The following is a 125512-nucleotide window of genomic DNA, read 5'->3' as shown; positions in this document are numbered from 1 at the left end:
TCATATATATAATTCCACAAGGACCATACTTCTGTACTTAAGAGAGTGCCCCATAAAAGTTGCATTGTCTATGAGAAGTCACTTGAAAAATTTCAGGTACTGATTATACTTTTTCATATGTGGGAGCCATTTTCTCTCATACGGTTATTAAATTTTCAATGAAATGTTCCCTTAAAGTGACTGAACAGCAGACATTTTAAACCACTCTATCTTTAACAGCACCCTTTTACTTGTGTTATTTATTTCTATGTGTGACATATGAATGCAGAATTATTTATACATGTAATTTATTTTCTTTTTATCGTATCATTTTTTCTCATGAGTATTGATGGAAACATTTTGTAAAGCTGAAATAACTACTTAAAAGCTACAAAGAATTAACTACCAAAGTGAACAAAAATGAATGTTTCTTGTGTATTCTGTCAGTAAATACTGTGTTCTATCACATAATTTTATATTTTAAAATCTTTGTTGTTGTCATTGATGTGAGTAATTGATCAGTGTTGATGTGCTACAACTGCATATAGAAGGTTAACTAGTGGGGTGATATAGTGCCTAATCAGAAGTGAATTGTTTAACAAAGAGTTAACCAATAAGTTAATTATCAGACAAATCTAATATTAACTGACAGTACTTCCACTCTTTAACTGATAGTAGAATAGTAGAAGTGCACATGTATATTATCTACTGTTACGTGCACTATTCAGATACACACAAAGGAATACCTGTGAATGAAACAATGTGCATTTTTCACTCCTTAATTCAAATTGACAATATCACACTATTATATAATGAGGAGAAGAACACATATTGCCAACAGACATGCTTGTTTAGAGTGTATATCTTACTTTTCCACTCAACGTTTTTTTTTTTTTTTTGCATAATCACAACTTAAATGAAATACGCGATTATTTCTGTACCATGCCTGTATTATGTTAACGGTGTATAAACCACTCATTAGACACTGACTGAATTTGACTGAACTGGTAACAAGAACTGGGCCTCTGCCTCTCAGTGCAAAGCCTTTCATAGTATCGTCATCCCTCATGCATATTCATGCATATTTAGCAGCATTATTTACAACTGTGCACAGTCTGTTGCTATCCATGACTTCACATTGCTGCAAATAAATTTACAGATCTCACAAGCAGGAGGATGTTTGCATGTGAGCCATACTCGGTCTGAGACTCATTCACAATGATTTGTATCTGTACTACAAATTAAAGCTAGTATACAGCATCATTTTAAAACTGAACATGCTAAACATTTCCACCTTATGATAAATGAAACACCAAACATACATTCACATACAAAGAACTGTGAAAATGGAAGACAGCCATGAAATATGTTTCTATCATGGCAAGTAATACTTGAAAAATGGCACTGTAGTCTTGGAATGCAGTGTGGGGCAATGGTTTGGGATTCCGAGTCTCCAGATGGGCCCTGCTGCTTTGTCCTTTTGTGAAGTCTTGTGAAGTCCTAACCACAGTCTGCTTCAATAAATTATTTCAGCTCCCCTCAGAACACAGGTGTGACAACATATGCACTGATATGGGATGTTGTGCCTTTAAAAAAGAATATTGTGGAAGAGGGGCCTTGTCAAATTTTATAGTGCCTGGCATTTGAGTGTGCAGCCATTCAACATAGCTGTTTCTGTGACTTTATCAGTTTTAAATGATTGTCATTTGAACTCCCCATTTATTCACCTATGAAATATGCAAAGTTGGGAATGTACTGGTCCTCTAATTTTACCACTCAGATTAAAATTTTGTTTTGGTAAGGTTTGTATTATCAACTGTTTGGTTGTTGTGTAGAAATTCAATGAAAAATCGCTGTGCCAAATGTTATCTTTCCCAGGAATCCAGAAATAAAATACAGTTGAAAGAGATGAAGAATATGCCTCTTGGTTCATTACACTACGCCTGGTAGTAAATGTCTCAGTTCTTGGCAGATAGCGATGACTGGCTAGAAAGGTTTGGGTAGCGATGCTAAGGCAATGTTCATTGCTGGAGAATCCAGTGTAAATGTATTCAGAATTTTCATTTGCAGAGGTCGACACGGAATCAAAACAATATGCTTAATTTGCCATCAAAATTAAGATGGCAGTGGGTATACCATTGACCTTTGAACTCTCAAATTCAAGATTAAGGGTGTCACTTGTTTATCACTACATACATACAATTACGTTTTACGATATTATTTTTCTTAAGGACTGTACCTACCATCTTTGCGTGGCCAAATACAGAGGGTAAGCATATCTCGAAGGCTTAACTTGCCCTTCCTTAATTTGTCTAATTGATCATTTGTATTAGAGTTAGCTGGCAACCTAAGAGCTAAAGCAAGACAGCGTTGGAATCGTCGCTTTTAATGTAACGTATACAATCGGAAGACACAAAGGGCCCAATGCAGTAAGTTTTAATTCATTGGACATTTATTTTGGCTGGGGACGTATGCATGTTGTTAGCTACTATAGCTAAATAACTGAAACAAGCATTGACATTAGAGTCCTTAAGGAAAAGTTTAACACCCCTAAACTGGAACTACTTAACAAGCAACCATAGGTGAGCATCGATTACACCAACACGTTAATGTGTCCAAGTGGCAAGTTAAAACTTATATGACGAAAAGTCTAGCGGAATTTGACATCTTTGTAGGTCAGTAGCAGAAATGTAGATACCTTGCCAAAATACAAGCTGTAGTCCCTGCATCATTTTGTGAAAAAAAAAAAAAAAGATTTTATAACGTCTTTTTAGCTAGCTATGCAGGTGGATACCTCTGTTTCATCTTCGTCGTTATCATCAACGTCAAACGAAGTAAAATTTATGTCTTTATGTTCCATTTATGTAAAAAAAAAAAAATGTTCAATTTATGTCTGCACTACACTACAAACTAGACTCTACCTTGAAACTAATAATCTGGAATTAGAAATCTACCCAGTCACCTATCTTGGGCTAACTCTGAAGCTAACTTACCGTCAACGTTTTTTCAGGCATTCAGCAACGACAGCATTTAGCTAACTAACTGGCTAACTACAAATCAGATTTATCCACAGCTAACTGCTAACATGTGATATCAAGAAAAAAAAACATGTAATGCATATTGTATGAATATTGTTTGCTAACTAGTTCTTTTTAACAGAATATGTCGCAGCTCAAATTAGTGTTAGCCCTCCGTCACTCGAGAGAATTTAATTCACAGTTGGGGAGCAACGACTGTTGTACACACTAAGCTATGATTCAGAGCTTGCTAACTAAAGTAGCAGGCCATATACGTAGCTAGCGAAAAAGGCTGTCGAACTAATTCGTTAGCGACATGCCATTGAGAGTGGGGCCTTATGTATGCTGGCTAGAATGGGTTCATTAGGTTTTGTAGATGGACGTAGCTCAGGGCCTATCCGGGCAGCCCTAATCCACATCTACCTCGCACATGTCACATATAGGTTTCCCACACCAGACGCATCTCTAAATTGAAATGTGGAAAAAGGTAGCTATACATTTTGATTAACAGTTTTCGATGTGAAAATCAAGAAACCATGCATTAATATATAAAAGGAAGATTAAAACTGAAAAGGTAGTGAAATGTTACTCATTAGAGAATATAGGTGTTTGTTGATTAAAAAACAACAAAAACCAATAGGAGCAGATAATTCAAGACACACAGTAGTAATATTATAATATGTTTACAATAAAAAAGCACGTTTTAGCTAGATGAAACTTTGACTTTTCAGAACAGCTAGCCATAAACTGATGGCAGAAACTCCCCAGGATCATTTGAACATTGATTGCAGGTTATGCACCCTTAACATTTACAAATTGCCTGGTATTAGCTGATGGCATGCAGACATCTAGGTTCTTGCAACACCTCCTTCCCAGTGTTTTATTTTCAAAGAAATGGACTCTCACAACTGGTGCTTTAACAGTCACAGAGGGATTAAGCAGTGTTGTGTAGTGGTGAGGGGCAGAGTTCATAACCCATAGGTTGCTGGTTTGGTTCCCTGGTAGGCTGTTGTGGTTATCCCCTTGAGAAAGGTATTTAACCTGATTTGCCTCAGTAAAAGTCCAGCTGTATAAATGAGTAACGTGTAAGAATTGTAAGATAAATATCTAAGAGTGTTAAATGTAATGTAATATAATATATAATATGATTTGTTTTAATAAGTTTATCTGATGCACATGTTTCTAGCTTTGTAGATATTATTCTAATGTATTTTTTCCTGGCTGAAAATTGAACAGATAAAATGTGTTTCCCTTAAAATGTTTATATTAACATTTTGTATCTGATACTAAAGATGTTTTTAATTCAACACTATATTATGTGAGAGATCTAACAGATTTTGAAAGAGTTCAAATAGTTGGTCCCTTAATTGCACGTGTGTCAGTCACAGAAACAGGAAAATTATTTAATGTGTCCAGGGGAGCTGTGTGCCATGAAGCCAAACAATAATAATAATAATAAAAAACTGCATCAGAAAAGAGGAACAGTGTTGATGCTCACTGACAGGGATAGTCGGATACTCAACAGTAATTTTTTTAATTAGGTAGGCTGAAGTAATTAATAGTTGCTGAAAACCACAAAACAATGGTCTCAAAAATTACTACAGAATCTAGACTTCCAATATTTTGTCTATCCCCTGTATATACTGTATATAAATATGCATGTTAGAGCCCTCTGGGTTTAGTGGGGACTAACTAGTCCACACTGTCGCCTGAAAGCTGTGATGTGACTAGCTAAATTAGAAGTTACCTAGACAGACACTAGCAAGGGAATTGGCTGAGTAGCTAGCTAGTTGTCTATCTACTAGTGCTGTAAATTCACCAACTGATCATGATTTATGTGACCGCTAGTATACTAACTAGTTTATAGGCATACTCACTAATGTTGAGGATCTGTCCATATAACTAGTATGCTAACAGTGTTAACTCAGTAGAACTGGATTCTAGCTTGCTGCTTATGATGTACCTTTCTAATTATGATGTATGCCTACCTTTCTGCTTACTGTGTTATGTATCTATGTACCTAGCAACTGGCAGTGGTGGGGTTAATTTATTGTACTCAAAAACTACTTGAAAAAAGAAAAATGACACTAAAACATACTTTTGTCCACTATCATGGTGAAGTTTTATTTGTTTTATTTACATGATGCAGACTATAAATAAAATAAATGAAAACACTTTTGACTCTCTTAAAGGGGTCATTAGCTAACTACAGTACCTAAAGAGATTACATACAGTACTTCTCCAGATAACTAACACAGTTTGCAGCATAAATCTGTTGGGATAACACAAAAAGGCATATGAGTGATGTTATCATGAACAGTGAGTGACCAAATGTTTACTTCTCCGCCCCCATTTCTGTGTTTGAATTATGAATAGAATACTGATGCAATGACGTGTGTAGTTGTAAAGGCTCTGTCAAGCGTGTGGTAATTGTTGGCATGTGAATATGAACCCTCACAGTTTGTGAACTTTGCTGTTAATGTAACCCTCAACACCAAATTGAGACCAAATAAAACCCCAGGAAAACACAATATGGCTCTTAATAGCATTTAAAAATGTAAATTATGCCCCAGAGACCTTATAAATACTGCTTTGCATAGTGGTACAATCCTTTTAGCTATGTTTATAAGTTGACTGATACATGCAGGTATCTAATGTTGTTACTGTAGGTGCATATATCATTTTTTTTTATTTATTTTTTTTTTTTGCAGAAAGACCATAGCAGCTTTGAAGATAAACATGTATCATGATTTCAACCTATGACTGCATAGCTTTCTGTGCAGTGGCCAGTGGCTGTTGCAGAGTACAGTTTACCATGTTCTGATGTTGATGCTAAACATAGACTGAACAGAATTATATACCTTTGGTAAAATAAAGGATGTATCTGTAGCACAGCAGTGTCAGAGAGCTCTGATTTCTCTTTCTCGATCAGACTCCAGTATTGTGCAACAAAGCCTCTAGTTATGTGATAGCAATTCATTTTGGTGCCAGTGGTTTGTTTGCACTCCATCTTTGTGCTTGTGCAGTGAATGTGTAATTCCAAAGAAAAAAAAGGAATGTGTCTTGGAGTTTCAGCTTCTCTAAATGATAGTTTACTCAGATTTTATGATTCCATAAACACATCTATGAAAAATGCTCAACCTGGTGTGGTAAGGACATGCTAAGACACCAATGGGGATGAAGTAGAAACGTTAAGACTTTTTGGTAGGTGTATTACTTTCCAGCCTTATTTCATTTCTTGATCAACCTTCCTTGTTAGCGTATGTAGCATATGTATATATATATCTATATTTATATATATGTATCTCTATCTATATATATAAATATATATGTATGTATATATATATATATATATATATATATATACACACATACACACACGTACATATACAGTATATGTATATATATATATATATATACAGTATATGTATGTATTTAAAAGATAGTAAGATGAAGCTGAATATTACAGTATCACAGTCCTCATTGTCATTTGAAGCTCGAGGCTGTTTTATACCTTGCAGTGGAGCTGCAGTGTTGTGTCTATAATTACATGTAGCCACATGTTTGGACTTGGAGTAGGCCACAGTGTTTCAGGATGTGGTGGGTACATTACAGCAGGTGCATAGTTTCATCAGATCTTCAATAGGTAAAAATGCAACACAGAAATAGAAAAGACAGAATTTGTGCCTAATACTTGAGCTAAGTACCTACATGCCTTATATTAACCTACTGTAGATTCTATTTCAATAGAACGTTTGGGTTACTCAGCTCATTTGGCAGGACAGTTGTCTACAGGATTGCTTCTTCCTCAGCACTGAAAGGCATTTCTTTTTAAGTAAAGGACCACCACCCCTGCCCCAACTCCACCCCCAGTAGCAAGCAGTGTTAAAATAGTGAGAGTTGAAGATTGTAGGAATATAATAATAACAGGATTGTCCTAGTCTGTAAAATAATGTTGATAAACATTGTAAAAATGGGGCTCCATACATGAAAGCCAATTTAGGTATTTGAGCCAGGAATTAAGAAGTAGATAACAGTATGTCTGGATTACGGATTAAGATCATCCCGACATTCAGTTTGGTCTTGATTAAGGGTCTCTGAACCTTAAGATAGTTCATCTGTCACACACAGCATCCAGTATCCATTTTCAAATCTTGGTAGTGATAGTTTTACAGTTTAGCCATTGAACTGCAGTCTTGCCCTGCCCTGCCTTGCCTTGCCTTTTCAATATGCTTTCAGTCTACAGCATATAAATCAATAGACTTAATTTTTTAAATTGCTACACAATATAAAGGATAACCAGATATCATATGGGAGCAGTCAATTTAAGCACTGCACACAGTGAACTGTCAGATCTATCTGGTGTCGGATAGCCTCAATGTTGGGGCTAGCTAAAATTTACTGGCAAAGTTAGTCCAGAAACTTAACATTCCAACCTGGACTAGGTTCCCTGTCATTAAAGGTGTTTATTCAGTTTCTCCGGGGAAACAAGGGCTTCCAGTTGGAACAACATTATGACTAGCTGGTATGCATCTGGTTTCACAAATCCTCTTAACATGCATCACCGATGGACCTGTAGACTGCAAGGAGGCCTTGATGTGTCTATTTTAAAAGCAAAGAGAATGATGAAAATGTGCTGTGCATGCTCAAAGAGCATTTAATCACAGAAAAGTCACTGCTGAAGGTTTACTTAAAATACATTTCACCAACACAACAGGAGGACACATTTTAAGATCTTAAACTGAAATACATGAAATAGCCTCATATTGTTGTGCTCATGACCCAATTACTAAATACTTTCAGACTACAGTGTTGATAAATAGAGAGGATAACACATTATCAGGATTCTTTTGTTTGTTGGGTAAAAAAAGAAAAGTTTTTTTTTTTTCCCCTCAGGATTTTATTTAGTCCTTTTGGCTTCTCTCACAGTCACACACTCTAGCCCATCTAATCTCTGATCAGTATACAACATCTCACTCAAAGTATTTACATGATGATCACTGATCCAGGAGCAGTAGGGATCACGGCAGCTACCCAGGGCTGTCTGTTGTGTGAAATTATTTTAGGGCTTTACTGCAGCCTGCCCTGTCTGGATTCAGAGGCAGTGCTCATCCATGTGGAGAGCTCTTTCCAGTTGCCTATGGGAAAATGGTTCCCTTGGGTGGAAATCCTGCTCAGATCCTTAACAGATGGTTGAATTGTCAATGCTGGACAGCTTTACTTGGGTATGAACAAAATGACAAACTTGAGTTTAGTCATTTTCAGTGACAATGTCAGATGAGGTTCCTTGTGAGCTAGTGACAGTAGGTCAAGGCAGGATTTGATGTAAAGGTCTAAATTCTGTGCCCATGAGGAAGGAATTGTTGGGAAAGTTTTAATGACTTTGAATGTTTTGTGAGTGTGTGAAACAATGCAAAAAAAAAAATCTCATTAAATAAATGTGGAAAAAATGTCAATATTGGTTTAATTCAAACCTTGGGTGTATAGCTTTTCACCTAATTATCATCTTTATCATGAAAGGCTGTTACTGGCATGTCACTGCATGCTGAGGTATTTTCACATTGCACAACAGTACCTGTGTATAGATTAACTAGTTGAGGAAGTGCAGGGCAAATGTTCACAGGGAGCATGCAGGTTGTTGCTATTTAACGCTGAAACACATGTGTTAGTGAGATACTAAGGCTTTGGTCGTAGGGCTGCTGTTAGCAGAAAGCTCTGATTATGATAGAGCTACATGCACACAGGTTTTTAATTACACACCGTTTAAGATGGTGTGGTTGATTTTGTGATAGCCGATGGAAAAATCAGGTATGTAAAACGCTAGGAAATATTTGAAATGAGCTGCCTCCAAATCAGTATCCCTCTGGATCAGATTGTGAATATGTAATGAGCAGAGCTTAGCCAAGAAACGTTTAAAATATTTGGAAACAGGAATTTAAGACAGGCTTCTCCCCACCCCTCAGTAGTAACCCTAGGCTATGGTTTCCTACATGTAGGAAGTCATTAGGCATTCCAGGTATTTTCTCTTTTAAACTGTGTAACATATTAACATTTCTTATGAATCCTAGAATTTGTCATAGATAAAGATCATACTATTACAAGTGAAATTGGGCAATGAATTTCCTGCACTTGAGTGTTCCATATGTTTTAAATGGATATTAATGTATATTTTATGCAATGTTTTTATACATGTTTGAAGATGAAAAGGTCATATGCCAGTAAAACCCTACAATCACAATTGAAGTAGTTGGTAGACTACCACAGTCAACCAAATCTCATGTTCTCCATTTAGTTAAACAAACCAAACAAACTGTTGTGAAAAGCTGCAAACCATGTAGTGTATGTATGTGTTTTTCTTGCCTTCAATTGTTACATGTAAAAATGTATAAAATAATGTTTTGTTTAGAGTTATTTACATGGTATACAAATCACACAGCACAATGGTTAGTGAACCAAATGGCTGATGTTACCTCACCTGTCTTTATCATCTGCATCTCTTTTTGCTGTGCTTTTTGCTTTCACAAAAAGTAATTGTTTTTAGTTAGGTCTAATACTGGTTTCACATCATGCAGTATGAAACCATTCCAGATGTAACAATCAAAGTTGCCTTTTTGACGATGCATCACTTAAGTTGTGTTGCAAATTGTAAAATATATGATCCTTAGAGAAACGTGTGAGAATCATTTCACTTTACCGGTGGATTACTAACAAATACTTTACTCAGTCACATATAATTTCTCTATTTTTTACAGCTGCTTTAGACATTTTGGTGCAAAAACTGGTGCAGGTCACCAATTGGCAATGATTTTTTTAAAACTCAGAGGCAATCAAGACAGGTGTCAACACTAACAAACAGGTATTTTGAAATGTACTCTAAACATATGGTTATGAGTCACTATCTGCCTGTATAACTGGCTGGAATTTAATCTGACATTTCAAGTGAGAGCATTGCATTAGTCATCTTCTTGCATAAGAGAGGTTGCTTTTTGCCTCACCTTTAAATGCAGCAGTACACCACTGCACACTGCAGAAGGCTGTATGCCTGTTGTAGAGAGAAGGGATTTCCTAGGATTTCTTTGAGTGGATTCAAGAGCCTAACCTGGAATTCTAACAAAGTATTAATCTTCTGTGCTGAGTTCATTAAGGTGGGGGGGGGGGGGGGGGGGGGGGTGTCAACATTTTTCAGGTTGACAGTGGTTCATTAATTATTCAGGAGCTCTTTAACCCTGAATATTTAATGGTCCTTCTGATGAAAAAGCTGTTAATATTTATAGATATTAGTAGTCCCAAAGTCTTTTCTTTTATGTTTATCAATTTTTTCCCCAAGGAGACTTATGTTGCTCATTGCTGTCACTGTCAGTTTTTGAGGTGAAGAGGTCAGTTGTGCTTGGGGAATACTGGCCATTCAAGGGTATAGAAATATGTTTTCATGTGTAATTGGTGTTTTTTTTAATCATAATTGGACCGTACGGAGGCTGTTTCATCACACCAGCAGCGCCTTTCTTGCAAGCTTTTTGTCACTGGCTCTACCCATGTCCTTCTTCTGGAAATACTCCAGTCCACAATATATTAATATCACTATAGACTACATGTTACAGAACACTAGCTAGTTTCTAGTTTCTAAAATAAGTCCATACACCACTTTGTATTGGTTTTTTAATAAGAAAAACAGATCCAGAAAATATAAATGAGAAAAACAGATAAAGCATTACACTTTTCCGCTCCTCAGACAGATTAGATCCATAGTTGCGTAACAGAGTTAATAACAATAACAATACTGGATTTTGAAAATGAATTAAAAATAGCTGAAAGTAAAGGTTTATGCATTATGATGAGTGTGGTAGCACTGAAGACAATATCTGAAGCTGTGTTATTAATTCAGAATAGTAACTAGAGGTGTGAATAAGAATTAAGTCACTCGTGCTGATTTTGTTATGCTTGGGAGGTAATGCCTCAGTATTCACATAATTGTAATGGAAACTCTTCTAGGTATTAGGAATCTTAATAATGAATTGTTCAGCATGTCTCAATGTGTTTTGATCAATAGAGCTAGCCTGTTTTTTGTGAATATGCAGCAAATTATGGCGTATCCCTTCATGCGTCCCCAGACTTTATTCATTTATATATTTATCAATCAAATATTCTGTTAGAGAAGTATATTTTTCTTTATTTGCTTTTTTGGGTTGTTGTTTGGTATTTAACAGTTCACTTTGTTTTTTTTCTTTTCTGCCTCAATGCAGCACAGAGTTGCACAGAGGATGTTTTGCATTTGCTGAAAGCATACCTACTTGTGTTGCTGGTAGTCCAGTGAAGTACATTTTAATCTGATATCCTTTGAATAAACAACACCTAGCTACTATATTTTACGCATGATATAGATGTGACTGATCTCGTCATTTGTAAGTCACTACATTCAGTAATTGGTGAAGGAAGATCATATATTCTGTATCACGTGTGTTTATTATGATGAAATAAAAAGCAGCTGAATAAACAGGGAGTTAATATTAACTTTCCTGCTGAACTGTTGACTTTAGCTGGCTAGGTATTTGATATTAGCTACCTAGATAATTTGTTTTGTTTAGCAAGATAAACTCATGTGAGTTCAGAAGCTTGTATTTTCTATCCATTCATAGCAGCTATATCTCATTTTCACAACCTTTTCTTTTTTCCCAGTTTTGTTGTTTTAGTGATGAGTCTTGATGTGCTCCAGGTCTACAAGGAACTTAGGCTGTTTTAGAGCAGGAATAGAAGACACTTAAGAAGAATGAAGCTAAATATCTTTCCTTTCCCTTATATCCATTCTTCTGGTAATCCCACAACACTACAATTTTTTTCAGTGTTAATGCCATTCAGAAAACTATCACTATATTTGTGAAGGCTAGACAGTGTGAATTGTTTTAACTTGATTAGGCTATGTTTGAAGTTGTGAAGATTAAATAGATAATCATCTGAGATGAGTTAACCAAATACATTTCTTGTTTTCCTCTGTAAATAATAACTACTTAAAACTTACAGGTGTGAAACAATACTTATTGCTGTAAAACCTTCACATGGTGCAGAGGCACAGCATTATCACACACCCATCACCAAGCAGACAGACTAAATCCATTGCTGTGTTGACAGTGATTGTAACTGAACTGTGAAGCAACTTCTTCACATAAACATAAGTGCAGTGTGGCATTAGCTACACACCCTCTGTCTGACCATGAACAGCATCAATATTAAGGAGACTTTTAACTGACTGAAGGTTAAATATCTACATATTAAAAGTTTCATTTATGCTGAACCCACTTTCAATTGCCTTCAAAAGAACATTCATATTTTTAAAAGTTTTACAAGACTCCTGAAATCCAACATTAAATATTGTGTGTGAAGACTCCTTACAGGTGTCGGCTGGACTTGATGTTTGCATGACAGAATCACCAGCAGAGGAGTTTCACTGATGTCCTTATTACTCATATGGCTGTTAGTTTCACATACCCACAAGAAACTTGGTAAATCCACACCTTCCAGAGGGATTTGTAAAGTTGGCATTAAAACGTTCTGACCAGGTGGGTGAACCTGTTCTTCCAGAGCTCAGGTTTACGGTCCCTGACATATCCTGTTTTCTAACCACCAATATGTGTGTATTTCAATACCAAAACTAAACTTTTTTCCACACACTCATTGGTCTCCTTTGTGGATAGGATTGTGAGCCTCTCTAGACGTTTTTTAAAGTCATCTTTTATATCTTTTACTGTCTTAAATAACCATACTGTTTTTCCAACACTCTGTTTAGATCAATGTTTATCTGCAGCTTATTTTGAGAAATGCACAGGTGTAGAAGTATATGGCTGATTAACTAAATGGAGAACAAGAGAATTGGTTTGAACCAAAAACTGCGTACAGACAGTCCTCCAGTAATTTAGACCCATGTTCTAAAGCAGTCACGTTTAGCTTCTGTCATAGTTAATGAATAGCATAAATACCATTGCACCTATCTAGTTTTAACCACTCACAGTGACAGTTTCCTAAACATTAACATTTAATAAATCCACCCTCAGACTTGTTGGTTTCTCAGCCTTGTTTCACTATAAGCATTAAATTTATTACATGAAAAGACTTTATATCATTTCGGTTTTTGCTCTCCGTATTATGGGGAATGCTAAGTGAGTGGATCCCACATCCACAGACCACAGGCCATAATAAGAGTGTAAAATGTTCCCTTTGCCGTGCTCTTCCCCACTGGGGGGAGGGGTGGAGGGGGGTCCCTTCCGTCCAGCTGTCTGCTCCATTCACACAGGATCAGATAGGAAAGCTCACGTGCTGGAACAGGCAAAAGATGAGGGAAGGGAAGAGGGGGGAGAGATGAGGGAGGGAGAGAGGGAAGAGAGGGGGAGGAGCACTCCGGGTTAGTTGCTTGGGCTGACATTCGGAGAGGGAGAGCATGTTGTGAAGAGCTTGTTTTGTGAATTGTCACCCTGTGCAGATCAGCTCCCGTCTTCCCTCCCCTGGCTCGCACACAGCTACACCCAGTGGAAGCCAGACCCATGCGCTTTCTCTCTCTCTCTGTCTCTTTTAGCCATTTGTGTTTTCTGAAGTTGGGAACTGCAGTGTGGAGAGCCTGAGGACAGAAACAGCAGTGATTTCTCACGGGTAAGTTCCTCCCTTCACCTGTCTCTGGAATTCAGTCTGTCGACCTGCACACAGGGTGTCAGATAACTCCACATGCTGGTGCAAAGCAAGCTTGTGATTAGTTGCCTTTTCTTTCAAACCACAAACATTCATTTAATGTTTACCTGAAAAAGAGCTATTTTTTGTACCGTACACTTGGTTGGATTTAGGTAATTAATGTGGCATTTAAATTGAAGCGCTTTGAATTTCAAACTTGTTATGGTTGAATAAATTACATGCAACCAGACACATTTAGCTGAGACTTGTTTGCAGCCTGACGTGGTTACATATCATGGTAGCTTCTTATAAACAACCAAGGAAGTGCTTTCTGAACAAAATAGACAATGTATCATATTGACAACAAGTATGTTGGATCATATTGAATTGATCCGGCCACTTATCCTTTCCACGTTAACAGCTGTCTCAGCTCCGCTGAGCCACAATGCTAATGATGTGTTGCAGAGAAGTTGTTTTAAAAAGAAGTTGTAAAACTTTATGTGCCATGACTGTGTTAAAATTTACACACTAGTAAATCCCTGAGTCAGAATGCAATTCATTACTTAAGTACCATTAATGTTTGGGGAGGAATGGACCTTCCCTCTTAGCATGATAAGAGTAATTTATAGAAATGAAGCTGATGAATCCAGCTGCAGTAAGATGGATTTTCCCCATCTTGGCTGCCTGACTTTCCAGACATGCCAGTCCCCTGGCTGCTGGCTTTCTTGCACTCCATAGTAACTTCCTCAGGATTGTGATATATAAAAGACTTTTGCATTTTCCATGGCATTGCTCCATCTGGCAGTGCTCAGTTTCACATCTCCCCAGCAAATAGGTGCCCAGCAGGACCCTCACGGAGGTGGCGTTCAGGCCTTAAAGAAATGTTAACAGGGTGATTAAAGACTGGATATTTACAGCAGGTGTGTGCCTGGGGTGGTTCTGTGTGTGTGAAAGGAAGCCTTTGGAGCTCATGATAATTCAGAAGAAAAGGTGAGAAGTCCCTGCTGGAACTAAGAGGTGGCATGGATTGGATGGGAATGGCTGTGGTCTGCAGTCTCTTCCTCCTGTGATCTGTGTAATTGGTGTAAAAATGTCCTGAATGGATCAGTTCCTCTGTAGCTAAACTGTGGATAGTTTCCTGTGCTCCGTATTAGCTGCTTAAATAACAGGACGAAAAACCTGAAGATCAAACTGAAATGTGATATTTAGAAATTTGAAGACAAGGACAAATAAACTAAAGTTTGTGTGGTCAGTATGAGGTTGGTGTAGAGTTTGAGAAACCATCCTTCTGGAAAGCAACTTGGAAAGATTATTGGGCAGCAGAGATTTTAAGTTTGTTCACCCCCCCCCCCCACAGTAAAACATACCATTATGTGCAAGCTACAGTCCAGGTTTGCAGTGAATCAAGTGGATCATGATCTAAAACTGTGTCCTTGGCAACTCACTGTTGCTGCACACTTAGTATCAACAATAGAAAGAGACATGAGAGAGGATATTACAGCATGCCCAGACTGCAGCAAAATGACAAATTCTCAGTCAATGCCATGTCAGTGCTTAGTTGATTCCTCAGCAACCCCGTCATCATCTGCATCACCCAAACAGCTCCTTTCACCACTTTTCCCCATACCTGGCACTGGCTAAGGGGCTGTCTGGGAGAGTTTGCAAAGAACCCTCTGGTTCTGTGTTCATTATAATCTCAAGAATGGCACTCACTAGTCTACATTCTACATGTTTAGGAGCTGTACAATTTCTCTGTCAGTCATTCACATGTGCTGTTATGAAGTCACTTTAACCATCTGTCACCCTTTAAGAGAGCAGGTTAGCACATGAAAGGGTGCTGTTGCACTAAAAGAACATGGGTTTTTTTTCTGTGAAATCAAACTCAGGACACTCAGCCATTTATAAATGAACCCTGTTAAGACCATTTACTCTTGGTACCTCCTACCAGGCATTTTCCCTGGAGTTCAGTTTCAAATTTTTTTGTACTTTTTCTACAAAATGTCAGATTAGTTTTGTGTTTTACCTACATATACAGCTTAAACAATGAAGATGAGGTAAACTGCAGTTCCTTTACAGAGAACAGACAAAGGTGACCTTTAGGGCAGAATTCTTAGCTTGGAAACTTCTCTTATGAATCCTTTTTTTTAAAAACACATTGAATGTGGAAACAATTATCATATAAATTCATGTGGACTACTGACTGAAACCATGTAGGCCCAAGCCCATTATAACCACAGAGTCTCTGGAGATTTTGGATTGCTGGCGTCTTGGTGTCTTTGAATGCACTATTTCTTTTAGAAGTCACCAAGATCTTAGTCTTGGCACCTTTCCACATGACTGCATTGAATAAAACATTTTGATTTTGAGCAATTATAGCAGTAAATGCAGTGTAACACTAATTTGTTTCTTTTATAATACTTAAAGAGTTAAGGGACAACAGTGAGAACTCACTGAGATGGTCAGTTTAATTTAAATGACCCATAATGTAGGCTACTGAGAATTTATTTTTGTTTTGTATTCTCAGCAGGCTGTGTAAAACTTAATTGTATCAAATTATTTGTACATATTCACATTTTATCTCAGTGGTGTGTATTTTTATTAATGTTTTGTGGGGTATATATGGTTTGAACTCACATTTGTTTAAAAACTATTGTCTCTTGTAAATCCTTCATGCATGGTGCTGTAGTTGCCAAGTCAGCATGTTGCATCCACTGAATCCATCCTTCAGTCCGTTTCCCAAATGTTGAAAAAACTTGGTCTGTAAATCTGGTGGTGATGTCACCCCAGTCACCTCACAGGATTAGTTCACCCTCCAGTTTCTTTCTCAAGGTTAAGAATTCCTCTTTATTGTTTGTGGCCATGTGACAAAACTAGTTTTTAGTGTAATTGTCAAATCATTGCTGTCTATAACTTCCCTGTTTTAAATGGCAAAAATGACACTGTGTTCAGATGTACCTGTTTTGAAAACATTCATCATCTGGACCCACTCCATTTGGTTTGTGTTTATGCCTCTTAGTGTCATCCACCCCCTATCTAAATGAGGTTAGATAATGTAATCAGATGATCTGAAGGAGACAAAAGAAAAACATGTATCGTTATGGGAGGCATGCTGAATGAAGTAGTTTGAAATGCTTAAGTTGGAAGAGCATTTTATCAGTAGTCGACAGAAGTGAAAACTAATATTTGAGTATTTGATTCTTGTTACATCAAAATGGAAGGCTGTCACATGTGAACCAAGGAAGTACAAAAGCAACAGGGTAATGGAAAGGTGATGGAAAGCACTGTTGACTCCTTTAAAATCAAAGGAGATAATGGAAAGTGCAGTACTCTTTCACTTTTACAGAAGCACTACTTTTCTAGTGCTTCTGTAACTGTTAGGAGAAGGATGAGAGATATTATCCTTTGAATATGATGCAGTATGTTTTATGTCTGCTTTTGTTAGAGGCAACGCTTAAAATGAAAAAAATCCACTTCATACAAGCCAGGAAGTGTGGAAAGTGGGTGCTTTTATATAGACTGCCTCATCAGCCTTTAATGGAATTTTTTTGATCATTACTTTTTTCAGTTCCCATGCATCCTCTTCTTATGTTTTCTGCACATAAGAAGAAGGTGTATATTTGAATGTGCAGTATCAATATGTGTCCACTGCAGGCATTTGCAGAAAAGTGAAAAGAACACAATAACACTATTTGATCATAATCGGAATATAATGTTATTTGATGTTTGTCAAAAATAGTTGCATGAACGCTTTAAGCCACACATTTATGATATTGCAGCTTTGCCTGCTTCAGCAGAGAGGCTTGGTATTGTCAGCGCAAAAACAGTAAACCCTAGAGTCTGTATCAGAAGACAGTGATTTATCGCCCTCTGATGCTGAGCTCTAAAATCTTGAACTTTCGGTCTCCTCTCTGTAGCATACTGCTTTCTGCCCTTTGCATGGGAGTGTCGAATGGGCAGGGTTATTAGTTACAGTAAGGATAATAATGTGCTCCAGTGATGGAGTGCAGTATTTCCATCTAATATTTATAAAAAAGCCCCATTTTCTGTGATGGGGACGATAATATCCCCTCAACCCTCATTACTGTTGAGAAGAATGGGGCTAAGGTTAAGGTTAATGACCTTTTAGAAACACATTTGATGACTGAAAGCCAATCTATCATCAGTGGGCTCTATCTTTCCAGGGGGATGTTCAGGCACTTTAATGACCTTTCTTTTCTCTGCTCTTCATGAAAAATAGGTTATCTAGTGGAATTTTGGTGAAGCCTCACTGTCTGTAACTTTATATAAAAATGTACATTTTTGCAATGTTCAGATGGCGTTTATTGGTGGATGTTGGTCAATAATGAGCACTGCCAGCTCTAACAAGATAGCTGGGAGATAGACTTCATGGGCTGAACTATGAAAAAACCACATTAGACTCACAGACCATAAATATGGGATCACATGGAAATGACTGGGTTTGTTTTCACCTTCTTCTCTGTGGCTGCTGTGGTTGCTTGGTAGCAAACTAGTTTTTCATGTACCCCAGCTTCATTGACTGTGTGCATTACAGAGCCTTCACACCCACGTTGTCATTGTATATTTGCAATGGGGTGGGGATATTTCAGCAGTGTGCTTGATTACAAAATCTCTCCTGTAAAAACAGTGAGGCCAAGTAAACTGAAATGTTCTATTTACACATGTGTGTAATAGGTAAATTGGCCAACACCCTTTTCATTCAGAACGATTGGAGCTATGTCTTAAAGGACATATTTTTTAGAATTTCATGATTGATGCCAAGATAAAATGCATAATCAAATAAATGTGCACTTGATTGTTTTGTGAACATTGCTTGTGTGCAGTCTACTGCATGCATTTAGAAAGGATCCCTGTCAATATCCACAAGGCCCATTTCCCTAAAGTTCAAGGGAAAATTATCTGAAGTCCTGAGAAAACCAAATATTTGCTTTGTGTTGCCCATTCACAGAGGAGGGGAATCATATTCTCACTAGGATGTGAATACTTTTAGTCCACAAAATATCACAGTAACGTTTATCCTTAAGTCAGGGTTTCCAGGTGAAAAAGCCATAGAGGAAAGATAGCAATGAAACTTAACAGTTTGAGATTTTGTTACCATTTCCTCCATTTGGGTGTGAATTGTAGCATTGTAGCAATGTTGTATTTCAATAAAATTATGATGAACTATTTGTGCTCAGTAATGTAACATATCTTGTAAATTAGTATGTTAATAGAACAGCAATCAATTGTGGTGATACCCTCTGAAAGGAAAGATGCTCATAGATAGTTAACATTATTGTAGTACTTAGTGGCATCTGAAAAGTAAAGGCTCGTAGGAGTACTAAATGTTGAACAAATGAAGGGTCAGCTGGATAATGTTGTTGAATGAGAGTAACCTCTGTAACCCCTCAGACTTCTCAGAGCTGCCATATGCTGTCTGAAATTACCCACTATACTGTACCACACACAGTCAGATTGTCTGACATCCCTGCCAGAAGAAATGACTGATGGAAGGCACTGTGTCCAGTATCATTTCATTAGTTTTATTGCGAATCTCCCCCTGCAATCTCTTTTACTAAACTCAGACAGTACGTCACAAATAACAGGCTACATTTCTCATTTTTTGACTACAGTGTATGACAGTTTCTGTCGGTAGTGTTTCTGGGTGGTTTCCCTTGCAGCTTTCTCAAATAAGGCATGATGACCTCCTGTAACTCCATGGTGAACTCCTTGTTTTTGGAAAATCAAACTGAGAAATCTGTGTGACTTTTAATAGAGTGCTTGGTAAAAGGGTCCTTCATTCTGTTAGTATATAATTATAGTTCTGTAACTTAAAACACTAAATATGTACAGACTCCTGCACCAATGCTACTGCTATATTTTATTTGAAAGGTGTTAATTGAATGTACACTGTCCTGTCATGCACATTTCAGGCAAATTGCCTGAAATTCTTGGTTTACAGATAAATCAATACCTCAGTGAGGCATGGTTTAGATGTTAAATCTCAGCAAATTGGCTCAACTGATAAACAGATCCTGGAGGAAAGAGCGGGAGAAATGGTCTGAAATGGCCATTATGATGTGCGTTGTTTCACGTATTCACTCCTCCTGAGAGAAAATAGGACTGGAGTTGATGTAGGAAAAGCAAGTGTAAAGCAAGAAAAGTGAGTGACTGAAAACACTGTCATTTTATTACATTACATTATATTTTATAAAGGTAAAGGTTTATTTTCTCTATATTGAAGCCATGTATAGTATATAGATAGCCTGCATTGCATTTTTAGGCTGCGTTTCACGTGTTGTGTAAAGACTAACCTTTCTGAAACACATGTATGCCGCATGTCCATTCATTGAAATAGTGATTTGATGAGATAATTATAAAAATGAGCGTTTTTCATCAGTTTAACATATTTCACAATATATAAGGTTGCTGTCAGACTTTAAAATAAATAACTTCAATTATCAGAGACAACATATGGCATTGTTTATGTAATTGCTTTTAAATAATGGTCTGTGCCATTTAGCTCATTGTGCTTTCATTTATTTTGAATTTAGCCCATGTATATTTTAGGGTCTTTATCAAAGACATGGCATTAGCAGACCATTTGTCTGAGTTTCTTTTGAGATCAGCTGCAGCTTTCTTTGAAAATGTGATCAAATTTAATTTCACAGCTGGCCTGGTTCTTTAAACGTATGACAAGATGTCAGCTTTGACACACTATGAATCCATTAGAACCTAATGGAAAACAAGTTGTTATTTCTATCTATTAGCACTGTACTAAGCTGAAGAAGAGCAAGAGAAAAAGAGAGAGAAAAAAAGAGAAAAAACCTTAAGCGTTTCAGTTGTATTATGTGCTCCAAAGGAGAATTGTGATGTTTCTGTACCTTTTGCGTTGTATAATCTTTGCTGCCAACAATAATCTAGCTATTATATCTCACAGTTAAGTCACACCTCAAGACCTGTCTTTGTTTATTTAATGGAGACATCAATACTACTGTTTTTGATGTAGGTTTATAAAGTAATTATGACAATTTGTTGTTTCAATCTTAGGTTATTTTGTAAACACTTGAATCTTTTGGTTTTAAAAATGTATAGACAGGCACAAAACTTCATCTTTTTCACGTACCAGTGCCCCAGGAGTGCCTATCTAGCACTATGCACAACACGCAAACATGCATGGAAAATTGCTTTTCAGCTGACCGCACTTCAGGCTGTGTGTTTGTGTCTCATTGCAACTATTTTGAAGGTGCTGGAGTGATCGTCTACAAAGCTGGGAAAACCAGGGCACAACGGCCACACCCCTGAATCTGTTTTCAGAAATATCATAGTGAGTGATATTGCAAGTGGAATTTTTTTTGGGGGGGGCTTCTGTCATGCCTTGTTGTTGTTGTTCATTGACAATACCCTTTCCCGGCTACATTATCTTATAGTCACCATTGGTTAAGAAGCGATCTGTCGCACTCTAATAGAAGAGCCACATCAGGCCACCTCTCCCTCACAAAGATTGTCCTGAGCTGCAGTGAGCACATTTACACACAGAGATACACAAGCACAAGGAGCAAAAAAAAGCACTGTCTCACCCTATTGGCTGATTTGTATGTCCATCAAACTGCAGCACCAGCCTGTGTGGTCTGTGCTAGTTGTTGGGCAGACCCAGCACAAAGGATGTCTTTCATGGCTGCGCTAGAGGACGGTCATTTAAGGGACAGCAGCTGAGGGCTGCAGGGGAGACAGGGTGTCTGGGACTGGACTGTTTTTATCTTGGGTAAAAAGATGATGTCATCACAGGACATTGCATATGTCTGCACTGGAGTTACTGTGAAGTTATCTGGCTTATCTTTTATGTGCTCATCTGATTAATGAGAATAAAAATATTTCTTAGGATTTTTAATTGTATATGTTCCAGAATGTTTCTATATAAAAGTATTAACATTTGATCTGAAATTAAAACAATTCATGCATGATATTAGGGTATATTTCTTATACTTATTCATTTACATCATCTGTGGACAGTAAAATCCTCCCTGGAAGAGAGATTATTATGGACTGAGTCTTTTTATTTTAACAAAATCCATGTGAACAAGTCAATGAGAATGCGAAATTGATGGTTGAATGGAATTTTGCAAAGTTAATGAGTAAATAACATCCATGTGTCTGAATGTTTACGCCAGTAAAGTACCTCATAATAGAGTTCCAGTTCAGATTAATGAGCTGAAAGTACAGTATTAAGACTGCAACTGCAGAGCCCCAAGGCCTAGAGGTAATCTCTGTTGTCCTTTCGGGGCTGTAATGCACAATTAACCACTTAATTCCACTGTTTATAGACCCTGCCGCATGCTGGCTCAGGTCAGGGCCTGGAGTTGTTGCAGAGGTATGTCCTAACCATAGTTCCCTCAAGGCTAGGATGCCATCCTCTGCAGCTGGAGATTGCAATCTTTTTTTCACATGCTGAGACCATTGCTGCATTCTCACTAGACACTCACCAGTTTGCATTTTCAGCGTGTTTAGTTTGCCAGGCACGTACGTGTGCGTGTGTGTCTCCCGGCTTGCTCAGCTGCAGTGTAAGCAAAGTTCCATTTGTCAGTCTTAGAGAATTTTAACACTGCTCAGCACCTTTCTCCTCGGTAGACGAGTGTGATGCAAAGTCGAGTCATGCATCTCCTCTGCTGGTGGGGAACAGTTTAGTGGGGCGTAGTATAAGAATTAGACAGTTCAATGCATAGGTTGTAACTGTTCTGAACAGTGAATTAGCAGAGAGAAACCATATCCTGTAAACTTAAGCCTTTGTCATGGGATTAAACACTTATTCAAGAGCAGAGGGGTCTTTTGTAAGAATGGTCTGATTTGTCTGAGTAAAGTACTGATTAGAATGATTAAAGTAAAGTAAATCTGCTTGCCTGCACCAGTATCACAGTAGATCACAGAAAGGATCATTCATGCTGCATAAACAGTTCCAAGTGTACTTGTTTAACAATGCATCAAAAGGATAAAAAAAAATAAGGGTTGAATATCCTGAATGTTTTGGACTGGAGTTACATATTGACCTGCTCTTTCAAAATGTCACTGACTCGAATCGAATTTCTACTTTCTGCTGTACTTTTGTAAGAGCGGGCATCATATTTTACAACAGGATGTTTTTGATAATAGGTGCGGCACAGAAGCATCACCTAGCAGGTCACCTATTCATAGTGGGAACAATTGTTTGCCCGTTCACAAGTTTCCTTATGGCAGATTTGTAGTAGCCTTAATAGTCATAATATGTGCAATAAAATTTGTTCAGCCACCCTCCCGGTGGCAGGTATTGTTCACATTTCTATAGAACGAGGATTTAGTTACAAAATTGCGTGGAATGAGATGTTAGGTAAGAGGATTTCAGAATAAGGAGAGGAGATTGCAGTCAGTCATGAAACAGTTAACATCTGCATAGCTCTGTATCAGCAAGATTATTCAGGGAATCTTTTCAGGGATGCTGTAACACTGTAATTGTGTTTAATGTTCACGTAAAGGGTAACTGCTGTACAGGACTTGTCAACAAGGTAATTTGGCTTATTGTGCAAAGTGTATATTCCATTAAGTCATGCTTCTGCAGCTGTTTAAAACAGAAAACATTTTGAAAACAGAATACAGAATTATCCAAGACATTTGAAAAATGTGTTTCAAAATTTTTCTGCCCATTTACCTCCCAGACATGCCACCTGAGTAAACGCATGGATGTGATGAGTAGATAAGGAGGCTTTGTTTGCTGTTACTGTAATGCTGTGACAGGAGTACAGCATAGACGACCGCAGGGGTATCGTAACTTCTGTTTATAATGGACCCTGCTGAAAAAGAGTGGGCTATGTTTGCCACTGTTCAGTGTTCTACTTACAAATGTCCATCTAATAAGTTAAAGGTGCAGACAGGCGTGCAAATGCTTTACACATAAAATTGCCCCCGTAACTGACAGTGATGCTCAGCTGCAGTACTGTGATCATTGACCTGTTGGAGTACATATTGTGAGAGTTTTGTATTACTACTCATTTTTATGACTGTGGCGAGAATTTATTTGTACAGTGGCACTCTGCTGTTTTGTACTTTGAAAATGGGTGATTCATGCTCTTCGATGTACCACTTTTACACTGGTGATCTGGAACATGGACCCTGTTTTATAGAGCTGAGAGAGCGTATCAGTAATGATAAAGTATGCAGTGTGTCAGGATAACCCCCTCTCTGTTATGGTCACTCATACTGGGATAGGTGGACTGACGTTCATACTACCACTGGCCAAACAAGGTGGTACTCAGAGGGTGAAGTCTCCGCTCACTGTGAGATGCGACAAATCTCATGAGATAATTTTGCTGTCAAAGCAATGTTGAGCCCCTCTTTCTGTATCCCCTGGAACACTACTTGGAAACCTTGCTGTGAAATGTCAAGTACAATAGTTAACTATGGATTGCATACACGTGTAAAATTGGTTATATGGCTCTTGAACAGCAACCCTTTCTGTGGGTTAATGAGAAAAGCTAAAAGCTTGTTTCCTGCCTTTATATACTTCCATGGTCCTGGCTGATCTCACTGCTGTAGAAAGTATGCTTTCTTGTTGAAGATGTTTTACTTTGCTAATAAAAATAAGCCAAATCTGATGTGTGAATGAAGCCATTGTGAGCAAAACCATAGCTTTACACTGATTTAGAAATGTTTATTTTCAGAACATTCTTGGAAAGTGATCAATGACCACGTTAATGTGTGCTGTGATGGTGCATATTTATGGTGCAGGGGAGGAATCAGGAATGTAAGAAGGAATGATGTATTCAGTCATCTCTTAAGTTTGTTATTACGCATAAGCCAATTATTTTGGTCAGGTTATTGTGTTGGTAAACTGTTGAAAATGGAATTCTGATCACTTGCTTGGACAGGGGTGAACAGCGTGTTCATTCAGCACGTTCAACTTTGTTGAGGCGCTTCTTTAAACAGTGTGCTTATTTGCTTGTAGCACTAGTGTAATATAATTTTGCAACATAATTTTTATGATAGGACGTGAAAAATCAGCATTCTGTGTTACATCTTTTTATGGGGGATTACCTGCAGATTAATAGGCCCTTCATCTCCTTATATCTTACTTTCACCAAACCTTTTTGAATACATCCAGACATCTGCAACTGATTTTGTCTGAAAAAAAAAAACACTGCATCCTAAACAGTATACTTCCTACTTGGCCACACATTTTCCAGTTTAAGATTGGAAAGAGAAAATATCTGACAAAGAGTGCCCAGCCCAGTATAAAGCATGGCTTTGTTGTCAGTGTGCAGTAAAAGCCTGGGACTTTACAGCCTCCAGAGTGATTCTGCAGCTGTGCTGCTAAAGCTAGCCTGGGAACCTGAGAGGAAGCTGGGCCAAATGCAGGGGCCAAAAGGAGATGACCTTGGAATCTACCCCGCGAAACAGATTACCTTGTCCAGAGGTTGCTTCCGCCTCTGCCTCCCCCTCACTCAAGAAAGCGGTTGTGTGGGATCTACCCCAAACCTGGTACAGAGCTGCCAGTCAGGAAATCAGTCAGTCCAAGACAACTGGAAGTCCGGGTTCAGTCAGCACAACTGAATTCTAAGCTAAAATAGGATTTACAGTTCTTAGGCTAAGAGATGGGATGGATGGTATTCATTTTGATCCCAGCTGAGCTGTTATGGCGCAAGTGTGTATTGGGGTCTGGTGTCAGAGAGGGATGAACTCTGGTGAATACATGCCCGTCAGGGGTTCTTGTCTCAGAGAGAACGGTGGTGTGTGAGAGTGAGTCCAGGGTTTCTGATGTTAGGAAGAGCTGAACTCTGCCTTATGAGTGATTGCCATTCCGGTGTTAGTGCGATCCCACAGCAGGAGGCAGCATGCCCACTGCATGGCCCTGTCCATGTGTTGCTGAGTGTGAAACAAGCGTGCAGGAACCATGTTTAACGCTCTAGAGATCAAAGGCAGATCCGCCACAGTGGTCGGCCCAAGCCAGGCGGTGCTTTGTGCTTGCATTCTTGCTGCTCTGAGTGAAAACCCAGGTCAACATTGTTTTTCTTTCAACAAACCTGTGCTGCTCCTGCCTGTTCTGCCTTAATGCCTAATGGGAAAGAAACATTTGCGTCAGTCACTGACTGACACTTACATATGCAAGTTTGACATGTTCATTCTGCTGCATTGTTTGGGAGAGAAGTATTTTTTTTCAGAGTAGTGCCTCTGTTTTTGAAACCTTCAAACCTGACTTGTGTTGAACAAAATATTTTTAAAATGTTCTAAGTGTTGGAGTGTTATTTTTGACAAAGATGAGAAAAAAAGTTGGAAAATTGAAATGAAATAGGACTGCGAGGCTGAATTTAAATAATGGCAACAAGTACTGTTTACATGTTAAAATCACTAAGGCTGCTGTGCCAGAGGGAGTTTTGGAGTTTTCTTTGCACGCCAGTTTCCTCCCTGTGCAGACTGAGGCAAGACTGTTTCGTTTGTCTGAAACCCCCCTTCTGGAGCCCCAGCCCCGGCAGTGTGTGGAGAGGGAGGGGTGCAGGGGCAGGGACAGGGGATGGCCAGGGGGTGGGCCCAACCTTGTGAGTACTGCTGCAGAGTGTACAGCAGTGCGATCACCGAGCCGGAGACCTGCAGCCTGGGATTCTCCTGGAGAGTGGAAAATGAGTAAACTGGGGGGAATCCAACACACAGCGAGGGCACAGCCACAACAAAATGGTGAGTCGAAATGTAGTGGAGTAATGTTAAGTTACCGGAGGTGTAAATGTTGTGTTTGTATGAGGTGTTAACAGCCTCACCTCAGCGGGGCAGGGGAAGGGGGTGGGGGAGGTTGTTGCCTCGCGCTGAGGTGCTGTTGCTTGTGTGGTAACCCTGGCACAGGAGGAAAAAGCCAGCGGTAGTCCTGGACTCCTGCTTTCTCTTTGAATGAGAGGACTGCATGTAGGAGGAAAAACATTCATAGACCTGAAAACTGAAGAGTGTGCTGGACCTGTGCTGTGTCTGTAATCACAGCAGAGAGTTTGTTTGCAGAAAGTTCAGCGGTATTCCCATTGGGTGTTTCCCTTTCGTCCTGGGGGGTTGGGAGAGACCTTGTTGAACTGGCTCTGAACCCCAGCTGATGTGTGCTCCTCTGTGCAGCTGTTTGGGGGATAGCATTACTCTCTGGGCCCTGTGGAGAGGGTGGCTGAGGAGCAGGGAGTGTGTGTTTTATGGCAGCTCTGGTAATCTCTCCTGCATGTCTCAGGACTTTGGCTGAGAGGGTAGTCCTGCCGTGTGGATCGGGAATAGTAATTTCCCCATTTTATGGGGATAAAAGCCCCGAGAAAGCCGACATGCTGTAAAAGTCTGACACAGATGGGTATTTTTCCTTTGCTGATAGACTTTGATTGCTCCTCTGAACTGTGGGAATCTAAAGCTGGTGTTCAGGGCAGAAGAAGGTCTTATCCAAACACTTCTTTATCTGGGTACTAAAGTGCTGGAATAAGATGAAGAAGCTGTGACATTTGAGGTATTTTGGGCTTTTCTGCACATTTCTTTGATGTTAAATCTGGTCTAAACAAGATGATTGAATTGATAACCTTCCATTACATATTTATGCAGCATAAATATATATCAATACTCAACCCATAAATAGGGGAAGTCTGAAGTATGCCTCATCTGAAACATTGGAGACTGGCTCAATTGTCTCCAACCACTATCAGACAGACTCTAAGTAAGGTAACTGAAAACAAATGTTGTAATAAACTCAAGACGGTCTCTGTTTCAAAGAAGGTCCTGTTACTCATGATGTAAGCGTCTTTAAATAGTTCCCTTTTGTGCAGCATTTTTTTCCTCATATTTGGCTTTGACCCTTTAGGTACTGTCCAGTAGCATGGCTTTTCCAAGGCTTTTCCCCAATTCCAATAAGTATCTTTTGGCCTTTTGTTCAATTTGCCCTTTAATCTTTGATAGTGTGTTTTAGGAAAACAGGTTTCCTACGTGCAGCTGTGCTTGATCTGATTTTGTTTATATCCTTAACGTACTTGCAGCACATAGCATTTTAAATTTCGAAAGTCTCCATTCTTGTTTTAGTCCATAACAAAGACAGTGGGGCATTGACTTTACAGACGTTACCTCAGGCTTGTCACAGCCAGCAAGGCATCGTTAGTGATTCATGACAAAGCACCATAGATTGTGCTGAGTGGGAATGGGCCTTTGAAAGTGAAAGCAAACATCATGTCATCACAGTCTGGTCCGTCGAGGTTTGATTTTCAGCAAAAGCATATGTTTCATTGCAGTGGCATCCCTCCTATGGCGTGCTCATGTTTATTGTGCTGAGGCAAGGAATACGCTCGATGCATGAGGGCAAACTGAACCTATTAAAATAGTACATAAAACTTGATTGGATGTGCACAAAATCGTAGAACACATTTCCTGTGCTAGGAAAATGTTATTTTTCAGAAAAAAAGCCAGTTGGGATGTGCAAAAGGAAGGATGATGGGCAAGTCAGTCTTATTGCAGCCCTCTGTCAATAATGTAAATGGAGCCAAGCTTATATTACACCTATGCAGCATTATTTTTCTTCATTTCCAGTGTCCAATCTTATGATGTGTAAGTAATGTAAAACTGACAATTGTGTCATTTAAAGGAGAAAGAATTGCAGTTAGATTGAAAACAGACTTTACTGGAGCTAAATAGTACCATACAAGAAGTCCTATATTCATGACATCATGTAGTAATACAAAAATGAGAGTTCAGAGGCTTAGCAGTGGGTTATTCATTGGACATGTAGGGAATAATTACCATCATTCTTTGCGTAATAACGTCTGCAGTCGTAAAGTCAAAAGTACATACAGTACAGCTTGCAGGTGTAACGAGAAACAGGAATTGTGATGTTGTAATATAATTAAGATTTCACTCATGTGATTATAATGAAGATAAGACTCAACACTTTGAAGACTGTAGTCTAAATTATACCCTGAACCTTTTATAAGATTCAAGCATTTAAACATGAGCAGACACTTTGTCAAAACACTGGGTCCACATTTAAATTATATTTAAGGTTAACATAAACAGTGGATGAATTAGAATGTATTAAATGTGTCTTGGATTTAAATTTGTAATGAATCCTTCCCATCACACTCAGAATCTCCTGCCTGAGGTTTGGCATGCAAATCAAGTGCTGAATAGGGGGAAGAGTACATGAATCTCACCATAACAGCAGTTAGGAGTCCACCTCTCATCTCTCACATACATACATACCTCTCAGGACATAGGAAGAGTGTGACTGCCCATAAGTGTGGCCTGGTTTATTTAAGGAGCATGGACTCAAGTGATGTGGTGGTGATATATTTAGCCATAGCACTTGTGTATGTCCAAAAAACAACACACTTGCACCACTGACTTACTTACCCACTTTTGTACCTGTGCTAATGAATAGGCCAATGTATAATTTTGTCTTAAAAGTATGTTTCCTTTGGCAGTGAAGGTAATAGGCAACGGTAGAAGGGTTCATGTGTGTCTTAAGAGCAACTCCAAAAGGAATCAAATTACATGAAAAATGTAGGCCTCTATATCATAGGTGAGCTATTGTCTTTAGCCAGTTATTAACAATAGACCAGCCAGTAAATAATAAGGCACACGTTCATGCAGCCATACGAATCTGTACAATAGGTTCAATAACAGAAAAGTCAAGACAGTGCAATGTTTGCAGTTAGAACACTCAAGGCAAGTTGTTGTATGTCCTTCCAAATCTTTCCCATTTTAGCATGCATATAAATATCAAAATGCTCCAACGGAAAAGGAATTACTAAAAGTGACAAAAACGCCCTGCCCAGTTGTTCCATTCAGTGGTGGTAAATGGGTCATATGTCAGTCAACTCTCCACTGACTCATTACAATCCTTAACCTCTTTTGAAAGAGGTGAAAAATCCATCTGCACGGAGAGATAAGAGTGTCCTGTAGTCAGGTAGAGAAAAGTTACTTTTTTCCCTAACACAATCTCTTTTCAATTTTTATGGACTTTCTTTCTTTCTTATCTTGTATTTATTTCTGTTATGTTTTGTTTTCTTTTTTTTCATAACTTGCCAGTGCAGGAGTGGAGTTAAATGTTCAACTTTTTATTTTTTTGTAATTATGAATGTTCTGTACAGCACTTGTAACTGCAGACTATGTAGGGCAGTTTCAATAATAGAGACCAGTCATATGACCATGATCAGTGGGCACAGGACCTAATGTGGGGGGAAAGGCAAAGGTTAGTGTGAAAGGTCGAACATAAAATAGTGCTGTGCACACTCAGGTTTTCCCTCATGATTGATAAATAACCTGAACTCGTATTGTAGAGTAGCGTATGGGATTTCAAACTCAATATTGTGATTGTTTATTTGGTCCCTCAGGTGTAAGCAAACTCTTGTGGACATCAGGATTGATACCAATAGTCATCGACTCGTAAGAATGTAAATCATACATGGGTATGAGAACAGGAGTCTAGTAAGACTTATCAAGTGAGTCTTTGATTAGTCTGTGAACCTCCTCTCGTGATGGGGATAATAAGAGTTACTGTTCAGTTCAAATGGCACTGATCTCAAGGTCAGTATGTCACCATGGTCTCTTCCCTGCCTACCTACACACACATGATAAATGGCACCCCTTACAATGATATCACTTTATGAGAAATCTGCCCTTGTGGGACCAGATTGGGTAATGTTAAGAATGTAGATAGAGGAGAGCAGGATATGACAGGATGTTACATGTAGAATCCTGAAGATTCCTCTGGCATCCTTGAGCCAATCTGGTGTACCAGGGACAGGTCGAGTATGACATCCAATGACATTGGATGGGTACCAATGACACCTATATGTGTTTCTACACTGGGTTGTACATGCAGAACAGTGTAAGCACTGTAGTTAGGATTTTGCATTTGTCCTTCATTTCACTCTGCATTTAGACAAAACATTTAGACAGATAATGAGGAAGAGGAATTGGTGAACCTGACTGAAAGCCTGGTGTGAAACTGTAGTATTGAAACTAATGCAAAAAAAAAAAGGTATTACAAAGAATTATAATGAACAGGGTATGGCCAGAGGAACATTTTGGAAGTGTTGATGACTACAGTCCAAAAAGAAAAAAAAGCTAATTTTAAAAGCCTGATGTGACGTGAAGGTTTGTTGGAACAGTACGGATAGATATAATATGCCCATCCTGAGTGATCCTGAAGTGTTCATATAACCCAGCAGTCCACTGAGTTCCCACTAGTCAGCTTGATGGCTGGAGGCTTGAGGCAGCCAGAGGACATTCTCTTGCAGTCATGTAGCTCCTGAGTGGCACCACTCTGTCACCTCTGTATCAGCAGGGTGCTCTGAAAGGCTGTTGTTTTTAAAGTGCTTCTTGGGCGGTGTGAAATGCTGCTGGAATAATGAGAACAAAGGGGGCTCGTTGAGAAGGACCAGGGCAGTAAAGGTGACACACAGCCAGGAATCAGCCATTTCCCCAGTATCTTCATTTGTCTGTTTTCAGGAGAATTCGCAACGCTGCTTTTTTTCCTGGCCAGTCATGCGATTTTAGCTCTTTCCAGAGGTTGTGTTGATTTCCGAAACCAAAAATAGTTAGTTACAAGTAGCAAAAAAGAGGACATCTCTTTCAAAGAATCAGGACTCAAAGACTGTTGATTCTTTGTGGGCATCAAGCCTGTTTTTTTTTTCCATTCCAACATATTCTCCATTTACATTTCATCATGACTTTTTATAGCTCATCATCTATCTTACTATCTAACTGTTCTTACATTACATATATTTGGTACTGTCTTCTTAGAGTTTTGTGTCATGGAATCCATGTAACAATGAACAATTGCCAAGTTTCACAGAGGAGATACAACTGATCCTAGTAGCAATATTCTTCTAAATCCATTCTTGGGTTTGGTAGCATAATTATTTGTTAAGTTTTCTCAATGTTTGACTCACCAAAGTATCTTCAGCTGTAATAGCAATGAAAAAAGCCACCCATTTTGCACATATCTTTCATCTGAGTTTATTCAAAAACTGTTTCAGGAACATGATTTTCATTTCTAGTTGTACTACACTTTGTAGCAGGCTTGCATAAACTAAAATGTAAATCTTAGTCATGCTTGTGGCAAAATCACTTTGATTATATTTGGAAGTCACTGTCCCAAAACATTTCCTGTAAACTGCTCTGTATGGCAATATCTGACACCTTTTAGGGAATAGTATTTATATAAAAGGCCAAGCATTAATTTTGTCTGTCAAACAACTTGTTATGTCTTAGATAAATGGTGTTTTATAGCTCTGGATAAGGTAAATTTCCGAAGCATTTTCCCCTGATGGGTGTCAGCAAGGAGACAGTGATGAAAGTTAAATAGGAAAGGTTGTACCTTTTTGATTAAAAGCTGAGCCTTTGGTGTGGAGGGTTGACATCCTACAGGAAGAATGTCAGAAACAAGATGTACTTATGTCTAGACCATTCCTCTTATCTATTTTCATCAGATTGCACTGCCCAGGCCACAACTGTCCACCCTTATTTAGCTGAAAAGACAGAATTTCCATCTTCCACCTCTTTACCATGCCTGCACAAGGTCTCACATTGGCTCACTGCTAGCTTTTCCACAGTTATTATTGCTGTAGCCCCTCCCTCTTCCTCTCTCTCAGGGCTGCTCTGCTGTTGTAGGATTTGTAAGGATGGTTAAGTGCGGTGAGTAAAAAGGGTCTTCAGTTCACAACTGTTACCAGCAGTCAGCATTTTAACTTACCCAGCCAAACCTGTTTTCAGCCTGGGACGGCAGAGGCTGACATTGATACTAGAATATTTTCATTCAGAAGCATCTCTGGCATAACTCAATTCCATGTACTACCATAGTTTAGTTTAATTTCACTGCTAGTTAAGGTTAGAGAAGGACGTCATATTAGTTTTTAAATAAATTCAGCAACTCACATTCAAAATGCTGTTCCATCTCTAAGTGAATATAATGTACTGGAGGACATTTTAATAAACATAAAAAACTAGTGAACGTATCAGGGAATCTTTGGTATCCATGATTGATTGATCAGGCATATACATTGTACATTCTGTGCATGAGAGTAAATTTAGTATTAGTTCTACAAATGATGGTAAATGAGGCCTAAGGTTTTTTCTAGCCACTGTCTATTTTCTCTGCCAGTTAAAAAAAAGGCAACTTTTGTACATATTCCACATTACAAATGGGCAGAGGTTGTTGCTGTGTAGCTTGAAGTAAGAATTTGCACGTTCTTGAAAGGAAGGACTCTGCAAGGATTTTGAGTACAGTTTCAAGAATGGCGTCCTTATGTGCGCAGCAGAGATTTGCATTTTTGTTTGGATTACGGTATTGTACCTTTGGAAAGTTTGATTGTCCTTAATTGTTTTTTTTTTTTTACTCCTCATCTGAGGGAAAAAATATCTCCAGCTTGTGTGTTGTGGAAAGGACTAAATGAAATGTCTGCTAATGTGATCGCTACCCCTCTCTTCAAACTCTCTGTGATGTAGGCAAAGCCATGGTAAAATAAGGCTTTTGTCATTGTCTCATTGCAGTGCCAGTGCAAAGCTTTTTATTAAAAATGTTTGCTGAGTGTTGCATGGATACCCGAAGGACAGTCTGTATTGATTATTCATTGAACTGAGTGCAAACCAGAGAGATGGGATTAGTCAACTAATCTAATGGTCTTCTTGTAATTTAGAGCTCCTCTGGTAAATTAGTTAAGTGTTTGACTAAAGGTCTCTACTAAGCTCTGTGCACAAAAAAGCTGTCAGATGTAGACCTTGGAGCTGCTGTTTGGCACCTAGTGAGACTCTCCTCAACGGCAGGTTCTTCAGGACACATAGCTCTCTCATAAGCTAAAGCACCATGTTTACCCTGTAGGCATGGCTACACTTCTTCATAGGATGATGCCATTGTAGACGTTGCCCAGAATTCCCGAACGCTTTATGCTTGAGCTAGAAGGCTGGTGCAGTCTGGCTACTCTGGAGAATATTAATCAGTCTCCTGGGGTTTTTCGTGGGGTCTTGTTGAAAATGTTTTAAAAATGCTAGAATCCTTAATCTACATGTCTAGAGTGTCAAATATTGTGCCAGATAGTGCATGGGGAGTTGTGGGTAAAGCAGAATACCATTCAGAGGAACATTAATCTTGATATCCCTAGTTTTATCCATCTGAGTGCTGCCAGCAAAGGAAAAGCAGAAAGCAGTTTTTCCCCATGAAATCAAAGGAGTTTTGTGCTCTCTTGATCCTCTGTTTTGGATGAGAAAATGTATATTGATTTTTTCTGTGAGTGCAATTAGCCGTAATGTCTTTATTAGCCACAGCAGATTTATAGCTGTAGAAAAGCAGAGTGGTAGACTGCTTCACTGATACTGAGCCTTTTTAGTCTAATTGTATTGTGGTTCGTTCTTAAATTTTAAATGAAAATAGTTTGAATGAAAATAGTTTCCTCAGAACATTTTATATTCTGTTTTTGTGTAAGCAAAGATAAAATTAACTCGTGCTTAAATGTGTTACAAGACTTAAGCACAGTGCAGTACCATTGACCAGAGCCCTAAATATTTCAGGTGGTTCAGACAGGCATTCTAGTTTGATTGCCGTAATAATCACAAGTGCATTTAGCTCCATTTTAAATGTGTTTACGGATGCAGTTTGGAGTCACAAAGAGCACAGTGACTCTGCTCTTTAGGTCCGCACTCCACAGAGTGAAGGAGTAAAGCACAGCACTAACGACCTGCTGCATTATTCATCAGCCTCTTTGGTCCTGATGGAAATAAGACGTACTCCCTGGAGGACAGGAACCCGCTCTATGTGTGGCCCTTCTGAGTGTGATGGATGCTTTGTTGGCACTCTGTTCTGAGAGTCACAAGGGAGATTCAGCCCTCAGGACCCACTCCAGGATAATGTTGGCCATTTACACCACGACATCAATGTTTGGATTTCTCCCAGAAGAGAATTATTTACCTGCAGTGTGAACCACATTTCATGTTTCCCGGGATTTTATACTGTGTCCAGTTAATTAGTTACGGCCATGTGATTCAATAGTGTTAAGCTGACTCATTTATCCAACAACAACAGAAAGCATTGGTTTTCGTCATCCTCAAATCAAATCAGTCTGTGTCGTCTGTTCATCAGACGTATTGTTTGCAAAATAAATGAGCAAATAGGAAATGCAAACATTTTTATAATTGTCATCACTAGATGAGTCCTAAGAGTCCTGGGGCGGCAGTGTAGCATAGTGCTTAAGGAGCAGGGCTCGTAACCGAAAGGTTGCCGGTTCGATCCCCGCTGGGACACTGCTGCTGTACCCTTGGGCAAGGTACTTAACCCACAATTGCCTTAGTAAATATCCAGCTGTATAAATGGATAACATTGTAAAGAACTGTAACCTATGTACGTCGCTAAATGAATAAAATGTAAATGTAAGATAAAGTGCCGGCAATATGGCCACAACATCCATCAGTAACGGTCCTGGGGCTCCAAATGTCAATACAGCAGCACTTCATCAATGGGAAGAAAGAGGAAGCCAAAAGTCGACCGGAATAAGTTTATTAAAGTGTGCTGAGATCCCCCGGCAGCATCAAAGCTAGAGGCCAGGGAGATAAAGCATGCCTTTGCCCAGAGCTCTCAGCAGCGGGGTCATTGGGCAGTCAGGGGCGCTGTCCTGGAACAGAGAATCTGCATGGAGGCACACCTGTGCAGGAGAAGTGAAAGGCTCCAACCCTGCAGATGTGCTCTGCTTCCTTCCTCTTCCTCCAGAGGAAGCATAGGCACCGCTGTGGTGTCATCAGGCCTGTAACTCGGTCTCCCTGGGAACCGGCGGCAGCCCCCCTGCTCACAGCCCACCATCTGAAATAATAAAGCCTTATGACAAACCACCCCACTGAAGAAAAAAGTGACTTTGGTTGTCCATGCCGACCGGGCTTAAATGACTTCCTGCAATTGCTCAAAGAAAACATCTCTGTTCTGTGCTGGAGAGCAGTTTTTTATTATCTGTGGTCTGTATAGTAATTAGGGTAATTATTTACCAGATATTTTCAGTTAGGGTTTGCATAGTTACATGAGACGGAGTCCTGGTTCATCTCCAATATAAGAAGTGCCCTGTTGCAATGTGGAAAATGTGGGTACAAGCTGTGTTCATGTGTCAAATGATGATGAAGGCTCATAGTGTTTAGTTTTATGGATGTATTCATCATTCTGTTCATCTGTTTCTCTCTGTATTCCTTTGTCTATCTCAGTTTATCTGTGTAAATGTACCATGTGTCTTTGTTTGTTCCTGTGATGTAGATATGACTCATGGTCACTGGCTGCATTATTTTGTTTTAAATGTGCTAAACAGACTACATTTCTCATCAGGTTATTACCTTTCAGGGTAATTAACATATTTACAGAACAAACCTAGAGTGCCTTGTGTGCCAGTTGTACTTGTAGTACAATGTGCATGCAATGTGTGCAGTTCATAACATTAAGATTCTGGGTTTTGCGGCAATTATAGTTTGTTTCTGTGCAATGTTTTCCATTGCAATTTTGCCAGATGTGAAACACTTTAAGACAATGTGTGCTGCTGATATTAGCAACTATCTATGCAACATGTAGATTTTTGCCCCTAAGTGTTGGACTCCTGGTTTAAAATGTAGATAAAACACGGATTTAATTTCATTAATTTGATATTAATTTCATTAAGATTTTTTTATTGAGGCTTTTGCACTGTAAAGGTTTCAACATTAGAACATTTTTTGAAGGAGTACAAACATTCACAGAATTTCTTGACTCCTTCATGTTTTTGTATCATTAGATATACTACAGATATCACCTTTTATTAGTTTGGAATGACCTCTACAGCAGTACAGGAAACTGGATCCTGAGGGAGCAACAAGTACAGGGACATTACACACTAACACTGGTTAAGTGCTGTACGTGTGAGGGTTTGCACTTGCACGCAGTATGTTTCTGCCGTGGATTATGAGTCACTGGCCACTGGACACAGCATGAAACGGCTGTGGGGGAGAATCTGTGTGGACAGCTGAACCTGTCATTGGGTTACTAGAGTATCCCATGGGAACCCTCTATTTAGGACAAAGTGTAATCCCATGCCACAGAGTCTAGTCTAATTCAGAGAGTGAGGGTGTGTGCACTGTGCACCTAGCAAAGCCCTGGCCTTGTCTCCACCAGCCCAATTGGGGCTAATATCTTTAGCAGGCGCTGGCTTCATGTTTCCCCCTGCTCCCAGCGGAGTCACGTTTCATAGAAGGTCTTGATTTTTAACAGCGCCCTTGGACCTAACAGTCAATTAGAAATGCCTCTTTGGAAGTGGCCGTTGCCTTTTCATTTCGTCTGTTTTTAGGGCAAGAATTGCATTTGCCATCGATGAAAAGGTAGTGGGGAGAGGCTGATGAGTCTGCCATGCGCCGCTGCAGCCCATGGTGCTGACGTGTGCTCTTTTGTGTGATCTGCGCAGGACTCTAAATCCCTGGACAGCTGCATCCAGAGCGCCCTCTCGGCGCTGTACCCGCCCTTTGAGGCCACCGCCGCCACCGTGCTCTGCCAAGTCTTCGACGTGGTTGAGGGGACGTACCGCGGGGACGGCCTGCGCTACCTGATCGACTTCCTGGTCCCGGCCAAACACATCCTCCAGTGCATTCAGCAGGATGCCTGTGTGAGTACCACTGTCCCCCCTGTTCCCCCACCCTCCAGCATTAGTCATGCGGCTGCTGCCAGCGCACACAGAGCCCAGGCAGACAAAGACAGAGGTAAAAAGGGGCCCGCCAGTGATTGTCAGCGCTTCTTATTCGTGTTATTTGAGAAGGAGGCCCCATACAGGCTCTGCCTAAAAGCCCCATCTTCAGTTACTGTCCCCCACTTCCAACACTAATGTCATGCTGATCCCCACCTCATCTTGGAGCTATTTATACTGCCCACTTGACCCTGAGAGGATTTGCTCAGTGGTTGTTGTGATGGCCAGAATGGAGGCAGTTCATGTGTATTTACATTACACAAGTGCAAAGTCTTAGTGTGGAACAGTGCAGTTGTAATAGGCTGAAAGGCAGGCGGTCAAAGAATGTCTTCAAAGGATTCTTGCATTTTCATGCCATATCAGAAACACTGCTGTTTCTGTCATCTGCGGTCTTTTCATCAGATTGCATAGAATACCACACTGGATACCTTATCTGTTTACAGTGGGCTTCCACCAATGGTGAAGGTGTCACCCTATATGCACTCCTGGGATTTGGATCTTGAATGAAGCATATGAGCTCATTCAAATGGTGAAAACAGTATCACTGGGTTTCAACCCTTCTCTTAGCATGCTGTCCATTAAATGAATTACGTGTCCTAGTTGAACTGCCAAAAGCATAGTGATGGCTTGCTAGATCTAATGAATGAAAAACAGAGTTGGGTATGGCACCCTTCATTGCAGAAAGAATGGTAAAAGGCAAAATGGGTTTAATAATGCTATGTTTGATAAACCTCTTATGCGTGTAATATAGAACATGTAGAGCACATGGTTTGTATTGGCTTAAGAATGAAGGAGGCACATCCCTCAAGTTTGAAGTGCATTAGGCTCAGCTTTAATCTTGTGTGTTGAGAGAAGCTGAGAGTGACAGACAGGATTCAGTGACCCTGATCAAACTAATAGAAGAAGCTGGAGGAATGTTTCTAATCTCCAGATTTCATTTAGCGTGAAGAGGAATGGACATACAAAGGAATGGGTCTGTTGTCATCTGAATCGGATGTGTTACGGAGCTCTTTGAGCTCATGTGAGTCACAGAAGGAGGGCTAGGATTCGTTCTGCTGTTTGCCTCTACTGAAAGAGGATATTTTCTGTGGAAATCACTTGCCCCTGGTTTGTTTACACATCCCTTCAGTGTCAGAGAGCATGGGGCAAATTTAGCTGTGCTCGTTTTGGGAAAATGGCTTGTGTCCTCCACCTGAGGTCAGAGGTCATTTTGTGTAATGGTGCGGGGCTCAGTGCTGTTGGGCCTCTCATCAGTGCAGCCGTTTGTGAATGTGTGGGAGTAATTGGAAACAGAGATGCACCAGCCCCCAGACTCTGCCCTCACTACCCGTTTCCACTTCCAAGGGTGGAATGATTGTTGACTGACCTGCAGTCAAACTCATGCAGAATACAGTAGTCATTGAGTGGATACTCTTATTTGCATGATGTTCCACAGGACATACATGCTAAGCAGCGGAATAGTTAGACCCATATGTGCCAGGCTTTGTAAAAGTCCCCTTGTCTGCTGGGGAACAGTGGGCTGTGTTTGTTTCAGAGCAGGTTTTTATTTAACTGGAGCCTAGCTTGAAGGGCAATAAGCCATTTCCCAAGGCTAGATCCTCTGCAAGACTCCACAGTGGGACTGGCAGAGCTCTGTGAACGACACATCCTCATCTTCTTACAAAGAAACCACTTAGAACATTTTAATTCATCAAGAAAAATTACCATATGAAAGAATACCTTTTGTAAGTTTAAATGTAATACAAAAACAAGATTTTGGGATGGTTTTAACTCAGTGGGTAATGCATCAATTCATGCCCTCCATTGAAAGCTCTTGAAGCTCTGTGATCTTTTAATCTGGTTATTCATAGTGATGTATAAACTGGATTGCATCCCAGAAAGATGCTAATTATGCTTGTGTTTTAATCTGGAATTAAGTGTTTAATTCATTACTCTTTCAGTAGTTTCACAAGATGAAATTGGCATGAAATTGATAACCATTGTTTATAGCTTCTGTGCTGAAGGGTCTAAAGCTCTAGCTCTGTAAACACACATGCTACAATGAAACAGAAAGGAACTGCATTCTTTGACGATTCTCTATTAGCTCACTGTGAAACAAATTACATTTCTTGAATTCCTTTCATTTCACCCCATTTGTTTGCTTATCAGAAGCTTTTTGTTCATATGCAGTGTGTGTGTGTGTGTGTGTGTGTGTGTACATATACTGCACACATTTCTAAGAATGAATGGAATCGATTTGTAAATTTTTTGACTCGACTGAAATATAAACATTTGTGTTCATGGTATTTCAGTGTCAGATCAAGCCCTTCACCTCACTTTTTCCTCTGCTCTTCCTGCAGTTCCCATACGATGGGTTCCTGTTCCGTCACGAAGGCTGGCCTTTGTGCATCCATGAGAAGATCATAATCCAACTGTCCTCTCTGGACTGGCGTGTGCTGCGGCCTGGAGACTTCTATCTGCAGGTGGCACCCTGCCTAAAGAGTACACCACGCATAGTGCTCAAGTGCCTTGCCTGGGAGGGGCAGAATGTGGAGGAGGTGGAGGTGCCTGAGATAAGCTATACCTCCATCTTCACCATGGACTGGCTGGACTCCATCAACAGGGAGCGGATGGGCACAGCCCTGGAGCACTGCCTCTTAGCTACGGACAGTGACATATTCCGCGTGCCCTGGGAAGACGTGGTCCACCCGGAGTTCATTAACAAAGCTAAAATGATTGAGGGTGTGTCCCCGATGGCCAAGGTTGTGGATGGGGAACCGGTCCCCAGGGGGGTGCAGGACAGCCAACCTGAAGGAAGGGACATGAGCCCCACTATGACCCCACAGGAAGAGGACAGTCAGATTCAAGGGGCCAAACTCCTTTCATCGCAGAGACTGTTACAGAGGGACAACAGCAGCTGCCAGCAGGGATCAGACAATGCCCAGGATGACTCCGACCCCGAAGGAGAATACGTGGAGCTGGTTGACATTACGCTCCCACGTTTCTCCCCCCAGAAGGGGTCGTTGACTCAGTCCATCACCCTAAATTACAAAAACCAAAAAACAAGGACTAACGGGCACACTCAGTCCAAAATGCTGGAGTCCCCTTTCAAAAGTAACACTTCCTCTGCAACTGCGCTTTGTACAAACCTCATCGAAGATGACCTTAGTGACAGCCCTTCAAAACTCTCAGACTGTCCTGTTATCTTAACCCCCACTAAGACAGAAGCTATGAGCGAACCATTGACATCAAAGGACCTCACATCCATCTGTTTGGAAGGTACAGCTTTGGAGAGCATTGCTGATGTGTCTGAGTCTGATAGGTCAGCTTGTGATGTCCCTGTAGTTGTTAGCTTACAGAGCCACGGCAGTACCCTCAGCATGCAGTCAGACAGCTCTGGCATTCCTGCAGATTTAAGAGATCTGCTATTGAGTCATGGGGCCAGCTCAGTAGCTGCTGAAGAATGCAGCGTGTTTCCAGGCGGAGCTGTTGATGAGGGCAGCGGTAGTGATTCATTGCGCGGGGCCGATGAGGCACACAGCCCGGGCGGTACTGCTGACAGGGCTGGTAACAGGCGTGACGGCGAGCCGACAGACCCAGAGCCTGTCCCCATTGCTGTGAATTCCCAGAGGCAGGCAGGCACACAAAGAGAGGGCAGTGAGGGTCAGGTCCAGGAAGAGTCCGATGGTACATCCCTCTCCCCCATCCCACTCCAGACTCCACAGACAGACGTTCTGTTTGAGGAGGATAATCCTCTGTTTAGTGCACACACCACTCTGTCTTCTGGGACAGTGAAGGGTGATCATCTTAAAAGCGGCCCCACTGAAGTGGAATCCGGCATCCCTGGTTTCAGAGGCCTCACACCGGAACAGGTAGAGGACCATGGCAGTAGCTGTGTCACAGAGCAGGGTCAGGTTACAGCTAATGAGGGGAGTGAAGAAGTGACAGCAGGCATGGACACAGGTTTCTCAGATCAACAGGATAGAGACTGTGAGATTGAGGAAAAGATGGAGTCAGGGTGGCCTGTTGAGGAAGGGGAGAGTGACTTGGGGCAGAGACAGGCAGATCTGTCAGAGATCATACCCCAGCAAGGTGCGGTAGCAGCAGCAGCAGCAGCTCAGAGGGAGAACAGCAAAGGTGAGACTGGAGTGATAGAAGACTGTAGGCAGCACAAGGAAGAGGAGGAGGAAGAGGATAAGGAGGAGGAGGAGCAGCAGCAGGGAGGGAGTAGGAGCATTACAGAAGGCTCAGGTCCAGATCAGCCAGTAGCAGCTCAGATAGAGAGCAGGGAGGGAGGCGCGGATGGGCGTGTGGAATGTGCCACGGACAGTGGGCAAATCCCTTTTAACAACAGTGTTCCTGGTACTGAGTCAGGAGGGTCACATGGCCCGGGGCTCCCGGCGAGCGGGGCTGGTTCCGGCGGACTGCACTCACAGCACACGCAGACACCGGAGGACACAGACTCTCTGCAGGATGGCCAAGGCTCCCCAGCCACCAATGTAGAGGGGCAGAGGCCAGAGGACGGGTGCAGGGGTGAAGCACAGACACAGAGGGTAGAGGCACAGACCTCTCAGTCTGACATGACTCTGGACCTTAAGGGCTCCTCTGTAGGGGGAGAGCAAGGAGAAACCAACAAGTCTCAGCAGCAAGGTAGATTTATATTCCCATTTTGCTGTTTCCCCCTCTTCTCTCTTTCCACTTATCATTTAACCTTCCTTCTGCCCAAATTCTCCTTGAAAGTTCCCTCTTTCCTTAATAACCTTTTTCACTACTTATTGATGTATAAAAGAACAGTGCTGCATTGTACATATGCACAAGTGAAAGTTCAGTAACGAGAATTTATTTTTTGCAGATTTTGGCATTTTCTCATAACTGCTTTCCCTCAAAAGATCATGTGAAATTTCCCATGATGCAGAAAGACCTCCCCTTGTCTTCACCCTTCGCCCCCTCCTCCTCCTCCTCCTCTGCTTTCTTCCTCTTCTGGTCTGCAGAATGCTGCTGCATAAAACATAACAGTTACTCTCAAGTGCTATGCCTGTCCCTTCTCTTGATTCCAATATGTATTTCAGTCTTTTTTGTTATTGTGGTATTTATTTATGTGAGGAGCAGTGTGGAATTTCAGTTGATTGTCTAGTAATTTATTCCATCTCTAGATATAACACAGACGTTTAAAAGCGCAGTGAAAAATATTGTACAGTGTACAGGCAGTCATGCTTGTCCTTCGGTTTCATTATGTATATGGAACATTTGGACCCTGAAATGAATACAGATGCTGTCTGATTTACTGAGGGTTGTGTTAGGATGATGTGTTACCCAGACGCATGGCTTCATTTAATGTGATTCCAGGTTCCAGCTTTCCATCGTACCTCATTTTAATCAGAAGTAATATGACATTATTTTGCCTTCTTAGAGGTAGATCCCCAGAAAATGACTTTTTACCCTTTGTCTTAAATCATGTCCTGAATTCGAGAGTTTTCATAATGATCTATAGAGCCTACAGTTACTGTTTTTTTTTTCTTTTTGCCAACCGTGTATTGTAGCCATAAATATTCACGTTACATTGGTTTATTTACAGTATTATTATCCGGAGTCCTTCAGTGTTGTCTCAGTGATCAGGCTATCAGTGTCTCTCAGCTCAGCTCTGTGGCGTCAGGCACATGGCGGGAACTAATGTCTTCTAAATGAACTTTGTCATGTCTAGGAAGAGTTGTGTGTTTGCGTTATGTTTTCCTTATCATTGGAAGGAAAACCTTCAGTACGCGACTGATTATTTTCATTGGGCTCGCTGCTTTTAAGAGAGCAAGCTCTTTGTCAAGATGTTGGCTGGTGTCCAAGACTGCATGATTAATCCAGACAAGGTGTTCTGCGGAAGGCGTCAGCACAGGCCGTCCCTGGATTGGCAGAGGGTACAAAGAGCCCAACAGGCGTCCAGGGTGTGGAGAGCACTTATTGTGGCCTCTGCGTCTATGTAGTTGTGCTGGTGCTGCAATGCAGTAGTGCTGATACTCACTCAGATGGGCTGGACGGTGTGCAGTCAGGGTTGCATCTGTATTGTTGAAGTTGTGCATTGGTGATGTGATGTTTGAATCCAGTCACATGGCAGTTCAGTTAGGAGTGAATGAAAGCATGCGGTGCCTAGTTTGTTGACTCTGGATGTATGCACTTGTGTGAAGAGGGTGTAATCTGATATTGCTGGTGGTCATTGAGCTGTGAAGGGAGATATGCAGCTGCACTGAGATTGGTCTCAGTGGATCCTAGGCCTACTGAAAGCCATTTGTTTGGAAATTTGGGGAGAGATAAGCAGAAGTACTTTCCAGGTACCTGATAAGAGTATATTGAGTCATAAAAGAGACAGCAACCGTGAACACTGATATGCATACACATACATCGGCATTCACATTAATGTTGCACTGTGTAGCTACAGTCGTTAACCACTTCTTACCAGCAGAAAGTATGGTCAGCTTATAAGGATACAGCCTGTAGGACACCAATTGCTTACACCCAACTTTTTTTTTTCATATTGTTGTCAGTCGTATCTTATTATTTACGGAAATACGGCATTGTGTGCAGGGACATCATGGGGACAGATATTTTTGTGTGTGTTTTGTCTGTAGACTAATATCAGTGTAGGAATGTCAATTTTTGCTTTTGTTTAAAATGAATATCCCCCATATTAGAAAGAAAACTTCATCTGAATCAGTCAGCTTCTTTTTATAAACCTTTCTTATTAATAATTGTCATGTATGATGTAAATTAGCACTTAACATTTTAATCCCTTTTCCCCACGCAGTGTTAAGCAAGGCCTTGAACTACAATGAAATCTGTAATCACTATATGCTACACTGTCCAGATGAAAGAAAGTGCATAGCAGTGTAGTACAATTTTGGCAACTGTTTGCTGGAGGTGAATGAAAGCCATCTCCTCTGTATCTTTTCAGAAAAGCTGCTTGAGAATCCTGTAGCACAGAGTAGTACAGTGTCTGGTGCCTTGGACCAGTTACATTCACATGACTCAGACATATGGGTTGAGTAAGTGAGGTATAGGCTACTTATAATCTGTCACACATAGCCGCACTCTAGTGCAGTGGAAATCCAGTCATCAGACAGATTATTTTTTGTGACTCTCAAGGGGTCATCACAATGAACAGAGCTGGCTGCCAACATCAACATTCTCTGAACTGGTGAAAAGAGAGAGGCTAGCCCAAATGGGGCTCTCCCTCCATTGGTTGTTACTGACTGGTCTTGCCAGCAGCTTGACTGGCAGGAAGTCTCAGCCCAGTGCAGGACCTTTAATAGACGTGACCAGAGTAATACTTCAAACTGTACAGCTTCTGTCTGGGGCAGGGGGGCGGCCATCATTCAGGGGTCTGCAGAGGTAGACCAGCCCTCCGGTAAAAGGCCCAGGGGCCCACAGAATTGCAAACTGCTGACAGTGTTTGCTTTCTCAAGCCGGGCTTAATACAGGAGGGTTATGTGTTCCACAGAGAAAATGAGCTGGAGGAAAATGGAGCAGGTTTACAAGCTGAGACCAGCTGGAGGGGAGAATGTTTAATAGACTACTCTTTGACAAATTCTTCAGTGCCTTATCTACAAGTAATAACATTCCAGATAGATCCCACTTGAACGCTACCTCCGATAAAAATCCCTTCAAAATGCGGCAACCTCAGCAGGATTGTTTCTGGTCAGTTTATCTTTGTTTTTCTTGTGTCCATGGACCCTGTTTTACGACTGCACCACGTTTGGAATTCTTAAAGCCTTTTACGCTTCTCAGGGCCAGCTGATGATGTACGTAGCTAACGCTGTCTGAACAGAGTGTATGTATGTAAGCCTATACTGTACAAGTATTTCGGCTTGATCGTGCTGTCAGCTATCCCACGGTTCTTGGAATGTACCAGATTAGCCAGTTGAAGCTTTGTGTGTGAAACTAACTGTGCTCTGAGGCTGCTGTACCAGTGTACAGCATAGACTCTGCTTACTGCTAGCTTTGCTTTGCTTTGAGAATATAGGCTTTGCTTCTTTTTCTCATGTTGCCTCAGTGTCTTGTGGGTAACCTTATCTTGAAGACCAAACCAAAAATTCAGATGTGATCTGAATTACTGATTACTTTGCAAACAGCTTTTCCTTTTTTTAAAAAAAAAAAAATTCTAATGTAAATACATACTTTTGCTGCTATGGGTTGTGTGTGCTGTCATTGTGGGATGTATGTGTTGCATGTATGTGTATGTTCTTCTATATATTTAGTGTGCATGCTGTGTTGTGTGTGAGTGTCAGTGTCTGTGCATGTCTGTGCTCTGTATTGTGTATTGTATTGTGTGTGTGTGTCTGTGAGTCACCCCCATGTATGTGTCTCCGTCTTGCAGGCTCTGGTCATGGAGAGGAGGTGAGACTGCTGCCTGGCAGTGAGCCCTCTGCTCTAGGGAAGCAAGTTGGTGACGACAGTGTGATTGTGAAGCAGCAGGACTCTGTCTGTATCTTACCAGCCCCTTCAAAGAGCCAGCCTGCTCTCACTGAGGCTCATAATATCAACAGAGATGTGCTCAACTCTGGAGTGCTGTGCTTGCCTGGTGAGTGTAACTCAGAACCCAGAGCACAAAGTGGAGTGGTATGCTAAAACCAGTTCTGATTCAAAACAAACATGCACACGTTCCTTTCCTTTTTTAGGTTCAAGGTACACATCAAAATTTGAACAAATAGGTTGTTACATTACAACATAGATTGTCCACACAAACTTGAACCTGTTAGGTCATTTCATAAAATCACTTATTGGAAGCTTCATATTCATTGGTACAGTTCCTTCTTCATAATGAAATTGGTCATACAGTTTCCCCATTCCTCTTGGGGTAGAGTTTGCATTTCATACTGAGGACATGTGATTTATCCATATTACAGTATTACACACAGGAGAAATGTGAGGTGGTTGATGTGGAAGGTTTTAGCCACAGCCGTTTCAATAATGATGGATACTGAGGGAATTTGCCATGTGATTGTTTCTTTCTGCATCAATAATTCTTCTAACACCATGTTCATTTACTGTTCCAGCTCAGCTAGCATATTGCTCTTGCTTCAGGATGATTATGTAACTTACGTTCTCTGATTCCGTTTGACTTCAGGTACGAGAGACAAATGCGGGCGGGCCCTTGTGATAGTGACCACTAGAAATACAATTTGGTTGAATCCAAACTGCAACAGCAGTGAGCTTGTACGGATTCTGTTATACTTCTACACCATAATCAGGTAATGCATGGCGTGCCCCTCTTGCAGCATGTAGTGATGCATGCATGGTGCTTGTGAGGCCTGGACAGGGCTCTTTCTGACACTGTGGCCCGTCTGTTTCTGCTGCAGGAAGGAAGTGAGTGGCCTCGGTTTGACTGTCCTGGTGGATGCTCGTAGATGTTCTCCTGTTCCTGCTCTTTTCAAAGCATTTAATATCCTGCAGGTAAGCTTTTTCGGTCACCGAAGAAAGAGATTCAAAGTCTCTAAAATTTCAGTGGTAATGCTGCTGTGATCCTATGGTGAATTATGAAATATTGGTATTAAGATTTCAAAGATTGAAATCTGAGAAGGAAATTCAGGCTTTCAGGATAGGTGTATAGCTTAAATATTGGTCGTCTGAACTTGTGGAGTTCTTCAGTGGACAAGCAAGATTTTGCAGTAATTATTTAATACCTTCATTTAGTACTTATTTAGATATACCAGATACTATGAAAATAAGTGAGGAGAAGCATTTCAGATGAAATACTTTAGGTTCATTTGAACTTCTCAGAACACATTATTATATGGTTACATCACACAAGGATATGAATTAGTGAAGGGTTCCTGACAGCTGTTTGTTCCTTTATTCCCTTGTAATGAAAGTAGGCTATCATAAATAACATTTGTATAGCATGGATTATGAATGTATTTATGGACTGATTCTGGATAAATTGGGAATGACATGTCTGCTGGTCATGGTTAATGCGTGGTAAACAGTGGTGTAATATTTGATTAGCAGGCAGTCCTAGTGGCAAGCACAGGGTGAGATGAATTGCACTCGGTCGTCAGACTGACAGGCCAGCCTGGTTATTTCCGTGTGTTTATTTCTCTGCCAACGTGTATTGGAGATTGATCTAAACCTTCAGCCCAGACCGCAGGGCTTTGGATGCCAGCCTTGTTTCACAAATTAAATGCTGAGACAATTGAAAAATTTAGCCTGCTCATAGCAATTGATGGGAAAATCTGGTCCAGGAATGTTTTAAATCATACTGTCGTTGGGTGTCCATTTAGGAGTATGTCCGGCTTCAAGTTTATCTGTATAGTGTGTTATGAAAATAATTAAGATTCATGGACTGAAATTCAGTCTGTAATAGGATATTTTTCTCTGAAAGGTTCCTTATCCTATCATGTACTTAAATAAGATAAAGTGCGATAACATGGAGTATGCTGCAAAGCAAAGTCTCATATTAAAACTATTTAATCTTCAGTCTCTTTAATTCCCTGTAATTGTGTTTGGTGCAATCAGAGTTATCAGACTCTCTTACCTTCTGCCATAGTACAAAAAACAGCACTGGAATCTCAGTTAAAAGATTTGATGGCAAAATAAAGTCATTTATTTTGTGTAATAGGATTTTTTAATATCACACGGTATGCCTGAGAAATGATATTTACCCTATTTGAGTGGTAGATTTATTGAAAAATGAGATGAATAGTGTGACTCTCCAGATCGGCATTAACACCGCTGAAAGGTGAAGACGCAAGCGTGTGACCTTCACTCCATTCAGGGCAACTGGTAACAATGACAGAGGAGGTGGCAGAGTCTGTCTCTTTAATGAATGCAGTCACAGCTCTGATCTCATTTAGAATACCCCCTGGCTGTCCCTCATGGTGGCACAATTCATGAAGATAGCATCATCCTATTAGAAGGTATTTCAACTGACATTGTAGCCCTCTGCAGACTTGTTTGTTCAATTTAATGAGGTTGACGTATGACCATTTGGGTTGTTGTTGCTTTAATACATCTCTGTAGTTACAAGGGGTTGTCTGGATTGTGGGGAAAAAAATGGATCTCACTTTGAGTTGTGAGTTTTACCAGATTCCTATTTTAAGAGTCATTTTAACGTGTTGTGTATTTTCCAAAAATAGTAATTTTGGTTCACAGCTGTGCAGTCTACCTGACATAGTAAAGTATGCAGGGATAGATAGCTGTGGAGAAGAGGGTCTGGCAAGATCTTAAAAAATACTCCCTCACAAATATCAGCATCAAAAAATCTTTTGTCTACTAAAGTATGACCAAAAACATGACAACCAGGAAGATTGTCAACAATGAATATGCTGTGTGCCAGGGTATGGGTTTGACATGAACCACGAGAAAGACCTGGTTTGGGCCTGGCACGTAATATACAGCAGCCTGTTCAAGTCACTTCAGGTAACTCAGTTGAATATACACTAACATAATCATAATGGAAGGGGCTTGATACAAAATAAAAGTTGATTGTCTGGATCCCATAGAAGCCTGTATTATGTGCATACTGGGAGAGTTTAAAGTGAAGATGGTGAAGACTCGTGCATTACCATACTGATTACAAACCTCTCCTCAGCCAGAATTGGCTGCAAGTCTCTTTGTTCAAGTGCTTTAGCCTCCCTTCATGATTAATGTGGTTGGAAGGACAGGAAACATGATGCATAATCAGTAATATCCATGTATTTTTGTAAACAATGCATGTTCACAATGCTACTTGAAACTGTGCCTTCCTTGCTTCTGTGAAAAGCTATTAGTCATTTGTAGCTGCGTGACATAATTAAATAATCCCTCCATGGGATGTATATTTTTTGTGAGACCTGACTTGCATTCATGCGTTCTCATGTGTGTGTCTTGAAAATATGCACCATGCACCCAGTAACTTCTTATTGTAAGTGTTGATAAGGAAAGCATGTGAAAACTTGGTCAAAGCTGCCTGGCCAAGTGTGGTCAAGCTGTGTAGGCTCTGAGTAGGACCCTGCACGGACAGACCATGCTTGTCTCTGTTTGTTTTCCTTGTGTGTTGCTGTCTGCCATTGGCCTGCCATTATTCTGACTCAGAGGCCTCCAGGGTAACCTGCACATGGTCAGTGTAGACCTACATTGTTTTTAGGGTCAAAACCTGCATATCCGTCCTACTCTCTCATCTTTATTTCCACAGCTTGATTTTCATTGTTGTTACTGATTGTTCTGTGTAGTTGACTTGATTCTCACTAGCTTTTTTCTTTTTTGGATAGTCTATGTTTATGTGTTGATATCAGCTGTACCCAAATACACAGGTGCATTAGAAGGAAATGTAATAAGGGTTGCCTTGTTAAGCAGTGAAGAATATTCAGGATTATTATCACAGGATTATAAAGATTCACGTTAGCTTTAAGCCCCCACGAAAACATGGATAAGGCTAAAACAAATACATGGTGGATATCTCTTCTCCTCAGTGCTTACTAGAGTATAATGTGATTGTGAATTCTGTTTGTGTTTGAAAAGAGTTTTGTATCCACTTTCAGTTGGTAAGTGTTTTTGCCCTTCTATCTGTGTCTGTGCAGGAATATAACATTCATTCCCAGCAAGGAATGTCAGAACACCTGACAGGGGTAATGAGGCCGTTTTCCCCAGAGGAAATAAGTCAGATTACACATTCTTTTGTGTCACAGTCCCATTAAGCCTGCGCTCTTGATCATATCATTTCGTCCAGTGCTCAAACAAAGGAGTGTGGCCTGCAGACATCCGCTAGTCAGGGCTCCTCTGAATGCATGAAATGGTACTAAAACTGTGAGGGCCTGTTGAAACCAGAGCTCTGACTGAGGCTGCATTACAGTGCCATGTGTGTGCAGTCTTCTGTGTCCTCAGCCATGCCACTGCAGGCATCATATCAGCGACCCAGCATGCAGAAGACTCCCCTTAGAGTATAAACAAGGCAGACAATTGGTCAATTGATTTATGTGTGTGCGTGTGTGTGCGTGCATGCGAGTGCAGATATGTGTGCACGTGCGTGTAAGTGTGCATTTGAATGAGCACAAGTACTTGAAAGACTTGTTAAATGACAAGCTTGTTTTGAAAACTAGTTCTGCTGCTAAACTAGTCTGTTGTCCTCCAATAGGATGCTGTGCCTGGCTGTATTCACACCGTTCTGCTGCTGGCTGATAGAGACCTCACCTTCCGCATGGAGAAGCCCTCTGCCATGCAGGTAGCTCTCAAGTTTCCAGGTTTCTAACAAATAAGAGTGAAGTGAGCGAGATTTTGTGCAAGGCACATCTATGTAAAACTTTGGTTGAGACAAGCTACGTTTCTTTGGGATAAGGAGACACAAGGACAGGAAATTGCCCATAGCAGTAGAGAGGACAGAGGGATTACACAGGAGTTTCTGTTACTGAATTGGGATCATTGACACAGTTGGCCTGACCTGACCCCTGGAGCATAACTGTCAACTGGTTTTGCTTTCAGGCAGAATGCATATTGATGTTTTTACACACATGATGTATGACTTGTCTTCGTGCCCCCTTCGCTGTAATAGCAAATGTTACTATAGAGTCGTCTGTCTTGATGTTAACTTACACCTTTTTACTGATGCAGTTTGAGCTCCTCACCTCGATCAAATCTCTGCACAAACACGTCGACAACACCCAGCTCCCAACTGAGTTTGATGGCACCTTCCCCTTCTGCCACAACAGCTGGACCTGCTTTCGAACGGTGCGAGCTTTCTTATCATTATCATCAACAGTATTAGCGGAGGTCAACTGTGGTAGTCCTTCCTCGTGCAAAATTAATTCATGTCAGTTCTATATTTATACTGTCATTGATCTGAATATCTGAATGTGAATATCTGAATATTGATCTGTCTCTGTAACCTGGTATATAAAGAGGCTGTCTCATGTGAGCCTGTGTAACTGATGCAGGTGTCTGAATGGGGACAAATGTGTGTGTCCCAAATGAAAGACGGATGAGCATTGTGGCATTTCCCCCACTGACCTCTGTGTGGTTTTGCTGACAACATGTCTGTTTACCCCCAGAGAGTGGAGCAGTTGACCAGCAGCTGTGAGGATGCCATCAGCCTCCTGAAGAACAGCATCTCCAGCTTGGAGGCCTCTACACTGCCAGCAACGGCTGAGGTAACACCCCGGGCTGGGGGCCACCTTCACCCTCCACCCCCCCGTTGCTCTTTTTACAACGCTGTTCATCCTACTTCCAGAGCACCTCTACAGCTGGGGGTCACGTTCAGTCTTCATCCGTGTATGCTGAGGCTGAAGGCTATTTTTATCCCCATACTGCTCTGTCACCACTCGGGTGGGTGCCAGCATTCACCTTAAAGCTGGCTGTCTCTGAGTATCTTGGGGTCATGTGAGTTTTGGTCATCTGTGCCATGACCTGACTGTAAATTTACAGACACAAGGGCGGGGTCTCAACTCTCTGCACTCCTCAGTCTCTGGGTAGTTCACGAGGGTATGAGAGGTATGTGTCAGAGAGCTAATCTGTATCAGTGGAGCCAGCGATATATTTATCCAGACACATTGCACCAGTGGCGCTGGTGTCTCTTTATAGCAACGTAGATGTGGAAATGTCTTAATGAAATGATTCTCATTAGGAGGATGTGGCGGTGGAATGTTCTATTTGTGGCTCATAGACTGAGCAGTTGAAGTTAATCTGGCTCTTTCAACCACTTACCCACGGTGGAGCTCGCTTGCAAAATTAGATTAAAATTAACTGAACGATGGGCTTCGGTGTAGTTACATTTCAGACATTTTTTACACAATTTAGCCGACCTTTGAATGTCAGTGTGGGTCACTGCAAGACACAAAGCGTCTCTGCTGTCTCCTGAGGATAGATAATTAACAGGAGGGGCTTTGTAAAGGGAGCCCAAGGGAATGTGTATCTCTCTGCAGCAGAGCTGGAGTCACAGGCTTTCAGCAAATGGCCTTTGATGTCTGGCTGTAGGAAACGGGCTTGTTGATCAGGTATCGATTTCTTATGGTGTGACAAGCACTTAACCACGAACCCTCACCTATTCAGAAGGTGTGTTTTGGTGATACCGAAAATTGGACAGACAGCAAACAGGCTGGCCTGTCTGAGCTTGTGTGCCCTTGTCTCCAGCCCTCACTCACTCAGTAGTCCAAGGAGCTCACTCTTCAGGATTAAGGGGCCCCCATGAATTGAGGTATTCCATCAGCAGCACCAGGACTCTGTGCATACAACCCACACATTAAACTGAGGTTGGAGGGTCTCAGATGAACAATCCTCCTCCTGCTAGTTAAATGGCTATCATAGATATTTTTCCTTTATTGGTTTAATTTAATATAATTTTATCACCACAAATTTTCACTATTTCTGAGAGCTGCTCATACTGTCAGAAATAATGCATTGGTGCAAAATCTTTCCACATATTCCACATATATTATTTTTCAACATACGTTGTCTTGAAACAGCCTACATTAGCAGGCTGCCTCAGGGAAATGGAGCAACAGTATCCATTTAGCTGACAGGCTTTTAAGGTCACATCCTGAGTGCAGTGTACATTCCCAAGTGTTGTTACTGTCTAGAAGGTTACTTTGCCACCCCTGGGGGAGTAATGCAAATCAACCCAGTTAACCAGTTGGGACTGATTCAGGTGGAGTTTTTGAGGAGGACGGGCTGATTTGTGCTGTTTGTCTCCCCAGGAAGCTCAGGTGTTACTGTGCAGGTACAGGGACCTGATGCGCAGCGTGCTGGAGGACAGCAGGCTGGTGCGACTACAGCTAGAGGGAGGAGCCGCACTGTCCCGCCTCAGGAAGGAGGAATCCAGCGTCAGTCTCACTGAGGACTACAGGTAGGCTGCTATCCAGAACTGTTTCCTCTGTCCTGTGAGCTTCTCTTTTATGAGTCTGTTTTTTTTTAGGTCACAGCTGGTTGTTTGGCTGTTTGCTTGACCTAGATTCTTTTTGGAGAAGAAATGGTACACCTGAGCAATACAATACTAAACATTTGAAAGAAATAAAAGGGATGGAAGCACTAAAGTAATGAGGTTTTCAAAAGAACATGCAAAGGCAGCAGTGTTTCCAAGTAAGTGTCAAATTAGCAGCCTGCACCAGTGCTGTGCAGGCCTACATTTGCTTATGTAACTGTGCCTTTTCAGTAACATCATTACTGGCTGAAAAAAGGTTTTGAGGTAGGCTAACAAGAATCTTTGGGCTTCCTTTTCATCTTTATCTTGTCTTTTTAGCTTTTATCTTGGTTTTGCAGAGTAAGGATTTGGCTGCATTACAGTGGAAAGACATTGTCAGGCACAAAGACTTGGACACATGGCTTTGTATCAGTAGCTATTGTTGTTGCAGTTTTCTCTGCATCTTTCTTCATTAACCAGCTATATTCTAGAGTTGAGGCTATAGGCAAAATTGTGAGGCTAGGTGGGGTTAGTAGCCTGTACTCATCATAACCTCCATTCTCATATATGGCTGTACTGCATAGGATGTGCCAGAAATGCTGTGAAATGTAATGTAGCTCGCAATTTAAAGTTTGTTAGCTATAGCAAATTAAACATCTTTATGTAAAATTAGAATCTGCTATATGTCACCAAGAAGACCTGGATAACCCTATTTATGTAATAAATGTATTAGGTGTGCCTTGTTATCTAAGTAAGAACAGTCCAGTATTCTTCAGTATTCTATTCATGTAGATGTCTGGTCTGATATCTAGCTGAGTTAATGAGCTTTCTCTGTTAGCCAGGTAAGAGGAATTGGAAGTTCCTTTCCTGTGCAAAACCCCTTAAGATTTTTTTCTGTTATATAAAAAGAGGAACATTCTTATCTATTGACCTGTGTGCATAATGGTAGTCAGAAGTGGGGTGTGTCCAAACTCCTGGTAGACTTTCTTCTTTAATGAGATGGACCTTGCTAATGATTTCCTTGGGTGTTATTTGGGACTTGATGATATTGCACTGCCGTTTTTGTGTGCCATGCACATTCAATGCCACATCCTGTTTACTTTCCACAATGATCTTGAAGGCCTGCAAATATTTACTCTGTCTAACATCTCTTAGCACTTGTTTTTCTTTTTATCCATGCAACACACAATTGTTTATGCAATGGCTTCAAGGGTAGAAAGTAGAGAACCTTTGGTATAAACCCACTGCCAAGGCAATGCCAAAACTAAATACATAACAGGGCAGCTATTGCCATGAGACCAAGGTCTTGCATTGTTTTGTCTTCAGTGTCCTACCTTTATCCATGTTCTTTAAAGACCCTGTACAAAGTTTTGTAATACAATAATGCAACCCATATTTTGTCTCCCTCATCGATGGGATAACTATCAGCTTGCAAGCATTGCATGTAATCAGGTGTCAGTCCTGCCGTGCAGCATGCCTTCTTTCACATCTCTGCCTCTGATTAAAACAACATCCTTTAACGTTTCACACAACAGTTTAAAAAGATGAAACCTGAACTGTTGCAGTAATTGTATCCCTTCCTGTCTGGGCGTCATTGTTGGGTGTTGTAAAGTAAAGGAGCACAAGTGTTCTGTAGTGACAGTGGCACAATAGCTGGTTGTACAGGTATGTCTGAAACTTAAGCAATAAACAAAAGAAAAACACTCACAACAATGACGTTTCTCAGTCTTATATCGTTGATTAACTCTCCTGTTTAGTTCACGAGGAAGGTCATTTGTTTTCTTAGACAGCCTCATTCCTCTCACCTTCTGCTCACCTCTCTGCCTCGCCCTGTGCTCTACCAAGAATGTGCATTATCTAACTGCAGTAGCCTGGAGATTTTTTTTTCCACTTGTCTCACAAAGGCAAGCACTCCCATTCTTTAGCGGTGAGAAAACCCTCTCTCCCAGCTCTGAGAAAACTTTTCTTTGGCTCTCGCCTTTTCCTGGTGTGACAGCACTTGTTTAAAGTGTCTGGGTTGGTTGTGTCGACCGAGCTCTTTTATTTTTGAGGAAATGACAGGCAAAGAAGCAGCGGCTTTGTGTGGATATATGAATGGGTAGGGTGATTTAAGATGGGGTAAAATTATTACACAGCTGCAACCCTCTTAATAATGGTAGCTGTCAGAAGGTGAGGAAGAAGATATGTGCATCTCTCTGAGACATGACTGGTTTTGACAGACTAAAACCCCACCTGTGTTCTCAGTATTAAGCATTGATGTGGAAAGTTGTGGTCCCTTTTTTCGGATTGAAGTGAAGTGTTCGCTATTTCATTCTTCCGACTGGTTCTCACAGTTCCAAGCTGTTTGCCGTTTGCCTTAAGGTGCTTTGCTATGTCCATTGCTACTTTGATGTGTCAGTAGTTGGAACACTGTTTCATGATATTCATGTTTCAATATTAGATTCCTCTGCCAAAAGTTTTGTTTTCAGACACTTTTTACACTCCTATTGTCAGTATGGATGTGTGTGTGCAACCAGTGTGGAGCCCAAATAGTCACCAGCAGACATCTCAGTCAGTGGCTAGATATTTTTTTTGTTAGAAGCTGTGAGTCACTTCCGAGGATAGAAAGAGCTCAGTGTTTGCCAACAGAGTTTATCACTTACTATGAATATCAAGGTCAGCAGCTTCCATCTTGCCAAACAAATAAAAGAGCAAGTCTGCAACGGAGCAATTGTGATGCTAGCCCGGTTAAACAGTGATCTGACTTTGATCAATGAGTCCTAACCGACGGTCTCTCTTTCTCCTCTCAGTGTTTCTCAGTGGCTCTCACCCTGAACTGGAATGCCTTTGGAACATCTAGTCACACACGAAGCTCACTGTTTATGCAGGGTGTGGAAGATGACTAATTAGTTAATTATGAGGGTGTGGGCAGGAAGACGCCCACAATGCCACCATTCATTGCTACCAAAAATCTCTGTCATACCCAAACTGGGCTGGAATATGGGAAAACATCTGCTCCATCTGCTTATTATTTTCCAGCACATGTTGCTTTTTTAAAGATGGATGGGAGTTCTTTTGTTTTGTTTTGGTTTTTGGTTGTTTTTCACCTGTACCTGTAACAGGTCTTTGTTTTTTGTTTTTTAATCTGTTTTCTTGTTTTCTTTTGCCCCAAAGTGCAAGTTTATTGTAAATGATTCTGTTTTAAAACAAGATTACAACAACAATAGCATACAGGAGTAATGATTTAAGTTGCAGTTAACATAACCACTTTGAACTTAAACACACAATTGAATGTACAAGAGACAACAACCTACAGAGGGAAAGACCTTTGGAGAAGAAGTAATTCATTATCTAGTATTGATTTACCATAAGCCCTTATTAGACGAGTGTGGGAAAGAAACCCTTTGCTGCTCGTCCACTGGCCTTCCCCCAACATAATCCACACATCCAGAACTTTTCATTTGAATCTATGCCACCCCTCTAACGTGTGGATAGAGCAAGGAAAAAAATATATTGGCACATATCATAGCTTCACACATGCTGTAGAATGGCTTTACAGCACAGGCTGCGGACAAAGACTGTATTTGAAAGAATAGTCCAGTTAATGCACAACAATTTGCATAATAATTGAGCTAAAAGTTTGCCCATCAATGGGGTGTTGTTCTCTGTGATTCTGGTGTTGTTAGCAGGGCAGCATAGGACCAGCATCATAGATATGAAATTTCAGTGGCTTATTGATATATGTCAAAGATGTTTTTCTTTCTGTTTTTGCATCTTTTTTTATTGATAGTGCAAGTTTTCTCCATTCCCCTTAGTAAATATTTTCAGTCTACAGGTATCCAAATGACAGTATTTAAAGTATTTCTTATTCTTATTCTTATTCTTATTCTTATGGCAGGGGTTTGAACCAATGGTGGCTTTGTCAAACAATCCCATTAAAATGTGCCCCTCATCCTTCTTCACCTCATAGTTTGAAAAAAGGAAGGAATGATTTTTTTCCTCTGAATTGTATTAAAAACCAAGTGTTTCTGTTAATGAGAAAAATCTTAGATCACAACTGTAATGGGTATCTGAAGATACAATTTGTGTCAGTGTTGTGAGGGTGAGACTGTAACCCAAGAGTTGTTTGTGTGTGTGTTGTGTGTGTGTGTGTGTGTGCATGCGTGTGTGTGTGTGTGTGCATGCGTGTGTGTGTGTGTACACGTGCATACACATTTACATGTTCCTCTGTGTGTCAGAGGGCTTTGGTCAGCAGGGGGCACACTGTGTCCAGAATCTCAAGTGTGGTGCTCCTAAACTGTCAGTATGTTTGAGCAGTCAGTGGTAGTTCTTAACATATATTAACGGAGTCTTCAGCTGCATTGTTTTCATCAAAAGTAAATAAGACTTCATCAGTTTTTATTAGATTAACACTGAAAAAGTGCACTGTTGTGTTTCACTCCAGATACAATGTGTAATATTTCATAAATGAGCGGCTTATGACTTGAGAGATGGTATGATATTCATCTTGCATTCTTGAATGCCTGTGTCCCAGCCATTAGCTGCAGACATCCCCCACAAACTCTCATAGAAGAAGAAAGACATACATGTGCTTTCTGATACAAGGGTTATGAGGGCAGTACAGCTGCCTCCTGTGAGACAGCAGGGTCAGTGACAGTGCACTGCATCTCCCTCACTGCTGCGCGACAGCCTGGTACACACACTCACTTACTCACACACACACACACACACACACACACACACACACACACACACACACTCTCACTTATTCACCCGCACACGCACATTCTCACACACACACACACACTTGCTCCACCTCTCACATCCAGTGATGGATGGGCCTTTCTCCGACAGCTCTTGTTAGTACTGACTGCACAGTACAGTGGTTCAAGCTGCGTTCATCCAAAGAAAGCACAGAAGGCTGTTATTATGTTACATGTTATTTACAGAATTGAACTTTTAAATGTTTCTTTTTTCGCTAAGGAGCAGCTAAGGAAGAGTTTTTTCCTTTGTTCTTTTAAAAAACGAAATAAACTAAATAAGGTTCAGATACAAATCTGAAAGTGCAGATAAATAAAAGGCAGTAAATGAATGACTCCCTTGCATGCTTTATCCACCTCACCGGGGATATGATGCCAAGGCTGAACGGAGAGAGACGCTGAGTTTGCTGTGTTTGCCTGCCATGTTTCAGAGATGCCATCGAGACGGTCAGCAGGCTCTACAACCAGGTGGACGAGCTGGTGCACCGGCTGGTGATGCTCTCTAACAAGTGCACCCAGGAACTGGAGTTCATCATGGAGTTTAAGACCCTGGAGGAAGGCTTCAAGGAGGTGAGGGACTGCACCAGCCACTGAGAGACCGACTCCCTTTGTAGTGTTTACAGCCCACAGTCTTACAACAGTTAGAATCATTAGTGTCATGCTTTTTCAAGCATGGACGATTTGTAGGATTTACAATGGCAAGAAAAATTAAAAATGCTGGCCTGGGTTCATGAAGGCTTTAACTTTGGCTGCGAACAACATTGCACAAAAGGAAGAATGCAGAAATAAGCCAAGGATTTATTGCGTAATGCTATGCCTGATTAAGACATCCCTCATTAATTTTTCAGCCCGTTATGCTCATGTGTCGGAAAAGTCATTGTGAATAGGCCCATTGTGTCCTCAGTAATGAAAAGAATTCATAACTTTCAGTGCTTGTTGAGAATGGTCTTATCAGGAAAGTATTGTTGTTGATGGTTATTGATATGATATGGATATTGCCTGTTTATACAGAGAGGATTTATATGGATTGCATGTGTGTGGGTGGTCAGGTGAGAGGCTGGATCGAGCAGGTGGGGGAGAACCGGCTTAAGACCCTAGGGGAGCTGGAGGATTCCCTGGAACAGCTGCACAGAAAACAGGCCCTCTTCAAAGACTTCTACGCCGCTGCATACGTATGTCTGCTCTGAAAATCTTTTGTGTATCAAAATATGGCCAGAGAGGGTATTAAAAATGTGCACTACAATGAAATTGAATTATTGCAAGGAAGACTGGCAACATTCATCCAAAAGTGCACGGCAAGCTTCCAAGCAATTGCCTTTGGCTCAGATCTTGGTGTTTTCCGATTCAACCAGCCACTTTGCATGGGAGAGGACAGTGAGTAGGGAGTTTCCGTGGTTACTGATTATTCCCCCTGGTTACAGGAGCACTGTAAGAGCGGGGAGGCCCTGCTGAAGAGGCTGGAGAGGTGGGAGGATGTGTCCTCAGCGGAACTGCAGGTGTACGAGGTGAAGGTGCGCTCCTTCTGGGTGCACCTCAGGGACTTCTCCCAGAGGGTGGAGGACACCAAAGACAAAGTGGACAAGACTGTCAAACTCTACGAGTTCTTTGACAAGGTAAGAGCTAAAAAGTCAGAGCAGTTTAACTTTCAGCCCACACAAGAGCAAAATTGATTCCAGATATCTCTGGGTCTACTTTTTAAACTCTTTCATTTATTGAAAGAAGTCTGTTTCCAGTGTAATTGTTTGTCCCTCTTTGGAGGTGGCATGGAAATGATGTGGCAGATGCAAAGAGCCCTGCGAGGCACATTCACTCAGTATAGAGACAGTAATTAAACAGCCACACTGTATGATTACAGGATGGAAAGGCTTCCAAGTTCTGTGGCTTTCGTAAGGAGACCGCTCTGTTGTGGAGGCACATCAAGGGAATGGAGTACTCAAACCAGATAAATCTTCTTTATCGTGATTAAGGGATTTGGATCCACAAAAGAGTTTTATCATTGTGTATTATTGTACAGCTAGTGCTGTTGACCAAGAGTGAGTTGGACATGGCTTACTGTGCACATGCAGACACAGCATAGGCCAGGTCCATTTTCACTTGCGTGCCTTGAGAGACTTAGGAATCACCCTGCTTGTTTGTTATGGTTTTAGCGTTTAATCACTTAATATAACTATCTGAATGTTAGTTTGTAGTGTTGTGCAGATCAAAGCAGCTTTATTTAAAAATAAAAGTCAATGCAAGTTAAGGATGTTTTGTTTATTGAATGGATTTGTGGTATGTCTTGTAGCTTTGTTAGAGTGATGTGACTTCACTGTAATCCCTTAACAATGAATGGTTTCTAATTAGAATCTGTTGATATTGTATGCTGCCATTGTCTTCCTGGAGCTGTGGTGGTCACAATGATGACTGAGTGAAACGCATACGATTCCAAAATTCAGTAGGCTGTACAAGTCACAGAGGGAGAAAATATTTCAAATCCCTGAAACTCAACTCCCAGCCTCTTTTATGGCACTTATGCTGTTTTTTATGGACTTTTCTGTGTTTAAGATTTATCATTTGTAGTAGTAGGGACCTGACAAAATTAAATCAAAATGTGTTGAATTATAAGTAGGTCAATTCATTCAAACTGAATGGAACTGTAGAATGTTTAACAGAATATTTAACAGAAACAGAGATGCTCTACAATCAGTTGAAGTGAATGCAGAAAATGATTAATGGAGACATATAGAGACCAGGGCAAGCTTTGTTTCAGGAGGGGAAAGGCACTGAATAAAGGGGCTGCTGTTTGTGTCAGTGAGATCACTCCACTACTGTTCGGTGATCAGTTCCATATGGCTGCAATTCAGAGTGCTTGGCCAAGGAGCAGCGCATTTCAGACTGCGCTTTTACAGGCGATCCAAGACTGCTCAGTAGCTCTGATTTACAACCCGAATTCAGGATATCTTCAACCGGGGGAATCAGTGGAAACCACTGGTATTAACAATAACTGACTGACAGCCAGGGCTATCGCCAGAACAATATCAAGCCTCGTAAATGGTAATGCTTTATGTGCTGAGAGATTCTGTCCAACAGAGACTCACTCCAAGCTCTTTCCTTCATTCCTTATGTACAGCACTGTTGACTCGGGTCCTCTGAGAACAGTAGCTGCTGTAAACGGTGGCCCTTTCGCTCAGCAGACAGTCTGTCCCGCGTATTGATGGGCGTGACAGCTGTCAGAGAGGTTAACCGGTATCAGATTTTGAAATTAGCATAATTATACTTCTCCCCCTGTCAGACAGTTACCCCTCCTAACCTTAAATGCACACTCGCTGCATTCTGAGTGCAGAAGGCTCTTTGCCATCTGTTGGCATATTGAACTGCTATGTTAATCCTGGATAGATTTCATCATATAACACAAAGTACATGTCTGATTTAAACCATGTCTTTGCCTGTAAGAGGACATGTATTCATTATTTGTACTAAACACTAAATATTTATACTTATCACAGTTACAATAAAGATCTGTCAGATTTAGACTTTTACTTTTATGCATATATTTACCGTAAATATTATGTAATTTGATAGAGATTATTTCCTTGGTGGATTTTTTTTCTCTTACTGTAGTATATATTTTTACTTTGACTTCATTAGTTTCAGCACAGGCTTCACAGACCTTGTTTGCCATTCTGAATTCTGATTGTTTGGGACCATACTTAATTTTATAATTTAGCATTTTTTTTGCCAATGAACATGTTATGTGTCCTGTAAGAAAAACGTACAGTGTTGATGTTTGTACTGAACACATTCCCCCTTGGCACATCCTTTCTGATAGTGTGCAGAGTGTCATTAGAGCAGTTTTCAATAAAGTGCTGGTCTCGTGCCACTGAGGACGGTTCATCTTTCACAGAGTGCTCTGTGGTCTGAGTGCACATATTGTGTCTGCATTCACTGAACAGCAGGAGCAGTGGAGGCCAACCCCAACCCTGTTGTTAATTTGTGACTATTGATAGAGCAGCCTAGTCCAAATTTAGAATGCAAAAGTCACTTCATCATGCCTAGCAACCAGGCCAGACTATGATAATGTCCAGCAAGAAGAAAAGCCTTTATTGTGAGTGGTGTGAAACATGTCAGTAGAGACGTATTATTAATCCTCACTATTTAGAAATGCATGACTAAAAAGGTACACTTACGGTGAGTCATGTGTTGACATAAGGGTGGGAAGCAGTGGGTATGAACAGAAGATGAAAAGTCTGTTGACTGAATGATTGAGTAGCCTGAGAAATGGTACCGTGAACAACTTCTTGTGTTTTGCACAAAATGTCACTCGTTGCACAGCGTGTTGATGAGGGCCACAGACTGTAAGCCAGTGGCCCTGTGACACAAATTCTGTGACAAACGCATTATTGATATGTCTAGATCCAATACCCTGGAGCCAGAGACATCAATCAGTTCAGAATCACATCAGATTTGGGCTGCTGTGCTTTGTGATGCAGCACCGTCCTGCGTTGATTAACCATTGCTTTTCCTGTAAAGTGGCCTGCGGGCAGCAGTTAGTTATTGTTGGCTGTCCCGTGTGCAGTCCCTGACCTCCTTTACCGTGGCAGATGGGCCAGGCTGCAGCAGAGGGGAATCAGTGAGATGATTCCTCGCACACTTGATGTGTTAACAAAGGGAGATGACAGGGAGCTGAGGTCCCACTGGCCACGGAGAAATATGTGAACCAACAGTAGTGTCTCATCCACTTAAGCACAGTCCGGCCACCGTGCATTAAACACGCATGAATATAAATATGAATCTGACCTGGAAACTACAAAGGCCACTGATAACCAAAAACCTAAAACTCTTTTTCAATAACTGCTGAGTAGTTTAGTATTTGTCTTTTTTTTCTTTCTGAGCATGTGAGAGGACTCAGAGTATAACCCTTGTGGGTTAGAGAAGCATTATTGCCAGGTATAGTTAAATGGAATTTATTGTGCTGAAGGCAACCTCTTTCTTTGATAGTGTCTTGTTGGCCAGGCTATACTGAACATCTTAGGAATGTCCACAGTATTCAGACTTAGTCAGAATTAAGCTTTTTTTCATTATAAACCTATTCACTTGTACTGCATATTTACCAACATTATGTGGGACTCAATTTAGTTCTTGTCATTTTAGTTACTATTAGTCATTCTTGTTTGCCTTGGCGTTTAGTAAGTTATCATTTTCATTGTTTAAATATATATTTTAAAAAATTGAATTTGATATTTTCCGTTGTGCAAAAGGGCCATGCGGTGCATTAGTGAATGGAATGCACTGCATTTTGAAATGGCTTTGTATGAGAAATAATAGGATTACTGCAATCGCATTACTTTAAAGTGAAGACAGGCAAGAAATCAGCCTTACTATGTATGGCAGATTCCTGGCTATAGGAAGAAACATGTTTGTGCTCAGATTTGTGCCTAACCACACCACTGGGCCGCTGTTAAATGTTTCAGCGTTCTGGGTAGTTTGTGAGAGATGGAAGGGAAATGACACCTCTGTGTTGCCTTCCTGATAAGCTCATTTAAAAAGCAGTTAAATCCTTCACTTCAGAATCTCTCACCAATTAAGTCAGGTGATTAAAGGGTTAAGTCACCTCTGAAAAGCTCTCTCACTGATGAGGTATAGTGTCATGATGTATTCCGTGTTAGTGTGAGATAAGTGTTAGATGGGAGTGTTAGATTGTTAGTGCAGAGCTGATAAGGCAGGTCACAGTAGAAAGCATCCTTAACTGAATCTAATTCAGGAGCATGTTTGGGTGAGTATTGTTGCTTGGTTGAATATTTTTGCTTTGCAGATTCCAGATTTAAGTTTACTGAATTCATTTTTTGCAGCATGTGGTGAATGCATTGCAGAATTCCCCATGTCCTCTGCAAAATCCCCTATTGATATGATGAGCTGTGGAATAACGGTTTTGTCCAGCTGTGAATTGATCTGGACATCAATACTAAATGTCTCTAAAGAGCACAGGCAACTGCTGCTCTCAGTGGAGCTGCCGCCACACTTATTCCTAAATTGAATATTGAAGAACATTTGCATCTGAATGCCAAACTAGTGGTTGAGCAACAATGGTGCAGAGGCGGTGAAAGGGCACTGCAATTAGATGTCAGAAATGTAATGATACAATAAGCCACCACTTTCCCATTCATGCGCTCTTTGTGTCACTACACCTGTTTGACGTGCGAGTCTTTTAAAGCATATGCAGTGCAGTTACACTGCTAATGTTCGGGGCTCCTGTGCTAAGCTGCGTTTGAGTTTCTCCACAGAGTCATTTATCAAATGCAATAGAGTATAATACTAAACCGCAGGGTGGTGAGGTCTGGACCCAGTGAGATCTGTGAAAAGTGTCACTGCCCATCCATCAGCCCCAGTCCACTCTGTGTCAGTGGGCTCATTGAGTCCAGGTAGCGCTCCAGTGCCAAGTCTTACATCCCCCCGTCTCTGTACACTCTGGTGGCTTTGTAGTGCCGGCGACAGACACTTCCCCCCCCCTCCTCCTGCCTCCCCCCAACCCCCCGTTACTGGGGCTAGCCCATCTGGTATTTAGACTAGCATTTGCCTGTGAATAGTGGGAGGTGGTGTGGTGTGGGGCTGTGGGCGCCAGTGGCTCAGTATGCTTCCAGTGCAGGATGACCACAGCAGCTCCGTGTGCCGCACAAGGAATTACCTCCGTTTTCCCCGAAAGTGAGGCTGCCCCCAGCCACGGCCAGGTAGGCCTCTTTCTCTGGACCTTTTGAGGCCTGGCTGTCAAAACGATTCTAATTCTGAGAAAATTGGTTAATTTCTAGATATTGACAAAACAGGTTTGCTTTTTTGCCCGTTGAGTGTTGCGCTGTGTTGTGATTTACAAGGGTGACTTGCTTGGCTATGCAGTCTTTTTTGTTCTCAGTGATTCCGCTTTCCTGCAGAAAGCATGGGGTTTCCTCTGTATTGGGTACTGGCTGAGCTAGGTTAAATGTTGTGCTGAAATACTAATAATGGCAAACGAACTTGGTCGCAGTGAGTTGAATGGATTACTGCTGAGCTGCTTGTTTAGTTTACTTCCTTCCTTTTGAATCAGTGTGGATCACTTGTGCATTTCTTTCATTGTGATGCATGTTGTGGTGTGAAGCCGGTGGCCCGGGGTGTTTTGTGTGTGTGTAAACTGCAGAGTGAGATCCGGTTGTGTTTTCTGGCAGCAGCAGTAGGGGTGAGCAGAACATTGTCTGCTGTGAAAGGCGGTCAAGACTGAGACCACCACTCAACTCAGTCAGATGCAATAACGGAACCAAACTGACAAAATATTTTTTAAAAAAAGAAAGCCTTGAAATATTTGCATTGAAAAAGGGCATGGCTTCTTAAATATGACTTTTTTTATTAACTTTAGTGTAGGCACTGTAAATACACCCTTTTTTATCAAAGGAGAACCTGTTGGTTACTTGCACTGTGGGTTGTGCTCTGCATCCTGTTGCTTTGTAAGCTCTCTAACAGAACTTAGTGTTGGCCTCTCTGTTTGATGTTGGGCTGCATGGAAGCACAGCTGTTGTCCTCTCAGAGTTTAGGGGGTGTTTCACAGTTTGTGTAGAGAGGGGAGGATCGGTATTCCCAAGCAGAAGCCACTCTTTCCTACCAAAAATTCTCCAAAACGATGAGGAACAATAGATTGGTGAAGGCAGACTACATCATCATAACTCCTGTTTAAGTCTCCCTGCTCAGAAAAGGGAGGTTGTGCGCTCTAGCACAGCCACACAAATCATTAGTGGACCTGACCGTGTGTGCACTGTGACAGTTATCCGTTCTGTGTATGTTAATGGCTGTGGACGGGCCAGGAGGAATTCTTGAGGAGAATTAAGCAGCCTCCGCCCAGTCCTTTTCATTCTGGGGCTGCCTGATATCTGCAGAAGAATGAACATGCCTCCGATCCTGCTGCTTGAGTAGGCTGAAGGAACGAAGCCGTGCGGGGTCACTGGCCACTTCAGAGCCCCCCCCAATCCCACCCTCACCCTCAAAGAGACCGGCTGCAGGGTCCCGCCTCTGATGCAGCAACTCCAAACTGGCGGAGCCCCAAATTAAGACCAACCATGTGTTGTTAGACTAAGTACGCATTTGGCAACAAAATTGGCTTGTGTGCTGTTTCAAATGAGTGTGACAACCGTGGCTGCTATTGTGTGTTGATTTTGATATATGGGAAGTTGAAAGTTTGGGTGAAGGGCAACTGCAGTTTTTTCTTTAATCAAGGAAAAAAAAAACAACACAAGCTTTCCGAGTGACTATTTCTGTATCTCAGCACTGAAGGGTATAGATCTGAGAAGCAGAGAGGAGAACTCCAAGACAGTGGTTGTGACCTGTGGCTCTGGACAAATTTGAGTTGTGTTGTCTTACCACCACCAGCAGAATAAGTGCCGTGCTGTGATAGCTACATGTTGTCATACTGATCAGCTGTGTCACTCTGGAAGATGTCCTGACTCCAAAACCTGTCCTTATCAGCCCCCCCAAGAAGCTGAGTCTGGTTAAATGATGCTCCCCTAAATTTTTTACGTTACACTCACACCCTCATTCATACTCTCTGCCTGAGGCGCTGCAGTGCCCCATGCCTGATATGTGTGCAGTGTCCCACCGTGTTTTGGGAAGTGCATTGAGCTCCAGGAAGGACTGACATGTAAACATGAGTTGCAGATAAGGTCTTTAAAGTGAGAGCATTTCTGTAACTCATCATTTAGCAGAATATATAACTAGTCATCGAGTGCAGTTTCCACTCATACCATTATATGTGTATTTTCCATTTCTAAACATCCCTACACAGGCCTGAATATCAACAAATGCTGAGATTGAAGGGGAGTACAGACAATCATTCAGAAAAGTGCTCTTTGAAGCCACTGGTGCCCAGTTATTTGATTACTTACCAGATTCACCAACAACAGTCAAGTGATATGTGTATGTTGTACTAGGAAGTGTTAATAAAGATGAATTTCAGTTTAGTTACTAAACAATAAAAGGGGAATAAAATGATTATAAATGATAAATGTTTTTAACACATACTTTGAAATTGGTATTTCAATTTCCAGTTTTCCAGTAAGAGATCTCTTATGAAATGTGATGCTATGAAATTTCATATAGCTTCAGAATGCTGGAAAAAATTGCCAGTTGGGGGTTAAACTAATGAAATGGGTATCTGCGCTACTAATGAGTTTAAATACTTAAAATATATATTCTTGTGTCTTTTGGGAAAAAAATCACTCTCCTGGATAGAATTAACCCTTTAGCAATATCCTGTTCAGGTAATTTACATGGATCTTGTGGTTATTAACATCCCTGTATGAACTGGGAGAAACGCACATTGGAAAAGACCTTGGCAATCACTCATCTCAGCATTTTCCACCATTAGCTGCAATAAAATTGTGAATGCTTTTCAATGAGAAACAGCTTTTTTATGGCAAAGATTTGTAAAACATCTACTGTTCATTTTCCAGCCTTGTACCCCTAAAATGTAAAATATGTTTTATAATATTCCGGAAGAGATTAGGAAGTAAAACTTTGTAAGTCTCCATAGGAATGAAGGAAAACGGTGTTGACTACAGAGACAACAAAAAGAAGAAGAAAAACGTTGGAGAGTTTCATTATAATTCAGGAGGGATAGTTTGCCCATTGTGAAATGAAGCAGAGGGTAGGGGGTCTGGTTAGTGAAAGAAAAGCCAGGCACACTTTGGGCTCAGCTAAGCAGACGCCAGCGCTCCCATAATGCGGGGATGTGTACGGGACAGGCTCCTTGTCTTCCGAGCAGCTGCTCTTCCTGTCCTGCCTTCCCTCACCCTTGTCTGCATGTCAAATGAGATTATTAAAGCACACTCCATTGAATTGGAGGCTCTGACTAACAAAAGTGAGCTGCACGCCTGCTAGGCGTAAACCGGCGCATCTGTCCCCAGACATCCCTGCATGCCACGTATCCATGCATAGCATAGCAGAACACTAATCGAGACAGACTCCACCAGCTCCGCAGGAAAAGAGCATTCGGGAGACGGGAGCCAATCAGAACGGTGTGCTCAGACAAGTGGGCACATGCGTATATTTCCGTAGGACCGATGACATTTAGAATAATAACACCAAAATATGTGCCATTGCACTTGGTTGAGGAAGAACTCATTAGTAGGTGATTATAACGATGAAAGCTACGTCACTGACCTGTTTCCCATTTTCAGTCACTGCTTTTGTTTACCTGGGGAGTACTTTGCTTATGTTTATGATATTGTAAATATGTTGAAACACAGCGGCACAGGTGTGTGCTTGAGCTGTATTTCCTTCTGCAGCATATTATTTATCCACACTCTCTGACCAGTGCCCTCCCCGGCCCCATGTTCTACTCCAAGCATAACATCAAACAGTGCACATGCTAGGCAGAGCACTCAGTACACATATTCACTGACTTCTCCTTGGAAAGTGGAACACCATATTTCCCAGTTTTTAAAAAAGTTACATCCACACATTAGTTTCGTGAACAGACATGATTGCATTTCATAAGCTAAAGGAAAATAGATATAGGTATTATGTCAGTCGTTAGACATTTAAAAGCCCATGTTAATTTTTATGCTTGTGAAAGAATCTTCCTAATTTGTAAAGCTTGTGAGAATTTGGCTCACTGTCCATCAGTATGTGTAATGGGTGCATTTCTTAGAACGCTTTGTCCCTCTGTGTGGTTCTTCATTTCCTGCATGTTAGAACAGTCACAGTTGCTTCTCCCAGTTGCTTGGTCATTTTCATCCCCTATCCCCCAATCCTGAACATGATTGTACCATCCATAGAGTGTGCTTTCAGTCTTATACATTGGATAACATGGAGGGGATATCCACCCTGAATACAGCAAGTCTCGGATGTATCTAGTCACCTTGGCCAAAGGTGTGTTTAGTCACAGGTCAGCAATATTCAGGTCCTCTGAAACACCCCTCTGAACATTCCAAGTTACAGTACCCATTCATCTTTTATGTGTTTGATTGCTTTTAAAATTCTGTTTTTCCCTCTGCACTGTTCAGAGTTAAGGATGATGGAGCCTCAGTGCTGATAACTTAGTTGGTCTTCAAGTCACACTGCACTATTGGTTTAGTAATTACAGAATTTCAAAATGTCACCTCTCATATCCCGATACATCAATTACATTGACACACTCTTTTAGCTGCGGAAATTCTTGAAATTACTCAGAGATTAGATCAGAGATTAACTGCTGTCGTGAAACAGCGTGCCGAAAAAGTTTAATGCAAGGAGCAAGGACACTCGACCCAGTTATCTGGAAGTTTTAATTTATACGTGTGTACAAAAGCTCAAGACCCAGTGAGGGCCCTTCTCTTCTCCCTGCCTTTTATGGACCCACCCCCCCCACCCCCCCCTCAATCACCCACACATTCAGAGGCGAGCAGAGCTCTTTGTGGCCTGCCAAACCTGAGGCAACATTGTAGTGCTTCAGAATGGTGCACGAGGCCACCTCCAACGGCTTTATTTCAGCACTGCTTTAGGCCTCTGCCATTCATGCATGCTTTTCACGACAATTTATTCAAACTTCAAAGCATTTGAACCCCTAATGATTGCAAGGATGATGTCATTGGCAAGTCCAGTTTAGTTTTCCTGCTAACACTCGTTTTATACCAGAAGGGAGCTTTCAATGAAGGTTTTTTGGTACATTGGGCTGAAGTTCGTAAAGAAGTCTGTTGGTCTTTCTTCTTCACTTCATAAAAGCCTGGTAGACAGGAATGGTTTGCACTTAGGGCTGTAAATTGCAGCTGCAGTTGCAGCATGTCCTCATCTTCTGAAAACCTTTATCTTTGCACAGCTGTAGCTCTTTTGAGATGGTTATGGATGGTATGGTTTTGCTGGAGCGTGTCATAACAGGACTGGCTACCCATATTCACTGTATAACAATGATCAAGTTTTTAATTTAATAAAAGGCAGATTTTAATTAACTTACAAGTGTATTTTTAATTCACAAATATATTTACACTGTTTGCCATTTTGGCAGTATAATTAGGCAGTTTTTTTTTTTTTTTTTTTTTTTTTTTTTTTACCCGTACTCATACTACCTTGCTAAGTTTGCTATATAAAGTTTCACTTACAGAGTGAAGTGCATCCACAGGATTAGTAAAATGGAGAGGTTTTGTGTTGTACTGCAGAAAGGTGTTGGCTGCATTAAAAAGCCTGGAAAGGAAACATGATTGCTGCCTAAATCTTCTGGTGGTGTTCGAATGTGCCCGCCACAGCGGGTTGGGAATGCACTGCCCTCATCCATTATGTCTCCAGCGTCTTTGTTCTGTCCGTTTCTCTCTTTGGTTTCAGTGCTGTCACCCATTTGTAGCTCCCATTGTTGATGTTGGGTGACCTATAGTCCGCACGGTGACTCCAGTAACCCAGTGTCCTTGCTCTGAAACGCTGGTATGTGGCCGTTGTGTCACCCCCCCCCCCCACCATCCCCCTCAGAAGGTCGTGTCTGATATGTGGGGACAGTCAGCCTGAGAGCCTGGTGCTGAGGAGCTGAGAAATGTCACCTACAGGCTTAAAGAAAACAGGAGCAACCCTGCATGTCAGAGGAGAGTGTCCCACAGGAGAGAGGAATTCTCTGCGCTCAGGACAATCGCTGGAATGTCTGCAAGGTCACGCTCAGGCTCTCAGGGCCTCTGCGTTGCGCGTTTGATGTCCACTAATCTCCTCCCTGACTTCCCTGGCCTTTGCCTGTCCGCTCAGCATTTCAGAATTTTGGAATGATCTTTACTGACAGATTCGTTTGTTGATTGAACAGTTCGTCGTCTTGATCTTAAAAAAATATGGGAAAAGAGGATTCTTTGTCACATCAGTTGAATCAGTTTTACGTACTAGATCATAAAGGATAGATTTAGTACCGGCATGTTTTAAATTGGACCTCATTAGAAGGAGTGTGGTCTTCTTTTGCAGTTGTCTTTGTATGCTTAGTCTTTCATGAACATTACCATCTCAGGAAGATGGTGATCTGGAAAAGCTTTTGACTTCATTTGACACATTTGACCCTACATAGACTTGTAAAGAAGTGTTTTTAAATGCTAATTTAATGCTTGCCATTACCTCACCACGTGTTGATTTGCATATAAAGTCCTGCATGCTGAGATCTCTCATTACCTCTGGTAATTTTTCCCTTTTTCACATGAAAACTGGGTTACTGTTCGATGGCCTTTCACACAAAGCTCTTAGCTTCTTCAAGAGCTGCCTGTCTCCCAGGAGCCCAGGTCCCAGCCAGTCATCCTCACCCACAACGTGAGAAAGAATCGCCTCTCAGTCTGTGTTAAGCCACCCCCATAATGATGCCCTTGTGTGCTCTCCAACAGCCATAAAAAGTCCTATTGTAACCCAGAAGCACTTTCCTGGCTGCCAGCGGTTGTGCCACACAGTGTCATTTTCATGCGCTTTCAGGCACCAATGTTCAATGTTTCCTTTCTTTCCTTTAAAGATGACTCGCTACCATTTTTGTCCCTTTGTCACAGGCGTACGAGTGGGCACTAGAGGGCATGCGCCACCTGGCCTGCATCAGTATGGAGGACTGCGGCATGCCAGAGAAGTGCCACGCCGTCATCAAATGCCTGGAAGGTTACCGCCGGCAGCACCCCGAGATCCCGGATGCCCGGTTCCAGGAGATGAAGGAGCTGGCGGGGGAGCTGAAGAGTGACAAGGGACTGAAGCAGTGGAAATTCGCCTGGTCCAAGTGCCAGGAGACCAAGCAGATGTTTGAGAAGAAGCTGGAGGCGGCGCTGCGGACACGTCGCTCCCTGCCTGTGGACAGCACCTCCGCAAAGGACAGCGTGGAGGCTGCGCCCAGGCGCCACTCAGATGGATCGGACCCCCTGCAGGGGCGTAGTAGCAGTGTGTCCTTCTCCTGCAGGAAGGCCTTCTCGGGGGGCTGGGGCAGAGACAGACTGGCCACGCTATCCTCCGGGACACCCTGCAGTCCTGCCAGCAGCAGCCCAGAGGCTGGAGACAGTGGCTTCCTCAAAAGCCCCGCCTCTAGCCTGTTCAACATGGACCAGAGAGTCCCCCGTACCCCCCCGAACTCCCACCGGCTGACCCGGAGCACCTCCACAGATGATTCTCCACAGAGAGCACGGTTGGAGGCCCAGGCCCGGGTCAGCTCCTCTACCTTCAGTCCGGGGCTTCCCATCCTGGAGGCGGGCCGGCGTGTTCTGAGGAAAACGCAGAGCTTCGACGCACCCAGCACTGTGGAGGGGCCGCGCTATGGGACCTGCCAGCGCACACTGAGTGAGCCGGCCAGGCGGGGCAACACTGGCGTCTTCATCAAGGGCCTGGAGGTGAGCAGCACAGAGGTGGCAGACCGCTCCTACAGCCCCCGCCTGGCCGCTCACAGCTGGACCCCTTCAGACAGCCTGAGGAACAGCACCCCCGTCCCCGAAGCCAGAGCCAAGGGCAGGTATGCACCAGCAACCTCTCTCTGCTAAAGGAACAAATTCATTCCTACATATCAGCTTAACAAGGATTTACTGGAAAGAATTCACATGCTTTTCTTTTTTTAACTCATAGTGGTTGCTCAGTATTAATCCAGCCATGTCAGTGCCATGCCAATAATTCTTCCCTGCCAAGAATACAGAGAAACCAAACGCCTAACAAAATGCTAACAAAAATAGAGTTGAACGTCTTCCCCTCTGCCAAAGCTCACAGTAATATTCCATCCTTTCTTTCCACTCCAGATATTTGGGATTTGGAAGGCATAAACACGTGTAAAAGCATCTCACATGTCTCTAAGCTTAGAATGGGCAGATGAAAAACAAGGTGCAAGAAATGGGCTTTTTTTAAGCTCTCTCCTCACAGCTGTAAGCCAATCAGTCTGACAGGGCAGTAATGGCTTTTCCATGGCTCTGCCAACGGTGGCACCTTTCCCCTCTGACCTCCTGGGAAAAGCCTACATCCACTGATTAGAAAACCATGTGAGAGCTGTTTTGATGTGTAGTTTGTCACGTGTAAGTGCACGGTTTTGTTGTAATTGCAATACCAGATCAATCAGACAGTAGAATCCAAAGAATTTATAAGGGAGGAAAAGTTCCCATCCTGAGGGGTATTTTATTGAGTTCAGGGTTGCTGTCAGGCTTCACAGTGGGCTGGCTAGTAGAAGCTTCCTTGGGGGTTCATAGATTCAGTTGGAGGAGTGCTATGTCAAAACACAGATTCCTTCTATTAAAATGAAGACAAATTTCTTATATTTTCCCCCAGCAAAGGATGCAGTTTATATATGACATTTTGCATGGAGTGGGGCTGGCTGCCAAAACATAAAGCAGTCTAATTCCTCACAAAGGGAGGGACAGTTTTTAGCAACTGACAATCAAACAAGATAAAGCAAGTTATAAGAAGATGCTGCCATTCTGGCTTACATGTATAACTTAAACATTCAGATTTTTAATTTTAAACTTTTAAGCAATACTAAAAGCTGACCTACCATTGACTGCTCCAATAAGCCTGTAACTTGCACTTCCTAAGATCAAAAAAAGAAAAAAAAATTGGCAAGTTGCAAACAAGGGGGTGTGAGAACTCTGCTCACTGTAGGGGACTGTTTTGTTAGAATGAATACACAGAGTACGGTATAGATCCAACCCTACTTCTTTCTGGCAAATGTGACCTGGAGTCTGACACACTGATGCTACTGAATGCGGAGTGGTGTTTTAAGCCTTTTGGCCTGAGGGGAAGTGGTGCTGCTACCCCCTTTCTGATACAAGAATGGAGAGTGTGAAAGCGCTGAGCGGTGGGGGGAAACTGTTCCTTGGCCCCAGTGTGTGTGTGTGTGTGTGTGTGTGTGTGTGTGGGGCATTGTATGTGACTAGAAGGAAGCAGAAGCAGTGGCACTGTCGTCATTGCAGACATCATCCTGCACACTGGCTGCTGTAGGAGGTGAACGGTGCCCTGTGTGTGTGTGTTTGTGTGTATATGTGTGTGTGTGCGTGTGTGCACTCTCCCCTAGTGTCATAGAGAGGATGGATCAGCAGAACCCCATGGAGCGGACTTTGCGCCCCTGCAGACAGAGATTATCTGACTGTCTTTCTGCAAAAAAAGTATTTCATGACATAGCAATACTGTCATAGTAGTTGCAATTTTGTATTTTCTGTTCGTACCAGATTTGTGCACCACTGTGAGTGATTCAGGGGTTTGGTTCATGGGCTAACCAATGAGTGGTCATGCAACACTCCCCCAGTAGGATTGAAATTGGCAGATGAAGTGAAGTGACAGAAGCCACACTAGGGTGGTTGGTGACACAGCAGGGAGAGAGTTGCATGGCAGCAGGCGGGTCGCTATGGAAAGCACTGTAAGCACCATTATAATTAGCAGCTTGTATGTGGTGCCCTGTTGGTTTTATCCTTTCGAAGTGCTGATGCATCCTGGGCATTAACTTGGCTGAGAAAGCATTTGTTTTGAATTAATGCCTCATGTTTGTAAGAGGAGTAACCGTTTTGATTATCTCATTACTCCCACATTCGGGTTTTCCTAGTGCTGTTTACTTGCATATTATCTTTGCAGTGATCCACGGTATTTCCATTTGATGGTTGCTTGCGCTCTTACCTGTTTCTTGTGTTCTGGGCCTCCACTACATGTGATTTCAGATAGCATTAACATGTTATGACATGTTGTGCATAGAACCTTTTTTGTTTGATATTGTGTTTCTGAGGGCGTGTTCGGAAAAAAAATGAGGAGCTCTCTTGTTTACCTGCCCATTGATACTGCAGCACCACATCTACAGGCAATGCAACAGTTTGTTCAGCTGCTAGGGTAACATCAAGGGTAAAATGGACAGCCACAATCCATGCTTAAATGCTGGGTTCAAGAATAAAGCAGGTAGTGAGAATTCCCCAGGACACAGGGGAGCTGTCCTAAGCATACTCTGCAGCATAGTTTGAGCATTCCCCTTCTGTCTCTTGCAGTAAGCTGCGTCACATCGTGGACGAGATGGTGACAACAGAGCGGGAGTATGTGCGGTCATTGCGCTACATTATCGACCACTATTTCCCTGAGATGGAGCGGCTGGACCTGCCGCAGGACCTGCGGGGCAAGCGGAGTGTCATCTTCGGGAACCTGGAAAAGCTGGTGGACTTCCACAGCCAGTACTTCCTCAAAGAGCTAGAGAGCTGCTGTAACCACCCCCTCCGCGTCAGCCACTGCTTCCTCCGACACGTAAGGCTCACTGCACGGCAGAGCATAGCGTGATGCCCAGTTGACACAGGCTGCCCACAGACGTCACTGCTCCGCTTCCCATTGAGCTGTACATCTGCTTCACTTACAGGGCAAAAAAAACAATAATGGTGTATCTAGAAACGACTTCACTTGCAAATCTAATTCAAGCTTGGGATAAATGCTTTCTGGGAAAATAATCTATTAAGCCTGAAAATGAACCCCTGGGCAGGTGTTTAGTTGGACATACTGAGTACAAACCAAGTCTGCAGCCCCAATTATGCAGACTTTATAGACTGTTGGTAAGTGCACACAAATGCTTTTCCTGGGTTTTATTCTCTGATAGAAACACCCTAGTTAGAGAAAGACGGCACATGGCCTGGGGGCACTTTACCTGGATTGTTCCAGTAAAATGAAAACCCAGCTGTACAAATAAGCTCAGGAATTGTCTTTATGTGAGATCAGACTCGCTTGGTGGTTCAGATGTTGGCAACATCCATTCATCTCATATTGCTATTTCTCCAGGCAATGTAGCTCTTTCATAAATATAAAAATCACTCAATGGAAAACAAAGAAACGAGCGTTAGGCCTGTACTTGAGCTTGTGTAGGACTGTTCTGCTCTTTATTTCATAGCTCATGGTAATTTCAGACTGCTGGCCTCATTTAAAGACTTGATTTAAGAGGTTTTAATCGGCAGGAATGTCATACTTTTCCGCTTTTCCAGCATCAAGAGAAGAATAGGTTTTCATGAATGTGACTCGTCACTTCAAAGCAAGTTAAAATAACTGAAAAATTAACCCTTGTGGACATATTCCTAGCATACAAATCTGTTTAGAATGTTGATTATATAATGGACACGTAAAAAAAATTGCTATAGTGCAAACCGCTATTTAAATAAAACTAAAAATGACTTGGTATGATGAATAGTTTTTCCCAATTTCTTACTGTACATTTCTGCTTACAAAAAGGGAATTCAGTTCAAAATAGTTTGGGAGAAAATGGATGGCTTTTAAATGTTTTCATTTCTTTTTCGTATTAATCACAGCAAGACCAGTTTGGGCTGTATGCCTTGTACAGCAAGAACAAGCCAAAGTCTGATGCTCTGCTGGCCAGCCATGGAAACTCCTTCTTCAGGGTGAGTCTCATTAAGTTCTCTCAATCTGGCAACGTAAGGCATTCACTGTTTTTGACAGCAAAGTCAACCACATTTTTCATACTTTAGGTTTTTTCTTTATTTCAGTGTTGTCAGCATTCAAAAATATGAGAAGGTAGCACCTAGTGCAGGCCATTTTCGGTAACAGAGCTACTACATGTGTGGACAGATAACCAGTGCACAGGTGTATGCTTTGATGCAGTGAAATTAAGAGATGCATGAAAATAAATGCACTTCCTAGAGCCTCACTCAGAGTCTGTCCTCCATACAGAACAAGCAGCTGGAGCTGGAGGACAAGATGGACCTGGCGTCCTACCTTCTGAAGCCCATCCAGCGCATGAGCAAGTACGCCCTGCTGCTCAAGGACCTGATCAAGGAGGTCAGCGAGGCGCAGGAGCAGGAGCTGAGCTATTTACGAGCTGCCGCCGAGATGGTCAAGTTCCAGCTGCGCCATGGCAATGACTTGCTGGCAATGGACGCCATCCGTGATTGTGACGTGAGTCAGGCGGCGGAAAGCGTTGTGTGGATGGCTGCTCTGTGAGCAAAAGGGAGGTGTGGGTTACTGACCTGACTTGGTCATGCAGTGCTTCTAATATTGTTGACTCTGTGTGGTTTTTCGCTTGTGTTGTACTCTACCTCACTTGTAAGTCGTTTTGGATAAAAGCATCTGCCGAAAGAATAAATGTAAATGTAAATGTACTGAGTGTTCCTGTCATGTTCTCTTTCAGGTGAACCTGAAGGAGCAGGGGCAACTGGTTCGGCAGGATGAGTTCACGATCTGGTATGGGAGGAAGAAGTGCCAGAGGCACGTCTTCCTGTTTGAGGACCTAGTCCTCTTCAGCAAGCCCAAGAGAATCGAGGGAGGACTGGATGTCTACATCTACAAGCATTCGTTTAAGGTTTGATTGTTAAAGTATCAGCCTTGTAATCATTTATATGGTTGAGCACATTTAAGCGATCTCCCTCAGGTTCACTTTCACCTTTCTTTTTCTTTTTCTTAGCGCCAGTTAGATATACTTTTTAAATGCTACTTTACAAGAAAATATTGATTTGTTTTCTAAAGCTTTCAGAGAACCTTACTGTTCCAAATAGAACTCAACTGAATGTGGAGACTATAATGCATTACAGGATATTAAAACGGGAATGTGTCCCATGATGTTGCCCCTCAGACTGCTGACGTGGGGATGACAGAGAACTCGGGTGAGAATGGCCTGCGGTTCGAGATTTGGTTCAGAAGAAGAACTTCAAAAAACCAGACGTACATCCTGCAAGCTGGCACAGCAGAGATCAAACACGCCTGGACATCAGACATCGCCAAGATCCTCTGGCAGCAAGCCACCAGAAACAAAGGTGATACACAGAGAGGAGTGCAGTGCATTCTTACTGATGGCAAACGGTCCACATCTCCTATTACATATCAGTTTCATTATTTTAATGATGTATGATTCATTGTTTTAAAGATCCTGTATTCTCACGAGTATTACCTTACTGCTGCATAAAATTTTCTTGTGTATGAATGTCTGTTGTATGCGCCTTTTTACCTACAGAACTCCGAATGCAGGAGATGGTGTCAATGGGTGTGGGGAACAAACCATTCCTGGACATAAAACCCAGCGATGCTGCTATCAACGACAGGGCCATTGACTACATAATGAAGGGAAGAGGTAATGTCACTAGTTATGTTGTCTTTTTATAGGGTTTGTGACTTAATACTTTGTGGTCTGCCACACATCATATTTTCAAAACAAGCCTGTATACATAACAAACAAAAAACCTGAAACTTAATTTCAGTGAGATGGCAGTGTTCTCTTACATGAAATATCATCCTCTGTGAAAATTGTGAACACCATTGACTGCTGTCATGTGTAACTGACGATTAATCTCTGCCTGCTCAGGAGCCAGGACAAGGGCGTCGATTGCGGTGTCTCTGTTCGACCACTCCAACCCTTTCAAGAGGGCTCAGGTGAACTCATCAGTGAGTGGGGCTCCATCGGCCAGTGGGCCCTCCTCTTCCTCCCTGCTGGGGCCCCTCAACCTGCACATGTACAGCAGCCAGGCGCTCTTGCCCAGGGGGGAGAGGTCCTTCATCAGCCCCTGCATCGAGGAGGATGAGCTGGAGCACGAGACTAGCAGCCAGCCCTCAATGAGTACGCGTCCCACCTTTGTTTATGCTCACTAGCAAGGAGAGTGGGGCCTCGTGATACCCACAGTGGGTGGAGCTGTCAGGTGTTATCAGTGGCCTACTTATTTCAGTGTAATTATAGCATGTTGTTGTGAAGAGAGAAGTCTCAAGACAAGTTAGTGATTGACAGCACATTGTAGCTTCACTCACAGTGAGATTCCTGAAGCCTCACTTTCCCATCACGACTTAGACCTTGCAAAAAAAAAATATATAACTCTCCCTTGAACTGAGACTGCAAACGATCACTTAGCGACTAACGGCCTCGTGGTCACAGGTACAAACTTCTAGACACATCTCTGTGTGTTTCTCCCCCAGCCACGGAGAGCTCAGAGTCGTCGTCCCACTGCATGTCCGGCAGCGGCTCCAGCGGTTCAGACAGCGGCTGTGTTTCCAGCCACCTCCCGGAGGCCCTGTCCGAGGAGCCTGGCTCCCCCTGCGAGCCCCCTTGCTACTCTGCCGTGAACTCCCCCATCGAGGACAAGCCGTGCTTCAACAGCCAGTACATTTCGGCAGTGAGTACTCTTACTCTCTCTCTGTGTCATATGCCTCTCTCTGCCATCCTACCCACAATGCCTTACAGACCTCGTCCTCTCCTGGCTGCTTCTGTTCCCCCTGCTTGCAAGGCCTTTGACAACGGCTCGAATTTCATGGCTGCGTTTTTTGGCTTAGACAGGACTCACTGCCTTCACTGATCTCAGTTTTGACGTGAAGCGAATGAAAGGTGGAAGTTTAATGTGGTTTTCCTGCTAGGCCAGGGTTTCCACAAGGCCATTTCATGTTGACAGACATCACTGCTTTCCAATAACAGTTCCTCCTGGCACTGTTTAGACCAGTCTCAAAGACTAACTGCTCTGCCAAGCAGAGTAGTTTGGAATTTATAAAGTAGTCATTCACAAGTACACAGCTGGAGCAATGGTCAAGTTGTTAAAACAAGATTGGACCACTGTTGCACTTTATGTAAGTCTAAGCTTATGGTTAAAATTCTCCCCTTCAAAAATTAGAGCCCCTTGCTTGAAATTCATTAGTGAGATACACAGGTGGGGGTTAGCGTTCCTTTGTGTATAGGAATAACAGTCATTATTTCTTTTGCTTGTCCTGCCAGACATGAAACTTAACATTCCTAATACTCCATTAATGGTAAACAACTGCCTCTCTCCTTCAATCTACAGAAAGCAGGCCAAATCATAAGCCCATCCACTATAGTGTGAGCGCTGTTACCCTGCTTTAAGTAAGTTTGGCAATGCTTTTCATATCATGCTTCATCATCCTCCTTTGAACTAATGCAGAGATTTCAAACTCAATTCCCAGAGTACATCTCAACCAGTTTCTCAGGGTCAATTGGCCCAGCTAATTAGTTAATAATATAGTAGCAACATCACTGGGCGATTGGCTCAAATAGTCTTAAGCTGGTAAAAACAGAGAATGTTTTACTGATGAAATGACAGACTGAATAATGAAGAGCAGATGTTGCTTAGGAGTTGAGTTTGCTATTCCTGATCTAACGTGTTCACCTGAGAACTAGTCAGTGTCAGCCTGTCAGAACATGTGGTCTCATAGCTTGCCGTTTGTTTTCATAAGGATTGCCTAGAAAATCCATGTGATTCTGCTGCTTTTTTCAGGTTTAAAGTCCACCAGCTCTCATCAGCAAGTGTTTTCACAAGAGGAAGAGAGTTCCAAGTATTTATTTTTCCTCATTTAGCCAGCATATCTCATCTCAAATGGACACTGAAAGAGCTGCAAATGAGCACTGTTAGAAAGCCACTTTTGAGCATAGCTTTTATATGGTTTAAAAATTGATTTAAATATTCTTATATTTATCATTTTTCCATATGTGCCAGTGTAGTAGTGCTCTATACCATGTTGAAAATTGTAAATAATTATTGTCATAGTTTACAATGCAGTTATAAACTGTTTTTGTTTTGTCTGTTCTCGTTGACCACTTTGCTGCAGACTGCAATTAAAATAGCAGAGCGTGTACCTTAATATGACAAGGTAATTCTTGATAAATTGAAGAAAAAGTACAGTTGTACTCTTCAAAGTTCAAAAATAACTTTTTTTTTTTTACAAAAAGGCAGCATTTGCATGACTTTAATTTTGTCTTTACATAAAGTCTGTCTTTCGTGTTAAGTTGACCCATGGTCAGGTTTCTATCAATTGTTTTACTGTGATGTTGTGTTGTTGTGGTTGTGCATTGGAAAAGGCCACTTATCCTTGTGCTTCCGTTATGTGACAGTACAGGCAGGATGGATTCGCTATGGGCTCCTCTGTGTTAAATCTGTTAGGTAGACTGAGGAGCTGCAGATCACACCGCTGTAACTGCAGCCCTGCCATCTGCAGACTGTCCATCAAGTCAGCTGACAAAATCCCATGAGTGGAATGACTCCTTGTGAAAATGGTTGTGTGACAAAATATAACATCCAAAGTTTAAGAAAAACATGTTGAATGTATGTGAAGGTACATGCCGTTGATTAGAAGGTACACCAGTTGGCTAAAATTTCGGTCATTTTTATACCTGCATTGTTGAATAAAATTACGTATGCAGTGTAAGTGCCAATGGCTGAACTGTGTATTGCAATGCATATTTAATATGTGTTCCTTATATTTTGGAAATTATATTTGAACATGCTACTTTTTTAAAAGGGGCCCGTTTGGAAATGGAGAGACAAGTGTTCAGTTTTCATTTCATGTTAATGTTAAAAAGACAGCATTTAAAAACACAAAAGTGTATATTGTTTGTAAATATTTTGCACCAGTGGTGCTCTGTTCTTTTAGTTAGGATAAAACAGTGGGAGTAACTTTGTACTTGTCTGCATTAACCAGCAAAGCAGGGAGTCACTGAAGTGCCATTTTTAACATGTAAAAACTCAATCTCTCCATTTGTAGCTGGGGCATGACTGTGTACTCAAGTGAAAGATTTCTTAATCCTAACAAGTTCACAAGTATTTAATAAAGATGAATTGCTTTGAATCCAAAAAGGCTTATGTGGTTTTCTTTTCCTTGTTGAATTGGAGGGTATTTGTTGTAGAAAGTGACGTCTGGTTTACACTGTACACTATAGGCTGCTGTACACATTGGGCAGTGACAACACTGCTTTATCCAGGAAACTAGTGTCTTTCTGGTTCCTCTTCAGCAGCTCAAGTCAGCCCATTGTTCCGGATTTTCAAAACAATCTTTCTGTAAACAAAAGCATCACAATCAGTACGCTCATGTATACATCTTTGTAACAAAACATGCATCTAAAAATGGCAATCAGATGTGATCTGTCGTCCCAGGCCAAAGGGATACTTGAATCGTGGGCACCATTTTAATACAATGAGGGAGCCTGTAGTCTGTAGAACAGTGTGTGATGGTTATGAGCATAATTAGTGTGGAGCAGTCTGCTCTAGTGAGGTAAACAGTCATAGGCAGCTGTGTTGCAAGAGTTGTGGAGTAACATAAATACAGTTTTGGAAAATGAGAGGGATTAGTTGGGTGTAGGTAGCATACTCATGTTTTAATGAAGCAAACATACAGACAGAGCTTCTCATCCTCAGCAATTGTAAGAAGTTTTATTTAACCCCTTCATGCCTTTTACCAACTGATGACCAAACGATAAAATTTTTAGACAAAATTTAATATTAGGGATGAGGGGTTAAATCATGTTTTTTCCTTCAGTTTTTTCTTCTGTGATTTTTGAAAAGGTCCTGTAAAAAACAAATTACTAATCACAAATGATCAGGAAGGCAAACATTCTCATTTTCTTCACAAATAAGCATCATCAACTTTAGATTTGATTGAATGCCCTCTTTCTACATTTTAATGTAATAATATAGTGATTTATGTTGATTTTTGACAAGTATGCAATTTGTTTATCTTCCCAGTGCATGATTGCATACATTACTGTGGTGTCAAAGTGAGAACGATGTTTTCTTGAACGCATAAACATACAGACGTGCATGTCTAAATCTTCACACAGACCCCATTTAATCATTCACATACCCATGTTCACAGGGATGTAATAATCACCTATTATTAAACCATGGTGGTGTAAAATACGTGGAATGCTTCGCAGGTCAATCAAAATAGTCACAGTTATCTATTAGTAGTGGCTTTATTTGTGACTTTTTGAAGATCTGCAATTTAATGAGTGAAAGGTTTTACCTAGGAGATTTTTGTGACCTCAGCCACATACCTCTGGTTCAGCCTGATCTGACTGCTGAAAAAGAAACCACAGCAGTCATGTGAAGCTCAGAGCACTGAAATATCAAATTCAATTTCACAGAAACTGTCTCTGGACTAGATTTGTCTGTTAACCCCTAGTCTTTTTAGAGCTGTTTCCTGTCAGAAATCTGAGTATTGCATTCTTGGGATTACAGCATTTCTCCTGAACTCAAACTAAAGTAGACACATACAACATCTGGAAGGTAAGACGTGAAATCAAGTTGTTTAGCCTACAGGAAATATACAAACCTTTCAAAGTCAGAGTTTCCACCTTCTCATCTAAATCAAAGAGGAAACCTCAAATCAGACTTACCAATTAAAACCAGAAGATCTTTTTTTCTGGTACAGTGACTGAATTCTCAATAAAAGCCTTTGTGCTTGTTTTTCTATCGCACGCTAGGAAACAAATATCAGCCAAACTACCCTCAGTGTATGGGTCTGTGCAAACCATCACTTAATGCTGACTGTAAAAAGATCTGTGGAAACTTTCAGAACAGAAATCCTGGTTTGAACAGCTCTGACTCCATCGTGTGGTAGAATAGATGTAACACACAGTAAATAATGTTTGAAAACATCCATTTCATTTGTGACAACACAAACACTCTGCCTTCAAACTGCACAACCGGAAAATCATTAAAAAATGATAAAAAGAACTCCAACATTTGTGATGTAAAACATTATAACATATTACTCTGCAGATATGCCATGTTAGAGATGTTAAATTTGTGGGGTATGAACTAAAGAAAAACAAGGATTTCAAGAGATCTCAACGCTGCAGATTTAACAGATAAGTACCAATCACTGTCACATATGCCAGTCAGTTTAAAAATCCAGAGCAGTGTTATGTCTAGAGAATATTGACCTGAGAAATGCTGTAACCCCAGGTATCCTGTTACCTCAGGGAACAGTGGGAGGACAGAGGGAGTGTTCATCTGTGTGTGGAAAAGTGTCAGTGTGATTGACACTCTGAGAGGTGGTGGGTATCTTCTCGACTCCTGCTCCTCACTTCTACACATGAACTGAAACACAGCAAGGTTTAGGTATGAATCACACCGCATCCAGGCCAGGGTGTCAATCAACTGTAGTTGAGCCTTTAGTCAATCCCATAGATTAAAAAAAAACAACTTTTGCAGTTTGACCAATAAAAGAGTGAACATTTTCAGGCCCAACTGAAAATGCTGTTACATTAGGGATAACCATGTCACTACCTCATAAAAGCAAGATGTTGAAGCATTAGTTCTTGTCAAATGTACTTAAAATTGAAATAAATTTTATAGGGGCTTTGTGCAAGGGATTGCTGGAAAAAACATGGTAGAACGTGTTTATTGGCATATACTAAACTAATCTGAAATATGATAACCAGTGCTGAGATTACATCTTCTGCCCAAAGGCGTCCCATCCTGCATGATGAATTACAATAAAATCTGTTTTGGGGTTGTTTTCAAATTGACTGATTTCCGTTTGGACCCTTCCTGATCTGTTTTGCAGGCAGTCAGATGGCAAAAACTCTAGTACCTAGTAAACTAGGTTGACAGCTCCACTTGACAGCGCCACTTTATGAGTTTGACAAGGCCAAAATCGTATTGAGACCAGTGTTTCTTCTCTGCTGGGTCCTAGAGGGGGCCCAAGATTCTCTTGTGTATCGTTGATCTGACAGGAGTTCACTGAGGATAAAGATTCGAACCTGGGCATCTTTGTGGAGATCTATCCCCCTGCTGGCCCATGTTCTGGTCAGTCTAATGTCCGAGAGCCCCCAGAACCTACATACATTATAGTAACTTGCGCAAACCTGCATTCTTTTTTTTCTGATTATTGTTTTGTGTATACATCAGTAGATATCTACTTATTGTGTGTACATTAGTAGATATCTTTTTATTGATCTGAGTCAGGCGTGCAAGCCATTTCTGTTTTGGTTCTGTCATCGCCTACATTTGAATGATCTGCTATACATTACTAGCCTTGTTTAGCTCAATAAATGATACAATTTGCAATTAACAATTGCTTTCTTATTTTATTTATTTATTTATTTATGTATCTACTATTTTTGCTGTGTATGTGTGTGTTAATGTGATTTTAAATATAAATCTTAAATTACCTCAAGCTTTCACAACATCTTTTGACATCTTTAATTACTAAATAAAGACACACAGTATTCCTTTATATATATCTATAAAAGAGCTTTCTAGTTAAGAAGTGTACCAGTATGTTCCTATATTATCTTTATTGACTGTATAAACTAAACTTTGCCACTTCAGCAGGCCAGTTCCTGTTGTAAAAATGCTATGAAACTCAAGTGGAAAATGCCAGTACACAGTTACAACAAAAAGTAAAAAGCACTTTCTGAAAAAAAGAGAAAGACATAGTTTCTGTTCCACAGATGTTGATTCCTGAGTTTGATGTCAGTTCAATTCAGTTCAATTTACCAACAAAGGAACACAAAGGGACACACATTTTTCCCCCGTTGTAATGTACACATGACAAAATGACATTATTCAAGGCAACAAAATGATGTGGTCTGATTCAGACAAATACACCGCATGGGGTGAATTTGAAACCATGAAATAAAATTTATTTGCATTTTTACAACATAAATTATGGGATTTGGTTTTGACAAATCCCAGAATGCCATTGATCACAGTTCATGGATGAACCTTCTGCCAGGAAGGTTGTTCTGTGGAAGTCAGAGTTGAAATGCATGTAGCAGTACTAACTCCAGTAGCAGTCATCCAGGTCCATAGGCGTGCCTGATCAGAGAGCTGCTGGAATCATCAGCCAGCCTGGAGTCCTGGACACAGTGGAGAGGAAAGTCTTCAGTAAACCTTTTGAAAAGGACAAGCTGTGTACAGGGTCATAAACAGAGTATGCTCTTGTCTGACATGCTAACATAGGTGCACACAACTCTGCACCTCGCTGAGACACAAAATGTTTTTATTTTCACTTGTGCTGCAGTTTACTGCTTAATTGAAGACTCTGATGGTCTCAAGGGAACCACTTTAATGTGATATTGTACGGGGAAAATGCACACAGAAAATAAATTAAAACTAATAAAACTGTACAGTGCATGATTTCACTATTAGTGAAATTTTGATGGCAGATTCAATTTGCTTTACAAGTGTGCCCTCTAGTGACTGTAACTGATCTCATGTTACATGAAGACACTGTATGGCTTCCTTTTATATTGTATATCCTCTGAAAATAAATGGTCTGATATTAGCATTACCTGTGATCTGTATTATCATAAAATAGACTTAAAAAATTAATTACTCCTGTAAAATCATAAAATAAATCTAGAAACACGTTTGTTTTGAGTCATATGATGTTGTATTATGATGTTTGCAACATCCAAGCTAGATAAATCAGGGGGAATCTGGCAGTTTTGTATTACTTTATGAACTGTCCTGTAAAATTAAACATCTGTGCAAATTGTTTTTTCCCCATGGTTTTCCCAGTGATATTCCCAGCTATTTCATAGTTGAGTTGAGTGACTCCTCTCAAAAGTAGAATGCATTTATATCTTTTGGAACTATCACACTTCAGATCTCTGTATACTACTACTGCATGAAATGAAACACACAGTTCTGATGACAACAGTCCAGTCTATCTCAAAAAGAACACACCTTACTGTGCTTTGAGTTATTTTTGAAAAAGGGTTACAGGCTTTGTGTTGAGCAGTGTATCTCTCCCGCACGGTAGGGCTGTGTGTGTATGAACACAAGAGTGTGACTGTGTTCTACTCTCCTTCTTCTTGGCCAGGTTTTTGTTGTTAAATTAGCTATAGAAATCATTATCACGCTTGACTTGCAGACTTTGTACTCACTGTCTATTTCCGCTGGCAAGCTGCTGTTCACCCTTGTGATGCTCCCAAGAGAAACAAAAAAGCTAATAAAGTACATCATGTCAACCAGGCACTGTCAAAACCATAATGATTTGACCTTGAACACATCATCTACAACTAAGGTGCAAATGTTCGAGACACCCAACACAAAGGAAAACAAATTCCTAAATGACTGAAATAAATTTAATGAGGTTTATTAGTATAAATTTGAAAGATTAATATCTATGGGAACCAGTTGTACTGGGAATTGGTTTGCATTCAAAATGCATCATTTAAACTTTACAATAATTCACATAGCAGTTTCATTCTTACAGATACATTTCAAAATGCACTATTTATTCTTCCAAAATACATCAAATTAATTTCACTTGCCAAGAATAATTTATGATTACTTCACATGTATTGTCCATGTGAAAATGCAAGGAAACAAGCCATAATTACAATTTACCAATATTAAAGACTGAGGAACCAGTGCTGAATATGGCTGTGACTCAACAGTGTACTGTTGTCATACTCAAAATCAACAGTGTACTGTTGTCATACTCAAAATGAGAGCAGCCAGAATTTATTAAACAGTGGAGGATCAGTGAGAGGACATTCACTGTAGTCTGATCAGGGACGAGCCGTGACGTCAATAATTTTATTATATCTGATGAAACTGAAACCAATGACTGATGAATCAAGTGTATTCACTATTGACCCTACATGTTTGTACATATTGTACTATTTCCAGTAAATCAGTTTACAAACTTTTGCATTGATGTTTTAGATATGCAAAACTATACATTATTTGTTGACTCCTAGCTGGGCCAGTTGGTAAAAACTCTTGCTGTTCAAGCACAAGGCGGAGCCCTTTAGCCCGGGTTCAATCATGTTATTAGTCAACATGCCCCATGGCAGCAGAACAGAATTGGTTTGGTTACACCAGGGATACAGGGGAGGGTAGGTCAGCCAGGGGGCCTGTCCATTCTGTAGTGCAATAGCGACCTCTGCTTGTCAACAGGGCACCTACAATCTGCCTGCATAAAGCTGTGCATGAAGTGTCCTTCTATGACTCATGTCTGCGCAAGCTTGGCACAGGGACTGTGGTGTGTAAAGAAGCTGACATCACTTGATGTTTCAGAGGAAGGCACGTGTTTCATCTCACCCTCCCAGACTGTGAAGGATGCAGCTGTGGGACAGCTACTACGACACAACTGGGCATTCCAAAATTGGGGGAAAACTGGGGAAAAGCATTGGGCAGTCCAAATTTTTATACATAACAAAGATTCATACACAAATCCATACAGTAGCTTGCACTTGAAATTGGTTAAAGCAATCAATTAAGGAAATCTATTTGGTGTCTTTTGAAAGGAATGCAGATTCAAAGGACTGGGACTTCAAGTGCATAATGTAATGTTTGTACAGAATGAGTTTCAAATTGCATGTTGCTGGAGAACAAGGTGATGACAGCAGCTCTATTAAAACTCTTAAACTCTATTAAAAGTAAAAGTGAATTGCACTCCCATCTTGAAGTTCTTCCACAGTGGTGAAAGGAGTCTTCTGCAGTTGTCAACAGCTGTGGGCTCCTTTCCTTTGATGAAGCTGTATTCAGTTGTGTATAACAGCACAGTACAGTACAGTTCTGTATAACAGTACATCATTAGGCACTGTGCCACCATGGACACTCTAGATGCCACTCAGATGCCATTAGAGATTGGTGGTCTGACATAACATTCCTTTCCCCAGCTATACAATTGTGTTCATCTTCTGAATGTCTTGGACATACTGAGAATAATCTTGAACAACTGAAGAAATAACAATCTTGTACAACTGAAGAAAGTCCTGCTGAAAAACTGCAATCTGTAGGTTTATTAGCATAAATTCATGCGATTGAAATGCATGGGAAGCCAGTTCACTGTAATCTTTGGCTTGATTTGCAGTCCGGTTAGTTAGGGAAGCAGATCAGCATGGCTGTAAGAGGTTGTCATGAGAGCCCACCAGGGACCCTATGGATCAGAAAGGGCCCATTCTGGCTGTGGAACAAGGACGATGAAACATTAGATCCAGCTGGGGAGAAGGGTAATCAAGGCCAGCTAATACATTGGGAAAATTAAAGGATAGTGGGCGGTTCATATATTTATGTGCTTTATATATCTATATCATGTGCTGGTTTGGATTATTTAAGGACACTCAGTGTGGCTCTAGTAATCACTTACCCTGCTGAACTTATTGTATTGTATAATTATTGTAAAGCATAATGTGAACTCCCACCATTCAGTAGTCTCATGTGTGATTTGTAGCAAATTCTCAATGAACAATGACCCTACCAGCTTCTCCTTGTTCTTTTTTTTCAGCACGGAGAAGGAAATTTTATGATTACTATCCCTAAGCCACCCTTCTCCAGGCAATGGATGTGGCATGCAATGACATCACCAGAGAGCAATGCCTGGGCTGGGTATGGCCTTTATATTGTTTGTTTTTTTCCATGCTGCCTTGCCTATGAATACTATTCAGTGCTATGTCAATGACAACTTGTGGACCAAAGCACAAAAGGCTGGATGCCCAGCCTTAAGAGTTTAGTTTTATTATTTTAATATTTATTTTATTACTTATTTTAGTTTTATTTATGATAAATTGCATGTAAACTGTTTTGTTCACTGTAACATTAGACATGTTTCATTGAAATTATATCTTTATGTCCTCTGTGTATTCGTACCATTTGAATCAAATATTTGAAATAATGGAATTGTTTAATTTTGACTCAGTGGTTAAAATGTATTTACTTGGTGTTGGTTAGTTTAAAGCATAAAAAAAGAAGTATTAATGACTCTTGACACCATTATTTGGGTCTTGTAGCTATCATAGACGTTTGTTGCTACTGCATAGATTTGGTTTTGAACTTTGGCACAGTCTGTTTCAAAATGCTGATTTGTCAATTGTAAAAAGTAATTGAGGAGATGTGTGCTTTCCTCTCCTCTGTTCATCGTGGGTGTTCTGCCTGGCCTGGCCTGTTAGACCTGTCTCTCACCCACTTGATCGCTCATTACCAGCTTTTCAGCACCACATCTGCACTGATTCAAGTGTGCAAAAGCAACATCATGGTACAATGAGTGATACGGGTTCATTTTGCATAATTTCTTTGTGTAGGAAGAAAACAGGTGTTCCTAAAGGTTGTCAAAGAGAAGTTAAAAACAAAATTATGGTGTAAAATGTCTGAAATCCGCAAAGGGGAATAGTCAAGGTCACCCTAACCATCTAATTCCAAGTTATTCCATCACCAGCTCTGCTGAGCTTGGAGGGTCACTTCAGGCAACACTGGGTTGCAAATGACTCAACTGATCTAGTTCAAACAGTCTGTAGGAAGTTTATCTGAGGAAATATGCTTGGTCATTTTGAAACAAATCATAATTTTTAATGAATGACTTGACCTGTTAGTTTCCTGTGGTTTATATTTCAAATAATCAAGAATTTCAATTTTAAATGAAATGGTCTGTGTATTGGCTGATTCATATGCATCCAAAATAAAGTCCTTGGTAGTTTATACTAGTCATGTCGATGTTTTCAAAATAATGACACAAGGCTCCATTTTTTGGTTTAATCATAAACTTCTTCATGCAATTAGTTAGCCCAGTTTAAACGTGTCTTTGTTACAACACTGGCCAACATTACATCTTATTATAGAAAATCATAAATTTTGAATAAATTGCAAAAAGATGTCTTAAATAAGCAAAGCAAAGCAATTATCAAATCTGAGGTTTTCTTTTGTTGTTTATGTAGTTATCAAACTACAAGGGTATCGTGCCTAATTAGCAAATAAAATCTAACGTTTACTTACTGCAAAAATAATATTTATTTTTCAGCATTTATGTGGATAATCCTTGGACTGTCTTTTCATAGATAATTCTTTGAAATGCTTTGATTATAGCAATGCTTTGTTCTCTTAACAAAATCATCATTTTCATGCATTTTGGTGGCTTTGTGTGAAGCAATCAAGAACATTTTAGCTCCACAAATTGAGAGTAAATGTCTTGATCATCCTCACAAGTGAGGTACCACACAGCAAGCACACTTTTCCCCTTTTTGAAAGTCAGGAACTAGATCACACACACAGGAACAGGTACATACACAGCACAAAGCTATAGTTTTGCAGTGTTAAGTGAAACTGTTTAACTGTTTAAAGAAATGATGATTCCAGATAAAACTTTCTCAGCCTGCTCTGCCCTGCACTCCCTGTTAAACACATGTGTGTCACAGTGAGCTGCAAACCAGCTAATCCAGTGCAAGGAAATTTGATGTGGAACAGCACAGTGTCAGTACATGCATGTCATTGGCATGTAAACAGCCATAAGGAGACTGCGTTAAATGGCCGGATTGGCGATACCCATAAAATGCGATCCCGCTGTGTTCTGGGTTGACATGTGGAGCTGGTTATGTCTGCAGACCCCGTCAAGTCTGTCTGGCCCAACAGACCTAATAAGTCATTAATCAGCCCATTTATTATAACTTGCAGCCCCAGTGAGGGCCGGGGAAAGAGTTCACAAGACCACAGTCAACTTGTCTGTGATATAATTTATCAGCCCCTCAAAGTGGGCAACAGGAGCCCAGCAGAGTGGCCCGCCTCTTTCTGATAGATATGCTTTTGATTAGAGCTTCCAAGGAAATGTCCCAAACAAGCGTTGCCATGAACTTGTGTGTTTGGTTACAAACACATAAGGGAGACAGAACTGCTGGAGCCAGGTGCCGCAGTGTTTTTTGTGTATGCTCTGGCTGCCATGGTTACAACGGACCCGCATTGGCTTCCTGTTCCTCGCCCGGGTGTGTGTAGGAGAGATGGAGGCAGCAGGTCCCCTCTGTGTGCTCTCTGCAGCAAACCTTAAACAAGGCACATTTGATCCTTGCATCTTGGAGCACAGCATGTCTCCAGGTCCTCTGGACTTTAATGAACTGATTCATTAAAACTCTGTTGTTAGTTTTTTTTTAAGTGATTATTGTTGTGCAGGTAATTACAGGGAGGGACAGATAGAGATTGAAGCAGGCTGCAGCTTGGATTTATATAAAAAAGTGGTGGAGTAGCAAGACCGAAACATTCAAAGGAGCTACAATGACTCACACTAGTTCCTTTTATTCTGAAGTGCTTTGTGCAGCTGTCTGTCTGCATGTATGTGTGTGTGTGTGTGTGTGTGTGTCTGTGTGCGTGTGTATGTCTTTGTGGAGGTCTGCCAGTTCTAAAGGACTACAATACAAATTGTTTTTTTTTTTTCTTGCCAGTGTCCAACCAACTTGAATAAGAGGAAGGGGAAGGCATGCAAGACAAATTGTGATTGCTGCAATCTGTAAAAACCTCCAAAAAAAATTAAGAGTAAAGACAGCTGGTTGACAAACTCACCCTTATGTGTAAAATCAATTATCTGGTCATCAGATAGAGTTGTTGCATAACTGGGAAGATTTCTTTCTTTAAGGACAACTGTTAAATTGTTTTGTTTAATTGTTAAACAGGATTTTTTTAATCATCCTGCTGCATTACACGTTTTATTGTTTTTAGTGTAACACTCACTTTAAATGAGAGTTGCAAATTTCTTGTGACATTTTTTCCCGCCACAGTACACATTATTAAAAATTCACAATTTGAAAATCAGTGAAGAGCAACTTTTAAACACCCCACCAGTAATATGATGTTTATATTGCTTTATTTTCAAAGGCAACTTTAATCAAAATGCATCTTTGGTCCAGTTTTAGTACAGCTTCTCCTCCCACTGAAGGCAAATAAAGAGAAAATACAAATTCTGAAATACAAAGAGATGAATAACATTCTGAATTGTAAAGCAAAAAAAAAAAAAAAAAAAAAAACAACAACAAAATATCAGATGTATCCTTAGAGTTTGTACATGTAAACTGTTGTATACTGAATAGAACATGTTAGTAAGTGAACAACCTCATAAACATACATTGAATTAATGAAAGGTCCATGGAATGCTGTGTCTGGAGTGTTCTCAGTTCTCTCTTTTACCCAGCATATAGTTTTATGACACAGTCATCAAAATAACAATTTATTATTGAAGTCTCAACAAAGGGGCACAGCAGAAATGTTCCACAATATGCAAAAAACTGTTTTTAATGGCATCAGTTGTTAAATGATTATCAGTCTCAATCAGATAACACGTCATGTTGCAATAATTGTACAATGTAACATGTTGAGGAATCAAGAGTATTTTTTCATTTAAAGCACCTGCAATGGACAACCGATTAACTGCACTTTTCAGGTAATCATTTATGTTTGGAATAATCACACTGAATTAGGCAAAGAGGGAATAAATGAGGTGTGTTATTTTTTTACATTTGTAATCTGTCTTACATTTATAACAAAAAAAGCAAAGTTCATCTGTTAATGTTATCATGAGCAAATGACCCCGATGCCCTCATCTGTTCACACTGGTGCTCTGTCACTGTGCATTCCTAGAAATGCTTTTAAACATCATGATTAGTACACCGAAATGCATCAGCGGGACAGCTGATGCAGATCAGAGGGCAACTATTCCTTCATGCCTTATTCGTCACAGGGCACCACGGCACCATCGTAAAGAGCTGGGCTGTACTTTGGGTCCAGACCTAAGTGCTGAAGGTTGAGCTTGTCTCCCTCAATGCTCTGTAGCCAAGGGTCTCTCCTGGAGCCTACTTCGCTTTGGTCTTCTCATCGTATGTTCCTGCATTCTTGTAGGCGCTCACATAGCCGGTGTTCTCCACCAGCTCCTCACGACCGCTCTTGCCTTTCCCCTTCCCACTCTCGTCGAAACGCTCCTTATGGGAACCTGTATACTTCGATGTGTCTGTCAGTCTGTCCACTGCACCAGTCTTGGCTACTTTCTGAAAGATATAAATCAGGGTGTGCATGAAACATACAGTCACTTATATTGAGTGTGAAAACAATAATACACAACCGAGGTGATGCAATGCAAATAAGTAATTGCATTTGTATAAATGTGACTGGAATTCTGAGTAATATCGCAGTAAACATGTTTGACCTGGCCTGACCCTGGAAGGTCCCATGTTACCTAAAGTCAATACACTGACAAATGAAAATGGTAGGCGTGGCCATCGCACAAAGAACAAAGAACAAAGGACACTTAGGCCAAGGCAGTTTGTGTAAATCAAGCTGCAGCCTCCAAAGTCAACAACAACCATAATGTGAATAGTCAAAACAAAATAGTCATATTGCGGTTTGAGTGGTGGATTGGGGTGTGCCAGCTTGGAAAATCTATGGTAGCTTTTTTCACTGTAATAATGTGGTACGGATGTCAGCCACATCCCTGTAATGTACTTAACACACATGCAGGAATACGACAGGATAGTGTTTTATTCAGTGCTCTTCCTTAGTGCCAGGGTTCCATTACTACATTCCTCACACATAATGCTTGCATGTGACACTTTCTCTAGGCCTTCAACTCTCTAGTACCATCGGCATCATATATCATCAGATATCACTGCCATGGCAATAGCCATAGCTCAAAGAATTGGTATCTAACTGTCTGTTAGAACCATTATATGAGCTTGGAAGGTACAGAAGAACAAAGAAAGTGGAATTCAATTTGGGAAAACTGCAATCTCCAGATCTACATCTGTCTATTTAATGCACTGTAGAAAAAAAAGCATCTAAGGAGGCATCTAAGGATCATAACATAGCAATAGCTGTGACCTCACACACAATTACATTGATACTAGTGTATTGCTATCCAGGACGGCACAAGTCATTGCATCTGCAGACGTATGATCAGTAGCGTATAACGTAAGGAATAAGGAATCAGTATAACAAAACTGAGATAGAAAATGTACACTTCAAGAAAACCTGATGAGACCTTCCAGATATTCAAGTGGAGGTTCCCCATTATTAATGGTCAGCTTTTGCACTGTGCTACAATACCTGCCTATCCATACAGAATAGACAACTTTTGGGAAATGCTCACACAAATGAAGTTACAGAAAGTTAATCATAAAAGTAACAACTGGGATGCCATCAGGTCAATATGGTATATTGAGTTTTGCTTGTTGAGGCAAGATTTGGTTTCAGAAACATTGATTATGTACAATAATCTATTTGCAACCTACATCAGACATAGACTTGACTTTATTGTTCACTCAGACAAAGACATTTTTACATAAAATTTAAATTGTAAGCAATCGGTAACAATCTCACTTGCTGCTGTAAAAATAGATCAAATTCATTTTAAACTGGTCTTCTCGGGAACTTTTCAGTGAGTTAGAGTAACATGGGGATTAGCCAATTATAAATAAGTTACCATTGCTAATCTTCGTAAATTGGTACTTTGCAATTGGCCAATGTGTTGACAACATGTATTTAAGATATAAATAGATAAAAAGATATTTATAAGATATAAAGGATAACTTCATTAAAAGACCTTATGATTAATATGTATTACACCTTAACTACATTTTTACATTTCCTTACACATTTAAGGGGCAAACATGGTTTTAAAGTAAGTACAACTCTTCAAAAGCATTGCTAAGATGTGGATCTGGTACACTCTTTGTATGCTCAGCTAGGCTGTGTTGTACTGGAATTTGAATTTATATCCATTTTAGCGGTATACCAGGCCTGTACTGACTGGCAGAGCAAATGCACCCATTTAGTGCATTTGGGAAAATCAGGCAGAAGACTTACTATTTGTTTCTGTAAAATTCTGAGAGACATCAATTTTACAGCGAATAGTAAATATTTTTACTGGCTAGTGGACATTGTACAGCCACTTGTCATTTTATACTTTTCCTCTTTATGCAACTCTATTTTGGAATTGCCTGCTGAATATTAGGCTCATTTCTTGACAACAACCACTGCACAGCAGTGTGAAAGCCAGAAAAATCCAATCCTCTGATATACTTGCATGCAGTCAATGGCTGTTTTTACACTATAAGTCAAACAGCGCACTACAGTGGAGTGGGTGCTCATTGGAGGATAGGCAGTACCCCGCTGATGTCATCTGAGCAACTTGCAGGCATCTGGTGATTCACAGCATGCCTGAGAGCAGTGATAACAGGAAACCTTGGATGACCTTCCTACCCCTAAGCCCAGTGGAAAGAAGCCAACTTGCTCAGCCGCTGTTGTCGGCAAATGATATAGCCAGTTTCCAACTCAAGTAAAGTTTGTGGAAGTTGTTTTTGTGCCTGTACAGCATGCAGCTTTAGGACATAGAGCATAGCAGTGGGTGACAACATTTGATTTAACTTTAATAAAGTTGATTCATTTCCCCATCACATGCTACCTACATGATAGGTCTTTTGATTTGAGTGCTTAACTGAGTAAGATGTTGTTTGTGCCTCCCTCTTATATGGGTTCATTCTATGCTTAAAGCAAACGCCTTCAGACACCAGCCAACTGCATGTTTTGTAGGCCCATGTGAAAATTTGAAAAAAAAAAAAAAAACTGCTCCAGTGAGTTAGGAATCAAGTGTACATTCATTACAATATGAATAAAATTCTAGATCTTAAAGAAAATTACCCTTTAAGTGTTTACTATAATTGCGACTATGGAAATGATCATTTCTATAATATACACTACATACTATGGCATTACAACATGCGGCACATTGTACAGAGCTTTGTAGGTGTGTGTATAGATAAACCTAATGTTATCTCACCGTTACACCAACGTTGGTAGGTTCTTTGCCCTCAATCAGTTTGTGTATGGAATTCAGTGCTTCCTCTTTGCTCTGACCTTTGAACCTTTTTGGTGCCAGCTCCTCTAGAGCCTTCTGGAACTCCTCATAAGTGATGACTCGAGATGTTTTTGCTCTGTTCATTTAAAGAAAAAAAATAGCATAATAAAATCCCCATCATAACAACTAGAATCATACAGTAGTGACACATGGTGTGGAGCTATGGAGGGATCTCTTTCATAGGAAACGATGCCTGGCGACTTTTTGATCTTCTCAATAATTGGTGTCATTCCAACTTACTTCACTTTGCTGAAGACAATGTCCACATCGGTGCTGGTGACATTCTTTCCATCAATGACCTTACAGTCCTTGCACAGTTTGGCCCAGTTTTTCCCATTCAATTCCTTGCCAGTGGCTTTGGTGTCTCCATGGATCGCAAACTTCTTAAATGAGTCCATAAGAAGCGTCATGTCTGTGCTTTCTGCCATCCTGAGATGTTCTGAAAAAATATTGAGAAAACGTTTTGTATGCGGTCAAATAAATGGACCACATCCACAATATGAATGTCTCTTTTACTTTTGAAATACTAGAAGAGATATGGATGTAATTAAAACTCTTACTGTAGCTGCCAGTAATATATCAGTTATTAATCATTGATATAATATGCATCTTAGAGAACCATAAATTTTTAGGTAACACATTTTATATTTTTATTTTATGTCAGAAATACTTGCAGTTATGACATATGCAAATCAAAGACAAAATTAAAACAGAAAATTACATTTTTACCCAGTTTATACAAACACTTTGACTTAATTTTCAATGTTGCATGACTATATTGATGATTCTTGATTCTACCCCAAAAGAGAGGCAGTGTAGGCAGTTGTAGGCAACTGTATGTGTGCATGTGCGTTCTATTATGTTTCCATAAATGACATCTTCCAAAACACAGATCTGCATTTTGTGATGGAAAACAGCACCTTTAGAGAGAGTACGGAGCATGTCTGTTAAGATCATTCTTGAAAAGCATTTTATAGTCTAATAATCTAGGCCTTTAAGGTTTACAGTCTTTCATGCAGCCATCACAAATGGCTGTCATTGCCAAAAGCGAATAATGTGGTTGGAATGCTTGTCTGCGAATGTCTGAAATAACCTAACTGTGATTAAAAGACAGCCATGAGGTAGTGCACTAATCTGACTTGTCATAATAATGTTTATTTACCAGAGAGAAACAAAAGGGCAGGGCTGATGTGAAAATTGCAGAATTTACAGGTCTGTAATTGTAGAGTGAAGTGCTTTAAGGACTGTTAGACATGACTTTGCCCTCTCAGTGCCTCTTCTGAATGTTCAACACATGGTGACCTAACCCGCCCAACCCCTCCTCCCCATTGGTATGGAAACCTCCTTACTATGGAGCTGACGTATGCATAAACACATGAACAAAATTTTTCAGAAGGAAAATTGCCTGATAGTAATTAATGGACAATGTTTGTAATCGTAATTCTAACATTTGTTGTCATCCTGGTTTACTCCATTTGTTCATAAATTGTATCTAGTCAGAAGCATAATGTTTTGTGTGCTTCTTAACAGCCCTTTAAAAAGCTCTGTTCTGGAGAATTTCTCTTCAGATGGTGATGTGTGCACACTGCCAGAGAAAGAGTGGGTGGCCTTGGGGTTGTTTTCAGTTGTGTTTGCATGAGCATATATGACCTCCTTGTTGAAAGTATTTCCTAAACCATCTGCACTGTACTTTCTTACTGGGATGGGTGGGTGTGCTGGGATTGGAGTCTATGCAGGAGAAGAAAGGAAACATTGTGAGGAAAAGAAAATGCCCAAACTATTACAGTGGGAGTACTTGTTCCTTAAAGAAGCCTCTCCTCCTTCAACACCACCTAAGGCAGTTCTCTTGAAGGACTCGTTTGTCATAACACATTTATTAAAATGGAGCTTGAAATAGGATGTAATTAAACTTTCTAGAAATGGGGTAGTGTATAAATTAACCCCCATAATGAATAGGTCCATAAAAGATTGATTGATAAATGGTGAACATACTTAACAAAACACTTTTGCTGCAGTACATTTACTTTCTCATGGCGCAACCCAATGCACCTCTTCAATGCCCAGATGTTTTTGGGACACTTTTAGCCAGAACGGTTGTGTGTTCGGAAATAACCCATCTGCCACACGATTTATTGAATCAGCAACGTGTGAATGTAATTTCCTTACTATGCTGCAATAAAGAAACCATTGTTAGGCGCCAAGAGAATAATCAGACACACTCAACCACGGGGCTAGTGATAATCCCCTGATTGTGCTTTCCAGATGTACAGTATAAGCAATGCCATGGTTATAGGGCTGCAGTTGTTGGGTTTGGCTGTGGGATGTCAAGCACCACACATGAATGCAAATCCCATTTATCCATGAAAATCTGGTTATAAGGACTAGCATCTTGGTTGGTTTCTTGACCACACAGAGTCCAAAAGTCAGCAATGAGTGTCAGTATTCATAAATATAAACTACACTCTGCAATTACTGCTATATATTCTGAAACCAGAGTTTAGAAAGAGTTGATTTTGTTTTAATTTTCATCATTATGCTTGCACAAGAAAAAAAAATCTATTTATTATAATGTGCAAAAATCTATGTGGGTTGGATTTCTACTGTTCATTATGTCAGTAGTTTCTAGGTACTTTAGATTGTGGTGTTTATATGTACTGATTTCAGTCATTGTCACTTGCATGTAACACCATCAAGGGGGTATCAATCCATTCCGTATAAGGCAGAGATATATCTGTTCGTTTAGATTTTTGATCATAACTACATAGAACAAACAGCATATAAATCACCATAACCAATGGTGACAAGCTTTTAGATTTGGTGGTTTTACTGGAATCATCTTGATGCTGTTCTCAGGGGAACTATTTGATCTTAAAATTTAGTCTGAAATTGCTGATTTCAGATTTAAATGAAATTTAGTTTGATGGATGTACCTAATGTATAATCCTAAAAAAAGTCAATATTTTGCATATTATGTATCTTATGAAATAATTTCATATGTAAATATGTACATGCTGATTATAGTTCATAATTTTCTTTAAAATGTAATTGGAAATGTGTTTTTTTAGATATACAAAAACTACACAAAGGTCAGAGTTCCATGTGCAAACATTTTGCAGAATTAAATGAAACACTGAAAATAAATTACTGTTGCCAGATCATCTTAACCCTGAACATTACTGGACATTACATGTCACTCCATTATCACAGGTTAAATCCAGATGAGTCTCCATTTCCAACACTCCTTAACACTTCATGAAGTGTCTTTCATTAATCTCAGACTTGTATCAACAAATGACCAAATCATTGCAAGAGACCTTTTGAAAAAAAAAATTAAAATGAGAACATCTGTGTGAGTCTTAAATTTCAACAAAATGCAGAAGTACCATTGCAGAGGCATCATTGCATGAAAATAACATTTTAAACCATGTCAGCATTCATTTTTTAAAAACAGTACTATACCAAGAATAACAATAATAACAATTATTTAAACAATTAATGAATTAAGAAATTTTAAAGATTTTTCAAGCTTTACTCATGACACATTGTTCCAACGTCCAACACAAACTAATCAACTGTTCTACTACCGTTATGTTCATATAATGACAGATGCCACTATGTTTAAAACAATATGCATGCACATATGCATAACTGTATTTCGTGCAATAGACCACATGGATATAAATGCATCATCACATACTCACTACATATAGAAGTTTTTGACATACACAGTAACATTGTGAAAATTAAACATATCACTTTCAGTATCTGCAATTTGATGCCATAACAGCAGCGTAATAACACGCAGATGCCGGTGCATGGTCAGTCTTTTCAGGCACACAGAATATCTCTCATTCCCTTCTCCTCTCCAAAACGTTTTAATGGAGAAAAAAAACACACATTCAAAGCAGGTCATGAAAAGTAACCCAAACTTCAGCAGACTGAGGTCAAGCAGAAAAAGACAGGTTCTAGTGGAGCATTGCATGCATGTTCTGGAATCTTGCAGCCAGCTGCTGATGAGAGTGTGTCTCTTTGCAGGGCAGTGTGGGGAAAGCACAGCCTAGAGCAGACTGTATAGTGCCTAATAATCTGCCCCTCTTACCTCTGTGAAGCACCTCCGCTGAGTCTGTGTGCGCTGCGCCTGCCTGCCTGCGTCCCCCGCAACTGAAATGCGCTTTAAAGGCCGAAGGCTTGTTATCTTCTGTTTATCCCTGTATCCATAGAGACATCCTGTTTAACATCAAGGGAGCGCAATAAAAGAGAGAGAGAAAAATCTCTCTCTGCAACCAAGTGACCAGGCTCATTTATCAGACAGGCAGTATAGCTTCTTTAGTGAAATAACTAATGAGTGCCGATTGTGCACTTATAAAAGGTGGACAGGAACCTCTCCACCTTCACAATGAGTTAAGAGCCTGCAGGGTCTGTCAGTTGCCGTGGGTGTGAGCAGAGGGATTGTGGTATTCATACATGTGCTACTCTGGGTCTGTGAGCGTAGGGAGATGTGACCAGGCACTGGTCTGTGTGGTATTAGGACAGGTGGTCAGCGCTGCAGTTGTGACTGAACCCTTTTTAGTGGTGGTCAGTGTCTCCCAGACTGATGTAAAAATTGAATACAATGGTCATTGCGTGAAAATCACTTTTTTTTTTGGTTTCCATAGGTCTCAAAACCTCAGTATCAACATGTGAAATACTGCATTGTGAGATGAAATTCTCCTCTGTAATAATGACTGTGTTCTTGTTTGAATTGTATCAGAAATTTGCTATAATTTGAATTGTTGCAATGCTAATTATTAATAATTCACAATCAACAAAATTATTACAAAGAATGACCAATGAAAGCAGTTCATATGATCATAGATAAGATATAAAACTTTATGGATCTTCATTTTGCATGAATCAACATCTAATTGAATAAACCAAGCAAACCTTGAGATGAGTGATGGCTGAAGTCCAGAAGATTCCTTTGCTTAGATCTTATTTTTGTCAGAAGGTTTTAAAGAGGTCATACATAGGCATTGTGAGAAAACATAAAAAAAATTCTGAAAATAAATGAAATCAACCAGCACTAGAGTCCTGAGAAGGTAAGAAGCAGTGTATGCAGTCTTACAGGTTTCCAGCAGTGGAACTTACCTATGTGTCAGGTCCACTTTTCTCCTGAGGGTGGCGCTATGCTCGGCGCCTGGTGACTGCTGTGTCTGGTCAGCACTAGACTCATCCACTGCCTGGCACCGCTTGTGTCATCATGCCGTTAGATTTTCCAACCCCCCGCCCCATTTCCCTCTCTTTAAGTGAGGATCAGCAGTGTTTAAACACATGGGCATGAACCATAACATCTACCCCAAGCCAAATGTGACCTAGTGCATCTGATGTAACAAAGAAATGTATTTCTAATTATCCCTGGACCTAATTAGATTTCAGAAAGGATGGGAATCTTTCCTGCAAGTTAATGGTCTGTGATGTTATAAACAAATCCTGGACTTTATGCTCATTTTTTGTCCTCTAACAGCTGTATTTTTTTAAGGTTACAGGAAAAAATGAATCGATTTTTCTCACCTCCAGGGTGTGGAGACCGGAGCCCAGTTTTCCTTTACTGCAGAGTCATCTCCACTCTTCTGCAATGAGAAGTACCAGCAAAATAGCAATAAAAAATAATATGAAATATAAAGGTATTTTCCATTGTTGCCAAACATGGCTTCATGTTTTAGGTCTGTAATTCTGTTGCCTTTTAACACTGTGCACTGGTGTTGAGTGGAGCCATAAAACATATTTAAATGTTAGCTTCTACAGGCACTGCCAGACTGGAAATATCAAAGTGAGAACACATGGGCCATTCCACCTGTATCACAGCTGTTTAATGCATTGTCCTTTCACTTGATGTATTTATGCTTCTGTGAAGTATAAGTACTTTTAATTTCAGCCAGAAGACACATTAGGCTAGATATCATTTGTCAAAATCATTCATGCTCAGTGTTAATCTCTTAAATGTCTCCTGAAAAGTCTCCTTCCGTCTCTCTACACCACAGCAAAGTGCACCAAAGACCTCAAACACTAGACGTAGACCTGAATGAACTGACACCACACTATGAGGAAACTGAACAGGCATGTCTGAAGTGATTGTTTATCCACTGTGGTGAACTAAGAAGGTTGATAAAAGAGGTAGTTGTTAATAGAGCCCTAAAGTCCTGGAAGCCCTTTACTGGCTGCTTGCTGTGCCCTGGCATGCTCTTTGAGAGTTGCTATATGTGAAATCAGGGTCAAAAATATTCCAGTGCAGGATCTACACACACACACACACACACACACACACACACACACACACACACACACACACACACACACACACACACACAAACACACAAAAACACACTGTTAGTTATATCAACAGTCACACACAGGTTAGGAGATGCTAGCACTGTCTAGAGGGGAATCACCCTGTTGTGTACTCCAAGGCTAATCAGAGTGTGTTCACACACAATTCAGCTGGATCCAGCAACTGGAGTAAAATCCACTATTACTCCTGTCACATGTTCGGAAACAGATACTTGTTCATGCTACAGCCAAGACCAAACCAACCATTTCTCTTCGGCCAAGTCTACAGCAATCATGAGAGTCACATGAGTTCAAGTTTCAGTCTTGTGAGTCAAAATTCTGAACAATGCTCCGGTTTGCAATGGACTGAATCAATACCACAAACTGCAATGCAGATTTATTTCCACAGAAAGAAAATAATTAAGACATGGTACAGCACAGCTAAAAGTGCCATAAATATTTTTTAGCTTGACAGCCAAGCACAATGTTTGCACAAGGATCATCACCAGGTTGCTGTACACACACATACAAAACACAGTGAACTGCTTTATCAAGTGTGTTTGCACCAGGGTGGTATGAAGTCAACTATGGGAGTTAACCTGGGCACACAAACACGCAATGGCCCAGTCAAACATTGTTGCTGGCCAAACATCACCTGTAGTCACTGCAGTGTGTCCCACCCTGAGTCTGTAGTCACCTGTCCCTGGTAGCTGTCATTACTGATTCAACATTTAGAGTTGGCATCAATGGTGTGAATATTTCAACCTTGAGCCAGAGGATGGAGGGCGTCCCCTAAGAGAATGGAGGTGAACAAGAAAAAGAAGAGCCATAGCTTTAGCTCTGTGTTCCAGCATGTCCTTATCAAAGATTGTTAGCAGACCCTGACCACCTATACCATTGAAGCACCTCGACAGACCATCAGGTGTGGGCGTGTCCAGCTTAACCCCCGTGCGTATGTATGTTGTTTTGTGATTAGCACTAAAAAGTGTGAAAAATTCTACACTTTTAAACCACGGATTGCAGCCCTCCAGGATCAGATCTGAGAATTCCTGCTCTACCTACTCAGAACATCTCCCTAAAGGTAATGACAATGTCCAACTAATTTATCTGGCAATGACCCATCTCAGTGTCACTGACGTCATAGGCACCCCGTGTTAAAACGCCATGAGATTCAGAATGTAGAGGGGTGAATGGATACATTCAGAATTCCCTAGTGTAGCTGCTGCAGACAGACATTATATTGGAGGCCCTATTTCTGGCACATTTCATGGTTTCTGCTGCTCATTTTTATTTTAATGGCTGAGACATTGCTTGCCAACAGATAATAGAAACACTGTCCATACAAACATAGCATCACCATCATTTTATAATGACTTTTCATTCTTCACATTGTGCTGCAGGTATCAACACTTCTCACAAATGTACATATGAAAACTTGGCTGTTCAGAAAGGACTGACAGATAGAATACATACTCTCACACAGTCTCAAAAAGGGGCAGCAATCATTCTTAATGTTTTGGTCCAAGGACAGTGGAGTTGGTTGCAATGCTGAGATTGGACAATGCTGATATACCTGTAAGGAAAAGTACTAGATGTGGGGCAGTATTCCAGCATTGTGACACTGCCTTATATTTGTCTGGAAGTGGAAGTGGTATGGGCCATCAAGAAGTGGAAACATTACCTAAAGGGGATGAAATCTGAGGTGCATACAGACTGTACTTGTCTCTTATGGGAGTTTAATTGTCCCAAAACCTCATCCATGTGCAATCATTGGATGTTTCACCTCCAGCTATTTCAGTTTAAGGTTCTTTACAGGAAAGGATGTCTTAATGTTGTTTCTGACACTCTCATGAGCAGTGGCACAGTTATCAGCAACAGTAGCCTCCTGTGTTGCTGTGTCTCCTAGGTTCCCAGCTGACCTGCCCAGTTCATTCCTTGAAATTGCTTGAGCCCAGTCCAACAATGACGACGTGAACCAGCTATGGAAGGAAGCAGACTCAGAGCAGTATATTAGATCATATTGGTTTTGAGGAGCATTGAGGACTGCTATACAGGAGGATAACCATGGAAGACAGAGACTCTCAAATTGTTGTTCCAAAAAACATGATACCCAGATTTCTCCTGTACTAACATGATCATTTTCTGGGATGATACCACAAATGAGTGAAAACTCTGATGAGAATCCTTGAGGTGGCTTGGTGGCCATCAGTAGGAAAAAACGTGTGTACTTACCTCAAACAGTGTACCATCTTTCATCAATATAAAGCCCTCTATGAAGCCCAGTATGAAACGCTCTGGTCTGATCCAGCCTACCAAAGTTGAAGAGGCAAGATACATTCTGAGCATGAATTTCCTGAGGCAACTTTCCAGAAGTGAAAGCGGTGACAACCTCCTGCTGGTAGTGGTGGATTACTATACCATGAGGGTGGAACTCTTTCCATGCAGGGACAGCAGGGCCCACCATGTCTGTAAGGAAGAAATCTTCACCTGATGGGGAGGACTGCAGTTTATCATATTTGATAGGGGACCACAATTAAAAAAAAGCTGTTATCTGATTTCTTTAAGTGGTAGGGAGTGATCCAAAAACTAACCACTAGCTACAACCTGCAAAAAAACCTTGCAGAAAGAATTAACAGGACCCTCAAACATGTTATCCTCTTCTGTGGCAAAAGAACCCATGCCTCTACATCCTGCATGTAACCTTCTGGGAAGGCAGCAGAGATTAGCTAAAGAGGATAGACAGAGAGTGAGTGCTGTGAAAACCCCACAAGCCACACAATGCAATGGATGTCAGAGAAATGCACAATTCTCAGAGGTAGATCTGATTACCTTTCTATAGCCTAAGACCACTTTTTATCAAAGCTAGCACTTAAATGGTCAGGACCAGCTAAGGTACTGAATAGAATAAAACATACAAATTATTAAGTTAGATGGGAAGACCATTCAAAAAAGGAAGACACTGTCAATATGGTCAATCTAAAGCCAATGGTCAATGGTCAATATGGTCAATCTACTTGGTCCTCAGGTACCTCTGGCAAGGGGTGCATGACAGCGGCACACAACTGTGAGGTCATTGCCAAAGGTTTGGCTTAAAATGAATTCGCTGTTTGAACTATTTTAGCAAATCTTTACAGAGTAAATTGCTTATGAATAAGTTGTTTTTATGCTTTATGTGGTGTTTCCTTAAAGGCCCATCTAATGTACACCTTTAAACTGAGCCCTACACGGTTAAGCAGTGACTGAGAGGGCAGTACCCCAGGAGAAGCAATCCTGTAAAAATAGTAACAGGAACTGGGAAGAGGGGGAAGAAGAGATCCCAGATGAGGAGTTGGCAGGTTTGAAGCAGAGGCCTGGTAGATTAATGGTTTGGTGTCTATTTGGCTAGACTATGAAAAAATATTGGTGCTAGATGAATTAAAGAGAACCAAATCATGTGTTTATCTTCTTATAGGTTGTTGATGTACATTCTGATTATGGACAAGTACCAACAATGCTTGACCTCTCAACAAGTCTCTCAACAAGTTATGGTTTCTCTGCTGAAAGAAGAGTGAGTGTGCTAGGAAAAGATTTTATACTTGTTTTTGCAATGCATTGGTGGTCATACATTTTCAACTGAACTTTCATATTTTCTCTTAAGGAGTTCAATAGTATAGGGTGTCTGACATTTTATCTGGTTTCACTTTTGCTTATGTATGGCTAAAGCAACAAATCCCTTGTAAATTCTTGTTTTTTTAATGCTGCTGAAATTCAATGGTGATTGAGCAGATTGTTAAAGCAAAATCGTTTGAATATAGACAATAAAAGAAAATTATGCATACTGCTCAGAGTTTGGTTGGAGACAATGGGGATGGCACCACCAAGGTGAGAAGTTGATTGCCTCAACAACTGCTTTTACAAGCAAAAATGTATAGAGACAATCTGCACAGAACAATCTCAAGCCAATCTCCACCCCAGATGATCACTGTTTTAGAATGTCAATAACGTATTCAGATTTATAGAATAGTAGTTTGATGCAAATGGTCTTGTGGGGTTTAGGGACGGTGGATTTCTTTGTATTTTGATTTACATTGTGAGGTGTTTAGTTATGTGCATCATGTGACCACCCCATATTCTATATCAGATTTGCTTGGGAATATAGCATTGTTTTGCCAGGACCACCTTAGTGTGACTGACTTCAGGCTGGAAAAGCTGTCACCTTGGAGATCTGGATTGATCTACCAAAACTTGACAAGGCTATGGAGCCTTGAATTTACATTAAGATATCTACGCTAAAGCACTCTACGGAACAACTTTGCCATACAAAAACCAGATACAACATGAAATTTCTGTAACATAATCAATCATGATGGGACTTTGTCCTAGAACATATCTGCACAGGCAGAGGATAAAATGAAAAATAACTGACAGGCAAACACAGAGTTTAAGCTGCATAACAGATTTAGTAAGGTGCCTAACCACACACAACACGTGTTAGCGCCAAGGCAGGCTGATATGTTCAGCTAATGAAGCTTCATAATTTTATAGAATTTAATATAATTTTGACAAAAACCTTTCTCCACTTCACTTTACAGACATAACTTTTGACATGCACAAAAACTCATTCTGAGGAGTGGCAACCTCTTGCAGAAGAAAACCACATTTGTGTGTGCCTCTGGGCTGCAATACAGTAATAATCAGGATTGTTTTCTTGGATTAGTAGCAGGCATGTAGACGTGTGAGAAGATGGAGTCCAATTCCGTCCCTTTTTTCACAAAATAACCTTCAATAAGGCCTTAGAATATGCTCAGTGACAATAAGTAATAATTTTTTTTCTTGCATGGCTTTGAAAAGCGTTTGAATTTAGCCAGTGTTTTAAATGGGCTGGAAAATATGCATTCAGTTCTTTAACTATTTAGTAAAACCACTATGGTGTACTGTATATAAAATAAAATTAAACATATATTAACATTTATTGTATACATTCATATAGAAAATTAAGGCTTCTTATAAATTAAAAGAAGGTATTCATTGCTTATTTTGTTAGTTGTGGTTGATTTACACTGAAAATAAAGGTGGAAAGTAATACAATGATCTGGGTTTAAAAGCTAAAACATTGTATATGTAAGCAAATAAAAAGGAGGAGTCAGGATGGTAGCCAACTTAAAGCCAATCCCTCCAAGAATTGACACCAACCACTGGGTGTGCTTCGCAATGCAGTGATGTCATACCAACACCCTCTTGTATCACAAAGTTTACAGGATGATCATGCGGAAAGGTGACAGCACATGCAACAGTACTATCTTGCTCTACTAAAGACAAAGGTTACTAGGGCTTGCTTATTTACATATTTAATTTGATTTTAAATTTTCCACATTTAAAGTTCTGGGTTTGATTTTCACTTGATGTTGATGTCTGATGTTGCTAAAAATCAGCTTTGGTTCTGTTCCAGCACACTTTTATCATTTAATGTTTATATGGTAAGGTGGTGAGTTTTAATGGGTAGAAGGAGCTGGCCTTGTCATTAGCTTGAAATGGCTAGTCTTTGTTTTTAACATTTTTAGTTTCCCTCTCCAGAGAACATTCATCACTGGTCATTATTAGCTAATCATGAGTGTCAGATGGAGAGACATGGCAATGAAAGGAAACAGATGTCCACCTCTGTGCTTTTCAGGAGAACAAAGGTTGGTAATACAGGCCATGGACCACCATTGCTGCAAGGGAAGATGAATAACTTGATGATTGCATAACACAAGGACGAGTGTCCTCATAAAACCCACTGGGTAGTCACCAACTAAAATACCATATACAAAACTATTTTCTTTGTTGCAAAAAAAGCATCAAAAGGACTCTTTATGATTTCCGCATTTGTTTTTAAACTGTTACCATGAAGATAACAACCGCTGACCAGTTTCTAGAGACGTTCAAGTGATGTTACTACGGAAACGCGATAGCAAATACAAGTTGCATCAGTAAGTGCATCAGTCTGGTCAGGACACATTCCTTTAAACTCTGTATGATGCATGTATGTGAAAATGTTTTATATCTTTAATAAAACTGGGGCCGCACAGAAGATGGATGGGAACATACCCACAAGGTTTTGAACATCCTGAAAAGCTGAAAACTAGATACACACATCTTTTATTTTGTTCTCCAGGACACAGAATAATGATGAATTCCGCAATCCATCTGGCTTGCAAATCCGTCTTTGTGGGCTATGATGGATCTTCTGACATAGGAAACTCCTAAAGCCCATCATTACTATACTCTGAAACATAAGGACTGAGATATTCTTGTCTTGAGTGGTAGGTGATCAAAGTATTAAAGTTATAGCACTAAAAATAAAGATGTGGAAATTCTTTTTAAGCAAAAGCATTCTTTGTAATTTCTTATGTAACTCACAAGTAAAATGTATATATAATCTAACTAATCTAGCCCCGATGTGCAAAAATGCACCTCAGAGGACCACTCCTTTTTGTTTTTGTATGTTGCATCTGCACCTCAGGGCTGAAAGTTTTTTTGTTTTTGCGTTTTCTTTTTGTTTTTGTGTCTTGCACTTCAGAGCCACTGTAAAATATATATCTATTCAATGCAAGTGAACACTTGTTAGAGGTAAGAAAGCTAAAGATAAAGCTAAAACTCTGCCTGTGCAGACACCAGTGTCAGATCCTTCAAAAGTAACTTAAAACAGCATCAAAAGTAATTCAGATATTTCTGTTATTGAGCTAGCATAGTATTATCACTTAAAACTTCAGAGGTACAGATTTGAACATTTTACACCTTTCATGTAATTTAACTGTGTAGTTCTTCAGACTCCTGCAATTCCATTCCATTTAATTTCCATTCCATTCCATTTCAATTCCATTCCATTACCAATTAAAACAGAGAAGTTGAAAAGCTAAATGGGGTGGCAGTGGTGGCTACCCTCTTTAAATATGAATACTAGCAAGGCTTCACTTGAGTATGTGAGTGTGTATGTGTGAGAGTTAAAATGTATTGTTGCATAACCAATGGAAAAAGAACAGAGGAATTTCACAAATTAGTTTAATAAAAAGATTTAAAATGGAAATGCACATCACAAATATTAAAGGAAGTGAAGCAACTTCTCAGATGATTCTGGTAAGTCATAATACAAGTTTTATAACTACAAAAATCAAATGACAAAATTATTCACATTGAACCTGAAAATTTGGAATCAATAAAGCTTGAGCTGGGTCTCCAGTATGTGTCGTAGGGGTATATAGATTCAAATGAATGCGAGTATTCAAATATGAATTTTTCTTATTTAATTTGGCTTCAGTACAAAATAAAACATAAAATACTGCAGATTCAATCATATCTGAGTGCTCTTAAACAAATACATAACTAGGTCTGAGTTGTTATAAAAACATATAGCAGACAAATAACTTACTTACAGTGTGTATTCACTTGATTTCTGTGGTTTGTCTCTCTCTTACATACATACAGACATAGAACCCGGACGGCCTCTGCCCCGTGATTCATATTAAATGTCTTAATTGACAATGTTATGATATCCTAATGTTCCATTGTCATGGAAACCACCCCTCTTCTCCATGGTGTAGGGTGACTGTCGCAGCCAGCTGAACCGACAGGGACACTGCCAGAAAAAACGATCCCAAACAGAATGGTTAACCGTATAAACAGAAAGCATGTAGTGACCTGGCTTGCTTTCCAACAGGAAGGAAAACACCTATAAACGGAAGAGTCCGCAGCTGTGGACGGTTTCCAATAAGTCTGCTCTGCCAAGCTCTTCAGCTTAGAATTATTTCATTAAGTGTGAAGAATCAAAAATCCCCAACTGTGTAGATGGTTAATGTTCTGACTACAACCACTCTCTATCACAATGAACAGACCTCCATGCAGAATGAGCAAATATGTCTTCAAAAATATTTTCCTTTTTGAGGAAATGCACAAAGCAAAAGAAATACAGAGACATGTGGTGTTGTATCTGGCTTTAAAGAGACTCCACATTTCAATTATTTCAATAAACATCAGTGGAGCAGACCGTTTAAATCAAATCCAAAGTTTTGGAGGTTTCTCCTTCTGTTTCACCAACGGTTGTGTCTGTTCTTAAGTTTAAAACTGAATGACAGCACACAGTAGCTTGCTGGGGTGGATGGAAATGCAAAATCACTATCCTATAAGTAGCAGGTCATAAGTGATTGCAAAGTCCATATTAACAGCGAATGTTATTACTGAACCAAAATCAGTGTGGCTCATGGGAGAGGAAGTCTGGTTTTACATTGTGCTATGCTGCATGGTGATTTGTATGATATACACTCACTGACCACTTTATTAGGAACACTAAATGATACTAGGTAGGGCCGCCCTTTGCTCTCAAATCAGCCTCAATTCTTCGTGGCATGGATTCCACAAGATGTTAGAATCCTTTGAGATTCTGGTGCATGTTGACATGATTGCATCACACAGTTTCTGCAGGTTCTCCCGTTCTACCACATCCCAAAGGTGTTCTATTGGATTCAGATCCGGTGACTGGGAAGGCCACTGAAGAACAGTGAACTCATTGGCATGTTCATGAAACCAGTTTGAGATGACTTTTGCTTTGTGACATGGTGCATTATCATGCTGTAAGTAGCCATTAGAAGATGGGTAAATTGTGGCCATGAAGGGATGCACATGGTCAGCAACAATACTCAAATAGGCTGTGGCATTCAAGTGATGATTGATTGGTATTAACGGGCCAAGAAAACATTCCCCACACCATTACACCACCGCCACCAGCCCGGACTGTTGACACAAGGCAGGTTGGGTCCATGGATTCATGCTGCTGGTGCCAAATACTGACCCTACCATCTGTGTGCCTCAGCAGAAATCGAGATTCATCAGACCAGGCTGTTTTTCCAGTCTTCAACTGTCCAGTTTTGGTGAGCCTGTGCCCACCTGTGGTCTTCTGCTGTTGTAGCCCATCCGCCTCAAAGTTCTATGTGTTGTGTATTCTGAGATGCTTTTCTGCTCACAAGTGTACAGAGTGGTTATCTGAGTTACTGTAGCCTTTCTGTCAGCTCGAACCAGTCTGGCCATTCTCCGTTGACCTCTCTCATCAACAAGGCGTTTCCGTCCGCAGAACTGCTGAAATGTTTTTTGTTTTTGGCACCATTCTGAGTAAACTCTAAAGACTGTTGTGCGTGAAAATCCCAGGGGATCAGCAGTAACAGAAATACTCAAACCAGCCCGTCTGGCACCAACAATCATGCCACGGTCGAAATCACTGAGATCACATTTTTACCCATTCTGATGGTTGATGTGAACTTTAACTGAAGCTCTTGACCCATATCTGCATGATTTTATGCATTGCACTGTTGCCACACGATTGACTGATTAGATAATTGCATGAATAAGTAGGTGTACAGGTGTTCCTAATAAAGTGCTGAGTGAGTGTATTTTAGTATTTAACAGAGAGAGGAAAAATGAAGCTGTGATAGAAAAACCAGCAGAATTGCTAAAGCACCTTGTATTATATGACACACTATAATATATAGTTATCGTATTATACCAGTATAGTGTTTTATGCTACTAATCACCTCATGTGTGATTTGTATCCTTCCAATTATCAGTGAAACACGATCGAGGTGTAAATGTTTCCTATTGTATCTGCATCCTCAGAACAGGTTTCAGAAGTCACTACCACATGAAAAGGAGAGGCAATGTATCTAGTAACACTAGGTGATATGACAATAAAAAGCACTATAAAAATGCAAGGCCATAAATGATTCAGATTTATTGTAGGTGTAACCTAATTGTGTAGGTAGAAAAGGAAGTGGTTATAAATGTTAACGACAAATATTAAGTACAACAAAGAGATTAAATAAATGCAATTTTTATGACAGTAGAAGTAGTTCTTCGGGAATTCTACTTATAACTTGAAGATAAGTGTCACTTAAAACTAGCAGAACTGAAGTCCCCTTGGAACTAACTCTTGTTCTCTAAGTAACAAATAGGGGAGTATCACATACTGTGGGATCAACTACTTCAGCTGAAATACTTCAGATAAATCTGTCAGACACAACCACTGCACATATACTCATCCTCTCCAATTTGTACTAAATGGATAATTAGAGGCACGATCATTGTCTTTGACTTTAATGTTGGCTAGTACTCTGTCAAAGTCAAGAATGTATCTGCTGTGATGCACTGCTATTTAGCACTAATCTGGTCAATAGAGACTATAATCTGCACTTGTGTGCACCCACAAGGGCCCCACTATGGCTTTCTCTTACAGTTAATCACTAATTTGAAACAAATGTCCCACAGTACTTAAAAGAACCATCTACAACAGAAACCAGGGGTCTCATTTATCAACGTGTATGTAGAGCTACCAATGTATTAATTCTTGTGAAGTAAACATAGAATGTGTGATGTCCGATTTATCAACTATGTGTATGAAATGTATAGGCATGCATTTAAACAACTGAGTTTAAATCAACTGAGTACTGAGAAATCCTACACTCTTCAGGAGTCATCTACACTCTCCCGTGTATGCCCAAGTGATTGTTTTTGCACAAAAAACAACTCCAACCACTACAATGACGGTTACATTATCCTCTTAAGAATAAGGTGCCAACCCTTGACCTGGTGTATGACACAACAGCCTCACAGTAATAAGGAAAAAGAAAACTTTTCAGATATGAATATGACTAGAAATTCTAATATTGGAATTTGAGTTAGAAGGAAAAATGTTGTTTTGTGAGTCAAATTAAAGGAAAAATCCTTCTTAGCAGCAACTTACCAATGCTGTAAATTCAACATATATACACAATATAACAACTGAGATTGTCTTGATCAAAATGAATGTCATTATCATTATTACAAACCGTCAGTTTAACAGACTGTTTAACACTCATCAAAAGTAACAGGCCAAGGAGGCTTGAGGCTCCATAGAGTCAAATGCAAATTGTGCACCATTAGTACCATACAGTGCATTATAAAAGAATAAAATTTTGGAAAGATCTAATATTACACAAATATTTCACAGCTGCATCATGTCCTACCAATGGGATACCATTGGATGGCAGTCTCATTCAGACTGGGTCCTCTCCAACTCACAACTGTCTAAAGAGGCATTCCATAATTGTGGGACTTGTCATAAAGAACATAGAGATGCTTCAAGAGGGCTAGGATATCCCCAACTTCTCCAGAAGCTCACACTCACACGTACTGGTGGCAAACAAGCCAAGGGTTGATAGCACCTGTATGTCCACAGGGACAGCATGACTGAATGCCACCTGAATGTGGCATTGATTATGTCTTGTCACTTACCATTACTTTTGAACAACTTGCAATAATAGAAAAAGAATGAATAGTCATCATACTAATGACATTATATGATTGTTAGCGATTCACACGTAACAGTATGCCTCAGCAAATGCTATGCTCTGACATCCATACAGCTGTCAATATTATTAGATGTAATAGATGTTGTGATTCTCCTCAGCCTTTTTATCATCCAGTCATGAGGTTATGTTCTTATGGCCAGTCTGAAATTGCCAAGATGATAGCAAATTTCTCAGAAAACTTTTTTGTAAATCACATGTGTAAAAGTAATGTTGCGCAGAGTTTAGGATGAAATGTGTGTATGCATGGTTGACAAATGAGACCCCAGCTGGCAAGAAATATACAACTACAGGACACACAAGTAGAGAAAATGTACAGACAAAATTGCATTTTTTTCATGAAAAAACAATGATAAAAAATTAAGGTTTCTGGTAACAATTGTAGTACAGACTTGAGGGGAGGAAAGCAAGTTTCACAGATATCAACACAGGGTCCTTCATTGAAAGATTGTACACAGTGTATAACCTTTGGCATTTAACAAAGTTAAATAAATATTTTAAAAATCAATGAAAATAAACATTTACTAAGAAAATATATAGTGGTGCAATGCTACAGTGATCTAAGTGCAAGTATAATTTATCATAAAAATGAGTAGTGGTTAACATATTTTAAAAATGCAGCTCTATTTGGAATTACAGAGCTTGAGAAAACACTCCAGTTGCTTTTCTTCTGCTTGTGTAGTGTTTGCATAGGCTGTGTCAAAATGTAATTCTTCACCTTGAGTTGTCTCATTTTCCATTCCAAAGCAACGTGACAAGTGTGAGACACGCAACCTATTACAGTGTAAAACAGCAGCCAGGGTCCTCTGCTGTGTCCTGGTGGAGTGTCGCTGCTGGCCTGCTCTAAGCCAGCGGTGTACCTGTCCTGGAGCTGGGCTCCTCCACACTCCTTTTGTGCATTTGCCGGCGTTTCCCGAGAGAGCCAAGATGCTCCTCAGCACCAGAGCTCTCCTTGGGGTCTGCTGGCTCTCCACTGCTCCTGCTGACAAACACCGTGGGTGCCTGGGGAACCATCTCAAACCTCTGCTCACCCAGCTTTCGAGAGGACACCTTCCTTTTGGTCCTGGGCTGGGGAGAGGGCAGGGGCTGGTGCGTAGCAGAAGGGAGCAGAGCACGCTGGGAAGACGGGGCAAGAGCAGCTCCTGAGTCTCTGTGTCCCGCCACAGCAGCGCTGCCGAGTTGTGCCAGGGCCACTGGGATTTCCTCCAGTGATTCTGCAGAGTCAGAGTGATACTCAGCTGGAGGGCCAGCCGGTCGCACAGGGGCCAGCGGGGGTAAGGAGGCGCGCAGGGGGAAGGCTGGGAAGGGGAGGTGCTGGCTCAGGGAGGCCACCACAGTAGCTGCACTCACACTGGGGTCTACAGGAGAGCAGGGACACACAAGCAAGCAGTATTCAACTACAGAACTAGCACATACTACGCTAGGGATGAGCTTTGCAGTTTCACGGGACCATAGCGTGGGATACCTGAACACTTAGAAAAATACTACCTTTTACAGTTGAATGAATAATGTAAACACCTGCGTATACCTACACATTTACAAATGAATGTGATTTAAAAACTCTGCATGACACAGCCCCTGAAACACTTCACTGCAGCATGCACAATACTGTTTGAAGTCTCATGCAGTTTCAAGATAAAAGAACAGTACCATGGTATTCAGAGTGGATTTATGTTATATGTTTTCGGCTTTAAAGGAAAAGAGAAATAAAGTGTCTCACTTAATGGCAGTGTATGCAATTGTGAAACATGCCAGAGGCTGCTGGATATTTTATATGCATCAAATGTAGTAGCCAAACAGAATGCCATTTGAAAACTCAAAACTCGCTTGCCTTCCCAAGACAATATAACAGCAAAGTCTACACAATAAAAGATTAGTTGGGAGTGAAAACAGAATGATTCAACAGAGCTCCTCTCTTCCTCTGTTTATTCGCTTGAAGCCTTCTGTAAGTACGTTTTATTTGTCACTGCCTTGAGTACAACTTCAACGACAAGCAAATGTGAAAAAATGTGATGCCTAAAAGCGGCCAACATCCTTCTCATGTGATGTTACAGAGACCGTAGCTCACAATGAAGAGATGAACGACAGTAACTCAGCAAGCAGCCCACTACTATCAGACAGTCACATCTTATATACTACATATAGATATATCTTAATACACTTACATAACACCCTAATAAATCTTATTTTGATAGAGCAATAAGTAATAAGGAAAGAATTATGGTCTGGCAATCACAACTGCAGGTCTCTGTTGCAATCGCTGTTACTATAGAAGTTCCCCTTAAGGTATTTCTAAACTGAAGACTTAAAGCTTTAAATTAAAAATATATCTATATACCTGACCCTATGTCTGATAAAGATGGTAGCATGCAATTTAATGAATACCATTCGCTTCAAGTAAGAGATAACATGGCAGGATAATTTAAAAGAAGTGACAGCAGTGAAGCAACAGTACAGTTGAACTGATGAAAGAAGATGCGTCATTGCTCTATGTGTGTGTGTTTGCACACAGGCGTGTTCTTTCCTACCAGGCTCAGCAGGTTTGGGAGGGGGGGCTCTGCTGCCGCTGCTCTCCATTGGACGCTCATTGATCACCTCTGCGGGAACTTTATGCACCTTCTTCTTTTTCTTCTTCAGTGAAACATGTGAGAATCACACACAGTATAATATTGGCCATCCTGAACATATGGTGGCTAGTTTGCTGGAAGTCTTTCATTAGAATGACCTACCTTCCAACCTTTTGTCCACATTCTACATAACACTTACTCTATCACCTGAGCATAAGTACATTATGTACTGGTTAGGTCATGAGTACCTGACATAGGACACAACATGCCTTTTGCTGCAGGCAGCCAGATTGCTCACCACCAGACTGCCAGAGCAGATTATCTGACACCAGGCCAGATTAGTGCAGCTCACACCAGGTGTCAGAACACAGCAGGCAAAAGCCAGTGCACACCATGATTGTAGAGCTCAAACAAAGGGAAACGGTAGTGGAGGGCATCACATTAAGGCAGAACCTATGCCCTTTTACATATGTGTGTGTGAGATGGGGGGTGCATTTGAGGTAATGGCTGTGCCCCTCTCTTACCTGTGTGCGTTTTTGCGGGCGGGGGGCCAGTTTGTGCTCTGTTGAGATGGTGGGGAGGGGCTCCTCCTCAGCCATTCTGTTGGATGAACTCCTCACGCTGCCATTGCCATAGAAGCTAGATCCCGACAAACAGGCCAGAAAGGACAATCAGAACAAGAACAAACGGCAAAGGGCCACAGAGAGGATTACAGCTTTAGCTTCCATCCACTACTCTTTCCACGCTAAGACACCTGTCATCTGAATGCCGATTATTTCAGAGGTGACAGTGCCATGACATGTTCTCTTCAGGAATGTTGACTCAACCAAAGCAAATTTGGCTGGTACTAAACAGAAACCCTCTAAGGTATGAAAAAAAGCCTTGGTGTGGTGTTTGCATTTGATCCTTTATCAATGTAATGCAGTCTCAGTCCATGCCACATGACAATAACTGACGATCACCATGACCGTAATACAAATGCCTCAGATTCAAACTTCAAAGCAGACTGACATAATCAAATTCATATTTTAACTGTGTGAAAAGGAAATGTTCATGAATTAATTTAAGACTAACCCTACATACAGTGCACTATTATTACTGTTTTTTGCCTTGCAGTTAATCTAATTAAAACAATACACTGTTAATGTTATTTCAATTATTTATGAATCTAACTACATCTTGAAACAGCATAGAGAGTTTGTTGACTTACTACTGAATACAGTGTTCAATGTGCTTTGGAAGTCACCATGTGCTTAAAATATGCCCCACAATAACCTTAAGCATCCTCAAGGCTTCTTAATTCACGTTGATGAGTATTGCAGTGTAATCAGACTTAACATCTACACAAAACAAGCCTGTAAATTTGGCTGTCATGGCAACTGGCTTAGAGGGCATGCTAAAACCCTAAGGCCAAGAATAAAAATATTTTTGGCTCATGTCCCATATAAATTCACAGGCACAAACACACCTCCCATAACACTGAATACTATATTGTGACTTCTCCACATCTGGGTGCTGTAAGAACCACAATGGTAATGGGCAACACCTGAGAGCACAGGGCACAGGTAGCCCTTTTTTCTTAACATTACCACACTGTGCTCAATTAGGCCTGGAACCAGGGAGGGAGGAGAGCACTGACCTACCCACATCCCCCGTGTCTCAAAGAAATGTATTATAATAGACCCAGTGCATGCCCACCATGTTTACATTTCATCCATGCACAATGTTCAATGTCTGAGCAGAATACAGTTCATTGCTGTTGAAGTTCAACAGATACCGTTAACTTCCATTTCTCACGTCATTCAAGTCATGGGAAAATAATTTGATTTACTGTATTTTGTTTTTCCCAAAGAAAACTGGTCTCCATGCCAACAACAAGGCAGCCTATTCTGTCATCGCTGTTATGAAATTATTGTTAATGCTAAACGTAATGTTGTTTCATATATATCACGAAACAAGTACAAACTGGCCTAGTGGGATTGCTTGTGAAGTGCAGATCACCTCAGACAGGCTTAGTTTGCGTAATTTTGAAATTAGAAAGTTACTTAATTTTGGAATTAAGGTCTTTACACATACAGCGTCGCCCTGTATGTGTAAAGACCTTTAGAAAGCTGTGCACAAAATACGCAACGACAATAACAAAGAATACTCATTTTACAAGAACAAATCACAATGATTCAACATCACACTTCCACGAACTACAGTCAGATACATTTACATTTCACAAAAAAATGAGTGCAGCAAAAAGATATTTTTCTACTAAACATTGCTGAACTGCTGAATCATGTATATGACTCAGTAATTGCATAAAAAGCTAAAAAAAACTTTTTTTGTCTAAAATGATTAATCCAGATACATGACAATTTGACCCTTACCAGTTTGTACAACTGTGTATGTACATTTACTATTAAACAGGAAGCACGCAACACACTCTGGTGACTTCCAGCATTCGGAAGAGCACAACCCTTTGCAGAAAGTGAAACGCCTCATAGTGCTTTGCAGTGTGAGCCTTATTTCCATCCATAAATTTAATCACTCAATAAACGCTGCTAGTAAATCTGTGGCCATGTAAGAAAACAGTCCCTGCTAATGGCTTACTCTGGTCCTCTCCGAGCTGCCACTGTGGTGGGATCCTCCACATCCATCTCAGGATTAGTATAGCCCAGCGTCCCTGAATAACTTCCATCCTAATGGAGGGAGACACAGAAAGGAGAGAGTGGTCAAAAACAACTTTGCTATTAAACACTGTGCTCAGCAGACTGACAGACGCGATGGGGGGGATGACATACACAGGGATGATTCACCTGAAAGCTTCTTAATAGTAATCTTTGATGTAAATGTACATATACACTGCTTTCCATGTTTTAGTTACAGGGAGTGAATGAGATGCTTTAACGTAACAAACAGAATATGCCTTACAAAGAAGGATTACGCTATAAAGTGACACAATAAAAAACTGCATGTAATCATAGCAGTAACCTTCGAGAGCTGTTCCAATTTACATTTAATTTCTACTGCCATTTTAATTGAAACCATGAAATGAGCGGCTCCATGTGGTACGTAATGTTCATACTAATAAGGAAATTGTGTGTTTGACTTAATATAAAGATGTTTTCAGCATTGCTTAATGACAAGCGTTTAGGCACAGTAACTTCTGTTAATAACAGTATCCCACTGAAGTTTGGGTTGAGACAGGAATCTTTTGTGCTGGTGCCTAGCACAGGTGGTTGTGCAGGACCTGCGTTCTGTCACACACTGCCGATGCCAAGCCTAAATGTTAGTTGCCATGGTTACGTTGGCCTGACAGCCAAGGGGGGAACATGGCCTGAGATCACAGGGAGAGACAGGGATAGGGAAGTAAATCAGTCCAGTCCTGCAAACACCATGTCTGGCTGCTGCAGTGTGGCCTGGCACTATGCAACCGTGTGTACCACTAAAACAAACACTCAACAGAGGGACCGTGATCTAATTCAAACAGTCATGGGTTGGTCCACCACTACTCATAACATAGGTTGGTGAGTAAAAACTACTCAAACATTTAACTTCAACATTTTCTGTGCTACAGACTGTTAGCCTTTGTACTACGGCTTCATAAAAACAAAAGGACTTTAAAGTTAAGTTTTAACAATTATCTGCATTATAAACGCATATGAACATTAACTGAACACCTACAATACACTTCTACACATTATGTTAAACAAAGCACTGTTAAAAGTGTTATATCCATAGCGTTTATTGGAACTCCCATTATCCAGCATGCATACACAATTCGTATACTTCATATACCTGTAAAATTACATGGTGCTGTAATTCCTGCCACACATTTCAGTGTTGGCATTTAATTTTGTTTTAGCAAACATTATGGAGGAAAACAGATTCTTTTAAATTCAGATTATGTTCTTACCAATCAGACTGCCACTGATGTAACCAACTACTGCAGAAAGGTGGACTGATCATAGCACAGCTCAATATAAATCAGGTGACTGGTATTCTATTCAGGAAGAGGAAATTACCTCATTGTGTTCCCTGTGCATTTCCCATGTCCTTTGTTTATTTGGTGTGGCGTCCGTGTGATGTTTTCCTCTCACAGTGTTCAAGATCTATAAAAATTCTTCCTGAGAATGTTTTGATAGCCCTTGGATGCTCAGTGCTGAAAATCATTTGTCCTCATTATCACACCCATTACAGACCAATCTCCAGGGATACACAATGACATCACATTTGCTAGTATCATTCCAAAAACACTGGAATAACTTTGGTTTGGCATTATGCATCTGGAACATTTCCCTCATCTGTCAAAGATCACGCAGTGAGAAACCTCACAGATTTCACGTGCAGAGTGCTACATGCTAAATGCTTGCGAGTACATCTCTAGTGTCACATCATACATTTAGCAGTTGAAAGAGATGATTTTGTGTATTTAGTACACTGTCTACACAACCATAAATCAAAAATAATTACCTGCAGCCAATTCACCTACAAGATAAAGAGTAGCTTCAAACATACTGCCAGATTTAATATCTCCTCTTCCAATTTGGTAGATATAAAAACAAGAAACTTATTTAACAGCATTTTAACCACAAAGAAAATGTCCTGCTCTGCAATCAATGTGTGACATTTCCCCTCTGTAATTTGAGAGTGACACTTTGCATCCACCTCCCTGCAACAATGCATTAAAAACCAGCATTAAATCCAAAAAACAGACAATGTGCATAACTCAGCTAAGACTGCAGTCTGTATAAATGTTCCTCACTAATCCAGAACACACTTAAAAGAATGAGTAACACTAGCCCTATTAGCAGAGAGAAGAAGCTGGGAAGCAATAGCTGTGAAGATTGTGGGCTTTCCACCAGCAAGAAATAAGCAGAAGCAAGAAGCAGGTTATGGAACCAGGGTTTCTTAACTAGCTTTTGTTCTTCATTACTGAAAGAAATTGGGAGCCTTCCAATATGGATTCCTACTATTGCAATGTTAAGAATGACAACAGATTCCAGATTAACACAGTTGGATGTGAATGACTGTACCATCTGGCTGGGAGGAATCAGTTATAGATATGAACTAAAGGGCAGAACAAAAACAACAGCCTGTGAATTTCAGCACTGGTTAGGCCTTGGAAACAGAACAACAAATGCCCAACAGCAGCTACCTTCTAAGAACTCTACCAGGGCCACCAGAAGGAATCGGTTAGTTCTGGGAATACACAACATGCCCCAACATGACGAGGCAGCTGACAAACTTGGGTCTTGCTACATGCGGCAGTCTGGCCATTCTGTATGATCTTCCAGGAATTCAAACAGTCACCCCAGAGAAGCGATTTCATTTGTGAAGCGGGTGTGCACCGTTTTCAAAGTGCTGCTCATTCACTTCTATATTTTCACCCATAAAAAGAAATACAGCAGATATACCTCCAAGTGGAATATAGGTTTATCATACACATTATTCATGGTATATTAAGGAAGTCTATTAACACAGTGCTATGAGGATGATGCCACAGATCTCCATAATACTATGAAAAACGTAGCTCATAACGTCTGGTACATCCTTCACCACGTGCTCAAGCTGTAAACATTACTAATTAAAGTCAAACCCAAATATTTCATATTGTGGAAGTAAAAGAAAATCGAATAATTACCACAACAATTTTATCTTCCACTGAAAAGCTGACTGAAACATGAACAGGTACAGTACATCAAAATTATTCAAAATCCTACTTACAGACGACTTCCTTTAAGCGGTTAAATAATGCTAAGCTTACATTGGACGTTTGACATTCTACCATGGAAGCCCACACTTACTAACTGGGGTAGGTGCAATGTTAATCTTGTAAGAGCAGACTGTTTGGAAACAGTCTAGCCCTGTATTCCACACAGAGCTCAGGGAAGCATAATCTCCACTCCACTCCACTGCCCCAGACCTCCTCACTACAAGTGTCTACTCATTTACGCTTGTTGTTAAGTACAAGGGTACACACTCAGCTGTCCACAAATCTGCTGCATCAGAGCACTTCTCAGCCTTTGACACTAATGTTGGTATGTGTTCCATTTGAGCTGTGAAATTGCAAGTGTTGAATGTAGTTCTCACAGGATTAAAAATCTTGGTTTGTTTAATACTGGATAAACTGATACTCTTCCCTCATACAGTCTTGGCAACAGTGAACGGTTGATATTTGACTAGAAAATGGTCCTGATTACAGTTTAATAGACAGTCTAAAACAGACAGTTTTCTGTTTTGTATTTCACTTCTGTTTAGGCTTAACTTTTGAAATACCCATGCTACATCAACTATGTCAACTGTAAAACTTGATATCCTTTGGTAAACAAATCTGATTTTACTGTCTGTACAAAAAAATGCTGATTTAGATCGAATGTGCATTCTGAAGTGCAATAACATTGTTTCCTTTAGAAAACACTGCCCTGCTCAGAGATGTAAAGGTATGTAGAAGCATCACAAATCTAAGCGTGAAATGCATCCAAAATCACAAAAAAGAATCAAACAAACATACAAAAACCAACCTCAATGTAATGAATGGCTAGCTATGACTCAGCCATCAGAATTTATTAATATTTTCTATAAAACAGCCTTTATAGCCACTATAACTAGATTGGCCTTGTGCCAGGTCAGAAATTAAAATGAAATAAAATGAATTAAATATATTGTAATAAATAGGAATATATAAAAATAGTGTAAGAGAAAGAGAGAGGTAGTATGAACACTAATCTCCTAACTATCGGTCACAATAAGGATCCAGCCATAACCCATACAAACAGCATTCAGAATAATGTTATCTCATCACATTCTTCTCTTTAGCTATCTGACATTGTAATTCATTCAGGCTCTGTAGGCCTGAAGTATCTGACAGTTCAGAATCTTCAACAGAATCCTCAAATGTGACATGCATCTAACATTGATATGCATAAAAAATGTAAAAAAAACAAAAACAAAATAAAAAACAGCAGTAGCTACTGTCTAGACTGTTAATTATTTGCATTGCTGCAAATAATGAACATTATGGACAGTAGCTCTGTGTCAGTGATAGGAGGAACAGACATGTTTTTTGGATTTCGTGGTGCAAATGTAAGGGTCTGTACCTTGAGTTTTGGAGGCCCGGGATCAGGTCCAGAAGGGACTTTATTTGAATCTCTGGCATCCTGGCGATGTCGCTGACGAATGATGTACTCATATGTGCTCAGCCTGTTCCACACTGAATGAACACAAGAGCCAAACAGGAGGTCTGTTTGCAACCTAGACATAGTTATTTAACAGCACTGAAAAGGGGCTGTGAATTTCACATTTTTGAGGAACTTAAGTAGCCTCATGCCTAGAAGTGTACATGTTAATCAGTTTTTTCTTTAAATATTGATGCCTTGACAAATACCTTGTAACAAACAGTGTGATTTCAATGTTGAGGCAAACAAAACTATTGCCATCTAAAACACAATGACACTTCAAGCAACTCCACACACAGCTGATGCTGAAGTGTGGTGGTAGCGGTATGGTGTGTCTTGGGGACTTAACTACAGCTTGCACTGTTGAGGAAAACTGACAAACAGTTCCTCAGACCACCACTTACAAAGCCCTACATACAACATACAAGTGAGCAAGAGTATGTAGTGCTAAATGTACACCAGGAAAAAATGTGCATTTACAACATAAAATTTCAAAACCACTTATATATTGTCAAAAATACAACTATGCGTATTGCCAAGTCTGCAAGTGTTCAGTAATCTGCTGCAGCTGTTGACAGAGAAAGACACATTTAGCTACAGTGTTGATAGTGGACTCCTCTGAACTGTATTTCAGTAGCCCAAGAGGGCACAGAGAATTGATGACTGGTGATAAGTATCATAATTCTGCAGAGGAAAACTTGTTTTCCTCACCTCATCGGTTTATGTATGCCACATGAACCATTTCATTACATTACAATTCATGGCCGCTTATAATTCCTGACAGAAAATAATTTATTTACACAACAAGCATTTTATGTGCAAGTGGTGGCCTTGGTTACAAGAAATATTTTTGCATTGGAGGGGTGATAGCTAAGGCTGTAACCAAGGAAAACATTGCCCAAATCAGACTGCCAAATAAGACACTTTTTGATGAGGAAAATGTGCTGAATACTGAAAACTGAATGATGAGGACAAAATGGAAACTGCTGTATTTTTGTACCTATCCCCTTTACTCCAAGCCAAAACAAAAAATGGCACTGGTGGCCCACTATATTCTACATTTGTCAAAGGCGCATATCAGATTATGCTGCTGCTGCCTCCAAACTGGATGTGATGAGAAGCTGATTAACCTTTTCAACTGTGTCTCTCCTGCCACCTTGTGGAGGTATGTAGCTTTACAGGTGGTTCTGCTGCTAGAATATTTCAACACATGCAGCTTCATTTTGGAACCATTAAATTCTGAGCAGACAATTCATAGGACAGTTCTTTCTCAGCCCAAAGATATTTGACAAAGTATACAGGTGAACTGGCCAAACAATGACAGCGTGTTTTCAAATTCTTTACAACGTTTATTTTCCACACGGTAGCCAGCCATGCAGAACTGTATACCTCACCCATTCTCCTGTTCTACTTTCAATCTTTTTTAAGTATGGCACCTGAACATAGAACATTGTGACACATTGTTATAAAAAAGGAATGTAATGTATGGAAGGTATATACAATAAGAAAGGCAAAAAAATGCAATGACCACAACAGACACAGAAGCATGTACTCATTGTACATTACTGTCCATTACTACATCAGAATTATTTTATCCAGGTTTATGGCTTGTGTTCTGGGGGATCCTACAGATTTAAAGCCTAAAGAAGTGTCTGCTCATTGAGGTAGGACACAATAGAAGTGTACACTTGCAGAGGTAGATCACTAGGGAAGGGTAATGGCAAAGAGGTAAACAGTACAGACGTGAACACTCACTAAGGTAGATGTGGAAGCACAGCAGGTGTCCTAGCAACAGGGCTGAGAGCAGTCCCAGTGCAATAGTTATACCAGCCAAGGCAGGGATGGCTGGGCCAGTGGTGGATACAGGAGCCACAGGCAGGAACACAAACCACACCACTGTTTCATTTTTCACTATGGGCAAACAGAGAGACAGCACAGTATAGTCAACACACTGTATCTGACCTTTTCCTCTGCCTCTGGTATATTTACCACACAGACATC

General features: G+C 40.7%; 3 protein-coding genes across 4 annotated transcripts in view; 1 reads left to right on the top strand and 2 right to left on the bottom strand.

Moving 5' to 3' along the window:
- Positions 1-26233: 26233 nt before the first annotated feature.
- On the top strand, positions 26234-80134 carry plekhg4 (pleckstrin homology domain containing, family G (with RhoGef domain) member 4). 2 transcript variants are annotated; one of them, XM_036535628.1, is made up of 24 exons: positions 26234-26339; positions 37064-37261; positions 39679-41968; positions 45678-45881; positions 46428-46551; positions 46660-46753; positions 50412-50498; positions 50885-51001; positions 51322-51420; positions 52963-53111; positions 58336-58474; positions 58954-59076; positions 59326-59517; positions 71368-72305; positions 74800-75049; positions 76093-76182; positions 76472-76696; positions 76929-77099; positions 77370-77550; positions 77748-77864; positions 78096-78347; positions 78698-78894; positions 79552-79610; positions 80002-80134. In XM_036535628.1, exons 1-23 carry the CDS (start codon positions 26337-26339, stop codon positions 79588-79590), a joined length of 6279 nt encoding a protein of 2092 aa, XP_036391521.1. In that variant the 5' UTR covers positions 26234-26336; the 3' UTR covers positions 79591-79610; positions 80002-80134. The 2 variants fall into 2 exon arrangements, with proteins under 2 accessions (XP_036391521.1, XP_036391522.1); XM_036535629.1 differs by lacking the exon at positions 79552-79610.
- Positions 80135-92966: 12832 nt separating this feature from the next.
- On the bottom strand, positions 92967-100290 carry tppp3 (tubulin polymerization-promoting protein family member 3). The gene is made up of 4 exons (XM_036535699.1): positions 100224-100290; positions 96365-96563; positions 96047-96200; positions 92967-93260 (listed from the first exon to the last, which is right to left on the bottom strand). Exons 2-4 carry the CDS (start codon positions 96550-96552, stop codon positions 93069-93071), a joined length of 534 nt encoding a protein of 177 aa, XP_036391592.1. The 5' UTR covers positions 96553-96563; positions 100224-100290; the 3' UTR covers positions 92967-93068.
- Positions 100291-113228: 12938 nt separating this feature from the next.
- zdhhc1 (zinc finger DHHC-type containing 1) overlaps positions 113229-125512 on the bottom strand; it is a 20191-nt gene continuing 7907 nt past the window's right edge. The window contains exons 6-11 of the mRNA XM_036535790.1: positions 125267-125422; positions 123434-123546; positions 118944-119032; positions 116870-116984; positions 116307-116409; positions 113229-115136 (exon numbers count right to left, since the gene is read on the bottom strand). Of these exons, the coding sequence (XP_036391683.1) occupies positions 114622-115136; positions 116307-116409; positions 116870-116984; positions 118944-119032; positions 123434-123546; positions 125267-125422 (1091 nt within the window). The 3' untranslated portion in view covers positions 113229-114621. The remainder of the gene's footprint in view (positions 115137-116306; positions 116410-116869; positions 116985-118943; positions 119033-123433; positions 123547-125266; positions 125423-125512) is intronic.

Source organism: Megalops cyprinoides, chromosome 8 (genome assembly GCF_013368585.1).
Source record: "Megalops cyprinoides isolate fMegCyp1 chromosome 8, fMegCyp1.pri, whole genome shotgun sequence".
In the NCBI taxonomy this organism is placed as follows: Eukaryota; Metazoa; Chordata; class Actinopteri; order Elopiformes; family Megalopidae; genus Megalops; species Megalops cyprinoides.
The sequence above is the reverse complement of the archived record's forward strand: the minus strand, read 5'-3'. Positions and strand labels throughout refer to the sequence as shown.

Excerpts from the sequence above, each read along its gene's own strand:
- plekhg4 (XM_036535628.1), top strand. Across the intron at positions 51,002-51,321 it reads GCTGGACCTGCTTTCGAACG|AGAGTGGAGCAGTTGACCAG; the intron begins GTGCGAGCTTTC and ends GTTTACCCCCAG. Across the intron at positions 78,348-78,697 it reads TAGCAGCCAGCCCTCAATGA|CCACGGAGAGCTCAGAGTCG; the intron begins GTACGCGTCCCA and ends TTTCTCCCCCAG.
- tppp3 (XM_036535699.1), bottom strand. The coding sequence starts at position 96,552 with ATGGCAGAAAGCACAGACATGACGCTTCTTATGGACTCATTTAAGAAG. Across the intron at positions 96,201-96,364 it reads ATTGTCTTCAGCAAAGTGAA|AGCAAAAACATCTCGAGTCA; the intron begins GTAAGTTGGAAT and ends TTAAATGAACAG. Across the intron at positions 93,261-96,046 it reads CTACCAACGTTGGTGTAACG|AAAGTAGCCAAGACTGGTGC; the intron begins GTGAGATAACAT and ends TATATCTTTCAG.